Below are 144,179 nucleotides of genomic sequence, written 5' to 3'. Positions count from 1 at the left end.
GGACTCCAGCAGTAAATCACAGTCCAAATATATAAAGGTATTTGTATATGTTAGGAAGAACAGAAGTGCTTAACTGTATCAGAGCAATCTTTAAGAATCCCATGTACATACTATGGCTCCACAGTACTTCTTACAAAACTTTCTTGGGCACTTGATGTTCCAGTAGCATATATGCCATAAGCAGCTGTCTTGCTTAACCTGAGCATTTGAATTCCTATCTGCCAGCACCACAGATTTCTACATTACCATCCCCCAGATGGGATGCTCAAATGAGGACAGGCCAGGGAAATGAAGAAAAAGCACACGTCATCTAATAAAGAGGAATAGGATCTTGGGCGCTGGGGTTGCGATGTGAAGAGGCTCTCCAATCCTGTCTGGTGCTTTCATAGCAACCCAGCTTCAAGAGCTTGAGATATTCAAGGCCAGAGGGAAAATCTATTAAGAGAAAGTCCATGCTTGACGCAGCTGGGGAGCATGGTCACATTTCTCTAATGAAAACTAGAGAAAGGTCATTATTAGGGAATGGCCATTATTTTCTAATGGGGACAGTGTCACGCCAGGACTGCTCATGCATTTTGAAGCAGAGTCTTCAAGGAATTTAGCGCTGGAGCCAGCAGGCTTTGGGGAAGGGCTTTGGGCTGGGAAAACAGCATTGTGTCCAGAGCCTGCGGTGTGTTCTAATGCAGGAACAGCTTGCTGTATTTGGGCTTGTCAGGGGCTACAGTGAGCCAGTACTGCTGCTCACAGTACAGTACACTAAATCCTATCCGAAATCAATGGGACCGCTCTTATTGGAAAAAAAAAAAGAAAAAAAAAAAGAAAAAAAGCCTGATCTACTGAGAACAGAGTGAAACTGGTCAGAAATCTCCCTCATGTGGAGGAAATACAAGTTTTGTGAAAAATATAGCTAAAGCAGGTTTGGATAAAAACAGACCAGTTACCCATCACAGGTATTATTTACCTGAATATGACTATATTCTATCTGAATTTCATTTTCTGAAACCATTCTGGAGTAAAACCATGAGTGAATTTCTAAAAACTTTTTTAGACATGTAAATATTCTAGTGGAGCTTTTGATCTTGCTGAAACATTATAGTCCCTCAAAGTTCAGAGAAATTAGTTTCGTTTCTCTCTGAATTGAAAATGATTGGGGGAAAATACATGTTCACTGTGTTACATAGGAAGAAAGTAATGGTTTATTCTTTTTCTGACAGAGGTGCAAATATATGCAATCACTCGCATGCTTACAGTCAGATATAGAAAGTTCACAGCACATGGCTAGGTGTCTGGTGTGAGTGAAATATTAAGCCTACCTGAAACAATAAGGATACTAATGCTGGCTTAGGACTGTGGCCTTCCAGAGCCTCCCCAGGGGAGACCAGGCCTTTTGCAGGTGGCTATGTTGGTTTCTAACCAAGAGCCTGCTGGTGAGGGTCCAAATTGGCTGTTTCAGCTGAGGTCTGCCCTGGAAGACAGGGACTGAGAACAGCCTGGGGAGACCAAAGGTTCATTAAGTGTGTGTTTGTCTTGGACTTTGACATGAAGATGCTGCTATTCCAGATGCAGCTGAACTCCTAAGGCTGTGGACTTCTTTGGAGATACAGGAGGAATGGAGCTTTGGCTGTGATTTCTGTACCGCAGGAGCTCACAAAAAGACCAATTCTCCTTTGACATATGAGTTTAAAAATTGCATTGTAAAATCATGATAAATTGGATTTTTACAATAATATATTCTTTAGCTAATTGCAACTTTAAAAGCAGACGTCTATTCTAGATTTTATTGTGTGTTCACCTGAACACAGTTAAGCTCAAATAATTGAATTGCTTTTTGATATAAGTTTCAAGGCACAAACGTATATTTAATATAGTATGAAGACACTAGCATTCTATCACCAATTGCAAACTACAATAATTTCCAAAACTTACATGCAAATTGAAGTGCACAGCCTTTCATATTTTGCTGTTGATCAGAGAATGTTGTTCCTGTCTTAAAACACCTAGATTCCTCAGGCAGTACATGCTTTCTGTACAGATGTTTAATTTAGTCAAAATAGCAACTTGGGAGTAAGTCTATGAATTCAGTATCTTGAAATAATTAGGTTCTCTCAAATAAATTAATCTTTCTTTGTTTGAAGACCAAAACTCCACTAAATGCCTAATTTTTCTCATAGGTGTGAACTATATTGTTGCAATGATTAAAATAATTTCTGCGTCCTTCTTTCAGGCATCTATATTTGGAATTTATTGAATGAAAACTGACTTATACCTTCAAAATATGAAGATGTTGGGCAGAAAAATTCTGTGCCCAGGCCTATGTTCACATAGCTAAATTAATTATCTTCCAAAAAAATAGGGTGGGTATGTCCTAGTTACCTATTGGGTGCAACCCTAAGCGTATGCTATTTGTGCTGGTCCCTATGTCTTTGAATTTTTTTTCCTGATGCATGACTACTACTGAAAAGTTATTCATTACCTTACTCCTCTGACAATTAGAAATCTTCTGTTTTCTGTTCTTGCTCAGAAATAACTTATACTTACTTTGCTTGTGCTGTCATTATCTGTTAGTTTAAAAAAAGCACTTTTCCATCTATGGTGTTTATCTTCTTGTCTGTTTCTAAATAATGTTGTCTGGATTTGCACAGGCTTAGCCTTTGTTTCATTAATCTGAACAGAATAAATTCTTCTAGCTGCATCTGATTCTCAGGGAGACATGTATTTGACTGACCTTCTCTGTTCAGCAGACCTGCATCCTTGCAGGCATAAATAAATGTTTTCACTTCTTCCTCTTTGCTGGCTGTCCTGGAACTATTATTTTACAATAAAAAATATGATAGGCAAGTGGTGGAGACCAACAGCCTACAGCTAAAAGGATACAGCCTAATTTATTAGTCACTCGTGTTCAGCACCTGTGCAGAAGCGAGCATTTTGTTTTCCTGCAGGAGACAACTAGTTGAACTCAAATATTTTGCTACCCCAGACTCAGATGCCTTCAGCTCCTGTTGTTGCTCAACTGCAACTTTGAATTATGAACCAAACCAATGTTTAAAGGTGTTGTTCCTAGCACTCAGGTCTTTATCACAAGTTTTATCTCTGACAGGACTTTATTCCTCAGAGTTGTGTTATATGTTCTGCTTCCCCTTACCCAGATGGGACAACTGTCAGAAGGTTGTTCATTGTTAAATATCTCTGTCTAGATCTAAAACTCCTTTTCTCTTTTCAGGATGGAGTAGTATACTAGAGTCTGCTTACACCACCACTGAGTCCTGTCTTTCATGCTTGCAAAATTCAGTTCTGTTATGCTTTTGTATTATCAAAAGAGCTATGTTTATCACTAAGCCACACAGGACATGAATATTGTTAGCAACTGCTAGTCTAGCTACAATCTGAAGTTACCTAGGAAAAGATGGGAGTTCAGAGGCCACACCATGGCCATGTGTTCTGTTGACATTTATTTCAGCTAAAAATGTCTTAAATAATATTGGGAGAATTTTTCAACAATCCGATACTGCAAGTGTCCTGCCAAAAAAAAGGAGTCACAATCTAAAAGACCTACGTGGCACCAAGTGCTCTGGCAGCCCAAGATAAATATTATAAACCAAATGGAAAGAGAAAGTATGATGGGCTCGTGATCTCCACCAGGAATCATAGAAGAAAAGACGATAAAGAAAAAGGGGGAAAGAAGGCGTGATTTGACTTGGGAGCTGAAATAAGTAATATCTAAATAGGTGAACTCTAAATGTAGCTTCATAAATAAAACATCTTTAAAGACGACTTGTATGCACTTGCCTAAAAGAAAGTAGTAGAATAAAAGCAACAGTGCGATACAAATTTTGTGCAAGGATGCAGGGGCAGAATACTCTAATGTTAATAGAAATCATATATATATTCAAGGACAGCATTTTATCCATGATTCACCCATGGTTTATTTCAATGGTGGCTGGTTTTCGTTTTTGTTTGTTTATTTGTTTGTTGGTTTGGTTTGGTTTTTTCTTTGGTTTTGTTGGTTGGGTTTGGTTGTTTGTTTGTTTTTATCTTGTGTATGAACTGTGGTAAAAATCTGAAGAACTTAAATCCTTATATTGGGACTTATTACATATATCACAAGATATTAGAACATGCTTTACCATCCACATTCATTAATGAAAATCCTTCTTGTTCCTTTTATCACTGCCTAGGGAAGACTTGTTTTCACCTCTTAATAAAGGTTTTATTGCAGTGAATGTCTTTGTACCATGTAAGCACAGTAATGAAATAGATTCTATCTTCATTATTTTAAAATTATGTATAGATACACAGTTTCTCTATTACTATATTGGTGCTGTAAATTGCATATGAATTAATCTGCCAGTAATTTAATGAAAAAAAAAAAGATCACCAGTCCAGTTAGAGCTGGCATCTTCTTCCATTGGAGTCAATGGGAATTTTGCCATTGACTTAAGTGGGAGTAGGATCAGGCCCTTAATGCTGTGTATTTACTTTATTTAGGCCAAAAGACACACAGACACAGAGAAGAGACTGTTCGATGGTTGCAGTTTTATTCAGTAAGCTCACTGCTTGCTGGCAGTATGGCACATCTAATGGAGCAAAATATTACAGCGTTAGGGATTGCTTTTGGCAGTATGCATATTATAGCATGAGTCAAAACAGTTACGGTTATGTTTTCAAAGATGTAATGAAATTTTAGCTGCTAGACTGAGAAGTCAGTTGGAAATGTTAGATTGAAAGCCTGCATGAGTCTTGTTGGGAAGTGGCTGATTCTAAATTCTTTTTTTCATTATCCTTTACAAATAAAACCTGCCTGTGTGACAGACGGAAAGGTGCACCTTGAGATTGGGATTCAATTCCAGGGCTCTGCCCTGGACATCCTATGTGACCTTGAGCCAATCATTTAGTCTCTCTGTATCGCTGTGCTCTGTTTGTAAATCATGGATAACAATTCTTCCTTTCTTCTGTCCCCAGTCTTGCCTGCTCAGTCTGTAAGCCCCTCAGGGAACAGACTGTCACTTACTGTTTGTGCCCTTCCTCCCAGAACAGGGCCTTGGCTTTGGCTATGACCAGAATGTGAAAAATAACAAAATAGTCAATGCTGCTTTCAAGGAAATACCTAATTTTACATGCATATATTAAGCTTTAATACGGTTTAATTAAAACTGATAAATTTTCCTTTGGGTGAAGCTGTTGGTGACTCACCTACCATGAGAGAGAATCTACAAGCCTCTGACTTGTCTTTCATGGCTTGTGCTTTCTGCTCTAGACTCTCCTCTACCTGAGCAGGGTTGCTGTCAACCTCAATTAACCTCACGTAACAATTGATTTGCATGTATAAATAAACTGAGTATGTGCAATAGCTCCGACATATCTACATTTGAGACCTGCTCTACATGTGTGAACTGAATTTGTGCTGGACACTGAAGGGACCATATGTGAACATATCAAAGGCAAGGTACATACCACATGGATCTTACACTGTCTGCACAGGACCTGGTACTCAGGCACTGCTAATTTGTGGAGAAGTGTGAATCCAGCATGTCTAGGATGCATTGAATTTCCCGTGTCTGCACAACTTAGCTGCGTTTGAGCAGTAAGTCAGAGGCTGTTAACTGGCAAGTTTATAGAACTATTTGACAGCTCTAAATCTGATCTCTGATGTACCTTCACACTTCACTTCATATATGTATATGAAACACCTTAGTAAAATCAGCAAGCCATATTCATGCATAAAGTTCTGCTTATAGCTTGGGGTCAGCAGGAGCTCGAGGGTGTGTTAGATTTGCTCTTGGATAAACTCTCTAAGGTTTTTTTAGGAAGGAAGAGATGTCTTTTTCTCTGATCTTAACCTAGGATCCTGACAAGATGAGTGCTGAGGTGCTTTGCCATGCCAGGAATGATGCTGTTCTGGATATATGATAAGGCACAGCTTTGCATGCCAGAGAGAGGAGTACACAAATTTAAAGCAAGAGTGCAGTGTTTCCGTGACTTAGGCAATTTGGTTTTACTTTAGCCTTTTGGGAACCCAATTTGCTTTTTTTTGATAAGGCTCTAAATGATTTCCTCAAACATAGGTGTAGGGAAAAGAACTGGATCTAGCATCACTGAAACAAAAATCCAGTTCCCACTAGAGCCTTTTGGGAATATTGAGATGATATTTGGATATGCTTTAGTTCACAGAAGAATGCCACAGTAATTTTTATTACCTGCTCCATATTTCATGCTGTTAAATCTGTTGGCAGAACTGGAAGGTCCCATTGTTTATTCCTTGGTCACTCAACTCATGAATACAGAAAACTAGAATCGTTTTTTTTAGGAGTCCATGAACCAGGCATCACAGTCCTTAGGTCAGGTGCTTAACGTATTTTATAGGAAGAACAGAACCAGCCTTGAGGGAGAAAAAACCCCAGTTCTTCCTATCTTGGGTGGTTTTCTTATTTCTGCATACATGCCAAGTGGGGATATGATGAACACCATTGACTTACATGCCACAGGTAACATTAAACAGAATAGAACCTGTGCTCAGAGATATTTCTATTTATTGTAAATTATTTCAGAGGGTTGAGAACGGCTTTGTTAGTGCAAAGACTGCTTGCGTTCTGTAGTGCTACTGTGTGTTGAGCCGTGGATATGGATACACGAAGCAGAGCTCAGTACCGTATACACCAGATGCCTTGTCAATATTTCCAGTGTCTCCAGAACTATGCAAAAGATAGGAATAGAAGAGTAAGGATGGTGGTGTGTTTCTTGGCTGAGAAAATAACAGTTCTTCAACCACAGTAACACACCATTAAATCTTCATATGTCTCTGTTTCATCATGGAGGTCTGTTACTGTGAAAATCCAGAGGTCATAGGCTTAAAATACTCAGGTGATTTTAACTTGCATAGATGATGAAAATAGATGTGTTTATTCATTCATTTCAAACATGAATATTTTATAGTCTTGATATGTTTAGGAAAAAGAGGCACTAAATATCTCTTAGCATTAGATTGTTCCATAGGACAAGAATTTTTTTATTGTCACTTAGCATGCCATGTAACACAAGCTTTGAACTTTATTCTGCCTTTCTGGAGTTGCAGTTCATATTGCTTTTTCTAACAAAATAGGTTTAGTGACTTTTAGGTCCAGTCTTCAAGGCTGCCAGCTTTGTCAGGAAATAAGATTTGAACTTCAAATTTTGATAAGTACCGAATTCTCATAGGTTCATTTGCAAAATCTATGCCAGAAATATTCTCCTCTCAGTAAGCGCTAAAAGCTGAACTACCATGAACACTGTCAAGAGAAATTAAGTTTCCCATGCTGAGACCTGCTGTGTGACTGATTATGTGATCACTAGTACAGAAATTAACCAAAGTCACCTAATATTCCATTTTGTCTATAATTATTAGCAATACTTGGCTGGAGTCTTGCGAGCAGCTTTCATTTATTCTAGTCAACCTCACTAACAGTGCAGTCATTGTGCATCACCAAAATTTTACAGGTTATGTAGCTGCCACCCTTTTGGTGGCTCTTCTAGAGCGGAAAGTGTGTTGCTGTGAAGTACTCTACATTAAGCCCATTTTCTCTGTCCTTATTTTATTCTTCAGTATTCAAAGATGTGTCTGTATTCCTAAATAATTCTTTTCACTCTACAGTGTTTGCACCTTTCAGGCATTTGTAGACTTATGTCTCCGTGTTTAAGAGTCCTGGCCCTACAGGCAAGATTTTCTGGTTTTGCTACAGAAATTCAGTGAAGCAAAACCTGGCAGCTTTGCACAGATCCGTACACGTATAGTACTGTAGGTCTTCTGTAGTGTGATGGTAGGTTATACCTTGTACAATATCACAGCTTTCACAGTAACTTTCATTGCTTTTGGCATATTCATGTTCAATATTTTTCACGAACTATTTATCTAACCTACCAAGGAATACTTTGTGTTACAAACTACATTTTAGACTGTATTTCTTCCTATAAATGTGTCAAATATGCTTCTTGTTTCTTTTAAAAAATACTGGCCCTCTACAAATTTATAAAATAAATTATGGTTATCAGTTTTTCTGGATGTTTTTATTCTCTTTAGAGATAAAATTAAGAAGGGAAGAAGAAAAAAGTCTTTTATTCCAGTAAAACGTTTCCCTGAATTGCATTTAAGCACTCACTTGCCAAAACCCATGTGCTTCTGGAAGGGAGCTCCCAGAAAGCATTGGAGAGCTTTAGAGTCCTAGAGTCCACTCATGTCAGCATACATGGATTCCAGTCTGCATTTCCATTTTTCATGACACACTGGATATCTGCCATCTCTGTACAAGATAAAACTCTTAAAATGTTCACCAGTGCCATGGTGTTAGGGTGGGCATTTTTCAGCTGTGACAGGGTAATTACTTGCCTAAGTTTTTATAGAGGCTGACAGAAAAAAAAGGTCTAGATTTAATTCTGACACTGTGTATAAGAAATGTTTTACTCAGCCACCATGTGGAACTCTCTTTGTTTTTCATCCAAGTGAGCCTGTTCTTCTCCATGGAATAAAACAAACAAAACTATTCACAAAGGTGTATCACATAGGACAAATCCTTCTCTGATGCCAGCTCTTCCTCATGGAAGCAATGGAACACTCCCTGAAGTGCAGATCATGGCTCTGAGTTGTATTGTTTTCCAGGAACCTGCAAATCTCCTCTTCATCTCTCTGAGACTGCAATGAGATTCTCAAACCAGAGGATAATTCTGCAGATATTGTGCACTGGGTCTTGCAAGCTTGTGTGTTGCAACAGATGAGTGCAGAGACACTGATTTCATCACTACTCTGATTTGTATACAAGTTACCTGGAGATCACTGAACTACATATGCACCATTTCCCGGTCTGGAATTAACTCAAGTAAACTCAGAGCTGCATCTCTGTGATTTTGGTGAAGCCAGGTCCTACAGAACATCTCCTTTGTCCTTCTAAAGAATTTCCTTAGGAAGGGCAGGGAAGAAGGCTTACGTTCGTATTTCATTATCTTTCAGGCAGTGCTCCAAACTTCTGAGACACACAGAGAGTTTTTCAGGAGGAATGCAGCATTTATGGTAATCACCAGTGTACGTTCATGAAAATAAAAGCACACAGAATCATAGAATATCCTGAGTTGGAAGGGACCCATAAGGATCATCAAGTCCAACTCCTGTCCCTGCATGTGACAACCCCACAGTTCACACCATGTGTCTGAGGGCCTTGTCCAGTCTCTTCTTGAACACTGTCAGGCTTGGGGCCGTGACACCTCCCTGGGGAGCCTGTTCCAGTGCTCCACCACCCTCTGGGGGAAGAACCTTTTCCTAACGTCTAGCCTAAACCTCCCCAGCACATCTTCCTGCCATTCCCTTGACTTCTGTAGCAGTCATTTTTCCATTCCACTGGTTTCCCATTACTGTGTGATACTTGGCCCAAATTTGGTTTAGTAGAGCATATGTGGAAGATTATGGCTGTTCAGTGAAGGGCTACGGACACCTGGACACAGATATTAATTTGATTTTAAATTGGATATAAATGCTGAAATATATAAGGAGCTGTGAGAGGCAGGGTTCATTGTCTCTCCTCAGACACCTAGTCCTGTCTTCATCCCCTCTATATAAACATAGGCATCAAGCTTAAGAGCGCAATGGCTTCCCTAAGTAGAAATCAATTCCTCAAGATTGTGATATAAGTTTCATACTAATTGAATTACACTCAAAGAAATAATTTGTCTTGACTAACTGTGTATGTTACCCAGGACAAATGTGATCCTGACTTAGGTACTTGAATTATGTGGTTAAATTTGAGTAGGATGAATTGGTATCATCATAACCAATAAAGATATTTTAAGATTTTTCAGAGCAAGTAAAGTACGCTACCAATCAAAATGACAGTCCTTCAATGCTTTATTTAAAAACAGAAATTAAGATTACCTATAGCGTGGGGATTTTTTGGTCACATTTTTTTCCTTAAAGCACATGATTTCTAGATATTGTGATTAATGTGCCTCTGTGATCTCATTTTTTTGAAGTTTCATCAGTTAACCTTCTTTACCTATGAAAATCCTTCTTGTTTCTCAGTATAACAAAGAAATAATTCTCCTAGCATATGACTCACCTCTGCTGTAACTCAGATGGTACACAGATTATCCTAGGTGTCTCTCTGAAGTCTATAAACTCTAATATCAAATGTCTCAGAAGAATATTATCAGAACATTTTTTTTTAAGAAAAAAAATAGGAGGAAAATAAACTCACTTGCCACGTGTCCATTAAAAGAAAGACTATGGTTAGGAAAAAAAGTTTGAAAATTTGGATCTTAAGGAAGGCTCTAAAGAAACATCTGCAGCTGTATTTAGTTCAGCAAATATTGAAATGCTGTCTTTTAAGAGTATACTTCATTTACTTTTAATACGAACACTGCAGCATGAACACCTCTGGCATACTAAGATAATTTGCATCTTTTGCAATCTAATGCTTCATCAGGATTGTATTAAATGTAAGTGTAGCATTTGACTCATTAGAAATGGGCAGAATTAATTAAGGTAATCAGTCTAGTCCAGTATCCTGTCTTAAACTTATTATTGTTATTATTGTCATCCTCAAATGAATGTGCAAGAAACTCCACCACAGATAGTTATGGAATAACTTGCCTATAGAGGCAAAATACTCTCAAATCTCTAATGTTGCAGGGATGTCTTATGATCTTCAATAGGACAATTTATATCCCATTTAAATTAGATAATATCAGATGCTTTTCTGCCGAGTCCTTTTATGAGTAATGCTGAGCTCTTACTCTCTGCAATATCTTGTGCCAATTAAGTTCACAGCCCAATCAAGCATTGTTTGAAAAGGAATTTCCTTTTCTTAATTTTTGGTTTTTATGTAATGATCGCTTGCCTTTGTGTTATTAAAAAGGACAAAAATAAATAGTTGATATAATTTCACTCATGTTTATTTCTATATGTTTATCATTTCACATCTCTTTATCATATCTGCATTCCCATTCTGAAGTTCACTACTTTTCATGCACTCTGTTTTTGTTGTCTATGATCTTGATGATATGTTTTGGCTTTTCTGGATTATGAAAAGTCATCTTCATTTTAAATAATTAGTTTTAACCCATGAATGTCTGAATTAGATGAAATTATTACTTAATTTTATTTAATTTTTTGCAAGCAAAGATTAAAGAAAATTTCATCTGCTACTTTGAATGACAGGGATTAGTTAGGCATCTGTAGAAAATCTATAGCATTCAAGGTTTTCTTTTTAATCAGTAGCCTAAACTTAGTAACTGCCAATTTTATGAGTTTGACACTGGCTGTAGACTTCTTAGGTAACCATATCAAGCAAGAATTACACATGCAATGCTGTCTCAGACAGCTGGAGGTAGGAATTACTTCTGTACTCTTCCGAAATTCTTGAGACTTTTGAGGTGCATCCGTTAGCTTTCATTTTTGAGTACCTAAGCATATATAAACTAAGTTTTAAAATAAAGTCAAGTTTATAAGTCAATCTCTCCTTGTGATTAACACACTTAAGTATTCATTGATATGGTCCAAGGCACTGGTAAGGAATTCCAAAGCTTTGTCAGTGTGTGAAGCCGGTTCCTGTAGCAGGTGGTGTCCCCATACCCACATGTGCATGCTCGGATGCAGTTTTGAGGCACGGGAGTGGTACTGTGTGGTGCCAGAGACAGCACTGCTGTGAAACACTGGAGTTCAACCACAGCACACTCACTCTGTGTACCCACCTTTGGAGTATTCTTTATTCTTTGTGATGAATATTTACACCGAGAACTCAAATATTTTTGTTTCCTCCAGGCCTAAGAGAACTGGCTGTTACCATGGTCTGAGGTTGTTTTCAACTTTTCGTCTAGTGTGAAATTTCCATTTTCCACATCAGTGTTGCTCTCATGTTCAAATTAAATCTTACTTTCCTTTTTGTAAATAACAAGAAGAAAATGATAATTAAGTGGAAAATGCAAAAGAAGCATTGCTCATCCTGTCATTCTCCATGCTGCAGAAGGACATTTTTCTTAGAATATTTAATAACTGAGCTCTTCATCCTGGCCTCCATGGAGCTGCGTGGTGCTGCAGCAGTTTAGTCAGAGGGATGGAGACCCCAGAGGACTCATAGCTTCACAAAAGACATCCTCACCTAGTGAGGTCTAGCTATGGCCTTCCTAGAGGCATATACATCATGAGATAGGGTAAGAGCAAGGAATCTAAATTCCTTGTTATGAATAATCTAACTTGCATGTTGACAACGGGAAAGCCCATACTACCACTTGCATGCGTTCAGCTACAACTTCAGCCCTTAGTGTTTTGCTGGTGCTCTGGTTCATCAGCTTGATGCATGCATGTGGGCTTTTCCTCCTTCAGTATGAGAAAATGTCAACTGCAGGTCAGAGTTCTGGCAAATACACTCTACTTCTTCTTGGGTTTTTTCTCGGGAAGGGATGCACCTGGGGCCATAGCTCTTCAAGAGAGTACAGCGCCTTCTTCCTGGGAGCTTCACATGTGGGGAAGGGAAGTGTGGAAAGGCTTAAGAGAACTCTGGCACCATGCTGTGATTGGGTTGCCCGTAAAGTGCAGGCGCACGCTGTAATTAGGCTGGAAAGAGTTTAAATTGTTTCGTCCGAACTCCCTTTTGTATCTATGTTCTTTGCCTCCACCCACCTTTTTCTGGGGTTTGTTTTTCTTGTTTCTTATGCCTAAGTTTCCCACTCTATGTTGGATTTCAGCCAAAGCATATTTTTATACGCTGGGAAGAACTTTTCCCACATTACAGACTGCATCTAGCGGGTGCATGTTAGTTGCCATCCTAGGAGCACACAGGAAGCCTGTTACTTTGTCAGAACTTCTTTATTGCAATCATATAGTTGATGTACTTAAGAAGCTAATTGAGGTAGTTATAATTAATGATGCTTCCCTTCCCTCATAAACATTTTGCCTCTCTTTATGTAAAATTACTGTATTTTTTATTTTATTTTTACATTGCTTTCTGACAGTTCCTGGCTATCAACTTTTATTTCATTTAAGTATTTCAAAATTACAGCCGTCCATTTCTTTCATCACCTTATAGCTTTTGTTGCTGAAGCCAGTATTATACTGTTCCAGAAACCTCCTGTTATGGTTTATATCACCTTCTATAACGATGCTCTTAAAATCCTGGCTTTCTGATGGCCTTTTGGAAGGCCTTTTCTAAGGCCTCTCTTATTTCCACAAAAACTGAGTCTGTCACCTTGGCTTTCTGGGTTCCTCTTGACCTACAATGAGCTCGAGCTTTTGTCGTATTGCTAAAACTCCAAAGTGAAATGCAAGTGGACTGCTTTGTATTCAGTCACCATCCTTTGACCCTTTGGTTTAAGCAACCCTATGACAAGTTAAAATTTCCCAAGATCACAGCTCCTGAGGTCATTAGTACAAAAAAATATGTCTACAGTGTGAAAGTGTTCTCCTTGTACAGGAAAGTCAGTAAAAGCATTCTGTCTTACACTGTTCCTCTACCATGGAGGGTTACCCACACAGGAGATATTTCAGAAAGTTTAAAAAATATTTAGACATCTTTAGCTGTTTATTGAGTTTTTGTTGTTGTCACTGTTTTTCTATCCTGGGCTAAAAGGAGGTTGGCTACATGAAAGCCATGGAATACACCTTCTTTTACCAATGGTGATACCATGAAAACTATCAAAACTTTTATTTTCTACACAGTAGACTTTTTTTTGTATTGGTGACTTGACTGGGATTTTTTTTAGTGCTGCTACAGATATTCAGATACAGGATTCTCTCAGTGATATCTTTTTTAGTGAGGAACTATCTTGTGTGAGCAGTGAGCTACAATGTTTACAGGTCAGATTTGCACAATTTGATGTCCATTTATAACTACCAGGTTCTGTAAGAATTATGCTTTTGTTTTCCATAACCCTTGGTTTTATGTCACTAAGATCACTAACTTTATAACATGAATTCCATATGTTGAAAATGTTGGCAGAAAGTACACTACCTTAAATCCGATAGAAAAAATGTGATACAGTTAATCCATATACTTCTGCTACTTTCATTTTCTATACAGAGGAAAGGACCAATAGCACTCAAGAGTGATTTTGCCAGACCCTATTTCTATTGCTATTCATACTGCAGTTCCAGGGAACTAGTACATATTTCTGGGAAGTACTCATTAACAATTTCAAAGCAACATTTTTTTAGAAACCTCAAAGGATTTGGGTATTGATTCTATAAAGAAAAAAAAAAAAGCACCAGGATATCAGATACAATTAATGAACCATTTCTGACAGCTGATAAATTGTATGGTAGTGAACAGCTTCAATTCACCACAGCATCCTTCCTTGTGCATATGACTTTATGCTCTGAAGCAGTGCTTTGTCTAAAGAACATTTTTTGACTGTTTCCCAAGGGTACATCTTAATGATAGAAGCCGTTGGCCCTTCTTACCTCTAATATTTATGTGGAAGAGCTGGTAAACATTTGGACTCTTTTGCATATTGGATATTGCTTGTGGATGGATCTGTACAGTCCTGGTACCATTGATGTGTCAAATCAAGGGGAAGGGACGTCAAATATTCCCCTACCAAATTCAGCATCTGGAAGGTTATACTAAGGAAAATATGTGCTACAACGTCCAGCCAATGTAGTCTGACTCACTGATGAACGTGTTGCTGTCTTTTTCTGGCCAGATCCTTGGGGTGAGGAGTAGAGGACAAACTTCCGTACACCTTCTAACAGAAAAGGGCCAGCTGAACATGGTCTACAGATAACGCCTGGTCTGTTCTGAGCTGTGAAGACGTGCCTGCCTTCGTCATAGCCACTTACCTCCTTTTCTCCTTTGCCTACATACAAAATACAGCATTCCACAAACACAAGGGGTATAGCTGTACAGAAGATGGCATGTGATTTTTGCTTCTGTTCTGGGCTAAGAGGTCAGATGCCTACATTTTTCCTCGACTTTTTAAGAAAGCTATTTTTCTCCTGTATTTGTTTCTAGACAAGCTGATTTTACACGACAATTCAAACAATACAGGTTTTGAAAAAATGGAAAGGCTTTGCATTATATTAGGTACATCGTAAGTGGAAAAGACATTGGTTTGTACCTTTTCAATGAATCACTTTTCTGAAAAAAAAAAAAAGCAAAAATGTGTGCAAAGCGCAGATTTTGAGGTTTCTGAAACTCACTGTGAAAATTTTGTACAGCCCTGTGTAATAGTAACTTTAACTTGACACAGCCCAGTTGTTCTGGTTCTTTATTTCAGGCTTCTTTATTACATGCACCTGTTTCAACTAACTCGTAGCTGTTTCTAAAACTCCTGATTGGCCTGCAGCCAGGAAGCACTGTGTGTTCCCACAGTTAATATGATCTAGGTCTTTAGAGGGTTCATGGGGATGTGTGTAATATGAAAGTCCAGACAGATAAAAGCTTTCCCCTTACTTCTGCTCAACAATAGCTTTGCCTGTTTACTTCTTCTGGTCTCACTACCAAAAATTTCGGAGAAGAGGTTGTTCTTTTAAAACGTCTCCTGCATAGGCTGCATTTCAAGTTCACAACGAGTTCAGGGGAGTTTTGCACGGTTTTGGATTTCATTACAACCAGTTCATGCAACTCTGGACTAATCCTGTCTGTCCAGTCCCATAGTAAAAAATGTGGGCCTCTAATGACATCAACAAATAAAAATAACCAGCTAATTTAACAATAAGTGCATTATGCAGTTGAATGTAAATGTAGAGATGCATTTTCTATTTCTACTTTCATGTTGGTTCTGGGTAAGATTAGGTAAAGTAAAGCTTTTAGTAAGAAAATACTATGTGGTCACCTTATTTCTGGAAAAATGAGGCTTTGTGTGAGAGTGCTCTGTGGCTGTAAAGCGAGGAGTATAGTAACAAGCTCTCAGGAGAACGGTTTGCCCATTGAGTTCCAAGGGACTCACTGACCACAACTGCTTAACATATTTTTGTTCGCAATAGCCACATGCAAAAATGTGCCTCCTTCTCTAGCAGCAACTCATAATTTCAGCATCTCCTCAAAATCCCCAAATGGGACAAACCTGTATTAAATTCATCATTAAACTTTCTTCACGCTTTTTCATTTTTAACAGAAAAAAAAAAATTAAGAATCTGTTTTGTCACTTCATAGAACTTTTTTTTTTCTCCAAAGGGCACAAAGGACATATATTTTCACGTGTCTCAGGAATATTTTTCAGAAAACTCACCCCATCAGACAGTAGCTGTGCACAATTTATGTGTGGGTTTTTTTAGGGAATTTGTTCTATGATATCAATGGAGATATCAATCAAGAGGAGCAGACAGACTTTAACTGCAGGCATGAAGGGAAGCACTTAGCAGGGTATTTTTCCATTCTGCAGCACTGTGGTTGCATGAAAGCAGAATGTGATACTTGGTGAGATCAGAAAATCAGAACCTGAATCAATAATACTGCAGTTGTTTTGGGGAGGGTCAGTTTAAAGAAACAGCAGCAAACTGTGATTTAATTGAGTCAAAGGAGAAACGCTGCATTGTGGTTATGAGAAGAGTTTATTTTAATGTTGCTAGGCTTACTTTACTAAACATTTGGGAGAAAAGAGATAGATTCTAAGTGTAAATGCCAAAACATTTCTAATGCTATAAAACACTTAGAAAAAAATAGATTTCCGTGAAGTCTGTAAAGTAAATTTGCTTACTGAATTCTACAAGTAATGAGGAATACACACAGCCAAAAACAGAGGGGGTAGGCAGAGAAAGAGACTAAAAATTTCTAGAAGTGAAATTCAATTTTATTTTTGCATTAAAAGGCTTATTATCTAATTCTTTGACCAGCTCTATGAAGGAATCAGGCTAGTGGGAAAGCTATATTTTGAACTGCAGAAGTAATCAACCTGAGATATTGTCTGCCCAGACTGCTGGAAACTTCTCATTCACTTGAGGTACAAATGGCCTTCGACAGAAGAAGCCGGGTGGCTCCTCCAGCAGCCGGTCTCACTCCTGTAGGTTACCCTCTAATATAATAGCAGAGCTGCTGGAACAGGTTGCTTTGCTTCCTGTTCTGGTCACATTTTACAATGTTTTAAATCGAAAGGTGGGTTTTATATTAAGACACTGAGAAGTGGAGTGACTGTGGTGTCCCATTTTGCCAGCTCTGGCTGCAAAAGACCAATAATAAACAGCTTTGGGGCAGAGGACCTTTTCAGTGAGTCGCTGCTGTTAGAGGATTGGTAAAACCAGCCAAACCACCCAGAGGACTGCTACTGGTGGTTGGTGGTTTCTACACAAGATTTGCTGAGATTCTGGGACCTTAACCCCCGTTTCAGTCTGCAGGCAGGAAAGTGTGCAGAGGACAGGATTTTCTGCCCAACCCTCCCAGCTGTCTTTCTACCCGTGTGATGGTTTCTCATTTCGTTACTTTCTGGTAGTAACAGACATTTTTTTTAAGCAGAAGGAAAAATAGTCAAGGAAAATAATGAATTTTTAATATGCAATATTAACAGCTTACCATAGAATGGAGATGTTTTGTTTTAATCTGTGGCTTGAAAAGATTGGAGAGGTAGACTTTAACTTTCTGAAAGTCTGACTCTATTTACTGTAAATTTAATTATCCCTAAAAATATATTGACTTTTACCATGGCTCCTCATTTCTTTTACTGCACTGGGCAGAGTGTCATGGCAGGTCAATTCTGTTCAGTGGTGAAGATGTGACCTATTCTAGGTCTTGCCATGGGAAGATATGAGCAGGGAAAACACAACGGTATTTTAAGACCTTTTTTTTTTTTAAGTTAGCTGTTGTTACCCAGTTTCTAAAAACTCATGCCTAGTGGTGTTGAAGTTAACTTCTCACTGATGCATCAACTTTAAGTTTCAGTAGCTATGAGAAAAAGAAATCTGGAAGCTTCTGGATTAAACTGGGCTATTCTTTACTTTTTTAACTGCTCTGGATAATTAAAATTTTGGTGCTAGTAATAACTGTTTCTGACCTAGCTTTACTGCTCATAAAAAGTAAGTGGTGTACTTAAAACTTACTGGTTTTCTTTCCTGAAAAGGACTAATTTTTGAGTCTAGTTTGTATTTCAATTTCCACTATAGAGGTTGTCTACTATCACGTTAGCAGATGCACTGTCTTCTGATCTGGAAGTCTAGGCTTATTAGGAGGAGTTAGTTTGTGAAAGACTGTTAATTCTCATTTTTCCATATCACTATGGGGCTTCTATTTCATCTTTATGCAAAATGGTTTAGTAATAATGGAAGCTAAAGCATTAAAGATGTGTTTATTATTGTAAGAACTTTAACATTTAGTAGCCCATGTTTAAGGTCATCCTGAAAAACGTAATTGTGCTTTTATCTGTATTTTAGGAGCAGGTCTTCTGCACTGGACACTAAAGAACTGCAAGAGCTGTAGGTTATTTTTTTTTTCCTCCTTATTTGAGAACCACATCTGTTTATTTGTTTGCTTACTTGCTTATTTGTCATCCTTTAATGGATTCTTTAGAGAAATACTTTAAAGCTCAGTATCAGAAGGCTTCATAAGGAAGGAAAGTATGGATGTTGCTCATCTGCATTTAGCCAAAGGCTACTGGGCATAGTAACCTCAGTGCTTACACACAACTGTGTGCCTCCAACAAGTGACAGTGTTGGATGTGGTGCCTAAATGTTTGTCCACATTAGTGATATATCTGGACCTGTAAAAACTGAGGATTCAGAATTAACAATTGATAAAAGATTAACAATTAATATACTTTCCATCCCTATGGAAAACTATACATTGTTGTTCTTTCCTTTTCTTTCAGATGATTTTTAGCCTGTGTTATTTGAGACCGAAATGTTGTACACATTCAACACCTGCAAAGGGTAACATGAGATTACTAGATTGAAAACTATAGAAAATAATACTGACATGAAATGAAAAGTGTTTCTGACAATAATAGGACATCATAGAATAGAGGAATACATTTTGTATTACAGTTCCATCTTTTTGTTGAACTTTAAGGTGATTGTTCTGTTTTTATGCCTTATGCTAATGATGAGGTACTATCAGGTTTAAAAGTGTGAAGAAAAGGAGTTATGCAAACACAAAAATCAATAATAAATTTCTTAACTGTATTCCAAAGGAACTGAAACATGAAATGGTTGGTGGATCAGCATTAATAGCAATTTGTGTTTAGAATGTGCTATTTCAGAAAATCAGGCAAATGTTTCACATACCAAATCTCTAGTGATGTATCAGCATAGTCTTTGATTCAATTAAGTATTAGGTTTTCAGCTTTCCTATATCCCCTTTATTGTCTCTGATCTCTCCAGTTTTCTGTGGTCATTTATCTGTCTCCCCTTCCCATTTTCAGCAAACCAAGGAAAGTAGGAAAATTTACTAGCAACTGAGTATTATTTAAGTTGCTTAAGACAGGAAGATACTGTGCAAAAATATAGAAAGCTCTAATCACTGCACTATAAGCAATTGGCTGCAGATTAAGTTTCCTAGTTAAAAAACAAACAAACAAACAAACAAAACCTAACAATGTACTTTCTGGAGAATTAAGCCATTGTTAAGACCTTCAACTCCAGAAGAGTTGATGGTGTTCTAGCAGGCAGCATATGAGCACAGTACGTAATGTCTGTTTGACTCATTTGAATAAAAGTGGGGAAAAGGGGAAAAAAAAAAGCCAACAAAACAAACAAAAGTGAGAGTTGACAGGGTGAAAATTTGAAACTGAAAGAGGTTAGGAAATAGAATATGATGTACTGATGAACAGAGTAGTAGTCTATAAATCCACTTAATGCTAGGTGACCAAAAATTGGTGCTGGCTATTGTTAAACTATTACTATGGTTCCAGTTACTGCTTCAATGTGGGGTGGGGTGGTGGGATGGTGGTTTGGGTTGGCGTGGGATTTTTGGTTGGAGTTTCTTATATATGGGTGGTTTGCCTTTTTTTTTATTCAGTAGCAGTTTACGGTAAAACAAAACATAAACATTTTTATTAAGAGGAATTAGACAACACAGGGCTTCCCTTAAATTTTGTTTCCCCCAAAAAGGGTGTTTCAGAGTCAAGCTCTTTCCTACCTGCTGCTTTTCTGGCCCCATTGACTTGTACATTCCTGGGAGTACAGACCAGCTTTAGGAGAGGAGGATGCTCTCACGTAAAACCCTGCTAGTTCAGATTCTCAGGGAACCTGGGGCAAAGCTCTGTTCAAAGACTCTTGGCTGTATCCCAGCTGCAAAAAGTTGCCCAAATGTAGCCTCAGAATAAACTCGTGTCTTCCAGGGTGATAGGAAGGTCTTGAGACATGTTTTTTAATGCTTAGTCCTAGCAGTCCATGCCGGCTCTTGTGAATATCTCGTCCACCCATGGTCAATAGATTGGAGATTCTAGGGTGCCTAATTCACTAGTCTGATTTCCATTCTAGTTACTGAGTGACTAAACTTTGGGCTCACAGTATTCAGGATCCCTTACTGGACCGCAGCTGCACTTCTATACAAGGAAAAAAAATAAACACAGCTTCCACAGATTCTCAGTCTATAGATAATGAATTACACCTTCTTATACAACTCACCTTTCTCTTGCACTGGAAACAGTTCACAAATAATGTGCAATTAAGCCTTCCTTTTGCCTACTTCTAAACAAAAAAAAATCACATGAGTTTTTGGTTCTTCAACTAGAAAAAATTACCATGTACAAGTTTTGTTCAAAACAGCAAGGTGCACTGACCCTTCTGTTTGTGCAAACTTAGAATGTTATGTAGTAGAGAAAATCAGAAACAATGCACCTCCTTCTGTCTTCTACCCTCTGATATGCTCAGAAATCTCAGTGACATGAAGTATACATAATTAATCAACAATCACTCTCTGAGTACACTTTCAGCATGTTTGCCAATGGAAGTCTGCAACCTACTACTAAGCAATTTATCATGGCAAGGTCAGGGATCAAATAACAGGCAGCTTAAATGATCCAGCAGACAGCTTAGATAAAAAATAAAAGATTTGCCTAAAAAGGATGTTACCTCTTCTCCTTGCATCTCTAGCTTTGTCAATAAAACAGCTTCTTATTTCTTGAAATAAGGTTAATAAAGACAGTACGATGAAAACAGCCTGAGATAATAATCTTTAGGGGAAGAGGTCTATCTGAAAAAAATATCCTATTTTATTTAAAGGCAATGTATTGACTTTTTATATGTCTCATGATTTGGTGATTGTTTTCTTTCCATTTTAACAGATGTCATCTCTTTGGAAAAAAAAAAACATAGCCTTAGAAAATGAAAGCTCCGTATCTAAATGGATATCCAGATTTGAAAGGTTATTTATTGAGATTTAAAGTGTGTTTAGTCTAACATCGTGTCTTCAACAGCAGCTGGTAGATGGGACTTTTAGTGACCTTCTATGAGTTCCTTCACCAGTCAATCTGAGTATGCCTTTCTCTCAGCTCAAAGTTGGTAAGAGGATGTGCTCCAGTCACTGCAGCCCACACCAGAGCAAGGGGAAAATGTGAGAGGGAAGGAGCAGAAGAGAGAAACCGCTACATACTGACTATACCCGCCTCCATCCTGCACCCTGTGACACTCAAGGTGGGCAAAGGAGTGTGGAGTGGAGGGCTGACACTGAGTCTGGGAGAGCGGGGAAGGAGAGTTGTTGTTTTATTGTTTCTCTCTTAGGTCTATTACAGAAAATAATAAATAATTTATATCTGTACATTTTCTCTGTAACATTTATGATTTTAGAAGCCTGTATCAGTCATCTCTGTTCTAAACTAAAGAACCTACTCAGTTTATTCCCTGTTTAGATAAAAGCTATTCCACAGTTCTGATTATCCTTGCCATTTTTTTTCTATGCTTTTTCTAGTTTCACTATGGCTTTTTTGAGGCAGGTTACCAGAATCAAAAAAAAATGTCCAGATGGGGCTATTATATTGATTTATACCATAGCATAAAGATGCTTTTTCAAAATTGTTATTATTTTCCTAGGATTTTCTAATGTTCAAATTGCATTTCTGTAGCTACTTAATATTTAACTATTTGTAAAAATAATTATTCCAGTGAGTAATTCCTGAGTGGTAATACATAGTTTAAAGTGTATATTTAGTTAGGTTTATTTTTCTCCTGCTGTTTCTTTCTGATTATTCAGATTGAATTTCACCTGTCGTTTTGTTGCCCAGTAACCCTGTTACCATGTGATCCTGCTACATTTCTACTCAGTCAGCTTTAACTGTCCTCAACAGTTTTGTGTCATCACCAGGCTCTGCCACTTAAGTATTCTCCCACTTTTTGTGTCAGTCCTGAATATAATGAATACAACACATCACTGAGGGACCAACTAGCTGTGAAAGCTGATTATGTATTTACACCAAGTGTTTCCAAGTTCCCGAGTGGTTAGATGTCTATCCGATAGAGGTCTGAGTCATGTGAAAGGTCCTTCAACTTTCTCACCATCAGTCTCCTAAAAACTCTGGAGGCTTCTCACCTTTTGTCTGGCAACAATCTCAGGAGCATTTTCAGTGTCCTTAGTCATGTGAATACCATCCTTATAATGAACACTGCCTTCAGTGACAGGTCTCAAGCAGGAAAACCCAGAAGGTATTCTGGTGACAAGAGCAGCAGTCCCTTTATGCCAAAAGTCTAGAGAAGAAATCTAAGAATTTTAAGGCACATATGTGTTTATTTTTAGCTGTTTGGGGTTTTCTATTCAAAACATATGTTTTTCTCTTCTTGAGGCAATAAGTTAGTTGCCGGGGGTGACTGTATCCCCACATTCCAGAAGGACAGAGTCCACAGCCTTTTCTCTTTAGATGTCTGAAAACAATGGAAAAGCAACGTACCTTAAGTTCTTCACTAGGGACAGCTTTATTCTGTAATGCAGGCAGTATATTAGAAACAGGAGAAAAGGGCATTCAGTGATGGCTGGACTACATCTAAGCAAATTATAGTCACTTTTTTCAAGATACTGAAGCTTTAGCGCGTTACTGAAGTCAGAGTCTCTAATTTGTGGAAGCTGGCATAAGTAAGAACCTATCCCAGGACCTGTGGCATTCACCCCTTACAGAACTGGGCCCCTAAGTATTACTGAAAGATTTCTCTTTGAACATTTAAAATTAAAGACCTTGTCTTCCCATAAAATTGTCAGAGTAAACTATATTCTTCCCAGAATTTACACATTGTAGATAGAGACTTTCCTGAAAGGAAATATTCTACAATAATTATTACAAAAAGCATAATTCTTTTCTTTCTTGGAACAAAATAGTGCTGGAAAGAAACTGAATTATGTATTTAGATATTTTACATGCACAGCAAGGCTGATTTTTGGTTTTAAATACATACATTTTTCTTAATGCTGGGCACTAAATTGTGAAAACGCAAGAACCTTCACTGCCTTTTGTAAATTAATGAAATCTGGGGCTGCTCAGCAATCTGCAGATTTGGATTGCAGTTATATAGGGTATTACATAGCCAGCTACGGAGCTGAAAAGACTTGTTTAGCTGAAAGACCAAGCGGAAAGAAAAGACTTGTTTAGAGTATGCCAAAGAGGTAAAACGAGGAGAGGCTTTTGGGAAGAGATTACAGATGGGTATAATTAGTTGAAATATTAGGAAAACACTTTCTAATAGTGAGGATTATTAACCTACAGAACAGTGTCTCAAGGGAACCATTTCAGAGGCAAAGGAATCTACTACCTGAAATACAAGCCTTAGTCTTTGCCTTCCCTGTGATTCATATTCCTTACCATTTCATAATTTGTTTTATTTGTTTTGGGGGTTTTTTTGCCTTTTTTTTTTTTTTTTCAGAAACAGTATTTTCTATTTAAAATATGTAATTTTTATATATATATATATATATACACACATACCTTTAGTCTCTCCTTCTCACTCCCCCTTCACTTCCTTCAATGAATATAGCAGCTACAATATTTAATTTTTGCTCATTGTGCCTGGGACAAAGTCAGTGCTGCTTGGACTTGACCATGCAAACATTTACTCATATAGCTTACCTTACTCTTAGACCTAGCCCAATTACTCCATGTTGAAATTAGCATTGTGTTTGGAAGTAATGACTTCCATGGTAAGTGACTGTTAAGAGCACTGGCCTCTAATATTGCATTTCATACTGCTAAATTAAGGATTTGGGGGGCTCTGAACTGCAGTCAGACATACTGTTACGTTGCTAGAGCAGTTCTGGTCACCATTTTGTCCTGTGACAACTGGCATCCTTCAACACAAATTCAGGGCCTAGATGGAGAGTTAGCAAGCTCCCAATAGGTGACAGACTGAGTTTTAAAGAGTGAGAAAGTTTAATAAAATAGCTCCACCAAAAATCTGGCCCCTTTTTCAATAATAAGAAAATTTTCAGGGTAGATTTTTTTTATAACGCTGATCTGTCTTTCTCATCCTTCATTTTATGAGTTTCAAAACCCATAGGTAAGTTTGTGCATAAGACCAGACCATGAGATTGTTCATTAAAAGGTTAACGAACCTCAAATGAAGTACACATTACAAAACACATAACAGACACTGAATCCGGCTATATTACTTTCAAAAGAAATGCAACAACCTTCCTTTTTGCCTTTCCTCTTAGCTATCCCAATTACATGCTTTTATTTTCAGCATAATTTCTTTATAATTTTTGGCTAGTTTTCTTTCTTCGGGTGATTCAGGGCCCAATGCCAATTCTCACCATTGAATTATTGTCAATGCATCGTGATGATTGTGAGTGCATACGAAGACTGGCAAAGGCACATGTTAATGTTGAGTTGTCTTGGGCTGGGGGCTCACAGGAAGGGTTTTATTCCGAGTCTTGTCACTCTCTTCCCTTCTTTTACAGAACTAAGACAACTCTTTGGGGGTTTTTCTCTCCCCTTCTTCTATGAGTTTTGTTCACTGTTTTCACTTTGCCATCACATATATTCTGAAGACCTAAAAATAAAAATAATTTCATGTATGGTAGGGTTTTTATTCTTTACATTTACCCTTTTAAATGGGAGACATCTAATATGACTATTGCCTGATAAAACGCAGCTATATACAGGGCAAACCAGTTTTCAAGACTCCATTTATATTATTCTTTCACATGATTCATTTTGTTCTACAGAAGGTATCTAAAACAGATCAGATGAATTGAGTCCAAAAAGTCCTTATTCCTCTCATCAGCCAGCTGCAATGGGCTAATGGTCTGTTTCGATAATTCACCTGATCTCTTCAAATGGAGCCACAAGCTTCTCTTGAGTCGGTACCTGCTTCAAGCCCACTAGCTATGCTATGAAAACTGTTAAATCTTGAATTACATGTGGGGTATATTGCAGGCATCAGTGAGCTTTGTCTCAATGACTAATTACTGCTGCTTTTAAACAATGTGCTTTGTTTCAAAGCTGTCTCTTGTCAATCTTTGACTTTCATACAGCGCTTGAATGCCAGACTGAAAATCCTTCTGCTATACACAAGACCTCGTTAAATCTTTATCAACGATACACATTTTCCAATTCTTCCTTCCCTAGCACTTGTCTCATCTCTGGTGCACATTCTCTCCAATGCAATAACACGTTCTTCAGGTGTGGGGACTGGATCTGGACTCGGTGTTGCAGTAATGGTTGTACCAGGGGTAATATGATCCTCTCACACCTACTTCATATTTCCCTACTCATAAAACTCAGAATCATTTTAGGTATTTTTAGTCACAGAATAACAACACCAGCTTAATGGGAGTATTTTTTTTTCTATCGTGGTCGTTTCTTAGATAACAGTGACTGAAATAATTCCTCATCCTTCAAGTGTGGCCTGAGTGTTTGTCCTTACATTTCAAAATGCATATTATTTCTGTTTAACTTGTCAAATCATAGAATCATCGAATCATAGAATAGTTTGGGTTGGAAGGGACCTTCAAAGGCCATCTAGTCCAAACCTCTGCAATGAGCAGGGACATCTTCAACTAGATCAGGTTGCTCAGAGTCCCGTCCAGCTTGGCCTTCAATGTCTCCAGGGATGGGGTATCTACCACCTCTGGGCAACCTGGGACAGTGTTCCACCATCCTCAGTGTAAAAAATTTTTTCCTCATGTCTAGCCTGAATCTCCCCTCTTTTTGTTTAAAAACATCACCTAACTTATCCCAAATGGTGCAGGTGACTTTTCCGTTGAACTGTATTGACATTTACCATTCTGTTGGGGTTTTTTGGTCACCTACAAATTTAATTAGCAATTATTTAATTCTTTATTACAAATTATTATTAAAATATTTAGTGCTATATCATAGAGAGCCAGATTCCATGGAATCACATTTAAAAACTTCTTAGCGATGATTTTTAATTACACTTGCATTTTATTGTGCAATAAATTATGGCAAAATTTTCCTTTTCTAAGGGAACAACCAATTATTTTTTAAACACGATGACTTCAGAAAACTTCAGCCTGCATAAAATAAAAAATAAGTAATTAATGCTAACAGAACAAACAATATAAGTGTCTTTCTTCATTTGATTTTTCAGTTTTATCTGTAGTTTGGCATCTAAAATACAGATCTGAATAACAAAAGCATAAGGTATACTCATTTTCAGAACATTTATTAGTTAAGTCAGCTCACAATTAGTGCTGCCATAGTTAATGGTTTAGGCTGCCAGAATCTCAGACAACTTTTCTACAGTATATTCCACAGTAAAAATAGACTAAAAATAAGTGACCATTTAAGAACAGCCATGCAATATATAGATGTTCGTAATGGGAACATGACAACCAAGCAGACTAGTCTTGGGAAAAAATATTATTCAACATACCCCAAAGCCCTAACTAACTAGTCACTAGTTTGTTTGCAAAAATACTATCACTTTCTTGACATTGTAGCATTTTCCACAAAAGTATGCTGAATTTGTAGCATTCCGTTGCAAATGCGAACTAAGATGATGACAACAATGATGTTTATGATGATGATGATGTTGATTATTATTATTCAAGTGAATATAACTCTGCATTTATAGATAGAAAACTTATGTGCTAAAGTAAATGTTCTTTTTATATATATGTGTACATAGATATAGATATATAATTACAATTAACAGAGAGGAACTGCACTTCAGACTTTACAGATAATGCTAGCCATAAAACTTGGCACAATAGCTATAGTGTTATCAATCCACTTACTACTGCAGATACAAATTTTTGTGTGAATTTTTATTTCAAAATCTGTCCTCTTTCTTTATTTCTTGAATTGTTTCTCTCTGTTCTCTTCCTCTCTAAATATGTGGACATAGTATATACTGCATTATTGCATTATTAAAGTTTTAGACTATGCACATTCCTCTAAATGGATGTTACATTTCTGTAACTGTATCTGGAAACAAATTTATCCTTTTTTTTTCCTTTGATGCCCAGTTCGATATAGATATTTTTTGTGAAGTATTAAAAAAAAAAAAAAAATTACCAGTTTTAGTGTTCATAACATAATTCTCCAAGAATGCAAACAAAACAACACAGAAAACACATCCCATAAACAGAACATTAAATAATATAACCTTTAGCTTGAAGCTCGCATGAAATCATTCATTTGGAACATCCTAGGAATTTTCACAGTATAAATACCATGATTTTAGTCTGAACTTAAGAAAGTAAGAAATGGCAGGGATGCCAAACTTGACTACTAAAGATCTCTTTTTCATGGAGAAATAATTATTCACATTTACTATCTCTCTTCTAAAAAGAGGAAGAAAATAAAGGAAAAAAATCCAACCAAAAAAAAAAAAAAGACTTGTGAGAAGTTCAAGGCAGAATGCCAAAAACAGCATTCAAAATTAGAGTTAGTTAAAATGAAGGGACTGGACTTGTACAAGTAGAGCCTTAGCAGCATGACAGGTCACCCTACAGGCACATGTGCCGATTTTATTTTTTTCATTTTCCTAAATATAGAAAAGAAATAAGGAAAGAAATTATGGTTTTGTGGGTTGAGTATTGACCTGGGTTTGGTTCCTGTTCTGCTTCCAGTCTTCCTTTGAAGAAATCACTGAGGGTCAAACCACATATGATGTTAATGCAACACAGTCAATAAAGTCATGCTGCTTTAATCCATCTGAAAATCCTGTTGGTTATATTTCTTTGCCTCAGTTCCTTACTTGTGACATTATAGCTAATACTATTTCCTTTCTCCTGTGCTCTGTCAGTCTTGCCTATTTACACAGAAGAAACACTGTGTATATTTAATTGTCTTCACAAATGCCTGATAACACAGAACGAGCTCTGGCCACTCTCTTGTCTGCACAGTAAAATGAAGGACTGTGCTGAAGGACACAAGACAGTTTATGCTACAATTTTTGATGTTGCTAGAAAACTTTCATTTCTATGCTTTTGCTGTTGCTGGCAGTGCTTAGTCTAGCATGTATGCAGAAATACACTACAGCTTCACTAGCAGTTAAGTAGATACAGTCTAAATCCAGAAAGGCATGGAAGCTTTGTAGGCATTTTCACAGAATCACAAAATCACAGAGTCACAGAGTGGTTGAGGTTGGAAGGGACCTCTGGAGATCATATAGTCCAACCCACCTGCTAAAGCAGATTCACTCAGAGCAGATCACACAGGAATGTGTCCAGGTAGGTCTTGAAAGTCTCCAGAGAACAAGACTCCACAACCTCTCTGGGCAGCCTGTTCCAGTGCTCTGTCACCCTCAAAGTAAAGAAGTTTCTCCTCATATTCAAATAAAATGTCCTATGTTTCTGTCTTTCTTTTCTTTCTTCAAAGTACCCCATGGTCCAGGTTGGGCATCTACCTGATCAGTACAGTCATGATTTGCAATTCTGAGGCTGAGTTGAGGTACCGTGCTCACTCCTTGGCCTCTAAAGAACCAGACTGTGCAGTTCTGGACCTCTGCTTCTCCACTTACATGGCGATTCAGCATTCGGGGATTTTGTCATTGCTTTTCTTCACTGAAATATAGACTAGTGATGCACAAACCAAAGGATTTAGCATGAAACTTCTACCCTATCTTAGGGCTTCTAGTTTCTTGAATTCTGAGTGGATACACCAAGGGAACAGTCTCCCACATTTTTTTTTCCTGTGGCTAGGAAGCGGATATGCAAAGGCAATGGAAATGAGATGGAGTTTTATTCAGAGAGTTTCATTAATGTACCTCACTTCCTAGAGAACAAATATCACTCTCACTAGGCACAGCTGATGAAGCCTAAAGGTGAAGAAAAGTATTAAAATTAAACACATGGGATGTGAATATTCCTTAGCTAAAACTCTTCGCAGTTTTTGTAAAATGCGAAAGAACAGATAGAGTGCATTCTAATCCTAATTGCATTGGATATCAGATAGAAAATTATATTTTCTGAAAAATAAAGATTTCATAATAGCTGGTCTGATTTTTTGTTTGTGTGTTTCATTTGCTTTTTAATGCAATGACTCATAAGTTCCTCACCTAAAGAAAGAACAGTGATACTTAAACTTGGTCTTCTAAAAAATGACAAATAAACATATGGAGAAAAGCGGATCTCTGCTCATTAGAAAAACTATAGACTGCACTGCAATACAGTAGTCAGCTGTGCCAGTAATTTTGACATTCCTTTGCAAATTAGCCAGGCTTTGTGAGTACAGGTCTACTTTGCTGCACAGGGGGGCTTTCGGGTCTTGGAATCTGGCAGGGGTTCAAGATCAAAGTGTTGCTTTGAACCCACTTGTTAGCCATGCAAAATAAACACAATTCACCTTGCAATAAAAAGCATTAGTGAGGAAAAAAAAAAAAAATAAGAGCATTTTGTAAAAGTCTTCAAATGCAAATTCAATACTTATACTATTGCTACTAAATTAAATCAAAGAGAAAAATTATTAAAATGCTGTAAAACATAATCTACAAGTAAAAATCTTCTACAAACAGGGAGAAGTGACTTTTTTTTTTTTCCATTATTACAGTTGCAGACAATGCTTTAAAGCACACAGAGCATCCCGATGTTGCCATAAAAAGTTCCCTGGCTAATTATTTGCCAGTACAACTGTTCACTTCCTGTGGTGGATTTATGCTAAATCCTGTTATTAGTCCTGCTCTGCAATTGCCATTGTCTGTGACTGGAAGCAAGGCTCAAAGGCTGCAGTCAGCCTTTTATTACAAAACATGTGAATGGAGATTTGACCCAATGTTCGACCACTTCCCCTTTTGGTTTTATGTAAGCTGCTGAGCCTTTCCCTATAAATCACTATGTTGAAATGAACTTTTACTCTTTTTCTCTTTTCTTGCTACCCTGTAGAGTTTTGGGGGTTAGGTTAGGTGTTTTTCTTTTCTTTTTTTTCCCCCCCTTTTTTTTTTTCCTTCTTTTTTTTTTTTTTTTCCCCCCAAGGCAGCCTTTTTATTCCTTTTTTTTATTTTCTATTTAAAAAAATTTGCAAACTATTACCAAAGTCTCCTACATCAGGAGGTCTTGAGAATAGTGCAATTCTTCAATTTTTGTGTTTAAGAAACAAGAAAATGCCCCACCTCCCAAGTATACTTTGTCTAAAGCACAGTTTAAAAGATAGTTTACTAAAACTTAAAAACTACTTATCATACAAATTAAAGACTTCCTGTCATGCAAACCGACCATGTATTTCTCTGAAGTATTTTATACTTTATTCATTCAGACAAAATTTGGCAAACATTTTTTATTGGATAATAAAAGCTTGCTAATGTAAATATATTGAGGCACAGGGATGAAAACTATCTGTATGACTGAAATATTTCTGAGAGGTTTGGTCATTACAGATGGAGGACCTAGTCCTGCAATCATTGGACAGAATAAAATTCTCATTAAAGTGAAAGAGTCAAACAGTAAGGGCAAAAGGAGATTTATTTGCATAATTATATCCAAGCTAGGTACCTGTTTTTGTTGGCACTTGAGTCACATACCTGTTGTTCTTTTTCATTTAAATTTAAATTAAATTATTTAAATTAAATAAACCCTTGGAACTAAAACTTATTATTAAAGTATTATTTGTAATCTTTTTCCTCCTCATACCAGTATAAATTGGAATACTTGAGCTTAAACTGGTGTGGCTGAAATCCCTTTTTCTCTAGTTAAATTCACTGAGATTTGCCACTGACTGCAAGAAAAGTAAAACTGATCTGCAAACAAGTGAAACAGAGGCAGATGCAGGCAATTCTCAGACCAGTTGCTTTCCCATTTCCAAAGGAGAAAAAGAAATCTTCCAATAACATTTAAAATACTTTTGTGCTGGTTTGATAGCTGGTTGCTAACAAATAATAGTATAATAGTTTTTAAAGAAAAAAACAACCATAACCGTCCCATGGAAAACCATTAATAGCTGGCAGCTACATATGTCAAAATGGAAAAAGTCTTAGGCTGCAAGCATCTCTCTCCAGCTTGTTCCATCTACCAAGTTTAGAGACATCCACATCTGTTGTTTAGAGAAAGTGAGATTGAAGAGCAGCCAAAATAGCTTATTTCTTTCAGATCCAAAGTCTGAAGTGCCTCATCCACAGTCATACTAAAAGCAATATCTGTATGAAAGTCACAGGACAGACTCATCTATATTTGTTCACCCAGATGACCATTATATCTGCCTTTAGACAGGACACCAGTTCATATTCACCCGCCAAACTCAAAACACAACGGGAGCATAGAGTTCAAACCACTAAGGGTAGTGTTCATGAGCAGTTTATTAATAGTTGGCTACTACCTGGATTAACAGTTAATTTGTCATGTTAATCCACTCATGCATCCTGTTGAGGCAAATCCTGTCTTCCTTGACCGAAGCCTAAAGAGCTGGGCTTTGCTCAGGAGCATGCCTAAAGCAGCAGGATAGTTTGCTTTCTTTTCTTTTTTTTTTTTTTAATGCCAGTGCCACAAAGAAGTAGTGAAAATGCTGCGGCTGTTGTCACCACAATAACATCCCCACTCATTTCATTGTGGGCAGAAGCCCGCCTCTCAGCAGAAAGAGGAGCAGGATTTTTGCCTTCGTAGCTTATGACTTAAAGCTGCTCATGTTTTAATATTTTTATTCTTAAAAAACTTTTTTTTTTACTTGTTTTGACTTCTGTTTTCTTTCTAAAGCATCTTTTACAGATAGTTTTTCAGTTATTTGTTAAGCAACAATGCCTAAAATCATGAATTTTGTTGTGCAAACTCCCGACCTAATTTGAGAAGAAAGTGTTTTAGGAGAATGTTTTACATATGACCTTTCTGAGAAAGTCACAATTTCTTCGTGTCATCTGAAGCGCCCATCATAATTTCTATAGACTTTGTTGATATCTCCTGCTGAGCATCAAGCTGATCAGCTTCTGACTTCCTGGGAAAGAGCTCTGCTAACAAGGCTGCCCCTACTCCTTCATGTTAGCAAAAGTTTCTGCCTTCTGGGCTGAATCCTCCTCCTCCTACTGAAAATGGTGATGACTTGCTCTGTTGCTGTCAGTGGGATGAAGATCAGGGTGCTTTACTTGTCTACGGGAAGCTCACAAAGAGTCCGTGTCTCCTAATTCCAAGTGCAAGTAGGCTCAGTGCAATGTGACAGATTTGGTAAATCTGGTAAATATAACACATCTGCTTTGCTACTGTGTCCACAAAAAATCAGCATTTATTTACACAAAATGCTAGTTTCCGTGTTTTAGGTGAAAAGGGGATATCAACCCATTGTGGAAAGTGAGCTTTAGTTCCTAATTAACAATATATGTCCCATAATTGTAATTGACTTAATAAATACAGAATGTACTGAATTTTAGTGTGTGCAGACAGTGAGGAAAAGAAACCACTCACAAGTCAATTAATTCTACACAATTTATTCCTTCCTGGGATTTTGCAAGTTTAATGTGACTATTTACAATGGTATTAAAAATAAAATGAGTTGTGATTTAATATGAAATTACTCTGAAAGTTAATCATGTTTTCACCAGTAAAAGACCACATATAATAAAAACTATTAAAAACCAACATTCGCCCATAGTTACTACACAGTAGGTATCTCCAAATATTTTGAAAGAAGTGTTGTATAGCACCAAGTGATAATTGTTGACAAATGTTAGTTTTTATAGGAAACTTGGAAGATGGAATTTACAAGGGATGTATAGAAAATTTATTTTTATGTTAACATTTTTCTTATTAAAAGAAACAATTTTTAGGTTTATTTTTCTTCTTCCCCACTTACTTTTAAATTTCACTGAAGAAAAAAATTACCCTATTACCCTATTGACTGTAGTTCATTTGTCAGGGGTGGTTTTGGGAGACTTGGAAGAAAAGAAAAGAAAAAACAAACAAACAAACAAAAACTAAAACCAAAACACCAACACTAACAAATCTATAAAGTATCTAATTTTACTCTGGAAGTTGCCGAAGATGAAAAATTATATAGATTATCCTGTTGTAACTTGTGAGAGAAAAGAGAAAGGAATCTGCCAATAACTACTACACAGAAAAAGATGATGGAAACAGGTTTTATTCAGTGAAGAATGACGTTCAGAATAACATTATCCCTTCTAAAGACAGAGACATTTGTCATGTTGCTGATGCACCCAGGTGTGAAAGAGAAAAGTAAAAATTGATGGGCTGTCCCACACTATGCAGTTCTCCTACATCTTGCCTGGACTACTTGTTTCCATCAGAAGAGAAGACTATCGAGTCTCAGTTACCTGGACGGAAAGATGGCCACATTACAAAACCAATAATCAATCAATCAGACCAAAAAGCCGATGTCTGGGCACAGTTTAGCCAAGATTTCATGCAGTGCCATGGGGAACTATTGCTGAAAACAGAGACAGGTATTAGGGCTGTGGGGAACCTACCTGAAAAAGAATCCAAAATAGCTCAAGTTAACGCTGGAGGTGGGACTGATTAGCTGCTGAAGTGCATTGTCTTTAAAGTGTTTCTACCTCAAAACAGAGCAGATGCCAGAGATAGCAAAGCAAAACATATCCTGAATGATACAGCTTTCCTTTCAGAGTCTGTGTGACTGGTATTCTTACTAAGGCAATGTAATATAACATTAGTGAGGATGATGATAAAGTATTTTGCATCCATATTAAAGTCAAATCAGGCCGCAGCTAATAACTTAAATTTGAGACTTCAAAATTGCTAAAATGATTTCATGTAATTGATGAAATTAGTGCTGCAGTAGGATATCACAACAGAATATTACAACTGAAAGACCAAAACTTTAAAACAGCAGCTGAAGTATCTACACTTTTTATGGGAACCTTGTCAAAATAAAAGAAAATATAAAAGCTACAGAAATTATTAGTATTTGGAAAGAATACATTTTCCACAAAGTTAGTAATTGTTGTCTACAAGAATATTTCCGTCCATAGGGTAGTTTGCAATGTATTTCCTATGTCATGCTATCTCTTGTATCTGTTTGCTAGGCTGTGTCTCACCACTCTTCATATAGTTTCATGTCTTCTATGATGCTACAGGTGTAAATAATCAAAGACTTGCATCTCTGACTTCTTTCCTTTTGAGCTTTCAAGTTCATGTTGCCTGTATTGTGTTATCCTCCAGGCTGATGGATCTTAGGCTGAAATTCAGGTTACTGAATTGGAGATGGCTTCATCTTCACACATAGAAGTCTTGGACTCTGTCCTGGGTCAATGGAAAAAAATTGAAACTTCTAGGATGTGCTTCATCTCATCCCAAAGAAGATATCGAAAATAAATCAGATGAATCAATTCTTAAAACTGCTTGTTTTCTTCTGCTTACTATAAAGGGAGCCTGGGGCAGATAATTCAGATGTACACACCAATATTTGCTTCAGTGAATGTCACTCTTGAGAAAGTGAGTTTGATATAAATTTGGAGCATATTTTAAAAAACATAGAGGGTTCAATAGCTTCTGTTGTTTACTGTAATCCATTGAGAACAATGAGAAGTGTTAAAAACTTCTTTGCATCATGAGATATATTTACAGTATACATTATGGGCATGCACGAGTAACTTCTGCTTGTAAAGCTGTAAAAACTCATGTGACAAAGGTAACATGTTGCCAAACTCCAGCTAATACACCTTGGAAAGGTCTCCTAATTTGATTCCCAAACTGTATGATTTCTAATAGAGAATAAAATAAATAGACTTTATGTACCTGAAAATCAGGATAGGATTTATTAATTTCTGTTTCTATTTTACAACAACGTTGTAGTTGTTAGTAGCTCAATTAGGATACTTACATTGTTTTGTAATTGATTTAATGAGGAGGATGATTTAAATGCAATATGTTGAGACAAATAATTAACTACTGTGGGTTTTTTTGGAATGATGATTAACGATGCTGTCCTAGATCCAAATGCATGTTCACAATGATGCATTCATAGGGATGTGACAGGTGATAATAAATGTGTTAACATTCAACTATTGTACTCTAGTATGATACGAGTAGGATTTCCTCTTATTACCTAGTTTACAATAAACTTTACTACAAAGCTGAAATAAGAAAGAGTGCTCCAGGGATTTGTAGACTGTTGTAATTTTTGCTGTCTTGAAACCCATGATTTTATAAATTCCATTTTCCACCAAAATGAAATTCGAGCTAACATACTTTCACAGAACTAAAAGAAGATTTGCCCTGAAGGTCTTTAGCTGCAAGAATGGCACAATATGCATTTGTTAGGCTGACTTTAGGTGTATTTAGTGCTCCTTGTCACACAACATAGACAATTACTAATACCGTACCAAGTGGAGCCTCTTCCTGTCTTCTGCCTAAAGTCAGTGTTTTCAAGCTTTACATGGGAGAATTTGAATTACAAGGGAGCCAGTGTGTTATCTTGGTGGGATCAGTGGCTCCCACTTGTCTTGAGGAAAAACTCTTGAATCGATTTCAGGATGACATGGTGATTCAGCACAAGTAAAATCTTCTAAGAAGTCATTGGGAGTTTTCTTGTTTCAGAGCTGCATCAGCATATCCAGGACAAAGTTTGAGGCTATGTGCTGATCTGTGTGGAAGGGGATAGGAGATGAGGGTGCTTGCATCAGCTAAGGAGGACAGAAAGTATGAAAGTAAAATACACATTTAGAAGCATCTATTTAATATCTAGTTGCTGTAAACACAGGGATGACTCTGTTGTCTGGTAAGCAATTACATTGATTAATAAAATGTGAAGTTTGTGAAGCTGTTGATATTTTCCCTTAGCATACAAAAGAGGTCAGCCCAAAAATGTTTTGGTTAATTAGTATGTGATGATTTTTCTGGCTGTGTGCAGGTTTGGTTTTCACAATAAAATTCATTTTCCCTTTACACTTGTTAACATATCTACGCATTATTTAATTATATATACTCACAGAAATTTTGTGCATATTTGGGGAGCAGGCTCAGGGCCCAGCTTTTTAAACAATGCACAGTACCCATGTGACTGCAGTTGAATTGTATAATAATGCCTATATGCTTTAAAGACTTGCACTGTAGCCAAAACATGTCTGCTTGCATTCCTCATTTCACTTAAGTGGCTTTTCTTATGAAAAGGTTTTGTTTGTATTCCTGCAGTTGGTAAAAAAGGAGCTGCATGCCAAAAAAAAAAAAAAAGCCCCTAAAACACAGTGGAAAAAGTCCTGAAAAGACCACTACCACCTGTTTTAGTTCAGATATTAAACTAATATTTAAAATACTTAACAAGTGTCTAGAATTTAACATCACCAGTTCACAGCTTAGAAGCTTGTGATTCTGAAGGGGGAAGCCTCTTTAGACAAGCAAGGGGACTTCAAAAAAGTGACTACATTTAGTAACCATTTAAAGAACAAGTGTGCAAAAATGACATTTTATGTCTTCATTCAGGAATTCTGAATAGTGAAACTGAAGAAGTATTGTCAGCCAGAATTTACTCGGTTTATTTACTTGCTACTGTAAAATTCCTGGTACATTTCTCATTGGATTTCCTCAGGAATGTAGAGTTCAAATATCTTAGAAAAGCACGAATGCAGTCTTAAAAAACTTCAGTCAATTTGTTCAAGATTTTCTAAAGCCACTTTAGTCAGTTGATCTTTTTCTAGCACTCTACAACCTGCTGATTTAAGTTTAGCTATGGTAAATTTTTGCATTCCTCCTCTGGAATCTTACCTATACATCATGATCACTGTAAACTTTTTCACATTGAAATTGAAGATGTAAATGAAGTACTGCAGTTGCTGTCTGGTTTTAGTTACAATGTCTGTTTGTTGACATCTCACATGAAGGCCTGCTGTGTCTCTGGCTCTGTCTACTTCATTTCCCCTCTAATTAGACTTTGCCCTCAATTAAGTTAATGATGCAACTTTTCCTATAGATCATTTGCCCCTTCAATCAATTAGCAGAATATGAAGGGTGCATCCCTCTTTGGCTTTGGATTTGCTTGCCGCAGGGCAGACTGTTCAGTTCACAGAAGTACTTAGGCAAAGCAAGTTGTTTGCTCTGAGATATATAACCTGGCTAAATTAAGATTTACAGAAGTATAATCTTGACTTTTTAAAAACAAGACAAACAGCAACAACAAAACTAGAAAAATCTCAGTTATTTATGTGACAGTATAGTAATAGCTACAGCAATCTGAAACACCAGAGAGATTGTAGAAATGTAGCAGATACTCCATGGCAAACATTTTGTTGAGTGCATGCAATCATGGCCAACAGCAGAGCAAGACTAAGCAGTGGCTCCCCACACTCTCTTTCTTCTAGATTCCTGCCTCTGCCTTTCCTATGTCTCATCACAGATTCTCGTTGTCCTCCCTTTCTTGAGTCCTCTTTGACCTGCTCCCCAAGTAAAACAGCCCAATTGGCCAAATTTGCCTCTGGAGAAAGCAGTCCTCCGTGTCCTGTGCTACCACCTGCTGCTCTGCTGCACATGAGGTTTGCGATTTCTTACACATTCCATCAGATTTCCTGAGGTCAGTCCAACCCTGGTGTGGCGTAATCCCACCTCGCTATTGTAACACAGTACTGGGCTCATTGCTTTTCCTCCCCTCTTTTGTTTTTTTAATTTGCCATCCAGTGCACCTCCCAATGCAGCCTGTCTCATGTTTTTCCCTCCGGATTGCTATTTCTCTAAATCTTACAAAGCTAAATACTTGTCTCTGCCTTGGCGTTCTCCCCATCATTACTCCAACCTTTATTTCCTTGCTTTCCACCTTGTTTCTCCTCTTTTCTTCTCCCTGATTTATTTGCTTAAAACACTAATGTGAAGTAATTGTATGTACTACTCAATCATTCTTACTATTTCTACTATATCTCTTGCCTCATATCTCATTTCTAAATTTCCTTTTTCCTCTTGAGGAAGCAAAACAAGTCCTGCATCCCCTCCTTTGATGTCTATATGCCATATATCAGCTCTCATTTTTTCTTATTCCCAGTCTGTTTGCTTCATAGACTTAGCTTTGGTGATAAAAGAAGGTGTGATTTTTACCTTCAGGTAACTAGCAAGCAGGAGCTGTCCTGAGGTGAAAACAAAGTAAAGATCAAAGCCTGTTAGTTTTACCACAAGGTAAACTTGCTGAGGGCAGCCCTACACCTTGGCCAGGAGCTGACTTCAGCAAGTTTACCTGATGATAAAAATGACAGATCTTGTTCTTCACTGTGCTTTTATATAGGAATTTACCATGCCTCTTAATTATTTGGGGAAAAAAATTATCTTTTTTTTCGATAGGCGAGGGAAGACCTTCCTCTCTCCTTTTCTTGGCCAGGTCTCTTAAACTGCATATGACAGCATTGTCCTTACTCATAAAGAACTATTTTATTTATAAATAATCTTTCTAAAACCTGGTAACTCCTTTTTCCTAACTAGCCTTAGCTTCTTTTCTCAGCCGCTCTCTTCCAATTTGTTTGGATTCATTGTTTCGCTTGGAAGACGTCTTTGGGTGAAGTGATCTGCCTTAGTCTGTGCTTTTTCACACATATACACACAAGCCCCCCCATATACAAATGGCCCTTAGGACAAAGAAGTGGTCCATCTTTAATTGCCTCGCTTACTTTTAGCACTAGATAAAACCAGGATTTTAACATTGTCTCATGCCTGCTGCAAAATATTTCTCTTTAAGAACAACACAAAAACTTGTAGTTACAGTGGGAATGTGGCATACGTGCACTGAAGATCTTCAAATACCAAGAGCTTAGGGGCCACCAAGGCAGGTCTGCTGAGATGAACCGGCAGCAACGGGGAAGGCTCTTATCTTGGACTTGCTGGTATCCATCCCAACCAGGCCTTTATAACCCTGAGGAGATCTTCCTGAGTCTTATTTTACCATTGTGCCAGCTGTCAGGAATGCATACGCCAGCACCAAATCCAGCAGTGCAGCACACCAGAACAGGAGACATCCTCCACCTACCTCACAGCCTTCAGCAAGAAGCCCCACCAGCAGAAAAGCATCAGGATTGCCACTGGTCGGGAATGTTTTATACTGACAGATGGCAGAGTCATGTTTTGTCCTTGATTGTACAGCTTAACGTGAAGAAAGACCCTTAGGCTGTATTTCAGAACAATAAATCAAAGAAGCAGTTTTACAGTATTCACATTATCCAGCTTCCCTCACACCTTCATACCCTCCCTGGACATACATGTGTCCATTTTCCAAGTCTGAGCACTGTGTAAGTGGCTCACTTTGCCACTAAGTGCTCAAATGACATTCTGACCGTGCAATAGCATGGAAGTAGTAAGTTTAAATTACACCCATTTTGCTAAGTGGGAAATAAAAATAGAGCGTGAAAGGTAACCTGTCTGAGGCCACAGGGCAGGTTGCTATCAGCAGCTGAATGAGCCCAGAACCTCCTGTTGCATGCCTGTAGCGAATTCCCCATGCATTCCACATGAGTACTTTTTCAGATATGTTAACTGCTCATGTTAAGGGACGGCAGTTTAGAAATACGATAAAACTGCTTTTTTCGTGTTTTTTTGTGAAAAAGTATTTGAAGCATCCTTAGGGGTCTGTATATAAATTTTTGAGTGGTTTTACATAACACGATGGCTGATTTCTCTGATAAGTTTAGTTGTATTCGCTTGCCACTTTTCCAGTGTACATTTTAGTATACTCCTAAGCATACAATGTATGTACAAAGTTCAGTTTGATATAGCACAACATTCTGCCAGTGGTAGAGAGTGTTATCACTCTGTTGGTTTAAATCTAATTTGCATGTCATGAGACAAGCAAAGGAGGACAATGTTCTACCATATTTTGAATAAGCAGATAGCCAAAGGCTTTTTCCAGATGAATAAGAAAGAGATAATTTGTTTATTTAATATACATAGTCAAACAAGGTCATTTTTATAAAGCAAGCATTGCCCACTGGAGGTAGATATTTTTCTCAATTGACTATTGAGGGTACCTGAAGAGCCAAACCTGGATCCTTATTTCCACATACTTTTCAGTAATAGAAATTCAGCTCTGATCCTGCTAGAACTCAATACACACATACATTTAAGCACCTAGCTAGTCCTAGCAACATGGAGGATCCTCTCAGAGCAGTTACAGTCAAACATGCATGACTGATTGCAAATTTAGAGACTAAAATATATCTTTTTCAATGTTCTGAATGCCTGGGCTTCCCTTCCTGTCTAGAAATTCAAGCATTGATGGGATTTTCCAATATTATGATGTTAAGTCTATCTGGAAAAAATACATTATGATCAGCTGCATTACCTGATCCTTTTAATTTCTAATAGCATAGAAATCTTTGGAATGAGTAAGAATTTTTATGAAATAATTTGACAATTAGATTTTTCTTGAGCTCTCACAAGCAGACAAGTGCATCTCTTAAAGTACATTTTGCCTATAATATAGTACAGCTGTCTTCAGAAAGCAAATATATGGGACACAATGGGAAGGATCAACAGTAAACCTTTACATTAGTTTTATGGGTGAAGAAACAAAACCAGTCCATACCAGCGTGAATCTTCAAACAGGTAGACAACCGTCAACTCAGCTTCCCACCTGCTTTTATCTGATCTCATGACCTATGAAAGCATGTGCTAGTGGCAAAGCACGTACTTCTTAATGGAGAAAATGTTATTTTGTGTCATATTACTGTACTGGTTGTAGCTTACATCAAGAAATCGAAAATGCACGTCATGTTACAGTTATCAAATGTAAATGGTAAGAAGTCTCCACTACTGAAATTGGATTAGAAGGAATGCTGAACTCTTTAAAAATATCCTATCTCAGCCAATTTCTCAAGTTCTTAATACTTTGAATGTTTCGTTCCTCTCAAAAATCATATGATTCCTTCTGGTTTTCCCTTTGTCTTCTTATCCGAGAGACGTTTTCTCTGTCACCTAGACAAGCCGGAGTTCTCTGCCTGCTTTTCTTCTTTCCCAACACATCAAAAAGCACTCATGAAAAAAATGAGTAATCACTTTCCTGTGGAACAAGCAGCTGAGGGAAAAGAAGGAGTTTTTTAAAACTGAGATGGATGTGGACAGGACATTCTTGCTTTCTCCATATTCTGTTTCTTTATCAAGGAGAAGTAATCCTTCCTCTATCACTGAGGTAAATGTAACATACTCACAATAAGAGGAAGGTGGTGATCATCAGGATTCTTCACAGCTGTAGACTGTAAATGGGGATGGGTAAGGTTTTTCTGACTCCAGAGCCAGAGACATCTTCTGTGGTGTCTGGACACAGGACACTGTATACTAAACATGAGGATCACTGGTGAAGGCGGCCTTCATTATGCTATGTGTTGCCTTATGGTGCACCACAGAACAGAAAACCTAGAACCTTCACCTTCCCCAGGCAGACTGTACTGAGGAAAATGTAGCAGTAGGTGACAGAGTGTATGGCTCATGACAGCTAAGAAAGCTTCTATGTAGAAGAACATAGACTAATAATGGGTATCTGGAAGCAATAATGAGTACAAAAGGAAGCAAATGTTGAGAATCACTTTGAAGTTATGAAGAGGTAATGTTTGTGGCTTTTTCTTTTTTTTAACATTTTCCTCTTCCCACCACATCCACATGTGTCTTGTCTGGATTTCGTTTCTGCCAGCTGCTCTGCACCCATGTGCTCATTTCAGCAGTACCCCAGAGCAACTAGCTTACGTTACGGCTGTATTGCTTTCTGCAGCCTTGCTCTGTCGGACCGATGTCCAAGTCCTGAACTGCCCAAAGACTCTTGTGTCACTGATTCTAGACTAAATTTAGCAATGCAGGGAGCAAGTTACACTTTTCCCTATAGCACCAAAAATTCAGAATGGCACCATTTAAAATGGAAAGTAAGAACTAGGTAGATATTTCCCAACAGTTGCAAGTAGATAATAGAAGGCTATTCTCTTCCATATGTGTGAACCTTAGGAAAAGGTTGTTTGTAATGGGGCCAAAGTGAGGAAAAACTGAAACAGTCGCAGTGTTCAGAGCCTCAGTGAGGTGCTTGGCCATGGTAGTGCTGCTTTCTAAACAGATTCATGTCCAAAACAATGTAATCCTTAGCCACCAGCTCCCTTTTGAAAATACTATAAGGCTGCAGGTCTGCACAGGAATTGTTCACTTTTTCCAAGCTATCTGGCTGGCAAGCAAGACCAGAATACAATGATTCATTTCAATAGTGGTCATTGAGCTTATGTACTATCTGTGGGGAGATTGAAAAGAACATTTTATACAGATGTTGAGGAGTGCAAAGGACACTTACAGGGCAAATTAGTATTTATTCACTTTGAAGTAATCTATTGTCAAGTTTATTGACTATATTTTATTTACTAGTGACTGAATACATTAATTCTGACATTTACATGAAGATTTTTCACATGAATCAGAAAGAAACATATTTTTGCTTTTCTTAATTGTTGGACTGTCATGATTCCAGTTCCACTCACATAATTTTCATTGCATATTAAAAAGATTAAAGACACATCAGTGTAACAACTACAACAAAAAGAGAACTTTTTTAATAGCTCTGTTTCACCTCCAGTCTTCTCTGCTTGTACAAGAATGACACCAGGAAAGATGAAACACACAGCTTTTGGGGAAACTGCATGCAAACTTGATAACTGGATTGGAAAAAACAAACAAACAAAAAATAACCCCCACCCAAACAAACAAAAAAAACCCCAAACCAAACCAACAACAACAAAACAGCTACAAACTATATGGAAAATATAATACTTTGCACATTTAATGTAGAATGTTTTTAGGTACTTGTTGAATGAAACTATTTTATGTGAGTTTATACAGAACTCCTAAAGAGAAACAAATACCAATATAAATATCACCTCAAGTATTGCTCATTATACTTTCAGGACAGCCGAGGTATCACTTGGAGGCAAAGCATAGTTTTAGTTCAGGAAGAGTCCTGATGGTAACCTTTGATCTTTGTTTCCTACAGTTAATATCATAATAATTCTTTTTATCTCATCATGTACATACACATTCCTAGGACTTAAAGCCAGTGGTTGTGCAAGAAGTTATTTGTAGTTTAAATGAAGTACTTGGATGATAAATCAAGAGGCTTTATACAATACTAACTTGTGATAAATCATTTTTATGCTGTTTTGCTCTCTCCAGTACTGCACAACCTCCAGCTCACACCAGCATAAAATAGAAGATGTAAGAACTTAAGAACTTTTGTCTTCTTTTTTATTTAAGTAAATTGCAATATTTTGAGAAGGCAATTGCTTGTGTGCTTGTATGACATTAAGCACAATCTGAGTTAAGCAAATGGAAATAAACAGAAGCAAAATAGAAGAAAGACTAGCCATTCTTGGTTTTAAAATAAAAAGCAATTTTCTCTAAACTGGAAAACTACAGGCATGATCAACCTCATTCAATTTTCATTTTACCTTAAAATAATCATATCTAAAATAAGTCAGCAGAATCACCGATGACATCGGTACTACTAACAGGGAGAGGTTTCCTAATCTAAATTATTATGTACAGGCCACATAGAAGTTTTAACTTTATACCGCGGAAATTCAAATAATTTCTTCATGGTACTTGTGGCCCATCAAACCTGATTACCAGAAATGCCAAATGCTCACAATTCCTGTATATTTCAAGATTTAACTGTGTAAATCTGTGTAAAAATCAGGCTCCTTAGGGCCTTTTTTAAATGAGACATAAACACATGCTTGAGAGAAGTCTAAGCCTGATGTAAGGGCCCTAAGACTGTTACCAGGAGTGACCTGGCTACATGACAGTAGCTTGTTGCAACACTGATCAGGAGGAGGAGAGGGATGTGAAAAGGGGCTGTGTGGCTTCCTGGTCACCTCTCTGTCATGAAACACGGACAATTCTTCGACATTATAATAGTACAGTGCAATTCTAATGGGGTGTTTCCTCCCCTCCCAGACGGTGAACTGCCCCCTTGCATGCATTGCTATCAATCATCCTTTTAATGGCAGTGGGCTTTAGATAATTTCCATCATTATTCATTTAAATAGGTCCTACACTACAGAGGAAAGTAAAATTAAACACTCGTATAGATGGGCTTGTCTCTAGAAATTGTTTACCTTTATGAAAACCACACAGAAATAGCCCTTGGAACGTGAGAAACATATAATCACAGTTCATGCACATAATTTATCTTCTCTGTTGCACTTTGATAACTTATTATAGCCAAGAAAGCCATTATGTCTTTCTGTGAATACAAGTCTTGTTGTTTAAAAATGTCTGATGTATAACCACGAATTATGCTTCCAGAACAGGAATGCAATCAAAATCAACGCAATGCCTAATTAATACCACAGAAAGTTGTCCAGCAGCCAAAATAGTTCCAATGAGTCCGTATACTGCATGTATGTATAGAGAGACATATGCATATACACATACTTGCCTATTACTCTTATCATATTTGTTCCTGTTAAAAAATTTCTGAGTCAATACAGGAACAAATAGACAAGCAGAAGACATAATTCAAATCAAAACATGAAATGTTTCTTTGCACAGCTAACTATTCACATTTAGGAATTATACATATTTCTCAGAAGGGGCTATCCACAACTCATGTCACACATAGCATTGACATCTATGTGAGTTTTGAATAAGAAGTGGGAGTAGATGACAATTAGTGTGAAGCACACTTGTTCTTGGTTATATCTACAATGACACCTTGATTCAACCTTGAATATAAACTCTGCTGAAGGGATTGTTTTAAGTAACTATGGACCAGAGACTGAATCTTGCAAACTTTCACATGCTAGGATAGGGCTACTAATAAATAGGCATTTGATCCTGGCTAACTCGAAGTGCAAGAGAAGGTCCATGTCCACAGAAATTTTCTTAGAACAGTAGATTTAGGCATCCTAAATATAAATCAAAAGTGAAAAGGTGCTTAGGAGAAATTCTTTCCCCAATTTGTTTCTCTCTCATACCAATGTAATGTTAAATACAAGACTAATTTGTTTTGATGTTATGCTGTAACATTTGCCTTTGCTTGTGTCCCTTATTATTTAATTAAATGCAATCAAACATTTAACTGTCAGACTGAAACATTTGTATTCCATTTATTTGTATCGTAATAGAGTCAGTGAAGATATAAGAAGTAGAACTATCATAAGGAGCACTTTATTCTGTACATTTTATGACCATGGACTGTCTGTAGGAATTTAATACACTCTTTGCCTTTTTCAGCATATTATGTACTAAAAGATCACCAAAATTTAGATTCAAGTGAAATATTGGGTTTTAACTGTTGCACCAGCTGAGACAAGATGATAGTCTAGAGCATTTGATGGCCTGACTGTGCCCTTGTAATATAAAGACTTCCGAGTATTGAGGAAAACAGAGAAGAATTGCCTTTATGAATATAACGGTGCTCTTAGCCCACGTTCCTGTTGTTGACATCTGATGCCTTTAGATGAGCTCTTCTTAACTGACATGAGTTCAGGAAAAAAAGGAGAAAAAAGACCCAAGGGGAAAAGAAAAAAAAAAAAGAAAAAGAAAAAAAGACAATGTCAATTGTACTTAAGGACAAGCAAAGTAAGATATACTAAGGTATACTGATTCTCAGGGACTAAAATTTGCCTTGGCCCCATCCAGCTGGTCAATGGTCCCCCTTCCCTGAACTCATTCCCACTGCCACTTCACAAGCTCTGTCACCTCATTTTGAAGTCAGGTACCTTCAGCCTCACTTGCTAAAGCAAAAAGGAGAGTTCCCTGTTGATGGGTAAGGAAGCAAACCAGGAGATGAGTCTTCCTGGCAACCTCAGTTAGGGTAAATGAGCAGATGTGGAGGACAGTGAAGGGGAAGCAGAGGGAGAAAGAAGTAGCACTGGTCACAAAGAAAACTGTAAAATTAGCAAGGAAAAATGTTAGCATGCTCTATTTTCCAAAATGAAAAGTAAAAAGAAATAGAAGTAAAAATATTTAAACTGCATCAGACAGATTAGATGTCTGTAGAAGAGGTGAACACTAGTCTAGCATTTATTTTTTGTGTGTATGCTGGTTCACTTTAACTGAGACTTTTTAAAAGATCTTAAAAATCATCTACACTGAGAAACAAAACCACACGATATTGCTTAAAGCCTCGACATTCATGAAATATGAAAATGAACAAAGCCACAGACTGTGTTATTTTATTTTGTATGAAATGTTGAATGTCTGTATCAATGGTACAACACAGAGTGATGTAGTTAACATTGGATTTAAAGTGAGAAATATCTAAATTTGTCCATCTTTTAACAACAGATTGAAGGACATTAAAGTTTTTGTAAACAGTAGAGGAGTCAGCCAGGCCTACACTTTTCTATATCTGTCACACTATTCATGGGCACAGTCTCATAGTCTATTTACTTGAGCAAATGTACATATGTGCATAAGCATTTGGAGAACAGAAGGCATTACCATCTACCATCAAAGTTTCCAGCAAGAAGATTTTTATACTTCTGGAGAAACTAACTCAAACACAACAGCACGCTTTGATGGTTTGGTTCAGACAGACTGGTGATTCAGAGCATCTTTTATTTATTTATTTTCTCCTGTTAGGTATTCAGTAAATATAGCTGGGCAATTAGCAACAGTTAAATAGCTGCAACATTACCAGCACTGAATAATTTACTAATTGACAGAACAATTCCCGTCTCCTCCATTTGACCGGATATTTGTTTTATGTGCATGCTTGATATGCAATATTTACTGCTGATAAATGGGGGAAGGCAAGTGTGTTTGCTTTTGCTAAATTAGGAGTAGCAAAACTTGTGGTTGAAGCTATGACTATTATGAATATGACATTGAAAATAGGAATAGAAAAACACTTTCCTACTTTTTTTTTTCCAGTGCTAGACATAGTTCATGCTCTGGATGTTTAATTATGACTGTTAGCATTTGAATGAAAAAAGATTAAATTTTATTCGTCTCAAAAAGTTCTTCGAAGCCTTTTTATCCATCTGTTACATTCTGTTGTAACTTTTCTGCTAAGCAAATTTAAAACGTTTTAGGGTTTTTCCCCTTGCCTTTTTTCTCTTAAACAGAGATTAAAAAAAAAAAGTCAAATTACAAAATAAGGGAAAATTACAAATTCTTTGTTAAAATGCTGTTATAATACAACTTCTGCTGTTTTTATAACGTGGGCAACCTATATTCTACTCATGTGGTTTTCAAAGAGGAAACTTTTAGTTTCCTCATTTGGTAGGAAAACAGTATCAAAGTGCACATGGTTTGTTCTCAATTTCTTTGCACTATCTGATCTTTGTAAGTAATTTATAAAGACTTAAACCATAGGACATGCAGGATACTCAAGTTACAAGTGCCCCAAGGTCTTGAGAGATCTTGTCGGTGTTGTACTTTAGAGTTAGAAGGAGTTATTATCCTAAAACAGAGAGCATGTGAAGCTTAGTGATTTAAGTCTTTAAATTCTGGCATTTTAAAGGCAGCAGTGTCACTATGGGCAGGACCAACATTTCATCTGCCTTCTTACATTCAGATGCATTTGTCATCACTATATATGCCCTCAATTGCTGGTCACACTTTGAATGCCAAAATAGATAGAATTCCATGTAATTCGATGCCTGAAGGAGTTCTATCCAAATAAATTTGTTCTTTCTAAACAACATTAAAACATGATGCCAAGAATCAGAAACAAGTTTAAAATACCTTAAGTATAAACAAAAGAAAATAAATCAGCAGTCATAGAAAGCTGTTCTGAGAGATACAGCAAGGAAACCTTTATTTTAAATTACCTTTATTTCTGAAGAAAATCAGAAGCTCAACATTTTTTTCCAGTTGTAGATGTTTATATCTCAGAGGCTTGAAAATGTAAGCTGCAGAGCAGAAGCTCAGCTGGTACAAATCAGTGTGGTTATTGAAGTCAGTGGAAAGACAGCAGTGTTTCACCTTCTCAGCATCTGGCCCTCACACAATGCGAAGAGCTGATGTTTCAAAAGGTAAAGTACATACATACAAGCAAGAGAGACATTCTGAACCTTCCTGGTATGCCTTGTTAAAAGCTTGTGGCTTTGCTTATAGTGAATTCAGTGTCTGCTTGACAGACAAGATTGACAGAACAGGAAACCAATGTCTTCCATTAGCCCCAGAGTAGATAAAAGCAAGGGCAGGCAGATGCAGCTCTCCCCACACAGGACAGGTTTTCTTTTGGATAGAGCAAGCCGTTAGCTTTCAAAGGCTTCCACTTCTTGTGAGGAGAAAGCTGAATATCAGACCAGTCGTACATGAATGTCTGTTTATCCCAATATGCTTTTTTTTTTTTTTTTTTTTTTTCTGGGAGGAAATGTTAAAAAAAAAAAAAAAGGAGGAAAAAAAAAAAGAGGTAAGGTATGCAAGTAGAGGAAGAGCCTTCCGCTTGTGCCCTCCTGGCTTCTGGCAATCAGCAGTTCACAAACTTGCTTTTCTGGACATAGCATCTACACCGCCAGTAATATAGAGGATTATCCTGCATTTGAAACATATCCATCTCGTAAACATGTGAATTTGGAATATTTCAGAGTATAAATAAATACGACTGGACCAATCACCACTTTACAGCATATGAATGATTCAGTTTTTTAGCAGGATTTTATTTCCTGATCGCTGTTACTCAATTCTGAACCCATCAAAAGGGTCTCTTGCAAAGTCTGTTTTTGTCAGTGAGGAACTCTGGTTATCTAGGGGTTCGGGGGATATAAAAACCCTCTACAAACAGAAAACTCTGATTGTTCTCCAGATGAGGAGAGGACTCAGTTCTGCCTTATTTCTCAAATCCAGCTTTCCAGAGCATGTACAAGATAGCAGAGATAAGCCAAACCGGTCTGAAAAATTTGGTGTATTTCCAAGTGTAAGAAAGAGAGAATTTTCATTTTTAAATGCTGTTTACCATTGCGCTTTTTTTTTTTTTACACATAACAAGAATTCTGCAATCACTTAGGGGAAAAATGTGAGACCCTGTTAACAACCATAAAAGTCTGTCATTACTTTTTAAACATTTAGAAGAAAACAAACCTAATTTTAATCAGATCTTTTCTACACACTCCCATGGGTTAGGGCTGTTTTTTTGGGTTTTGGGTCTTTTTTACATGTCTGGTAGGTTAAAGGATAGCACATACAATTCTAAAAAGGCATTAAGAATGTGAAAGGTAATAGACTTTAAAAAGGAGTTTACCAGTCATTTTAGTGACTATCTTCTTCTGAGTCCTTCAGCCAATTTTTGTGCTTTTAGTACTGCTTTCATCTAGAGTCTTCTCCATGTTTTTTCTTCCCCTGTTCTTTGCCATTGTATGCAAGACCAGCACAAACAACCACGGCAAAGGAACAGGGACTTTTACCCATGAAATGCAGTCTAAGTTAGACACAATATCATAAATAAATAGAGGACCAGTAACTGAGGAACAGAGGAAATCAATGACAGAAATGGGAAAACAGTCCTTTTCTTCTTGCATGTACACTGTAAATATTTATTTTGGTCTTTTTTTTCCTGATACAATCACAGGTGTGAGGAGAAGTGGTTTGTGCCAACCCAGAGCATATTGACAGAAAGCTGACTGCTGAAAGTGGGGGTTTAAGGAGGAATCTTAAGGAGGCGAGCCAACGCCATGGGGGCTGTTTACGGAGCCAGATTCGATTTGCAACATTAACCACAGGAGCTAAAATAACGACAGTGTCACCATGGTTGAAGCTGCGCTGAAGTCACTGGGCCACACAAGACCTTGGAGGAGCACACAGTAAAAGTATGAGAAGGAAAAAAAAACCCTCTGTGAGTCTTACTGATGATATCCAGAGGGGTAGGAGCCAGGGAAGAAAGGCTGAAAAAGAGGAGGGAGTGTAATGATTCAGAGCCTGCCAGTGGTATTGCCTAGCAGTGGAGCCCATAGTGAAAATGAAAAGTTGCCTTCTTCTGATGTGGCTATAAACAAGCTTGCTTTTAGGCAGACTTGGATGCCTACTTCTCACTGCAGACCAGAAGGTATTCCTGGGGAAAGGAAGGAGCTTAACGTGTCTGGTCTACCACCTCATAATACTTGGATATCTCAGACATGCATTTTCAGGATGCTATGTTGCTAACAGTACAACACTACTAACAATTTATTGTTAGTCAAAAAAAGAAAAACAAAAACACACACGAAAAACAAGACCTTTGGAAGGTTCCTATTCTTACTCATACATAAAGGCTACAGAAGACATAAATGTAAGACATAAGTGTCAATGCCAAAATACAAATCTGGAAGACTGCAAAGTATGGATGTGAGAAGCTTTCCAAGGATTTTCAGATGATGAAGAGGGAGTGGGCAGTAAGAGTAAGTTAATTGTCCTTGGTATCTTTTGAATATTGCTCCTACCCAAGCAATAAACAAATAACATTTACAGCCATCTGTGCTTCAAACTGATCACCAGCAAAGTAGGACATAATAATTATTTTATTTTGTATGGCAGAATATACACCGTTTTTTATTTTCATAAATATGCATACACATACGACCACATGCACATGCTTTTAAAATAGCAATGCTGCTCATGTATAGTATCCACTTGCTGCTCAAAAGACAAGTTCTCAAGAAAGGAACTGAAACTAGGACTCTTCACAACCTGATTGTTTAATCTTTCTAGCTCGTTTCATTTATATATATATATATAGTATATTTATGTATATCTCTAAATCCAACTCACATACCACACAAATGTAGGACTTCCTCTCCTTACTGTAATACCACTGTAAGATATCGGTTTCCTTGCAGTCATCACATACTATCTGTTTTGACACCGGACTATGTCAGTGAAGCTGTAAGAGCTGCTTCCTCTGCATTCTTCCCTTTAAAAAATCCAAAATTACATCCCCATTACACGCTACACTTTTGCCTCTATAAACAACTAAATCATACATTTACATATATTCATAGCTCTCTGTTGAAGGAAAATATCTCACTGATGGAAGAATGTGTCATCACACTTCTAGTATTTCAAGTACACTACCAATCCAACCAATTACTCTGCATGTGAACCATAATAGGCACATGATTAGACCTTAGTCTCACTTTTTTCTTATTTTTCACAGTGTCTTTTTCATAGGATGTAAGACATTCCCATAAATGAATGTTTTAATTGCGCTTAATTGAAAACCAACAAAAGACAATGTGGTTGGGATTCATTTGACCAAATATAGACATCAGTATCTTAATCACCATAAATCATAGTGTAGATGTAGTTAACATGTGAAGTAGTCTCTGTGCTCTCATTTATGTTCAATGAAATGAAATAAGCACTTCTAGAGTATGATTCATCTCATCCTGAAATAGAGGATGAAAATAGGTCAAGTGACTCTTATCTTTAATGTACCTATTTCTCTCTATTGGCTATAAGGGAAATCTTAGGTGACTGCCTCAGATACGCACACCTGAAACTTATGAATCCTGCCTCGTCAAGTTTACCAGTGGTGTTTAGGGCTCTGAATAAGGCTTATTTATTTAAATCCTGGAAATTGTGAAGTGTCTTATTTCTTCAAGATGTCTAGATACTTACATATCTGTGTCTCTCAACACAATTCATTTATGATGTTCATATCATGTCTCTATTCCTTAGAATTTGTTGTGATTACAGCTCTGCTGTAAAATGTTGTCTGGAAAGTAAGAAAAGAAGTAGGCCTGTGGTGAATATCCCATTACATCTCAAACTGAGTATTTCAGAAGTAACTTAGCTAAAATCAAGCTGAGGTGCAATCCTTTTCTTTTTCTTTCATACAATAATTGTACAACATTCCTCCAAACTCTATGACCCATGAGCTTTTTTACCCTTTCAGTGGCAAAGAATTAAGATCTTTAACAATGTTGTGATGTGTTTCTACTACAATGCCAGTGAGGTTACACAAATGGTTTACATCTCTTTAGCAAAGGATTAGCTATTTTAATAATGTTCAGTGCCTGATTACCTCCACCCACCCAAGACACACCCTTAATTATGAGTAAACATGAGAATATTTGCCAAGTCAGGGGCTGATACTTACATTTCACATTGTATTTGTTTGTCCCAGCGTGTCACTGGGACAAGTTTAGGAAAAAGGCCCTGTGTCTTCTGCAACAGATGAACCTGAATTCCTCTGCAAAGCTGTGAGGTTCAGCCCATTCTTGTGCTCAGAAGGCTGGCCATCTGGAAGCGCTTTACAGCTTTCATTAACAGAGAGATTTATTGAATGCAGTAATATAAAATACAAATAACTGAATCAGAGAAGCATTCCCTATGTTACTAACATTGACATTAAATTCAAACAACTGTATATTTTCGTATTTTCCATCTGACTTTCCATATTTTTGCAGTGACAACACATTAATCAGCTTCTTTTCCTTGATGCATGAGGCTCCATACAATGTGCTGTGTGAAGGGCAAGGATGGCCACTCCTTGTAGGGTGTCAAAGGAGGTGAATCTGCTTTAGCAGGTGGGTTGGACTAGATGATCTCCAGAGGTCCCTTCCAACCCAAACCGTTCTGTGATTCTGTGGATATCCCCTCCTGAAGGGACTGTGGAAGGACAAGGCCACAGGACAGAGCTGTTTTACAAGGCATTCTAAACAGAGTGGCTGATGGACAGCACCGAAGTCCTTCTCTGGATTGCTTCTCAGAGAGAAAATCAATGTGTCTCAGGAGCACAAGAGAAACCTTGTCACCCCTTGCCTGAGACATAGTAGCAAACCTGTGTTTGCAAGCCTGGCATGTGACAGGCCTAACAATAACTTCCCTGGAGAGGTTGTTGGGGGAAGCTGGTGGATTTGAAGAGCTGGACAGTGGTAGCTGGAGCTTTTAGCATTTCTGAAAAGGATCTTGTTTTATTCTGTCATCTGCGGGAAGGAATCCAAACAACTTGAATGTCTATATAGCTCTTTGTATCAGCATCCTTGACAAAACAAACTCCTTGCAAGATATTTTTACCTCACTATCTGCTGCCTTATGCAGCTATGATTGATAAGGACTGCATTTTTTCACTCTTGCCAAAAGGATAAGCAACATGAGATCCAACCCACATGATTGCGAGACCTGGCTTGACCCAAGCAGTAGATTCCTAGGGATGGATTGCTCCTAACACTCAGGTTCCCTGTATCTGAGGGTTATGGTGCTATAAAAGGGCTTTGAAGATGCCTAAAATGTAGGTATAAATTTTGAGTCAAAATTAGGTGGACAGGATTGTAGCCTATATAGTCATTTATACTGCTGTCTCTACAATTCTGTTAAAGTTATTAGAACTGCATCAGCAAGGGACTATATCTGCCTGGCTGTAATTCATACTTCAGATCCGGGAAAACAAAACCACATACATTTCAGTTTGGAAGATTTTCCCTAATGTAAGATCATAAGTCCAACTGATGCTAATGCAGTTCACAAAGTAACACATGAATATAATTGAATTTCTTTTGATGTACAGTGTAATTATCTCAGAGATCAATAAGGGAGCTAAATGAAATTTGCCTCTTATGTTAGCACTGACATATCATTCAGTCCTTTGACTATTGATCTACAGTAGATATGAACTTTCCCTGTTTAATTCTCTTGGACATTGTTATAACGTTGCCTACTCTGAAATATATTATCTCAGACATGTGAGTACCAGTGTCTGTTATCATTAGCAACAGTAACCACATGAAAATTCTTATGATTATTTTCACTCTGTTAATTCTCAATCAAATCACTCAGTTGCTTTGGACTACAAGAGACATTGCCCATTCCACTTGCATATATGACATCAAATCTCCGATGCTCTTCTTCACCTTATTATCAATTCTTTCAAAATGCGAAAATTATGAAGAAATAAAATTGTGAAAGAGCCACAAGACTCCAAACTGAATCTCATTTTGATTCGTATTTTCTCTTTTCTTCTGGGTATTCTGTCCTACAGTTAGATTTCATGGAGTTCGGTTCTTCAATATCAAACCTTTATGATTCTGAGACTATTTGTGTGACACTTGAATGATTCTTAGTGCAACCCATCTAAAAGTTATGATCGTATAGGCTTTGGTAGTTGGCATATTATATGCCTGCTTTGTTCACTACAGCTGCTATTGAAGTTACATTCAAGAAAGAAAAGGGAGAGTCAGTACTTGGATTGTCCATATCTGCCTGTTTTGGATCCCATCTTCAGAGAGACATAATCACAATGACTTTCCTGGGCACATCTGGTGGTCAGCTGAACGTAACACACCCAGGCTTGATACAAATAAGTGCAGAATGAGACACTGCATACTGTAAACCAGTATGCCTGGGCTCTCTGTGTAGTAAAGCAAATGCGTTGCTTGGGAGGAGAAAAGTCTCACTCTCTGAAGTGGGTTATATTCATTTCCACATTCTTGTAGCATGCTGTCATTCCTAAGAAAAAGATGGCAGTCCAAGTTTGTGCTAAAACGAGGAGTGTCTGTCTGTGAACTCTCACACCAAGCCTAGTTTTAACCAGCTGTCCCAATTGCCTGAACATCCTCTCCTTGTGATCGTGTGGCACCAAGTGCTCAAACATCATTTTTCTGCAGATGTCAGAGATTTTTATGTTGTGGGCCAAGAACAAATTAGATTGATTAACATGCATGACTGTCTGGCCCTGTAGCGCTGGGCATGATAGATGTTTTCTCTAGCATTGCTTTTGTGTATGACAACATTCTGCATTTTACTTGATTCACAAGTGTAAGCTAAAGAAGTGCAGGAATGATCAATAGCAGATGCTAAAGGATCTAATTACAGAAACTGACATAGTCAGATTTTTAAGTGCAAACACACTAGTTCATTTAGAGACACATATGCACTTTATATTAATTATTCTTGAATATGCACCAACATGGATTAGAAAAATAAGACAGTGTGTCCCTTGCAATCTGGTTTCGGCGGTACTATTTTATATTGTGTTTTGGCCTGACAACTCCATACGGAAGCTTTTTGTTGGAATACTTTGTGCAAGTCCACTTGGTAAAGCTTTCTGCATTATATGTGGATTCAATTTTGTAGGGCCATAAACTGAATGTATATTTAAGTCTTCCACCTGCCTTTTGCTTACCACTTAGAGGAAAGTAAAAATATGTACTTCTGAACTTATGACACCTTTAGCAAGATTTAAAAAAATTCCTTATGATGTTATTTTGTAAACTTGTCTTTCAGATAGTTCAGGAGAGGTTCCAGTTCATCTAATGCGAGCGTGCAACTGATAGTTTTATTAGTTTGATAGTTTTAGTTGTCTGCCGGAGCTAACAGAGTACTCGAAAAGATAAGTGCTAAAGTCTCTACACAGTATACTTGAAGATATCCAGATTGAGAACCTGCCTGCCCCCAAACTGGGTACCTAAGTCTCAGCAGGTAAAATCTCTTGGAGGCACTCAGAGCCATCTGTTTGACTGTGTTGACTATGTCCTTACAAAGTACATATTGACTTTTGTGGAACTGCTTCATTGGTTATCTAAAATACAGAGACAAATCAGATATTCCATTTGACAGTTAGGATGTCACCCTGTATTTCTAGGCTAGGAATTCCAACATACTTTACAACTGGATTTTAAGATATATTTTATATTGCGCATATGTGCATGTATATATTTTTTTTAATGCTACATGCCAGCATTTCCAAAGGAACCAGTTATTTTGGACTGTACTTTGTCTTTTATGCACAATTTTGTTGCACTTCAAAGGGGCTGAACTTTCCCAGGGTGGATTGTCACTTCTGTATTCAGACCTTTACAGTTTCTCAAGCTTGACATCATAGTGCTGACACCCACTGAAAGCAGAGGTCGAAATCATTGTCTTCTCTTGCCTGGTCTTGTCTCATGTCTGTTTCTTATGAACATCTTCATATTAATCATATTTTATTAAACTAAAAATAGGATTTTATTTCTGTCTATATTATAGGGGATCATTGAGCTCATTGTAAGCTACTAAATGGACAGAAACAGGCCTGTCCACTGTGTGTCATAAAACACACATTCCTACGAAGAGTCCTCATAATGCGAGTGAAAGGATTTAATATTTGGGAGGTATAAAAAACTGAGTTCCCTCCTGCTGTCATTATAAAAGTCCTAGTGGGAACAGGGAGAATCTCATAACCACCATAAAGTTCTGCAGAGTTTATAGAAATATTTTTACCTTCCTAGGTGCCTCCTCGCTTTTTCATATTCTTTAACTGACTCAAAATCAGTCTTCTTGAGAACACATTAATTTACTGGCAGAACCTTCTGAATGGCGATCAGCCTCCCTCCATCCCATTCCTTTACAAAGAAGATAAAATATTGTTTTCCAACCCAAAGTTTCTTTGATTTTCTCAAGACAAGCTCTCCATGCTTTTAAACTTTCTGCTGTTAATCATAATTACTCTTATAGGATCAAATGCTGCTATACCTGTGAAATTTAAACTTTGTGTGATGAAAATCAGCAAAAGCAATGCATAGCATATTAAGCTGATGAGGTGATAACTTGGTACAGAATTTTAGGTGAGGATTCAGTAATATGCTTACTTTAAAAAAAGATGTTTCCTGAACATACTTCGTTCAGCAAAGGTTGTCTCCTGAAAGATTTTATTAGCATGGAATCTTTTTCTAAATTCTTTGCTGATACATCAATATTTTTGCTGAAACATCAATATCTCTGATAACTCATTTGCTCACACCACCATTAAAAAGTTTATTCTCTATTTAATTCCCCCTTGCACAGATTGTGCCATTTTTTTTGCCCCAGGGAATGAATTTGCAATGTAATTGTGGTGAAGTTTCACTTTGCGTTTAGGAAAAAAATGTGTTATGCAGCAGAAACAGGACATTCCAAGGTGTTCTGCCCCTCAAGTGTTTGTAAAGATGCAAGTAGGCAGGAAGCTAAAATAGGTAGCTTTGCATAGCATTAATTTATAACAGTTGACAGTACTTGAAATGCAGTTTTTCCTACCATCTAGATTAGATTCATCAGTAGCCAGTCTAAATGTCTAATTGAAGAGTAGCTTTCTGAAGAGTCTGTAACTGTCGCTTGGCTTCATCCTTCTCTGTTTGTTCCTAAGGCTTCTTTCCTCTCTTGTTTTCCTTCTGAAACAACAATGTACTCTATTTTGGGGTTGCTAGTCATGATTCCAGGAATGGGAATCCAACTCTTGAGTACAACAGGCTTTACATAGTAACTTCTTGGCAGAAATTCAGAAATGCTTTGACCAAAGGGAAGAAAAAAAAGGACCCAGAATAAGGGTAACTTGAAATGAAAGACACACCAAAAAAAAAAAAAAAAAAAAAAAAAAAAAGTGGAGAAAAAATCAAATAAAAGAAATTTAAAAATACCTTCAGAACATGAAAGACTGAGGAATTGAGATAAATTGTGATATTTGTTTTTCGTGCCTAATTGAAAGCTTTTTGCTACTCTATCACTAAGTATCATGAATACTAAGATACTTCTCTTCTAAATGTGTATGTGTATATGGGAACATTCTAACCCCAAGCTTGCCAAACATCATGTCCTTCTGTTTGCTCTCTTTTTAAAATTAACTCTTGATGGAGGAATGGTTCCATTCAGCAAGGGACGAAGTTTAAGATTTCCCTAAGTCTGGGGAATTAGCATAAGAATAGTCCTGGAAATGATGAACTGTCTAAAAGATTACTCTACTCACAAACAAATGCTCCACTGTTCAAGGGTACCTGAGTGGACCCTGTTTCTCCCTCCTTCCCCCAGCCTCCACCCCCTGCAATGCTGGAGAGATTTCCTTGGAGGCAGAGCCATAATAGCAGATTTGGGATTTTGGCACCTGAATGTGTCTCTTTATACACCATTTCCTTTCACAAATTCCTTTTCCTCTTTGCATTTATTTCTGACTATGCTTTGCCCCACTAATCATCTCCCATTCTTGAAATGACTGTCCCAGCTGGCAGGACATGGACCCCTAACACGGTGCTTCTCTCACACTCCACATGGCTTCAAGAAGTAGGTATTCTCTTCAGTTCTGTCTTGTAACAGTCCTTTTTAGGTTTTAAAACCCCCAAATCTCTGTGTTATTTTGCTCTACCTTTCTGCTTTCACCTTTGTCTTCCCTTCCTTCATCCTCAAATTGGTTAAGAGAGAAAGAAATGCACAGGTAACAATAAAATATACTTTTCCAAAGAAATGACACACCCAGTTATTACCAAGGTGAGCCATTTCTCTTCTTTCATAGTTTGTTTATCTGTTGCTAAACACACCAAAGAAGCTATCATATTTTAAACACAGTCTTTTTCAAGCTATTTAATAAAGTGTACTGTGTATTTATGACTTCTTAACCAGAAAACCATACCCTAATGGATATATTTCAAGTTCCTGACCCAAAGCCCTTAATTAACTGTAAAACCAACATTCTTATTCTCCTTCAGAGGAGTATTATGTTAGCAGATTTGGAAGTTAGTTCTGAAGGGGACTGTTTTTATAGTACCACAGATCCTGAGGGGTGGAAGTCATTTTCTATTCCAAGAAAACATCCACCACCAGCACCAGTGAGAAGCAGAGCTCTGTTGTGATTTTTTTTTTTAAGCCCTAATGACTAGGTTTTATTCCATAATCACAGAGCGCCCCTTTCACCTGATGATTTTTGTTCAGTCTTCAGTGCACTTCCTTTCCTGCTTCATCATTCATCAGCTATGAGGTCATTAATTTTAAACGGGAGACTCTCAGTAACCAACAGAGAATTTCATTGTAAATCAAAACTTCTCCAGCTGATAAGTTAATTTGTCCATAAAGCGGCTCAGCAGCCCTTTTGTTTTGTATGGAATTTTCCAGACAGTCTTCTAGGCTGACAACACAGAAACCAGGATTATCATTTAGTATGGGCCTTCAGTCTTGGGGGAGGTCCTAAAAGAAAATAGAGATGACATATTTTCCCCCGTGCTCCCAAGGTCTCTATACCTACAACTATCTCTTCTCTACTGTCTGCTGGGGTGTGTTTGATCATACTGCCAATGTATGGATGCATGCCAAAAAAATGTGTATGGCCACTAAGTAACACTTGTTCTCTAGCTTGAAAGGGCCCCTTTACACGTCTGTCCTGAAAAAAAACTTGCACAAAAGCTTAATCTCCAAGATATGACAGCTAACAAACTCATTACAATCCATATAGGCGAGGGAAGAAGTGGGATACAACAAGCAAACCAAGTAACTCAGATGTCTGCTAAGTTTTCACGTCAAAACAGCAACCAGAAAAAAAGGTTTGGAGCCAGTAATGGAACCAGCTTTTTATCAAACTAGGTGTAGATGGCTGTGTTGAGGAAACACCACAACACAAGGCGGGATCTGGGATATGGAGCTTCTGTTAAAAATCACGTGGAGCCTGGTGGAGCTCAGCAAATTGAAACATGCTGACAAAACTCTCTGTCCAAAGAAATCTTACAGGCCAGATCATCTCCTCTGTCATGACCTGGATTTACCCAATGCAAATTGTAAGGTCAAGGAGAGGGAGAGGAGCAAGCATACACTTGCTTTGTCAGTGTTCTAACCACATATAGGCTATGTCAGTTAGGTCAGCTGAGCTTCAGTCTAAGTTGGTCTGGGCCTGGCCTGAGGAATCAAGAACATGATGCTTTCTTCATTCTTCTGTGGTTATGCAGAGCTTTGGTATAGAGAAGTGCTTCACCTAGCGTGCATGCTCCTGAAACATGTTTTTTTTTAAGCGTGGGTCACCTCTCAATACTAGTGTATGTGGACAAGTGAAATAGTGACAAATCACTTTTCTATTTGTGACACTGTCTTAGGACAGCTGTCCAGTACAGTGTTCTTAAATGTTGCTCTAGCGGTCTTAAAACCAAACCTTGTTCTACTTCATGTTGCTTTATATGCAGAAGGGACTAGCAAGACTTGCCAGGAGGAAGAAAGGATGGACACAGAACTTTGGAGAGCCAGTTTGTTTTTTCACTCTGAACTTCTAAAGACAAGGAATAGCAGAGTGTGTGCCTGTGCATTTATTCCACTGATGATGGCGATGTCCTTGGAAGAGCTGCAGTGATTATTCTGACAATGTGCATCTGCTTCCACTACTGCTCTCACTGCTTCTTTCTCTCTTTACTTTTGATCATGGCATTCCCACAGCTGTACTTGTTCTTTCTCTTTTTCACCTTGGAAACAACTCATTTCCCTGTTCCAGGTGACATTTGAGGCTGTTGTTTCGATCCTGACAAGCTACAGAAGGGAGGGAACCAGACCTCCGTTCTGACCACCCTGCTCCTGCTTTCTCTTGGCCTGGACCATCAGGATCACAGCTGAAGCAGAGGAGGTTTAATTACAAAGTTGTGCAAGAAAGGAGACCCTACCAGAATTATTGCTGATATCATAATATATTTTGACTGCTTTTAGCCACAGGACCTGATCCTGTCAGCAAAACACATGCGGGACCTCCCATCAGCTCTATGGGTGTTCTGCAGGCCGGCAGCTGGGGACAACCACCCCTCCCAGAAGTGTCTAACAGATCTGCATAGCGCTATGAACGATGCATACCAACGTGCGATTCTCCACATGTAATGCAAATTCAGCCTCATTGCTGAAGTGATGCTGTACTAGGAGGAACATGCTTCTCTGATCTTTTCCCAGACTTTTATGATTCAGGATAGTTAACTGGAAATGCCGAAGCCAGTTGAGTCTCTGGGTGGCTGCTCATATGGAATTTTGATGCATCTGTAAAGAGGAGGGAAGTCAGCTTGTAGCATACTTTCTGCTATCAAAGCCATGCTGGGCAGTAAAGCTAATTGCATTACGCTGTGTTCAAACAAAAACGCTTGAAAGTAGTTCTATCTATGTGAATATGTGCACAGAATGCGTATATGTGACTGTTGCAGTAAAGTGTTTGTCAGTGCCAAAAAGAAAGAGAGAGAGAAAGAGAGAGAGAAAGAGAGAAAGAGATAAAGAGAAAGAGAGAAAGAGATAAAGAGAAAGAGAGAAAGAGAAAAAGAGAGAAAGAGAGAAAGAAAGAAAGAAAGAAAAAGAAAGAGAGAAAGAGAGGAAGGAAGAGAGGAAGGAAGGGAGGAAGGGAGGGAGAAAGGGAGGTAGGGAGGGAGGGAGGGAGGAGGGAAGGAAGGAAGGAAGGGAGGAAGGGAGGAAGCAAGGAAGGAAGGAAGGAAGGAAGGAAGGGAGGGAGGAGGGAAGGAGGGAAGGAGGGAAGGGAGGAAGGGAGGAAGGAAGGAAGGAAGGAAGGAAGGAAGGAAGGAAGGAAGAGAAAGAGAGAGAGAAAGAGAAAGAGAGAAAGAGAGAAAGAGAGAAAGAAAGAAAGAGAGAAAGAAAGAAAGAAAGAAAGAAAAAGAAAGAGAGAAAGAAAGAAAGAAAAAGAAAGAGACAAAGAGAGGAAGGAAGAGAGGAAGGGAGGGAGAAAGGGAAGGAGGGAGGGAGGGAGGGAGGAAGGAAAGAAGGAAGGGAGGAAGCAAGGAAGGAAAGAAGGAAGGAAGGGAGGGAGGGAGGAAGGGAGGAAGGAAGAGAAAGAGAGAGAGAAAGAGAAAGAGAGAAAGAGAGAAAGAAAGAGAGAAAGAGAGAAAGAGAGAAAGAAAGAGAGAAAGAGAGAAAGAAAGAGAGAGAGAAAGAGAGAAAGAAAGAGAGAAAGAGAAAGAAAGAAAGAGAGAAAGAAAGAAAGAGAGAAAGAAAGAGCGAAAGAAAGAGAGAAAGAGAGAAAGAAAGAGAGAAAGAAAGAGAGAAAGAGAGAAAGAAAAAGAAAGGGAGAAAGAAAGAGAGAAAGAAAGAGAGAAAGAGAGAGAGAAAGAGAGAGAGAAAGAAAGAAAGAAAGAACGAACGAACTACCTCATGGGGAATTTACCCTCCAGTTTCTAACCAGTAATATCCTCCACTCATTTGCCCTTTAAGATATTTTCAAAGAAATGGTTTCTTGATCATAAAACAAATCACGACACAAAAAACCCCCGCTAGAACGAGACACTCCATTGCACATGCTGCATCTCAAGGGAAAGGATGAGACAATAAACAGCACGTAACAGATGTTATTCACGTTGCTTCATGCACTGTTGGAGGGCTCTCAGACACTACAGTTCTAAGTGTGGTGAAAGAGCCCATAGACAGAGAGTCACTAATGATGTATCTTAATTAGGACAAGATAAAAAAATGAAATTAATCAGTCGTATACTCACAGACAAGTATTAATAAAAGTAATAATTTTGGAACCCTTCCATCCCACTACAGCTCTTACAGTAAGATGTCACGAATCTGCAAATTAGTAAATATTTCAGATTATTTAAAATTTCAGAAATAAAATATGTATGTAAAATAACAACCTTGGTAACAGCTTATAAGGAGTATCTGGAGCTGTGCTAACTTTGAATCATGGAGTTTCAAGGGAACTTTTTATTATAGTTTTGGCTCCAGTGCACTCACACCATGTGGGTTTTTGCTTTGAGTTTTAGGTTTGAATGGACCAAATACTTCAAAGCAAGACTCTAAATCAGGAAAATGCACTGAGTTTCATATGCTTTCCACTGAAAACCATACCTTGGCCCAGATTCCCTCACAACGGAGCCCAGCCTCCCTTGAAACTCAGCCCACATTTGTTGAAAGCATTTACAAATCCCATCAAAACTGTCCCAAGTTTCAAGTTTGTAATAAAATCCAAACCCAAGAGTTCTGCTTGGCTTCAAATGTCTCTCTGTTCTAGTAATTTCCACTTGTTTCCGTTAAAAAGAAAAAAACGAAAAAGTATAATTTGTGATGATTTCTGCCTGTTGCACTGGTAAACCTGGAATAACTCCATGAAGTCATCAAGGTTGCTTCAGATTTGCACTAGAGTAGGTGCGAGCAGGTTCAGCAGAAGTTTTATTAAGATAAAGGTGAGAATCTGGTTATAATCCAAGACCAACTCCAAAATGCAACGTGTGTCTTTCTGTTGAAGTTAACAAAACACAACTGCAGCCTCTAGGCTTTCCCAGGTTTAAGCGAAACCTTATGGCTTTGAACATGGCACTTGAAGTCCCTCAGCATGGTGCAATCCCACCAAGCCCAGGCTGCGGCAGCTCCACCACACTGCCTGCCCCCACCGCACAACCCCGCTCCCTCCTGACCTTTCTGCCAACACCGGCCTCTGCATGGTGACGTGGTGAGCAGGCCTGGGGACTGCCATTTGTTTTCAGCTGTGTCCAAGCAAGACTTGAAGCAATAATGTTGACTAAGAGGATGGATCAGGAACACACAGCATGAGTGGGAGCACCAAAGCCTGGATTTAGAGTGGCTTAAGCCACCACAAAACCACCCCCAGGCTTGCAGAAACAGGATTGCGTGAATACTAAAGCCTCTGCATTCACTAGAGTCTACTATCTCATCATGTACTGAAGATTTGCTGGTGCATATTCTAGCATGCCACATTAAGAATGACATCCCTGACACACCTATTAGCTGATTCACTGACAGGTTGTATTGTCTGAGGAAAGCCTGCCACGACCAAATAAAAAAAGCCTGTGGCTATCACATGTAGCAAATGCAGCCACCAAACATAGTAGGGGGCTATCCCATGGACAGATCTAAGCAAGAACAAGAGAGATGGCATCACGAAATCCACATAGTGACTTTATGGCTGCAACCCGATTTTAGGCTGGAAGAGCTGACATATTGCTTGGATGCAATACAGCAGGTAAAATGCGATGGCGGACAGATGTTTGCTCTGGATTCTCTTCGACCGCTTGTCCCTTTTGCAATCCCTCCATCATGAATCTTCAGAACTGGCCCTGACCCCAGAGGGGTTACTATAAGGAAGGGCCAAGCTCAAAGCACTCTGCCTTGGGAAACCAGTCCCTTCAGCTCTGTTTTTCACTCTCTTCTCTGGGGAAGTAGAGGAGCTAACTGAGCTAGGGACTGGGAAATCAGAAATGCACATTATATTTGCATCCTTTCCAAACGAACCTGTTTCAAAAGACAGGTTTGCTCTCTCTGTCCCACTCCTGTTTCCACCTCACCTTTCATTACCCCTGAAAGATAAATATGTCATTAAATAGCCCACAGCTGCAAAAAGTGCCTTCTGATCATGACGGAAATACTTCCTAGCACTGTAAGGACTGTTCAGTGTCCCCCGCGGTGTCCTGCACTTTCTGGTGGCAGTCCAGAAGCAGTTTTGAGCAGCTCCATCCCACCCGGGGCTGATCTCGCCTCCCGCCTCCCTGACTCTTTTTCCCTGGAGAAATGCCGAGGGCTGGAAAAATGGCTACCTGAGGCCCTGAGCCGTGAAAGGATGCGGTTGGAGCACAGGGGAAAACAAAGTAAACCCCATGAGAAGGCAGCCCCCTGCTTCCCCACCTCCTTCCCCCGCCACGGGCCCAGCAGAAGAGGCCTGAGCGGGAGCCGGCAGCCGGGCCACAGGGCTGTTTGATTGCCTAAGCCCGGTGGCCGGACAATAGGACCAGAAAGAATGGCTGCTTCCTTCCTTCCTGTCGAGTGTTCTGCCTGAGTGAGCAAATTCAATAGCACTTCGCTTTGCAGCAACACCAGGCTCTCTCGCACAGGCGAAAATCAACAAAGAGCCATTCTCAGGCATTTCCAACTGCACCTAAGCCAAGGCACTGAGCTGTGGAGCCATCCGGCCCCAGGGAGGGGGGCGGCGAACGCCTCGCTTGAGGGTGCGCGGCCAGGCACAGTAAACATCCAGGTTATTGTTTCTGATGGAGCACTGCATTATTTGATTATCATTATTACTATTTTTATGTCAGACACCAGACGGTTTAGTTCCCCATCCCACTCCCCAACCCTGCCACTTATTTCGCATTTTTTTTTTTCAGCGCTCCTGCTGAATTTGCTGTTTTAAACCCCATCTGTACAGATTGGTTGAAGGGTGCTATGAGGTATTCAGGCTTAACTAGGAGAAGGTGACACAAGAGTTGCTGTGTGCAGAACATAAGCCTTCTGCTTCCGTCAGGTTCAAGTGATTGCACTTTTAAATCACAGGCTGACTGAAAATAAAATAGGTATCAGTCAAGGAAAATATCTGAGAAAAGTAGGTAAGCAGATGACCAAGACTCTGCTCAGGTGGGTATAAACTGAAAAATCATTCTCTATAAATTCCGTAAATAACAAGGTAAGATAATAATTATCGATTGTGGGTTTTATTGGTATCAGGCTCTTTTCTGTCTTCAAGATCCCACTCTTCAGTCCAGCATTGTGCCAGACTAAGAAGGAACATCATGTTGCTAAAAAGACAAGGACCCAGGATGCACATGCCCAGAGCTACCAGTCAGAAGTCACATTTTTTTGTAAGCACTGAGTTTCTACACTAGATCTTTAGAGACCCTGAAAAGGGTCCAGTCCATGTAGCTTTCCCTGTGCAGAAATAAAGAACACACTCAGTTTCCCTGCTGTCTCTGCAGCACAGTTTGTTCATCACTTTGCAGTGTAACTATTGGTCCCACAGGATTCCCGTCCATCTGCAATGAGGCATCTCCTCTTGTTGTACAAGCATGGCATGGGACGTGGCTGTGCCGAGGGACATATTCTTGTGAACATCTGGGTTTGTTGATTCAGCGTGTGTGGGAAGAGGAAGGAGCAAGCACAGAAAGTATCTTAGAAAAGCTTACATGAGATCTTTGGAATGATCTCTCTCTCTGTTTCTCTCTCCTAAAAAGATAGATTTTTGCTTTTTGTCTTTGAAATGAGCAGAGTAAGATTTTGCACTTGCCTGCTGCATCTGTTTTCTCAAGCAAAGACCTGTTTGTTTTTCCCACTGTGTCTGAACCATATTTGAAACAGACCACTGAGCCAAGTTACATCAAGCCTGTTTCTTTTCTGCTTCTGAACTATGACAGATTATCCTAACCCATCTGCAGGCATGATTAAAAATATGAAAATCATTTTTACTTTTCTTTTGAACTGCCTTTGATATAGAATTTGCTGTCAGATAATCTAGAGAGTTTTAACATCTGGTAATGTAAAATGGTATGTTATTGCAGCTAAAGAAAGGACCATTTAGATATTTTTATAGTGAGTTTTTTGTGGCATCCAAGATTGCAATTGTGGCTTTAGTTTACAATAAACTTGTGGTGGTACAGTTATAACTAAATTATTCATTTTTATTCATCAGAACATAGTTTATAACCCGTAGGGGAAAAAAAATCCCAGCACCGAGGATCTTTATTAAGATACACATACTGCTTACACGATTACGATAAGTGACGTTCAAATATGTCATCACCTAATCTTAGGAAACTAGCTCAGACATCTTTCTGTTAGGCAATAACCTGCAAATGACAAAACAATATCTGTTCCAGTCATTGCACAGTGAAGACTAGATTACTGTAGTTGAAAGATTTTTCTCTTTCTCCAAGAGCATTCAGAAGCAACATGTAGAGAAAAATTAACAATCAAAGTAGGACAGCTATATAGACTTGCATCTCTTAGAATTTGGCATCAAGGAGAATTCATAGAATTTATAGATACAGATGATGTAGTTACACCCATTAATGTTTACGGTCTGCTTCCTTACAGAAAGACAGTAGCTGTCAACTTAGCATGAGGCCCACGTCTGGTTTGGTTTGTTTAGGTTTGCCTTGGTTGTTGTAACCACTGTAAGAAGCTCATGATATCATGCAGTTGGTTTACTGCTAGCAAAAGTAGTAATCTAAAAGGATGGAGTATGCATCCCAACTACTTTTTATCTAAATTCATATAAAGTTTCCCTGCAGAAGTATCTAATTATTTGCAACTAAGGGTGAAGAAACTGATTTAGATCAATGAACGGCATGGCCAGTCTGTACTCTGATCGCTCTGGTATTTGTAAGAATTTTGTTTATGCTGTTCTTTACTTGATACCCCCTGGAACTGACATGCAGGTGCCTTCCCCAATCACTTCAGCCAGAAGTATTCATCACCTTAAAGAGATTTCAGCCTCAAGTTTGAAGATTCCACACGTTCAGGTACATCACATTAATTCTGAGGGCAAAACTGAACAAACTAGAGGATTCTGGCATCTGGAAAAGTGGTTGTTGGTCATCAGCCACTCATTATAACGCAACCCCCTTTCTTTTAGCACCTTCTGTTCTTTTAAAATGGTCTGCTGCCTTTTTTTTTTTTTTAATCTCCACTGTAGTCAGGCTAGAGAGAGGTCAGATGAGTCAGACATTGGTTAAACCAACAGAACTGAGATAATTTTTGACAGTTATATAACCTCCCACCTTCATTTCAGTAGTTTGCTCATTCCTCTAGCCATACCCACCAGGACTTCCCACAAGGTCCTAAGGGAAGTTGAAAAGATAAGTATTCAGTGTATTTTAAACTATATATTAAATGCTCTCATTAACCCTGTGACGTCTGCATTCCTCACAGTCTTTTGGTGTGTTTATGTTCAGATTGCACCTGTGAGGTAGACAAATACTTTTGCAGGTGAGGAGCTGAGGCACGGTCTACACTGCGGCTGGGAAATGTGATGGCAGCAGCGAGGACAGGCACAGGAGAGCTGGTGGTAGCCAGACTCATTCGGGCACTCGTGGAAGCGTAGACAAAGCAGCTCAGGATGCACAAATCCGCCTGGGACCCTCACCATTTAACCCACATTGAAGCCATGCCATTGGAGTGATTCCCATCTGCAGTTCCCAATTTATAGTAAGTGGTTTGCTGAACCATATAAAACAAAGTTGTTACAATGGTGCTTTTTATTAAGATGTTTATAGGGGGCCACAGTGGCCTTTGAAAACAGTGGGAGTTGACAGTGGTCTGCTGGTGCTGCTAAAAAGTTCAGGAATGCTGAACTTTAAGGTTAGGTTGTCTGATTGCAGTGCAAATATATGCTAAGTGACTTGCCCAAGGTCATTTGTATTATGATATCTATAGTAGAGCAGGCACTGAACACTGATTTTCCATAGCTGTGGTTAGTGCTCTAATCTCTGCTATGAAAAGAAAAAATATTTTCTAATCTGACTAAGTATGTTGAATTGTATCTTAGGCAAAGTTTAACTGGCAATACAATATACATAAGAAGGCTAATAAGCCTATCAGGAATCTCCATCTTCTTCCCCATGTGAACACTTGAATTGAAATAGCAGTTCATTTTATTTTACACCTTCTGATACTTTTGGTGCAGACTCTAACCCAGGAATTGAAATGGGACACACTTGTTCTCAAGTAAGAGGAATTGCAAACAGTTTTGCACGAAACAATGAATGATCTGACTTGAAACCGCTTTTGTTTCTCCCTATAGGAGAAAGTTGCACTGGTTAACTTAAGGGACAGTTTAAACTAATCTAGTTAAACTACATTAAATGGCAGGTGGAGGTCTGTTATGCATATTCAGACTAAACAGAGCTTACAGCAGTTTAACTGGGTCACTGTTGAAAAACTGTGCCTGACTGTTCTAAAGACAAAGACTGCCATTATTAGGGTGCACATTTCTGTATAATCCCAATATCAGATCTGGGAGGAAGCTCTTCTTCAGGTTTATTTGCTGTCATAGCTTATAAAATTGTCACTCTCTCGCTTTGCATAGACTAATAAATCATGGGGCAGGCTGCCCTTCTCGGAGAGCTGAACGGCCTGTCCATATTGCTAACATGCTAATATTGCAAAATGACTTACTTATGATTACTATAATCAATGTTCAGTCTCTTTCCCGAAACAAGTTGATCTTACTGATTCCAAAGGACTTCCAGTATCTGAGGAATTGTAAGGTGGTGTTTGTTTGGGTTTTTTTCAAATAGAGGGGAAGAAAGTATGTCTTTAGATGGTTGCATTTTCATCAGGTCTTATTGAAACAGAATTTGAACATTTAGAATAAATAATAATTTTGGAAATTGTAGCCAGAGAAAGCAAAACGTAATAAGAGCATAAAAAACAGTTGTGCATGGACGTTCACTCAGGGATGTTAGACTCTAAAGGAACAGCCTTTTTCATACCCCAGAGGTTGTTGTGCAGTCACTAGTGGAAGCCTACACAGAGCAAATAGATGACATATAAGACTGCAGTACCATTCTGCAAAGTATGTCATAAGCTCAGTGAGTAGGTAGACATCAACAGGTAGGGTGCCTTTCATTTTTTTTTTTCCACAAAATGAATCATGGGCACAGATTTGAAGATCAAATACTTATGTGCTTAATTGTATTACAAGTCACTTACACCTGCAAAAGAAAAATGCCCCTTTTGCAAATTCACCTCTGGGGCGTGGAGTTGGGATGAGAAATGCTGTCACACAGCAGTTCATGAAATGGAAAATGAGTGCCTACATGCTTTGCTGCATCAGGTGCTTTGTGCAGTTGTCTGGTTTACCATGCAACAAAGTACAAGAAGCGGATATACCCTGCAGCACGAAAGTGCTCCGTATTAAAAAGTGCAAACAACCAAACCATTTTTAAGTATAGGCAGAATCTATAACAAGCAGTAAAACACCCAATGCCTCTCATGGCTAATGAGTATTCCCATCTGTAATGGTCTGCCACATCCCTGGTTAATTACAAACTAAATTACTAACATCTCTAATTATTCATAATGACATTCTTTTACGTCTGTTAAATTAGTTATAAAAATGATTAGCATAAGAAATGCTCAGCTTTGAAATACTAGTCAATAAGTCAAAAAGCCTCTGTTTGCCTATTTAATCTAATGAAAGGTATTTTATCTCACATGGCATCTAAATGCACAGTCAAAATTAACTTTGTGAAAGTAGATGGTTTTATCAAACAAAGCAGAGCTGGGTTGCACTGCTATCATTTACATATACAGACTGTTTCCCCTAATAAGTATATTTCAGGATACTCTACATACTTTGAATAAGTTACGTAATTTTTAGGACCATTAAAAAAAAAAAAAGCTTTGAAAAACGTATGTCATGTTTTAATGTATTAATAAAAAGATGACCCAACTGTCTCCCAGGCACTTGACTATTTGCTTAAAAGGTGTATATGAACAGGCAAGTTTTCACAGGGTGTCATTTTCCATATAATCAGGAGGGCTTTGTGCTAAGTTGTATAAGAAAGCATTCAGGGTTAAAATTCAGCATGACTCTCCCCCAAACAACCCTTCCTGCACCTTCACCCCCACTCCCACTTAAACCCTTTTGGAGGTTCCTGCCCTCCCCTCCCTGTTCTCCTCTTAGAGGCAAACTCATCACCATTAGCACACAAATGCAAAATAACCAGCCTAGGCCTCTTCCCAGGAATACAAATTAGGGGCAGGTAGTTGAAGAGCTTAGAAAGCTGAAATAGCCGAAGTTCACAATGAAAAGGATGAATAGATGAGAGACTGAAAGTGGGGTAAAGTGTTCAGCTTTTGTCATTTAAAGTGACGTCTTTAACTCTTTGCCTTCATGAGGCTGCTCTTCACAAAAATAATAATGAATTGCAATTAAGACCTGAAGGACAAAAGGGAATTATGTGGAAGGGAAAAAAAAAAAAAAAAAAGAAAAGGAAAAAAAAATTCTGATGACAAGAAGAAGATTTTTTTTTCTTTCTACAGCATATGAATATCTGTCAGCAAAGCAGAGAGGATAGTTTTAGAAATGTCATTGTTTAGTGTGACAATGGTGCCACTGTAGATAGTGAAACCAATGATGTCATCAAAGCAGCTGGAGAAAAGTTTGAGATGGCTCATCAGATCTTCTATATTTATACCCACTCATGAAGCTCTGTAGCTATTTCGTGTTCTGTTCTACTTTTGGGGACATATTGCTGTTTCTTACTGAAATAGATGATATTTTAGGTGTAAAGTGCTGCTATGTTTAAAGTTATTTGTCCTTCATTTATGCAAAGCTTTTGGGAAATTAAGTCTCATCTTCTCAGATTCAGCTGCACCTCTGGACTTGGCTGCCACCTGTTTGTCTCTTGCAAAGTTCCATTTTATACTCAAATCATGGGGAGAGTTAGGGCTTTAAAGGACTTACTTAAAACGTATTATTTGTGGATATGGTATCCTGCCGTCAGTGTAAAATGGAATGGCTCTTTGATCACACTGGGGACCGCCAGTTCTTTAAACCAGTCCTCTGATCCATCTGAATGTGAGTTTGGATAGGGACTCAAGTTAGATACAAAAGCTTTGGTCCATATTTTCTTTTACCTCTTATGTTATTAGAGCTCCTTGGAAAACCTGGGAAAGACCTTTGGAAGAGTTCCGTAAATCCCTCTCCCATGTATATTACTGCTATGTTATTTCCAAATACGATGTGGTCATCAGTCCTCTGTATTCACCCACAGAAAGCACAAAACCACAGGTAAACCAGCACAACGACAGCTTTGTAGCAGGCCGTATAGGACGGATCCACAGACCAGGGACTGCAATATTTGGCATAGGACTGCATCAGTACTTAAACAGCAATGTTGCCAGTAGAATCTGGAAAAGACGGCTGTTAAACGCGGAAAAGGAAGAACTGAACGGCAAAACTAAAAATAAATAATGAACCCTCAAATATTTATGATAAAAAGATAAGTAAATAATATTAGACAGCACTGCTCTAAATGCCTAGTGAGGATTATACATCCATCTTCTGTTTTTACCTGAGGTATTCTTTTTTATTACTGAAGAAATTACTGCTTTTTCATACACTGCAATGGCCATTTTTACTTTGCTACATTACTGAATTTAATAACAAATATACTTAAGGAAAATTTTGCAGACAGACACATTCATGGAACACTTAGGACTTCAAAGTATGGAATCTTATGCAAAGTTTACCAGGACCTTTAATTTTATGAAAGAAAATTGAAAATTTCACAGGCTCTCTTGTAGTTCCTGCACCAATAGCCAGTATTTCTTGCTCGCATTTTGGAAATATAAAGATTCAAGTTATTCTTAAAAGAAGAAGAAACATATTAAAATAGGAGAATAATCAACAAAATAAAAGGTGACTGCACACTACTAAATTAGCTTTTCAAAAAGAGTTTACGTCAATTCCAGCTATTGCACTTGCATGACAGTTTATGGGTGTGGGAGGAAAAAAAATCTCATTTTATTTGCATTGTTTTACCTGTTCTCTTTGTTGAGGATTTTTTAGTTCCATGATGATGCTTGACATTCCATATTCATTGTTTACTGTGACATAAAAAAAAAATCAGCTATTTAGCAGCTTTAGGGTATATCTACAGAGACAGGTACAGACAGATGCGAGCTTGTTTGTCTGTTCTTCAAAATGGCCAGACATGAGCCAGCTCTGATCCAAAGTTGTATATAAGACACATTCACTTGGTACTTGTGTTTTGAGGTAACAAGCAGGGTTGAGCAACCTGAGAGCAATTACCTGACCTAGGACAGGAGCTGGCTCTGTCTGACCAGGTCAGGGCACAGCCAGAGGATCCTGGGTCTTCTTGTGCTTGCCCAAGTAGTCAGGCTGCAAACACCTTCCAGAACAAATAGAGGTACAACAAGTGAAAACGGCCCTTTCAACGTCCTTAGAATGTAAAGGATAAAATCTTAAGACCTATTTTCTTTATGGTAACATGAATTTGGACGCTTTTCAACAATCACACTGCAGTAAAAAATGAGTTAAAGCTTTATCCTTTATTTCCATCTTAGAGATGATATATCTATTGCATGATTTTGTGATTAATTAGTCTTTAAAAACCCTCCTGACAAGATTTTTTGTGGCTTTCTTCATTTCACCATTCCTTTGATTTCTTGAACATATTTTAGTGATTGTCTCTTTATTGTATTTAAAAAATGAACTAAGGTGCTTAAATTTTGTTGTAGTTAATGGAAATATTAACATTTATTCAGAACTACTCATTTTCCTTAGCATGCCTAAATAAATGTTTCCAACACTGTGGTCTATTCCGGCATTGAAATTCCCCACCGAAGTCAATAGGAACTGAACGCATGTATCAGAAGTCAAACTTTGCCTCTTTATGATTTCTAGAGCATTTTTAAAAGTCTCTGAAGGAACACCCATATAAAATACATTCTGAGGTAAGCCCTGTAAGAACAAAAGCGGGTATTATTTAACAGCCTCACCAAAGCGCAGTGGATCTGGAATAAATCAGGAAGAGTTTGGAATGGATTTATTGGAAGGGTGATGCTTCTGTTTAGCTTTCCATTTTTTACGGGAAGAATTAGAAATGTCATTTGGCAGATGTCTATAATGTTTTTGGAACTGGAAGGAAATTTGGCTTTTCCATTTGGTGTGGGTGGATGTTCCTCTAGGCCACATTTAACATGTAAAATGAGAGGTGGGTTTGAAACCCTTCCTAAAGGGAGACCTGTAGCTGCATGTTTTGCAGACTTACCTTAGAAAATCCTCTGCCAGCAACTTGCATACCTCATCCATATACTACCCTCAGGGAGATGGCCCTAAGAATCAGTTTCACCCTTTTTGCAGCGTAAAGATTCAAGCCAAAAAAATCCAAGTATCAGGATTCAGAGCAACAAGAAATCAATAGACCAGATAAACTGGTTTATCCTCCTTGCTTTTTGCCGCTGTGCAAAGGAGTTATAAACATGGTCTAACCAGTCAGTTTCCACCAGTGCATCTAACATCATCTGCATTTTGTGCCACTACATGCATCTTGGGTTTATGCTTCACATTATATTTAATGACTGTCCTATCCGTCCCTCCCTGAACAGGATGTAATTCTGATATTTCTGGATTTGGGGCGACTGTTGCTGTAACAGTGAGAATAATAACTGACAAAGAAAAAGGGAAAGCTCATACATTGTGAGAGAGCACAGGAAGCTTCAAACAGTACCACACAGTGCTAGATGCAAAACAAAACTGCAAAGATGCAAAATGAAATAAGATACAGAGAGACTTGAATATTTCATCAAACATTGTCTAAAAATCTGAATTTATTATGCCCCAATATTGAGGTAGGTCTTCCTCTCCAAGAGAAGAAACTCTAAAGGCATAACTCTGGTGCTACTCATTCATTTGCCTTACAACAAAAAGATGACACTGCCGTGATTCTTGTATTCTGCATCATTCTTGAAAATTCTTGCAGGAATTTGAACTGCAAAGACAAGGAAACCAATCTGGTTGGTTGGTTTGTTTGTTTGTTTTTGCAACTTGGCAAAAGCATTAGCAGCAACAGCAGCATAATAAATATCCACCAAAAACAGTTTGTTGCAGAGACCCTAGAAACATATGTACCCGGTTAGATGAACTTACTTTGTGCTGCACCTGAGCTAATAACCCCTGCTGAGAGGTTCATAGTACAGATTAAGTGCTGCAACACAATCAAGGAATTATAGATCAAAGTATAGATCAGTCAGTGTACCTTCAATCCTCATAAAGACACTGAAATACATCTAGAATAATCAATTTGCAAGTGTAAAAGGTCAAACTAATCTTACCTTCTTTGGCCAGCTAAAAGCTAGATTTATAGCCTAGCGGTGCAACTCCTTGCTGTAGGATATTGTGGACAATAATTTTAGAATGGCTTAGACAGTAGGCTTTAGAAATTAACAGAAAGGTTATTAAAGGCCATTAAAACACTAGGTAGGATGCAGGAAGTTTCTGTGTCGAAAGCTGCTCAATTATGGGAGAGTGTTCCCAGGGTAGGATCTGTACCAACTGGCATGTTTTTATATATCACCTCCTTCTGTAAGGAGTAGGATAAAGGGTGATACGGATCTTTCGTCTGACCAAAGGTGACTGGTCTTACATTTTTGCGGTGAGACAAGGTCATGGTGTTCCACTACAGTCAATGCAGACATAAGCACTTCCACAGGATGTTCTAGATGTAATCACCATGAAATGTATGCACAACTGATTGAAAGATATTTTTTCTTTTTTCCAAGAATCAGAAGCCTGTAGAGGGAGGCAATAACAATCTTCCTGTATATAGTAGGTAAAATATTGGAACAGGGACTCGGCAGGAAATCCTTCATTAGGATTGTTTAGGAACAGATTAGGCAAATACCTGCAAGGAATGGTTGCAGTACATTTAGTCCTTTTTACTGTAGATGATTACACTAAATGATCTTAAGTCATTCTGTACAGTCCTGCCTTTTTCTACATGCCTGGAAAATTTTCGCTGACACTGTTATTGGACAGTGTATTTTATAAGCCATGAAACAACTTTCTACTGAAGCTCTGTGCTATGCTCCATGAAAGCTGTGCTAGGGGAATTATTTTTGGCAATAACAGGACTGCTCAGCCCCAGAGATACAACAGTGAGGAGAAGTGGGATGTGCAGTTTTCATGTATATTTAGTATATTATGCTAAATATAAAAGACCATGGAAAGCTGTCATAATCATCAGAACCATAAACTGATTAAACTTGTAACAGTTTTAAAAATGGGAATGCTATTAAAAGGAATAAAATAAGGAATTCACTTTCTATTTCTGAATTAGTATGCCACATAGTCATCTGAAATGATTATGTAGTGGTTAACCAAGTAAGAACAGGATGCAGTAATTCAGCAAGGAGGGGTAGGATTCTGTTCAAGATTCAGATGTCTAAATTCAGGAAGCAAAAAATGTAGGTGTCTAAGTCAGTGGAGACCAAGTCAATCCAGTCAAAGGAGTCTAGAGTGCTATTTATCTAGTCAAACTGAGAGGTTTGCTTTAGGATGATTTAAGAGGGATACTGAACCTCCTGACTCTGTTGATCTACTGACTGCCCAGTTCTGTGCCTACAGGTGTTTAGTGCAGCACCCGGAGTCCACCTGCCACTCCTGCTGGTCACGCCAGACTCATGCAAATATCACAGATACACTTGGACAACCCAAATGGCACAAAGCATTCAAGTGTGAACAACTGAGTTGAACTCTCATTGACTGAAATGGAAGTTTAGACAACTCCTTAATGAATAGACATCCACATTTAATACAGAAGCTTGCCCTGAATTAATTATTTCTAAACTGACACAGAATTTAGGAAAAGTCATAGTTTCATTTTTGTCAAAAAAACTCGAATTTTAAAATGCTACTTAGATTCGGTTATGGAATTATATGATATATCAAATAGATAAAAGGCCTAAAAAAAGACAGGGCTTACTTATACAAATAATGTACAGGTTAAGAGTTAGTGTTTCAATACAACACCTTGTATATCTAAATGTAGAGAAAAATTCTTATTGTAAAAAGAAGTACAGCATCAGATTTATTTTAATCAATTTTAAAATTGAAGTATAGATGTCTCCACCTGGGCTAGTCACATACACTTGCTTCTTAATCAATTCAGTTCATCCTAATGTAGGTGAATAAAAACTAGATTAAATAGGCCATACAGCTTGTACCCTACAGGTGCACCTACACTAGTTATTCTGTGCGTTGGAAGGGTGGTTTTTTATGCAAATTTGTCTTGAATCGATATTTAGAGTGTTCTGATTTACACAGCTGGTGTGCTTGAAGCACTTTTGCTCCTAATGGAGCAAAGGGGGACATTGTACCATGAGGTGCCATTTGCAGCACCCCACTTGTAAAACGGATGCAGGGTCACCCAGCAGTTACTCTTCTACATAGGACAGGGATGTGCTGTGAATCGGTAACGGGCATCGATGTCATTGCCAGTGAAGAAGCAATGTGAATACGCAGACCTAGAATCGTAACAGATCACAACAAACCCAGCCCCATCCTCCACTCTTTGCTCTGTAACAGCTGGTCACACAGAAATAGCCTAAGATTATCCACCTACATACACTAAAATGCAAGGGACCTCGAGAGTGGTGAGTATAGAAATAGATGCATAAGCTCTGGACATCTGAACTGAGATGATCATCCATCCAGGGCTCCATTGTGCCCTGACTTCTTTAAAACTACTTTTAATGAAGACAAAGCAAAGCAGAGCAAGGCAATGGAAAGGAGAGGATATCCACAATTTACATTTACAACTCCTTTGTCAAGTATCTAATATTTCAAAAAGGTCTCACTTCAGAAAAAAAAAAATGCATCTGAAATGTAGTGTTATTTTCTAATTGAGGTTTGGGAAGAAAAAAATTGGGCTATAATAATTCTAGTTTTTGTCAGTTCAGCCAATGATCTAATAACTCTCGGGACTATGAATTTACTCACTAAAATACTATTGCTGAAGATGAAGAGTAGGATTAGAGCCAGTCTTACAGATAGGAAGGCACTAGGTGATCAAATCAAAGCCCATCCCTGGGTCTCAGTGTTCCCTTTACACACATGTGATTCTGACTTGAACAAAACTAGACCTTGGGAAACCATAATTTTCTCTCCTGCTATGTCTGCACATTAACTTTGTCTCACATCACACAACCACTTTTCTGCCCAGGGAAGCTAATGTGCAGAAGTTTAGCCTTTAAAGCACTAGGACTGTGCTGAAATATTTTTCAATATTTTACTTCTAAACATCAACAATATCACCCCACTAAACAGGTTTTTGTATTTAAACTGTGACCAACAGGATGTGTTTTTCTCCATTCAGCAAAGCTGCAAAGAAGTACTTTTCTATTCCTTAAATATTGATGTATCAGAGTTTTATATCGTTTCTGGATGTCCCAGAGCTGATGCTTACTGTCACCTAGCCACCTTGCTAACCTTGCAGAATCATCCACAAGCTATAGCTAAATAGCTGTGTTCACGTTGTTAGGCTTTCTGAGGAACACTGGTTGCAGTGCCTCATTGACTAAACTGTTTGAAAGACTGAATTTTAGCGAAAAATCTTCCCTTAGACCACTGTAGAGAATTACTTTATTAACATATTTAGCAGAAGAATTTTCATCTTCGCCCACTGTCTGCTAGGTCCATTCACACTGGAAAAAAAAATCATAGATCCAGTCCAACTCCATGAGTACTTTTTCATTATTTCTACACAAGTTTTCCAGTAGAATCCAGATGAAGATAATGGACAAGGATGGCCAGCTATATGAGCCTTGATAAACTGTAGTAAACTGCAGCTGAGTGACACACAGGCGGTCCCTGTAATTCTCCTACACCTACTTCAGGTAAACCCAGGACAGTTCAGACTTGGTAGGAATTTCTGTGTCTCCAAAATGCCTCAAGAACATAGGGACGTCCCACGGCCTCAGAAAAGTAGCGCATACAGCCCAGGATGCAGTTTCTGATGGTGACAACAGAGATGCTATTTAGGGAAAACATCCAGACATGGCCACTGTCTGCAGTCCATTCCTTTCCTCCTCCTCCCACAGCCACCGCTTTTCTACTGGGATATTAGACAGAACACTGCCCCCTCCCCAGTCATTTGTTTTAATCTCTGTTCAAGGATCTTTTGTCTATAAAGCAGACATTTCACAGATATACACAAGGTGTATGTCTCACTTTTTAACACCAAATTTACAAAACCGAAAGAGGTTAAGCCAGTCCAGAAGCAGGTTGCAGTTGGGCTCTTGAAACTGGTTATCATTATGGGTGTTGATGGGGCTATGTCTGGTTGTGAAGGTTGCTTGTCCCTGGGTATTGCCTTATGGATCTTCTCAACCAACTCTTCATTATGGATGCATCTCAGCTTGGCTGCCACTTCTTGAAAGTCTCCTAAGAGGTTCCTAAATAAACCTATCAGCAGGTTCTTCCCTTACTGGATGTTGTAGAATCATAGAATAGAATCATAGAATCATTTCAGTTGGAAGGGACCCTCAGGATCACTGAGTCCAATCATAACTTAACCTAACTCGAGCACTAAACCATGACCCTAAGAACCTCATCTAAACACCTTTTAAACATCTCCAGGGATGGTGACTCCACCACTTCCCTGGGCAGCCTGTTCCAACACCTGACAACCCTTTCTGTGAAGACATTTTTCCTAATATCCAATCTAAACCTCCCCTGGTGCAACTTGAGGCCATTTCCTCTTGTCCTATCACTTGCTGCTTGGGAGACGAGACCAATACTCTCCATGCTACAACCTCCTTTCAGGTAGTTGTAGACAGCAATAGGGTCTCCCCTCAGCCTCCTTTTCTCCGGGCTAAACAGCCCCAGTTCCCTCAACTGCTCCTCATAAGACTTGTGCTCCAGGCCCCTCACCAGCTTCATCGCCCCCACTCCACAATCCTTCCCCTCCTCTATCCTTCCCTTTCTAGTCTTTGGCTAGCAGGGAAATACAGAATACCAGTCTATTGTAGTCTTTACAAATGTATAATCCCTAAAAAAACTGTTATAGTCTCTGTAAATTGAGGGAAGTTGAATCCAGGGCATAACCATGGTCAAGATTCCCCTCTGTGCAGGGCAGTGAAGATCTGAAAGCAGGGATGGCTCTTTCACAATCACGCTAAAAAGTACAAATCAAAAAAATGCAATTACCAAAATATTTACAGTCCTGTGATAAGGTTACATTGCTTACCAACAGGATGTTCAGGCATCACGTTCTCTAGGATGTGCAGTGAGGTGTGCTACTGCACCTTCTTCCTCTCTGCAGCCAGATGGGGGGTTCTCCTAAAATGCTCTCCCTGTCCCTTCCTTTTTCTAGGTCAAAAATAAAACAGACCCTGCTTTGGCAATGAAGTGGTGAGTACCTGGAAAAAGCCCTTGTAGCTGGTCAGGAGGGGAAAAAACGTTTGGATTTATAAAAGCAAGGTCTCTTGCTTTATAAGGCATGGATGTGAAATGCAAGATGGTTAGTAACATCTTCAGAGGTGTTAACCAGAAGCTCAGGTCTTATCTATTCTAAGAAAATTATTTGGGGAATTGTACTTATTTGCTTGTGTTTTTAAAATAAACATTTTCTACTTATCAGATAATAAAATCACAGTTCTAAGACTGTAGCTTTTAATATGTATTGGTAGAGATGGTAAACATTTTCTTGGTAGCACAAATGACCAAACCACATGCACTGAAATTCCAGCAGCTTTGACCACATTAACATTTTACGTTATGCTAATGATCATGTGTGAGCAAGCAGTTGGTAAAAAACATACACTTTTTTTTCTGTACTAGTGCAGACACAAAGACAACAGCCTTCTTCACCTAAGATAAATTAATTAAGCTAACAGAATTAAACCACCTACTTCTTCTTTCTTTCGGCTCATTAAGAAAGGGGACAAAATGTGAACTTCTGAGGCATCATAAATATGAAGGAGGAACTCATTTTCCTCCACCAAAGAATTCCACAAATTATTTTTAAAACTTTTTAAAGCTGTGGAAATGTGGTGACAACCTAAAGCGGGGAAGGGCAGTAGCCTCTCTGACTGGAACGGTAAAAGCTCGGTGGTGAACAGCGACCAAAGCCCATCAATTATCTGAAAGCCCTAATATTCTGTGGAAACCAGGCTCTCGGTCAAAGCTTAGGAGCCAGTCCTTGTCCTTAAAATGAACTGAGCTTTGGGTATGAGCTAGAAACTCTGCTGTTTTTAAACTGCCTTATATTCTTGTTTTCCATTTGATCTCCTTGCTTTTAACTGCGTTATAGATTAGGCTTGGTTGCAAAATTATAAACCGAATGTAAGTATAAAGGCACCTGGATATTAAGTACTGTTGCTTCATCTTATCTGTCATGCAATTCAATGTTTTATGGAAAAAAATAGAAGTTTGTGTATAGGTCAATGACATTATATGGGCCTCAGATACTTATTCTTTCACGAAACAGTCCATGATGGGTGTGTTGGTCCACCCTCCCTTACACTGAATAACAGCTTTCATAACTCCATATATAAACACCTTACTTAACTGAGGAGACTAGTCAAGAGGTTCTGTATCGCATGAGACTCATAAGGTGCCTCTCAGTAGTTAACTACAGGATTCAAGTGCTCAAGGCCTGGAGATGGCTTTCTACCATGATTAATCCATCGACTCTTACTAAGCAGAGCTGACGCTTTGCTAAATTACAGACCTTTTCTACCTCTGAATCCCAAACAGACCAGCCCAATAAAGAAAAAAAAACACATCATGTCAAAACGCAGGCTCCCATATTAGCAGGGCAGTTGTAATGGTTGTGTGGCTGTAAAGTCACAGCTTTCCAGGGATTCTGGCGCTCTCACGTATCACAGCTACATGAACCTGCCCACAAACCTCCTTCCTGACTGCTCAAGGGCCCAGATTTTTCCATCTTCTTTTTTTTTTTTTTCCATCTTGGATTTGTCAACATCACACCATCCTCATCTAGGAGGTAGAGGAGCTCCCTTTTGTTTGATGTGAGCTGAACGCCCGAGGGCACTGAAGGGGTTAAGTGGAGGAAATTCTTGTCAACTTCAATAGAGAATCAGGCATTTTAAAGGATTTTCTGTAAGACAAACTCAGTATGTCTGACATCAGAGCTACAGCACATCACAGCAAAAGAGTAAAATTTTTACTTAAAGGGTTTTTTATATTTTCGGAGTGGAAAATATTCATATTGTGGTTTCGCACTAAAAATAAATTCTTCCATTCACAGTCAGCAACAGGTAGCTGAGGTTAGATCAAACCACTAGCTTACTAATGACTATGAATTGCAGCATCTATAGAAATGACCAGAATTTAAGGCAGCCTCTAAAACAAGCCAGATGAATCATTCTTGAAAAATATTCACTCTGTAATAAATGGGCTCAGCATAAATGACTGCCACACAAAGCATGCTTTAAGTATTTTTTTTTTAAATGTAAAGCACTGTTGCACGTAAATTCTGATGATCGATTCTGCTTTTTTCATAACAAGTCTGGGAACACTCAAGTGATCCTAGGATCCTAAAGATAAATGACTGAATTGAAAGCATTCCTTTTGTGCAAGCATCTTGAACATAATAAATAATTGCTCTTAAAGTATTATAAGTAAGGAATCTGAACTGTCTTGATTTACAGTGAAAGCTATTGTTCAACAAAGATGCAGTGAGAAACAAAAGCTGATAAAAAGTTTAGATTCTTATTTTACTATGTAACACACTTTTTTGGTAGTAACTTACTAGGTCAGACACTCTGCTATTGCAAATCACCAGAACAGCAATACCATTAGTGGATCCAGGTTGATTCACTCAACCTAAGAATTTAAGAACTTGGGCTCCAGTTACATTATTATTTAAAAGAAAAAAAAAAAATCACAAAAACCCCATGGTGATAACAACCACTGTCCTGCAGTGCTGTAACATAATATTCTACAAGAGTATATTTTCATATTCCATGTTATCTCATTAAGGCAAGGGGATGATTTATGCCTGCAGGACTGGCAGACCTTAAGAGACCTGAACGAGACTGGGACTGTTAGGAAAGACCAAAAAAAAAAAAAATCAAACAACGGAAAAAAATCACCACCAACAACAAAAAAAATACCCACCCCAGCAAGGAAGCAAACATCAAAACAGTAAAACCCTTTCGCTTCAACATTTTTTTTGGTCTCTGATGTTTCGTTGTCCCAGTAAGTCTTATTGCACATCTCTGAAATGTGTACCAAGGATGGGAGTCTTTTCATTGCCATGCATGCTGTAGCCTGCCTTCACCAGGAAAATATTTTTAAAAAAAAACAGAGATGAAAAACAATACCCCTCATGCCGTCAACATGAGATGTCTAAATCACATGTGGGCAATTCAGATTTAAGTCACTAAATTTAGAAATGAACTCTCTTTGTGCCTACTTAGTGTCCATGCTACGGTGGGACTGAATCTCTCAATAAAGGCAAACCAACAGTAAAACCCAACAGTCATTAATTATTTCATGGCCATCGCTGCTCATGGCCATTGCTATGACAGCCCTCATGCATTTAGACAGGATTTTTTTCCCCCTGAAAACCAGGATATAAGTTGCTTGTAACCCAATCATTTTATTTGTAGCATAGTTGCAGTCATAGAGGGAAATTGGTAAACCGATTGTACCTATGCGAAACAAAAAACCAAACCAAACCAGTAATCTACTGGGTTCTTCTGCTTCTCTGCATAGATTTAAAAAATCAACATTTAAAAAGCTCTGATACATTTAGGGAATATTTAAAAGATTTGGCCTCATCAAGATATGCACATACTTGGTTTATGTAACCACATCATCTCTGCGCACTCATCTGCCCTTTCACCACTCACCCTCTGATGAAGTCTTCTCCCAAAGTAGTTTATAAATTGCAAAGGGCTGAGAATCTGCCTTTCTGTTCATTTGCGTGAGAGCTTATATCAGTGCTGCTTGGGGATTGACAAAGCCTTTGAAAGTTGCCGTATTATGTATGATTACCAATAAGAAAACCAGCATCTTCAGCACTCATTTCTCACCGAAAGTACTGAGTGGGCAAAAAGCTCTTCTGTTTGCTGGACCAACACACCACACCAAGGAGACTTCAACATACAAAACACAGAGCACAGGGTGGATGTACTTCACTCTGCAGATGCACTCTGCCACGAGTGGGGGAAAGGAGTGCCTGTCCTCGTCTCATTTGGAAACTAGCGGAGAATGTTGCAGGAAAAGCTGATACTCTGAAAGAGGAGTGTTATTAACAGTGAAACATTGTAATAGGAAGTAGTGTCCTTCCACACGTCATTTCCCCTAAAGAAGATGTAAAGGAGATACAATGTGCAATATAGAAATATAACTATAAAAATATTTTGCCCATCTGAATGGGCAACATAGGTCAAAGCAATGCTAGTGTGCATAGACATTTCTGCCTCAGAGTAGTCCACTGTAGTTTACTTTAAGCATCTGTTCATTTAACTTCAGGTACTGCTTATAGCTGATTTAGTAATACTGTAACAAAATGCTGTGCAGATACTCTTAGTATGAATGAGCCTATGCTAATTAACCAGATTGTCAGCTAAACCAAATTAATACCCTTCCTAGACTTTTTTGCAACAGCTGAGCTAAATTGAATTCAGTCAAACTGTTGCAGTTTCAATATACAAAAAGGTAACAGTAAGCTGAAATAAAGGGAGAAGAGTCTACACACAAGCTTGTATTGGCACAAGTCTGTCAGTAAAAAGCTTAACAGGAATCTGCAGCACCATTAATGGAATAAACCCCCAAAACAGAATTGCTCAGCAAAATCCTAAGGATTGGTGCCTAAAGGAAGCAACTGCATATATACTAGAGCAGTGGTAGGAATAAATTCTCTTAGTTGTAGAGTAAGTTAAGTTGGATTAGAATGAAGGTTAAAAATCCTAAAGTAAGGTAGTTATTCCTTGATTCAAAAGTGTGTCTCATGCAACTACAAACTTTTTTTTTTTTATTACCCTAGGCAGCTGGGATTTTCCCAGGATACCCATTCAAGTGTATGCTCAATCAGGACATATTCAAGAATTCACCTCTTGTCTATACAAAGTTTCAAGGAGGTCAAGGAGAATTTTGTCATTGCCTCCAGTGAGGCCAGGCATTTCACCCACCAATCTTGCAGCTGAAGTGAAGTCTTTGGATAAAATCTATGTGGAATGTAAACAACACAAATCTTGGCCACATTTAATAAACCAAACAGGACATCTCTCCATCTAATATTTCATTTAGCTTAATTTATCAACTTTAAAAAAAATGTTTATATTGTTGTATTTTTCTAAAGCAGAGATTTTAAAGAGTGAATTGTGACGGTCCTTTTCTCTTCAGCCACATCCCTCAGACTGTGTGCATATAGAAACACATTTTGCATATACTTAAAATACTTTAGTGAGATCCATTCTCCCAGATGCCAAGTTCAAGTACAATACTTCACACACCAGTTTTTCTCTATGAAAGTCTGCAAAATCATTCAGCAGTCACAAGGTTCCATAAGCCACCCACTCTACGACCTGGGGGCTAAGGGAGCATGGGGCTGAAAGGAAAAAAGAGAGAACACTTTCTGTATCTTGTGGAAAGATGAAGTTATAGTGATTATCATGGGAGGAAATTATTTTCGTGACTGTTATCTTTGAGTTGTATGTAACTTCTGAAAGTAAGTTATACCATCTTAATTCATTCTTAAAAATTAAGTGCTGTGACACATGAAAGCTTGCACATTAATGAAATATAAATATAGGGAAAATTCTGGTTTTATGACTTGTCAGTAGATACTTAAGGAATAATTTTGCAGAAAGAAAAATGTCATTCCTCAAATCAAACAAAAACTTACAGGTTCAGGTTTGATACAAGATGTCAATAAATAAGTTTAGGTAGCTACACTACACTGAAGCAAGAGCCCCTGTCACCTAAGCTTTGCAAAATTCTAACAAGCTACATTGCCAACTGCCTGACTCCTCTGACAAACACTGAAATAAGTTGCTTCTGTGCAATTAAGTTACTATTTCAGGATAAGATTGCGTCATCCTCACTCATGAGGATGTCTGTGAGCAAATTTCCATTGACATGAGATTTGTGGGAAGGATTGCCTTCCTCTTGGACTGCAAATAAATCAAATGTGTCCAAGAACGTTTCTGGACACCACATTCCAGCTGGCCCTGAAAGGACAGTGTCCATGCTGGGCAACTCCTTTAACCTCTCAAAGAGGGGAGGTGCTGGCAAGCTGACTTTTAGGAATGGCCCTGGAACATTTTAGCTCTTGAACTATGCTGGGGAATAGCTTGGGAGAGAGAGTACTTTTTGGCACATGCTTAACTCACACCAAGGAAAGTCTTAACGCTTCACCAGCGTGGGCAATTGCAATCCATTGTCCAGGAACATTTCCACCTGCTGTCTGATTTATTAGTACAGAGGTGGCCAGGGACACTGTCGCACACTTGCAGACTTTGTACTGTGATTGTATGTATGCAGGAGAGAACAGTTCAGGCACAGCCCTGATGGGAAGTTCACTTTTTATACCATTACCCTCCCACCCATACATTTTTCAGAATAACTTACACAGTCTTTTTCTTCCACTTGAGACGAAGGGGCCTGAGGAATGCCTTCCTCCCCAAGAACAGCATTTAGAGTAGTAGGCAGTGTGTGGTTAGATAGCCTTCACATGAAGCTGCAGTATTTTGGGATCCCCCTGCACTGGTTTTAAAGTATGAACACAGTGTTTCTCCAACAACAATAACAACAAAGTCACTGAGCTATTAAAAAATATATATACATTATAAACAACTGCATAATCTCTATCTGCAGAGCAGCAGAAGACAGTAAACCTACTGCTAAAAGGTACATTGCATTCAATGAGGTCTGCAAGAAGGCGTTGATGCTCCTGCTTTTCTCTACTACTCCGTGCAGCTGCAGCTGGGTAAGTTCACCAAGTGTATCGTTGATTCCTTAACTGCTCACTTATATACTTCATAGTGCCAAATACATCGGGGGAAAAAAAAACACAACAAACTAACACTACAGTAAATTATCATTCTGTCTACAATAATTAAACAAAATGACCCAAAGCAAACAAAACAATTTCAAAATTTTCTCCTTTTTGCAATAGTTTATGCAAGAGAACTGACAGGGAAAAATAACTTGGTTCGCTTTGTGCATTTGACAGTGTTTGTGGTACACCAACTTTTACACGTGTCTTATATGGTAACAAGAAATAACATCAATGCCTTAAAAAAATCAATAACTGATAAAGAACTGCACTACAGTGGAAGCTGACAAAGATCTGAATTGATTTTTAGACCTAAAGTGGAACTGTCTGTCTCTAATTCAAGTAACAGTTTTAAGTATAACCAACCAATGCATTTTACTTACAGTGCAACTAATTTTGAAACATATATTGCTATAGCCCTGATGTTTGACTTCATTTCTGAAGATAACAATGTTAAGATTGGATGACCGTTTAGACATTTTCCACTTCGGTGTGTTTTTTGAGACACACTGAAAGAGCATCAATATGTTCTTTTATTAGTAATCATATTGACAACCACATGATTTATGATCAGTTCATACACACTGCTTCTTCATCAAAATAAAATTAAGGTGAAAAAATAAAATTGAAAAACCCACATTTTTTCAAGGTGCTCTCTATGTCCATAAGTTGTTTTTTTCTCCAGATATTTCTCCCCTTATGTACCGGCTCAGACTCTCCAAGCTAAACTTGTGTCTGCGACATCTGATTTGCATCAAGTGCCTCCCCTTGTAACAGATTTCAGGTGCACTGAGTGGTTTTGTAATTATACAGCAGGCTTTCAGGAAGGCAGAGCTACTCTGATTATACACTTTCTTATATTTTTAAAACAGAATATCTCCCTTGGCAAGATTGTTTTAAAATGTAACTTAAACTCCAAAGTATTAAAACATCCATAAATAATCCTATATAATAGTAGACTACATCGTCACAGCTTCCGATTATTGGTAACTTCTACTGAAATGGGAACCAATCCATTTTAGTTTAAAACTTGGAACATTTTAGCCATAAGCTTCTCTAATGAGCATGAAGGATTCGAGTCAGAGGAAAAAAAAAAGTTTCCAGCACATATATATAGCACAATGTCTGTTGCCTTTTCCCAAGATTGAAAACACTGAAATCTCACCCTGTTCCAAGTGAAATTGTTGCTACTCGTGCCCAAAGGTAACGATACCTGTGACAGAGGAACAGCAGATTATGCTTTTATCATAATAAGGCTTCTGTCTCCATCATCTGCTTTTATCATAATAAGACTTCTGTCTCCACCATCTGAAACACAGCGCCAATAGGTAAAGACAAGGGGGAACTCTTTAAAGACACATAAAGAGTTCTCGAGTAATAAAAATCACACTAAAGACGTGAAAATAACATGTTTTCTGGAACTGTGGATTTTAATGTCACATGAACAGAAAAATGCTTTATGTCTCTCTAAAATGCAGGATTTACGTATGGCAAAGTAATATTTTTTTCCTCCTTGTCTTAAACTTTCAGAGACAGAATATTAATGAGAAAAATATCTTTCATCCTCCTCTTTCACCCTTTGTCTTAGTAAGTGGCAGTAAACCTTTACGTATTATAGCAGTAAAGGTCAAGGGGAGGGACAGGGGCCAGAAAAAAGAAATATGAAAGGAAATAAATAAGACTATCACATAGGGGGTCTTGAAACAGACAGCATTTTTGAAAGAAAAAGTATTATATATATATGCACGTAATTTCCATGCCAAACTGTCCTGATTGCAATGAGACATCAATTTTTATTTCTGAATTTCCAGTTTAAAATCAGAATGTGTAAACAGGAACAAAACTGAGTATTTTCACTGGTAAGGATTTGGTGTGCTTTGTCACACTGTAGTCTACCTGCAACCCTGACCTGTAATTGATTTATTTAAGATGAGCCAATACATTGCTGACATTTTCAGTAAGAAATCTATCCAGTACTATTCATACAGGCACTATTCATTTAAGTGTGCTCTCATATTCAGCCAACTTCTTTCTGGGTCTCTGCTTCAGTGACTGATTGAGAAATTAGTCTGAGCAAATCAAATCATTATTGCGTGTTGTACCTGCACCCATCTAGGAACATCTGAGATGAGACAGACTGTTCAAATCCATCTTCCTCAACAGTTAATTCCTAAAAATAATTGAATGTTCTACTGCAGTACAGAAATGCATTCTATTCTATCCCTGCCATTTAAGAATACGCCTTAAGATTTCACTCATCACAAAAAAATGAATTCTTTTTTTGCTGAAAGAGAAAAAGGTAATACAAGTCATACTGTACATTAAAAAAAAGGCAAATTATGCATGGTGCATAAATGATCAGTACTTTGCTACTGTCGAGTCACTTCCACCTCACACATGCTAAGTTTTGTAAGAAACTGTAGAAAAGCTATTGTGTTAATCATCATCGCTTAACTACTGCACTTTGGAGAATTTTGGCTTTACTGATTTGCAAACTTGCTTCGATATGTAAATACTCACCTGAATATGATCTCAAACCCTTTAAGAATGCATTTTATTTCCATCTAAAGTACTACACCTTTTTATTCTCCACTTGAATCCAAGTTTTTCTCCTTTTCTTTCTTTTTTTTACTATGATCACTATCTCAAAAAAGAAATTATAATCAAGCCTCAAACCATTAAAGAGCAAAATAAAAAATTTACTTGAGGATATTAAGAGATATTTCTAAGTTACTGTACAAGCAAGTTTGATGTATTTATTTGTAGCTCACATCATTTGGAAAAATGTAAGTCCAGTCCTGCAGGTCTCTAAGCAACCCTTACAGCGACATCAGAATTGACAGGTTAACAGATCAAAACACTAAAGCAAAAACACAACAAATAGAGCAATAATAAGGGTTTTCCTCCTCTCATGGTTTAATAGCTGCCTAAAATCAAAGTCCTATAACATGTATATCTGGCACAACTTTCATGTTTATCTTCAAAACCTGTGTATGGAAAGTTTTCCTTGCTTGTACCTCCACTTCCCTATCTCAGAGGACAAAGTAGGCACGCTTTAATAACATTATCTCAATCCACTTGAAAAGCCTTCTTAATTCTTACTACAGCAATCTAATCTGTTTGAGGCAAGATTTTGCTTTTATTTAGAATAGTAAACCTTATCTAATTAAGCGCAATATTAGGATGTTAACTAACACACACAAGCCAACTTTTAAGAGTCCCCGGCGCACACACTAACTCATACTACCTGAAGTCCTGACCCCAGCGCCACAGTTGTCCCCACTGGTGGTGTCCAATGCCACCCTCCCAAATGTCCTCGTCCCCAAGTGTCATACGTGCAACCCAATTCACTGGCAGTGGGCCTATTTGGGGGAGGGGGGGTCCCACAATTTATCCTCATTAAGAACCAAGTGGAAGGTGACAACCAGTGTTCGATGTTAAGACCAGCTTCAAATTTCACTATCAACAAGAAGATGGTTTTCCTTTTCCCTTAGAACCTGTCATCTAGGTAGTCAAAGCATTTGCTCATACCTTCCTTGAGTGAAATGTCAATCACTGGAAAGCCAGGGCTCACCTTCAGTATTGTCAAGTTTATCAATACACTGAAAAGGCTGGATTTACTGTCTACTGAAATCAGTGGGGTTTTGGGTTTCCGAAATATAGCCTAAAAGTCAAAGATTCCTCAAGTAAATGGATTATTTGGTTATTCCCATGTTTGTTTTCAGTCAGCAACCCAGGACAGTTTAGGCTTAAGCACCTAATCTAATTCAAGAATCATATTCAGTGATTGGAAACATATGATGGTTACTAACCTCTTCAAGAACAAAATTTCTAGAAAAAAAAAAATATATAAAAATCTCTGTTTATCAGCACTCAAGTACAATCTCACCTATATGCCCCAACACTTGGTCAAAATATACTGATGCACTTTAAATACAGACAAATTACTCATGCAATATAAACTACCTTCCTCCTGGCAAATCCCACTCAGAAGGCTAAATATATACTGCTCCTCTTACCGAAGTATCCTACCAGCTGGTGCAGAAAGGAAAGAAAACCAGTTCACATTTTTCACCTGAGAGGTAAGGTAAAAAAACCAAACAAATGAACAAAAAACCAAAAACAAAAAACCAAGGCTCATGTATCAGGTGGTTCTGTTTTGCAAACTAGTCAGGACTTGAACTTTTTAATTTCAGTTGATGATTGATAACCAATATGCACAAACACACAGAGTAAGGTTTTTGAGTACTACAGACCTACGTAAAATAGCCCAAACACCAGATCACAGGTTAAAATTAAGGGGCAAAAAGATGTAACGTTTACTCAGTGCTCTGGTTTTCAACTTTTAGTGAGTTCCTAATTTATTAGTTATAACTTGTTTTTGTTGGAGAGAGTTCAGAAAAGGCTGTGAGATTTTTCTAAGCGTCAGCTTAAAAATACTTACAACTATTTCTTAAATGCCAGCTTAAGAAATGTATAAAAAAAATTCAACATTAAGACCTCTAAACTTGCAGAGACATGCTCAGAACAGGAAATGATAGTTTGTTAATAAAGAAAGGTAAATCATTCTCTAGGCTTCCGGTGGGAAACTTGGCAGCAAAAGGATTTTGACCTCAGTGGAAGGTAAATGCCACAAATGACAAATCAAGCAACTTTCTTCTTACAAGTGAGGCAAATGTTTGACATAAGGCTGGACTGCACTCAGATCTATCATTCCCTGTGGCATATTCTTCTACTTTTAACAAATAACCCTGCAAGATTTTTTCACTGACCGTATTAATTTTCTCTTTTTTTTCTCTCTTTCTCTGAGTAAGGCCATGCAAGCCTAACATTTTTTGTGAATGATTACTTATTTCCTATTTGAAGCACAAAAGCTCATCACTTATAGAATAGGTCAAGCTTTCAGTGCCTATTAGTCCTAGTCTGGAATTAATTAATCCATTTTCCTACATTCGTTTTCCTTTTCTGTTGTAGGAACAGTATACGGGACATTTGTGCAAAGGAAGGAAGCAAAATTCCTGCATTATTTTCAGGTGATACACTTAAAAATTCTATTTTCGTCTTCTTATTAGACTCAACGTGATTGTATCCCTGTGAAGTTTGCAATTAGAAGTACCAGTTATCCCAACTCAGAACAATAAATGGGGGGAAAGAATGACAAGTAGCCCAGTTTAATTTCAAACGTTAATATATTTTCTATTTTATAGTGAACATATGCATCGTTCACCCCTTATTTGCAGCAACTATGACGTTCTCATAAAAAGGGGTGACACTTGTAAGATGCCTCTTAAAATAAATATTTCTTTTTATAAAATAATAAAACTTCAAATAAATATTCTTTACACTAAACAATATGTTGAAAAAATTAGAAAATAAAGGCTGAATTTTACTGTAACTGTACAATATACATGAAGTCCAAAGGGAAATCAGAATCTTGTAATAGAAGGTTTCTGTAAGACAAAATACAATCTAAAAACATACTGATTGATTCACATTCTTCCGAATGTACAACATATTAGTATAATATTTTGTGACTGTGCCATGTCTTATGACACCACTTATTTTTCACAGTTGAAAATATTATTGTATATACAAAAATATAGCACATTATCTCTGGCAGAAAAAAAAAAAAAGAAAAAAAGGAGTCATTTGCTAATTTACAAATTTTGCAAGTACTATTCACAAACAATAGAGTTGCCTAGGAGTGTCTGTGTTGCTTTAGCTTATGCAATATGTGGGTCACAATGTACTGCATCCCATTTTTTTTTTCTGTATCCCACTAGATGGATTCTAACAAGAGGATCAGTTAAGATGGCACACGCAGAGAGAAGCATTTCACTGCGAAGAGCAAAGTATATCCCCCTACCCTTCTACTACAGTGCCAAGACCATAGCTGCTTAGTTGGTTGCATATGTACGTCTAAAATAATTCTCGTTACTTTACTATTTCTGACTAGTGATGCTATGTTGGCTTTTCAGAGTTCCTGGGGGGGACGCTGGGAACTTTGCAGCAAACGGTGTTGGAGTGTTTACAGCGGCACCCCGGCCGATTTACCCGGTCGTAACAGCCCTGGCACAACTTAAGGCAACCCTTGGCTGGTAGGTAACACCACAAGCAAGGCAGAAAGAGGGACACCACACCCATGGCGGACCATCTAGTGCAGCAATGCGACTGACTGCAGGAGCAGGGGTTGTCAGCGCAGTTGTCCTCGTCATCGTTCGAGCAGTGATAGAAGAGGCCCTTCACGCAGCAAACGCAAGTCCCGTAATCGACCACGTTCTGGGCTGAGCAAAGACACTGCTTGTCACAGATCCAACATGATGGGAGGGTCCTGGGATACGTGCATTCCTTGCACTTACACTTCCCACAGTCCTCACACCTGTAGCTGTGCGCTCCCAAGTCTTCTTTGCTCAGCGGCTTCAGCTCGCTTGTCTTGAGCTCAGACTTGGGCTGCATTCGGACTATCCCGTCGGCAACAGGCCCCGAAGATGATCCTAGAAGTCTCTGTTCAGACGAATTACTGCTCGTACTTGTCCTTGTACTGCTCCGTGAACCTGTGCTGACCGTGCTGATGGATCGGGACAGAGGCGCCCGAGGAGAGGCGTGCGTTTGCGTGTGCTGAATCCGGCTAAAATGACGATGCTCAGGCAAGCCATGGGGCCTTTCACTTTTGGGCTGGCTCACTAGCCGAGGAGCAGATTTGACCCCTGGCCGTGGAGCCACCGTAGGTCCCTCCGTGTACTCATTCGTGTTCCGGATGGCTCTGATCTGGTCCAACGACAAGACGTGAACCTGCTGCATCAGGACATCTCGCAGGTCAGGCTCCCCGTGCTGTCTCCCACTGTCACGCCGAGCCTGTAGCAAGGCTTGCGACCCGCTGCTGTGCTGAGCTCTCGTCTCCATCAGTGCCCAGAAGCGTGCTCACCCCGGCAGGCTTAGAACACATCTGAAATCCTGGAGCGACAAAGAGAGGATTCACTATTGCAACACATCTCACGCTCCCTTTCCAGCAGTCTTTCAAGCCTGCAGGATCCCACAGCACCACACACAATCAAGTAATGCATCAGCCATTAAAAAAAAAAAAAAAAGGAGTCACATCTGGGGTGGAGCGCGGGTCAGTTGAATGCACTTCCCTTGGCCTGTCCTGCCAACTCCTGTGGAGAACTTAAAGGGATTCTGTTCTAGGTCCACGCCTCTTAACCTGTGGCTCTAGAAAGTCTACCTATTGTGCCTGCTAACTAAGGCTTCTCAGGCCATCTTCTGGTTAGACCACGGCCTTTAAAGTGATTACATTTCAGCCACTTGAAGTGACTCTTCACAACAGGCTACTGAAAAACATATATATATATACATATACATATATATATATATATCAGCCTGCAAGTATTTAGCAAGTGTAATGTGACCTGCTGATGACAGACATATAATTCTCCAATTTTGCTTAAAACTGGATAATATTTTGGTAGGCTAGTCTCTTTACATATTAAACTTTACATGATGTAAATAGGAAATTTTCGTTTAATAGCAATGGTCCCAAGAAAAACACTAAATAGCAATAAAATGTTTGAGGTTAGACATTAAATGAGTTAGTGCTACCAAAAACTTCAACAGCACAAGTAAAAATATCTCTCTCCAGTATTTTAGTGTGTGTCACACTTGTGTACACCACTGTGATTGTTATTTTAAGGCTCAATACTACAAAAGCAACACCACCACAATTTTATTTTTTTTAAATGTGTAAAAAATTCCATAGACTACATTTCAAATTGTATATATTACCATGAGTGGCTTGTGGGACAGAGGCATGCATAATATAATCAAACAATGCCAGCATCCAAGAAGTCTACTTGACTGTGAATATGACTTTAAAGGATCATTAACTACAAAGTAGAAACGCAGACTTAAGAATTTAAATGGAAAGCCAGTAAAAGACTCAGAAGATGAGAACTTGTAAATAACTAACTTCCACACTCAGATATGCAAAAGTTTCAAGTACTGACCTCTAAATTAGTTAATATTTGTTCTGCCTTTATCATATCTTAAAGTGGTTCCAAAATCCAATTACCTACATGAAAATCCAGAACAACATTTTACAACTAAAACCCAAGCAGGAACCAGGCTTCTTACAAGGACCACACAATGTCTTCAATTACACCTAGAAAGGGCACCATAGTGTTACTCTGTACACATCAGTTACCAACAATAATACTATACTGCAGTATAATAAAATATAGCCAAACAGTTTAACAATGAATATCTCAAGACACTGTCTTTACTCTAACAGAAGTGGAAAACATTTAACCTTGTAACTCCTGGCTCCCTCCCCACAAGTGCTTTTTTTATTATTAAAAACCAAACAAACAAAAACACCCACTAAGTTTTAAGAGTGACCACCTACTTTAAATATTGCCAAATCCTGGTTTTGGACACAGAGTGTATGTCATGGTGTCCAAGCCCTCAGAAAAGAAAAAAAAAGAAAAAAAAAGAAAGGAAAAAAAAAAAAAGTCTTGCAAACTTATCTTGAAGCATTGCTTATGTTTTCTTCAAATTAAAACCTTTGCCATATAAAAAGTTCCAACCAACAGCCTAAGGAGACTTTTTTTTTCATCTGAAACTATCTGGAGATAAAAAGGAACAGAAAATAAAATACCTTCCCCATCACTGAGAGGAACTAGCAGCCCTATCTGCTCTCCAGGTCCAGACTTGAGCCAGACTCAGCCAGCCGAGAAGATACGCGGAGTCAAACCCTGCCTCTCCAGAAATGACAACCCAGCGCTAAAGCAAAGCTGACCCTGACCTGCGGACGCTTAAGACGACACCGGTCTCGGTGGCGAAGCCCCTTTCAGACGCCAAGGTGGGAGCTGGAGGAGAAGCCTCGGCGCTTTGGCCCCTTCCCCTCTCCCGGGTCCATCCCGGGGCGCAGCAGGTGGGAGGCGGCCGCCCCTCGCCCCCAGGAGCGCGGCCGCAGGCGCCGCCGGCAGCCCCGCAAGTGCAGCCAACCTGGAGATAAACCGGGAGACATCCTCTGGGCCGGGAGGTGGGAGGGGGCTGCTGCAGCCGCCTTATCGGGAAAGTCAAACCCATGTTTCCTTTTAACTCTCCCCTCCTGCCTTCCCCCGAGAGATGCTAAAGAAGCCTTCCCCTCCCGGGTAATGCAAGGCGCCCTGCAGACGGTCTGAGACAACACCTCCGGGACAGCTGGGCAAAAGGCTGATTACCCCCCTCTCGCCTTGCCATAAGCACCCATTCAGCTCCACAAAGCCGGCCGCTGGAAAAGCTCCTCTTATTTTACGCATATTCTGCAAATTGCCTGAACTTCAGTCCGCCCCCCTCCGCCCCAGCCCGAAGGGACCCAGAAGGCATTTTCAGCGGGACATCGGTCCGAGCCGGGAGATCCTCCTTTTTCTCCCCTTGATAGATCCGCTAACAGGACAAGAGGCAAGCCTCCAGCACATTTATTTGCAAACATACATTCGCCTGAAAATTCTTAGGGGAAACACGTCTCTCCCTCTTCTGATCTAGCCCTTCTCTCCTTTCCATCCACCAAGAGCAGAGAAGCAGCATTTGCCTTTTTTTTTTCTGCGTGCATGTGTGCGACAACACGATTCCCCACTTCTAAAAGCCAAAGTCCACTCTCGCAGAGCTCAAGTGCCATGATTGCTAACTTTTCCTAGCTGGGATTGGCAAAAGGGCGAGCAAGGGGGCCGGGTTTCGCGTTCGGCACATTTGGGGAAGTTTAAAACGCAAGGGGTTTCTTGCGTGCTGTGGAAAAACCCCGTGTCTCGCTGGCTGGGAGAAGGCAAGCCTAAGGGGGAGAAGTCCTCTGCCCGTGATTTTCTGTTTTGTGTCCGGAGCCAGTGCAAGGCACCCCCACCCCCATCCTCACCGCACACACACCAACCACCTCCTCTTCTTTCAAAGTGCTTTGAAACCCCCATTAAGGGCCGAGTGTGTGATCAGACTATGGATTAGGGCAAAAGGGACTTTACCATCGGGGTGGGGCAAACTGACACACAAATAGCTTGCTGAAAACACCAGCAGGTTTTTTTTTTTTTTTTGGAGGGGGGGTCAGGAGGGGTTGTTACAAAGTAAACCCACCAAAAAAAAAAAAAAAGTAACAGCAAAAATTAAGGCTTTCCTTTCCCTCCACACATATCCTCTGCATAGAAGAATCTGAGCAAGAACTTTGCTCGTCTTATGGATCGAATTAATTTAATCACACGAGAAATATATATGTGTATATATGCACACACACATATATATTTATACCAGACGTGCACTCACTTCCGAATTGCACGGATCTCCCGACGCCACTACAGACAGGCGTAAATCACTCACTGAAAGGCGGGTTGCCTGCTCTCCCCCAAGCCGGAGGGACAAACAGCCCCGGCGCTCGACAACCCCGCAGCGCCCTCCCTTCAACTCCCCCCGGGGCTTGTCGGAAACCCACGCGTGCCCGGCGAGGCAGGAGCGCGCAGGACCGCCCGTGCCCGGCTCCCCGCTGCAGGGAAAACACGCCGAAGTCCCGTCCCGTCCACTCCCCGTGCCCCGCTCGCAGCCCCCGCAGGCATTGCCTCCGCGCCCGCGCAGCCCTCCGCCCTCCGCGCAGCCTTCCGCCCCCTGCGCCCCCGAGGCACCCCGGCGGGGAGCAAACGCGGCGCAGCCCGCAAACCCCAGCAGAGCTTCCCCCACCACAACCCCCCTTCCCGGAGAGAAACCGCTCCGAAATCCCACCTCCGGCTCCTCTTTGGGAAAGGAAGGAGAGAGGAAGGGGGGAGAGGGAGAACCTGTACGAATGGAAAAGGGATCGGCCTCAAACATTTCCACGAGTTTTCTTGGAGCAACCAAGGGAGGGGGGGGGTACTGAAAAGCTTGTTTTGCAAAGAAGGAAAAGGCTCTCACCGTGATCGCGGCGCTGCACCAAACCCCTCTCTCTCTTGTATTTTCTTCTTCCTGCGGTTTGCAAATAAATCCAGCCCTAAAGCAAAAAAAATTCTTTTCCAAACTCTGCTTTAGTCCAACTTGCAAATTAGAGTAAGAATGATCACCATGTAAAAAAAGTCCAGAGCAAAGTTAGGTCCCTCTCCCCAGATCGATTATAAATACGTGTGTGCGCGTATATACTATTAACAATGATCAAAACACCTCTCCGGATCGGGGTGGGTTTTCTTTGCTCCTAAAAAGAAATCACTCAAGTCTCTCACACACACTTTCCTTTTTTTTTTTTTTTTTTTTCCTCAATGAACAGGAGGCCGAATCGCCAATACCAAGTCACTTTTTTGTTGTTGTTGCAAATGATCAAAAGGAAGGGGAAAGCCAAAGAAAACAAAATAAAGTGGATCTAAAATAAAATCCCAAAGCTTTCTTCCACTGAGCTCTTCCAAAAAAGCAGCTTGTGCAATGTAGCCGTCCTGCTGAGAAGCTGCTTGCTGCAAGCTCCTCTCCCCTCTCTCTAGCTTTCTCGCTCCCTCTGCGAGCGTGTGTGTGCTGCAGGCAGCTCTGTGGTTTGCAATCGGGGGGGGTGTTTTGGGAGCGCAGCGGATTTGTGGTGGTGGTTGTTGTTGTGTGTTTGGAGGAGGTGGAGGAGGAGGAGGAAGATTTGAGATCTGAGCTGTAGGGGCTCGGCGTTTTTCTGCTCGCTCGCTCGCTCTCCCCCTCTCTCTCTTTTTCTTTCCGGAGGACGTAGGGTGATCTCTCTGCAAAAGCAGCAGTAAATGGCGTCATGTGGATCTGAGGAGGAACAGAGCAGTTGTTGTCCCAGAGGATATATCGCATCCGGTCCCAGCTCATTGGCTCTGCGGGGCTACATTCACTGGCGCTCCCAGCGCCCTGCCAGCACTCCGAGCTGCGGGAGGCATTCAAAAGGGCAGTGCTGCCGCCGCGCCAGCCCGGCCCCGGCCCTTCCCTTCCCTGCGCTGCGCGGGGGCGGCGGGGAGCCCCGCTCCCGGGGCCTCGCCGCAGCCTGTTTTCACAGGAGGCTCCTCTGTGCGCGGTCACACGGCGCTCGGGGTTGCTTTTGTGCTCGTGTATTTATTCAGAGGCACAGCGGCGATAGGTTTGCAGGGAGCCGAGGGGAGCTCCCTTCTCCCGGGGAGGGAGACACGCGCTCCTCGCCGCTGTGGGCTTTCGGGGGACCCGTTTCCTGGTGCTCCCTCCCCCCCGTGTTTTTATTTAACCGAGTGGAATAAAAGTTTACACTTTCTGCCCTCCCCTCCTCCCCCCTCTTTTCATCAGTCAGTCCCCGGCCGCGCAGGGAGAAGGAAGGGTGATTACTTGGGGCATTGTCCCGCGGCTTAACGCGATTAGGCGGCGCGGAAGGCGCCCCCGTGGCCGGCCGGGAGCGCGGAGCGGGGCCCGCGGGGCGCGGAGCCGCGGGGCGCGGAGCCGCGGGCCGTGCGCGGCGGCGGGGGCGGCGGGACAGGCCGCTGACAGCGCGCCGTGGTGCTTTCCGCGCCTCGGGCAGCTGCACGGTTTGCGGCGTCCCAGGGCAGCAGCGGTGTCTTCTCGCCTGTGCGGAGGGGTGAAGGGTTTTTTTAGGGGGAAACAAAAAAAAAAAAAAAAAAGAAAAAGGGAAAAAAACTTTGTTTTAATTAATTCACATTCGCCTGGGGGGACACAGTCTGCGAGCAGCTCATAAACGTGACTGTTTGTCTTCTGGGCGTTTCCTGACAGGGCCACAGCTCGATCCCTTTAGTACGAGCTGAAGTTACCGACGGGCCCACTTTCGCTGGGCCCGGGCATCTTGCGCCTACATGTACGCGCAAAGCAGCGTATCCACGTAGGCGTGCACCCAGCACAAATATATCCGTATCACGTGTAGCACTGCTTAAAATATACACGATGTGTAAGGCGGTAATGCATTGCATTATTTACATGAACAAGCCTCAGTGCAAAAACCCCATCAGCCCTTTTTACTACTTGAGGCAATTTTGCAGGCACTTCCTCTTCTACACCTGCTAGTCACGGCTTTTTGAAGGGGGTGGTCGTTCTCAAAAACATGGAAATAAAGAGAGCAGTGCTTTACACGGGCGGCCTTTAGGTTTTCATGTTTTTATACGCAAACATCCATTCGTCCACAATAATGTTCTGAACCTGCAAATTATTTTCCATAGTTGCTTGTCAGTAAGGTTAGCCTGAGTTACACGAGTCTAACTTCTTTCCTTCCACGGCAGCTTCACCAGCCCCTACCCTGCCTAAAAATGCTGCCGCCTCAGCGCGGGCGGTGCTCCGTGCCCGGGCCTCCGTCCCACCCGCACCCTCCTCACCCTCCTCGCCCTCCTGCACCCGCAGACGGAGCAAAATGCTCGTCGGGGCGGGGGCAGCCCCGCTGCCGGAGCCGCAGCCCCGCGGGGCTGGGTTTCATTCAGGACTCCCGGTGCATGGAGGCGGCGGCGCGGCCGCTCTCCCCGCCAGAGGGAGCGCGGCGCCGGGGCGGGGGGGCTGCGGGGAAAAGGGGGCACGGCGCCCCTGCGGCACCCGCCGGAGGCTCCGCGCAGGCAGCAGCCCCGCCGGCGGGCAGGGGAAAGGCGGGAGGAAGCCCATGGGCCTTCCCCTGGGTCTTCCCCACGGGAGGGGGGCACCCACCGGCGTGGAGTCGCGCTGCGGAGCGCGGCTGCGGAGAGGACCAACTCGGGCGTCCTCCGATGTGCAGGCTGCGGACTCCGTCGGCAAGGACATCCCACGGGATTCAGCTGCGAGAGATGGGCATAGCTTAAAATACCTGGGAAAGAGAAGGCACGATCTTAATTTCACTTCACTGTGGAAAGAGAAAAATCACTTCCTCCCACATAGCTAAGTCAAAAATTAGGTGGAGAGCTCTTTATGCAAGCGTATACTCATGGGAAAGGTCTGCTAGATTATTTGTCAATGTTTACACTGAGTATATAAATACTGTTTAAACTGGAAAGTCCATAATATCGTTTTTAGATCTGTTGGTCACTAGAGCAATCGGCAATTTATATGCCATTTCTCAAGTACAGGTGTATACACTTAATATAGTGAGTAGTTCCCCAAACAGATATGAGAACAGTGAAGCTATTTTTATTCGGAGCCAGTCATGCGTGCAAAATGGTGAAGTGTCAATGTCTTACAGCAAAAAAACCAAAAAAGCGTAGAGCATCCTAGTACTGCTAAGTTTGAAAAAGAAGCACCAAACCTGCCAAGATTTGCACACAAGCTTCACTTGCACACAGGTGATCAATACCTAGTGAACAAATACACAAAATTAAGTGGGCTTCTTGTCTTGTTTTGTTTTCGAGTTGGAAGCTCAAAGCTGATTTCCCAGGCCTTTAATTTGATGCTACATTGGAACCAGCTTTCGCGGGATTACGTGGATCACTTACATTTCACATTTCTTCTCATGGATAGTGGCTTAATGCATGTGACTATGTTTCCCCTAGTGGTTGGCTCTAACCACTGCATGAATTTTTTTGCTCTCAAACCAAGCAGACCTTGTTTTTGGAGATGAAGGTCTTCAGTTCATTCTCAGCAGAGGAGTGTAGCTGTTGTGTGTATATATGTGTACACATACACATATGTATTCATATACATATAGATCTATGTGTTTGTGACATATTAGAACAGTAGCAATTCCAGTGACTTCAGCTGAAGAGTTGGGCAGAGTTGAGGTGTGTGTGACATGACAGACACCCATCTGAAATAGTCGAAACTTCTCCATGAGGCTGAAATTGTCCCACAAGATTTTACTTTATTTGATTTTCAGATCCAGGACCTGAAAACAAGTAGTATTTCCCCCTTTTGTAAAATAAAAAGAAGTTCATTCATAAGGAATTGCTTCTTGCAGGGCAATGAAAGTGCAGTAAATTTGCTGACTTTCAGAATGTTTTGTACATTATCTCCTGAGCTAATACAGTGAAATGAGGATATTGATTCTGCACATCCTGAAAGGACTAAGTTTGGCTGCACACTGCTTCTAATGACCACTATTTCCTTAGAAACTTAAACCTTTAATTGATTGTCTTTCATGTTTGTAACTTTGAAAAAGGTAATGTACGTAAAAGAATTATTGAATTTTAAAAAAGTAATTAGCTGTAGAGCTTTTTGCCTACTGACATTTCATTGAGATTCTCAGGGCAGACAAGGACACTTAGATCATAGAGAGAAACAGAGAAGTAAAACTCACTTCACTGTAAATGGTCATTTTTTATGACAAAAATTGTGTCCCTGAATCAGTACTATTAATTTTACTTTTGTAATTTTTATTGTAGGTTACCTGAAGGAAATCCCAGAACTTCTTAAGAGGGGAAAATGAGCAAAGGCTACTGGGAACCCACTCTGGTGGGACAAGGAGCAGCACTGTTAAATGTGAAAAATAGAATCAATACCTGCTGCTCTGGTTGAGAATACACATGCTTTGCAACTGCTGGGATTTGGTCTCCTGTTTTTATGGATGCTCAGTTCTTCTGGGATTAAACTACAGTTACACAGATCTAGCTAATGATCACCACCTTCCTTAAAGGTGATATAGGCCAGATCCTGTGTAACTTTATCCCATCTTAAGAATTGCCTCAGTATATGGAGGGACAGTTGCCAGGAGAATATTTTCTTGTTGGATACCAAGTATACTTATGTAAACTTAAAAAAATAAACAAATCCCATTCCTGATCCTTCTGAAATTATACTGAAGAATACATACATTTAGTATTTATAATATAATGTGGAACTTTTGCATATAAATTGTTCTAATAAACTAGTATGCTCTTTGATGTGCTGTTCAATGTTATTTGGTTATATTTGTGTCCTTGATAAAATCAGCATTGGTTTTTTGGAATTCAACTTTATAAACCTTTCCAGCTTACACAGTGTATTTTATAATTAGTTCTTTCTTCTCAAATACCTTGAGACCAAATGTTCAAAAGTGGGACAATTTAGCATGGACAGGACTAAGCGCAGTTTATTTGCTAAACTGGTATTATGGCAGGCTTTTTATGGTGTATTTGTTTGTCCTAGAATTTTCCTCTTAATGTTTTTGACTGCTTTGGTAGAAGTAATCGTGATAATGACACCACAGACAAGCCATGTCTGTCAGTGTTTGAAACACTGCACTGTCTAGCTTTTTTTCACTTAGAAGCTAGATAACACTGGGCTTGACTATAGTAGAATTTTCTGCAAAATTAACTGATTGCCTATTAAAATGTTAGTAAGTAAGTGCTAGTTTGGAAATTCCCCAAATATTTTGCAGCAGAAAACAGACATTTGTGTGTTGACCTGGGATTAAAGTGACTCAGAAGAAATGGAAGAGGTCAATGTTAGCAGTTACGGGAAATTTGGGAACAAGAAGGTTTTATGAAGAGATTTATCACATCTCTACTGTGGTTTGCAGCAGTACTTTTCAGACTTCTTTGGTCTGTAGACTTTTCTATACTTTAGAAAAGAAAAAAGAAATCACAAGGGAAGTGCAAACTTTTTTAGAAAATTATAAATTATAAGACCTCCCATTTAGAAGTAGTCCATAGGAATCCACAGATCACAGTTAGAAAACCACTGATGTAGAGATACCCAAACTAGCTCTAAACTGCAATGTAGTGGAAAGGTAAATGAATATCTTGGGTCCTGTAAGCAATGTAGCTAAAAGAGCACAGATGTGTGCTCTTCTCGGAAGTGGGAGGTAGCTTGTCTGGACCTCCGTGCTGCAATGGATACTATTCTCCCAGACCGTAAGGTACATTTCTTCACTGGAGGCTGGAGTTCAAACAAACACCTGAGAGATTAGCAATTGGTAGCATATAACTTGCAAACCGGCCAATGGATACGTACAAGTAAAGCTTACAGATTTTGTGCAAACCAAAGCAAGAAGATGGAGCAATTGTTTAAAATTGTATCGTCTTTCTCCCCTGTGTTTGAGATTATTTTTATTTTCCTCAGTTGTGAAAGGCTTGTGTTCATCTGAGTGGCACACAAGCACATCCTGAAAGCAGAGGTGACTTGAGCAGAACAGAATAATTTCCTAGAGATGAATGAATTTTGCCTGAAAAGGAAAATAAAAACTGGTGTTTTGTCGTGTTTTGTCTTCTTTTGTCTGAAAAACAGAACACAACAAAAAATACTGTTTGCATGCTTGTGTCAATCAAAAAAAATTGTGAAAGACCCTGATCCTGCTGTCAGATCTGCATAGGACTGTCTTCTTTCTCCTGATCGTAATGGCAATACTGATGAGAATAATAAAAATGCTGGATATTCTGTCACAGTTTTCTCCACAGATCTCAAAATAGTTTTCAAGAGAAGTTGCTATGTCTGTTTTATAGGTGAGAAAGCCCAGGGGTGAAAGCAAGAAGTAATTTATCTGAAAAGCAAGAACTAGGAGTCTCAGGTCCCAGTCCAATCTCTCTGCTGTGCACATGCTGCTTCCCACAGAGCCCCATGGTGTTGTATTTCCTTATGGGCTCCAGGGTCTTTATGCACAACTAAAATTTCAAGGTCTGTGTCTAACAGAGTCGGAACACCTTAAAAGAGAGTAGGAACTGGTAGATAATTGTACTTATCTTACTCAGAGAGGACAAAATGATTATCTAAACAAGGTTATCTCTGCAGGAGCATCCACTCCCACCACTTGATTAAAGAGTTCCTCTAAACTTCCGTCTCTGCATCTGGGGTATTTACTCCTATCTTATTTGTGGTTTTGTAATCATATTTTCCTGTATTTTAAGCAGGCCTATTACTTTCAAGAACCCCTCAGAGACAAAGGTAGAAACTAACCGAGGAGACGAATCTCCGAGCTGTTCCTCCTAAGCAGGCCCCTGATGCCTTCTGGAACCCAAGTGAAAGTCTGCGGTGCTCTGGGTCTCAGAGGAAATCCAGCTGTCCAGAGCAGCTCCCAGGATGGTGTCCTAATTAAGGAAAGCTAAAGGAAGTGCTGTAAATGGCGTTACAAACATACGCAATAAATCCACTGCATTTGACAGAACAAGCTTGCAAAATAAGCCGTCGAGAAAGCTTCCTTCATTCTTGAGGTTAAATGTTTAAGCTGTTTAATGTATTTTAAGTTTTCTTCTAGTTGCTTTCTTGCAACACAATTCAAATGGACATAAATTATATCAACTTTTGATGGTTTGCGTTGTGTCAAAGCAATTGTGTTTTCTGAACTACGTGCTATAGTTTTTTTTTTCTTAGCTCTGTAGGTTTGTTTTCCCCACAGGGACGCAAATTATGATTCTATAAAATCCATCGCATATAAGGAAATTTCTGTTAATGCCTTACTTAAAATCCCACTGCAAACTATAGAAATAACGGTAACAACCTTTATTTAGTTGAATAGATTTTGCATCAGGTCAAGTATGACTTTTGAGAAGACACGGTCTTCGCAGAGTTAGAGAATATGTGTATTTAGACAGTCAATGTGTAAAATTATATGTACGGGTGGTATGTACAGGGCTGCAGCCCGGGCTAGCTTTAGTGCTTTCATGTTTTGTCAAAGCTGGAGCTTAAGCAGCAAAGGCAAAATCTTCATTCAGCCCAACTTCAAACCCGAGATTTTTTCTGTAGTAAAAAGGAATAGGAGAGCTAAAGCGTTTTCTCCGTGGTGAGGGGGCGGCAGGAAGGAAGAAAGCTTTCTTTTGCAGAGACCTTGTCGCTTTTAGCATTGCAGAAGCCCATTCTGAAGGAAAGTTGATGGAACACAAACGGGAATTTCCTCAGCTCTCCTTCCTGCTTCTGTCTTTGCCTGTCTCACCTTTTGAGAACCTGATTTGTATTTGTATACATGTGTGTGATCCCGATTTCGTTGTTTGCCTTTTCACACAGGCACTTTCACCTACATCTCTCCCCCCCCACCCGCCCCCTTCCCTCCCTTCCTCTCATTTGGCAGCCAGTTGGGCTTCTTCCTGCCTTGAATACCACATTCCCTGGTTATTCAAACTCAGTCATTAGCACCCTGTCCCCCTACTGAAATTATGAATGAAAAGCCTTGTTGTTCTTTACAAATAACTCGGGCTTCCTCGGTCAGTCAAATTCAAATGGAAGTGACTGCCAGACAAAGCGCCTGTATGATGGACAGTCCTCCCAGCAAGTGATCAAGGCACACAGGAAGTTTTTAAAGGCACAATATAGGTAGAGCAGCCTGGGCGTTCCCCCCCGCGCCCCGGGTGTGGGCTGATGAGCGGCGATGAGGGGGAGTGGGGCAGCCCCCTCCTGCCCGCCCCGCCGGAGCGCGGAGGGCGACCGGCCGCTGCCGCCCTGGAGTCCCCGCCGCCCCTTCGGAGCTCGCCATGGCGACTCCTGCACCTTCGCCCGAACGGAGCCGGGGCCGGGGCCGGGGCCGGGGCCGCCGCGTCCCGGCGCTCAATGCCGCGGGGGTCGCGGGCCCCGAGCGGCACAACCCCCCGCCGGCGGGGCGCATTGTCCGCAGCCCCTTTTCACAACGGGGGAAAAGGTAATTGACAGCCCCATTGTCCGGCCCGGCCCCCCGCGGCTTTAAAACACTCCGGGGCCCCAGTCACACGTTGTCAATAAGAGCTGTCGGAGGTGACGAGTGAAGAAGGGCTGTTCAGGAAACAGTTTGAGCCCTTCAAGTGGACAGGCCTCAGTGACTTCTCCGGCACTCTGGCTGCCACAGGCAGCCCCTTCAAAAATAACCTTAAAGCAATAAATCAAACATGTTTCCTGGACTATACAAGGAACAGCTGGTTATTTTTCCTCACTTCCACTCCCCCTCCCCCATTCTTTTTTTTTTTTTTAACCTAAAAATTATTTAAGCACAGGAAATCAAGCGTGTCAAAGTTTGGCAAAGCAGTTTGGGTGATTTAGCAGTCACAACACTTCTTTCTCTATTAGTCGATCTTTGGGCTTTCACTTTTTTATCTCCTCATTTCCACTGGCTTCTGCATCTGCTCTGGTGGCGAGGATAACTAGTCCCTTGTCTCGTGCACAGTGAGGGAAGTTTTCGTTGTAGTTTTGCAAGGATAAGGCATTCTCCCTGATTCTCCTCTCTCACAGGAACTCTCTGTCCTGGAGTTCAAAAAGATGTCTTGAGCTTAGTCGATCTGTTTATTTAGGAACAAAATCCCTGCACCTGAGAATTACTGAAATGTCTTGCCATAGGCAAGTCTGGACGTCTATGCCATACTTAGTGTTTTACATACGCAGCACTCACTGCCCTTATCTGTCTGATGCAGGCAGTGGCTGATGTATCATCACACATGACACATCTTATATGATGTGTGTGCATAGGATGCATTACATTTTAAATACAATTACAGGTTTTTCTCCAAAGGCCTCTGCAACCTTAGGCTCTGTTGCTGCAGCTGGATCCACACCGGCCAGCACTTGCGTTTGCACCGAGCTGTTTTAGGAGCCCACCTGCCTGGATCTGATTTCAGCCTTGGAGCTGTCATTTCCTGCCATCAAATGAGGTAGTCACTGTATGCTAACTAACTAAAATCCAGATCTGTTAGATTTAGTGTTGTCGTTTAGCAATGCCCGATTCTGCTAATATATTCAGTGCTTGGCACTGATGATGCACTTAGGAAATAAAAGGCAGGGGTCAAATATTCATTGCAATATTCTGCAATGTCCCTGCAGTGCGACTGAAACATTGTATTCCAGCCAGAAATGTAACTCTTCAAAATACTGACAGTAAAACAGAGACTGAACTAAGGAGAAAAACAAACTTTCCTGAAGGTTTGGGCCCTGTGAAAATCGAGTCAAAAAGAAAGAACTAGCTAATCTCCAACAGCATTAAATTCTCCTTACCCACATGACACAGGTTGTGTGTTCCTATTTCTTTATAATGCCACCTATTAACAAGATATAAAGAACATCCCTGTTCGATTAAGGATGACCAGAGGGTATTTAAGCAAAATAAATTGTCTTGAGAAAGGAGGTATGTAGCAACTGGCTTAAATCTGTGATCTATAGATACAGTACAGTTTACTCACTAACCCACCCTTCCTGGCAGCTCTGCACTCATGGGTCAGGCCATGGGAAGATTTGTTTGTTTGTTTTATTTGTGGAGTATTGTTACTATCTTTCATTTGCAATATGATACATTTATATGTCTTTTAATACAATTTCATCTCCTTGTGCATCTACTTCCTGTTCACCTATCCATAGTGTATTTCTGCCATATTTTAAAGACTAAGGTAACATAGACTTACTAAAAGCCTGAGACTAGTTTACAGGCAATTTTAGCCAAAACTTACAGCATGCTGTAAGACAGCGCCTTCCTGAATACCTTTTGAAATCTTATGGGAGTAAAAGCTGTTCGAAACCTCAGACCAGATGCTTTGGTAGGATAGAGTCTTTAGATGATTGCAGATTACTTCAGGCAAGGATCTCCTTCCTGTTTGGCAACTTCCTAGAACACTTTTGCAACAGGATAAATAAACAGCTTATTATACTGAGGAGGAGACACTCAGCTGGGGTGATGTACCATTGCTAACTTCCACCCTCTGAGAATCCAGCTCCACATGGAAGTCAGGGGTTATCCATATCCTGCAAAGGTTTCTCATGTTGGGAATCCATGATGGAGAAGATTTCACTCTATGGAACTTTTTCACTTACTCTTTTTGGCTGTCAGCAAGGATTACACATTCTCATTTGTCACGTTAAACCCATTAATGCTAGTCTAAGGTCTGCTCACACAGTGTGTATGGCAATATTTTGCTGTTAAACTGAGTAGCATTTTAGAACTTGCCAACGTGGGTGCTTTGCGGTGTGTCTTTTGTGTTGAGGAGCGGTATAAAAATTCATGGTTAGCAAGTGTACTATCACCTTTGCTCAGTGGTGCAAAATGACTGCTTGGATAGCATTAGAACAGTGAGCAAAAAACCAAATAAACAAACAAACAAACAAACCCCCACAACTAAACAATAATAATGACAAAAAACTCTGCTCTTCACTGAGCTCCGTGCAGGAAAGCGCTTGAAAAGCCATTACAGAATATGTATGCGTATTCCCCAGCAGAGCTCAATCCTTCACTTCTCAATTCTTCTCACCTTTTTGGAGAGGCAAAAGAAAAAAGAAATACACCATTTTGGAACACCGTTGGCAGAGGAAGCTGGTGTCAGTACTTTCCTGACAGACCTTTCCTTCTTAGCTAAGCTCATTTTTAATGGGGGATGAGAAGCAAGTATGACAAATATTTGTCTTCCGATACACAAACAGGCCTGCGAGGTAAGGCTGCGAACCCTGCCATCTGAAAAGAGTGACAGCAAGATGGCAGGGGGGCTGACATCATGTGCTGAAAGAGGAGTGACAGCAAGGCTGACAGAGAAGCTTAGCTGGACAGTCAAGTGTGAAGAAAAGGCAGCTGGATGGATGTCTGTAGATGAGAAGATGGGCAAAAGGGTGACCAAGAATTAGTAACTTTCTGAACAGGAGGATCCATTTTACTTATTTATTTATCTTCTTATTTCTTGCCTCAAAGCCCTGGAGAACCATGCCCTGTCCCTGGATTGCAGTGAGGAAAGTGTTCTTGCTTTTACTTTGCCTTTGCCTCAGTCGTGCAGTCACAGTCCCTTAACATTTATTGTGAAATCTAAACTCTATTAGAGTCAACGGGAATTTTGCCATCAAATTTAGTATAGCCAAGATTTTACTCAATACATAACTCCAGCAGTGTCAGCAATGCTGTACTTACATAGACCAAGGCTAAATTTGGCCACAGGAAGGGAACATTTCCCACATTTCCTCCCCATCCCTTCTTCCCCAAAGAAAGATGTAAGAGACTGTTGAAGGACAGTTAGTGGTCATTAGTCAGATCTGTGTAAGCAGTGAGAACTTTGAGGAAAAACACCCATTTTGCAAGGTATAGGCCAAACACAGCCTGCAAACTCAATATATCCAGTCGGTAGCCTACTCTCAGAAGTCCTCTTCTGCAGGGACAGCTTGGGAATGAACTGCGTAGCACGTTCATGGTTTCTGGGAAACATTGTACTATTATACTTTGCATGTCAGTCCAACAGACCACGTACACTCCACCTCAGGCTACATGAGTTGTAAGGGCTGGGATATAAGGCTCTTGCTGGCTCTTAGGAGGAGCTATGTTGTCCAGACAGCCAGAAAAAAAAAAAATAGGAGCACTTATTTAGGTCATGGTAGAATTTTCTTTAGAGGTTCTTGTCAGTACTTCCACCATTCAACCAGGAAGAAGCTGGGCTGCCAAATGAATTGAGGTTGAAGCCTGTTTCTGAACATATCTCTAGGTTCAGTAGCACATAAATGTAACAGATGAAGTTCTGAATCTTTTGAAGTGTATAGGAAAACTACCCTTGACTTTGATGAGGTCTGAATTTCATCTTTTTCCCATCACCTCCTTCTTCCCCCTTCACTTTATTCACATCATAAAATAAGAACTGAGGCCCATGTGTATTTTTGTATAGCTGTTTAGATTCCTTTGAGCTGTGCACTAGCATACAGGCTCTGTTTTTATGTACAAAAGCCAGCTATACATATGCAATTGCAGTAACTGTGCATGAGAAGATCCTCTACAACCTTAGGCCTCAGCTTATGAAAATTTGATCCCGGAAGCTTTATGGTTCCAGGCTCTTTTAGGGAGAGTCAGGAAGCCAAGGGATGCATCTGCCTACTAGATTTTGCAGTGAGATTTTTACTTGGGAATAAAACCTGTAAAATGCTGAGTTTTGCTGTTTCCTTTAACAAGATTCTCATTGAAGGCATGGTAAAGTGGGATCCAATTTTGTGAGAATCCAACAATAAGAATCATGAAGAAAAGGCCTTAATTAACTTTGTCTTTAGGTTTTCTGGAGTCCTTTGTATGGATTTTTTAGTGCATGGAAGAGCTTAACTCATATTTTTCCTCTGGCTAGAGCCTGGGGGCAAACAGTCCCTGCTGTTGTCAGCTGCACGAGTAAAACAAATATCATACATTTCATCCTAAAAAGTTTTGCAGTTGTTTGGCTTCAGGCTCATGGAACTTTTACCTGAGTAATGACAGGAAGATAAGGCTCATTAGCTAATTAATTCTCATAACACCCAGGTCACACCCCTCTCGTAGTTGGTTGGGCACAGGTGTGTTGGATACGCGTATGTGTACAAACATGCCCTTTGGAAAACGGCATCTCCTTTTTGTGCAGTGGCTGCTGCACATAAGCACGTGTTGTGCCACTAAGTGTGGGTGATTTGGAGGCAAATTTTTGGCACGCCATGTAGCCACCATGCCCGGGGATATCTCACATCTCATCTTGGTGAAATTCCCTATCTGTGTCTGCCTTGGTGTTCCAGGTGCTAAAAGTTATTTACATCACAGCAATCTGACACCTATGTTATCTTACGGCTGTACTCACGAGGCATCCAATGGTGCTTTTAAGCACTGAAAGTGCAGTCATGAAGTTTTAAAAACCTTTTATTGGGGGAAAAATGGGGACAGACTGAAAAACGAAGCTCGGCTCTCCGGTCGAAGCCCAAAACAATCAATGCTGCTGGCGCCCTCTGCTGGCCACGCCGCCCCAGGGCACCCACACTAGTTCAGCATCAAATAAAAAACTTTTTTTTTTAAGGTGGGGTATCAGCTAAATAGCTAAATAATAAGCCACTTAAGATCTTTTTTTGTTGCCTCATTCAGTTTTTCGGAAACAAGGGGTTGAGAAAGAAGCAGAAAGTGCAGACAGGCTGCATGATTCTGCATTTATACTTACATTCAGCCTGAATATGCCACTTCTCGTAACATCATCTGGCCAAAAGGGGAAAAGACATATTTAAAGTGTCATTCATAGCAAATGGAACAATAGCATGTCATTATTATTTTTTTTTTCCTCCATGAAAACCATATCTAGGCTGACTGTCACTATTTTCTAGCTTCTGCTCTTCATTCTAGGTGTTTTGGAGGCTCTTAAATTATTCATATAGCTAACCTATTTATTTATATGATTTAATGAGTATTAAGTAAGGCCTTTTTCTTTTCTTCTCCTTTAACAAATACTAATAAATTACAATATTATCCTTTAGTAAATGACCATTTGCACTCTTTAATGACCTGCAATTTAACCCATGTATTTTATTTCTTTTAAGTATCCTGGCTTTTGAAGTCTCTCATGACCAATGACAGAACCCAAGGGAATGGCAGGAAGATGTGCCGGGGGAGGTTTAGGTTGGATATTAGGAAAAGGTTCTTTACCCAGAGGGTGGTGGAGCACTTGAACAGGCTCCCCAGGGAGGTGTCACGGCCCCAAGCCTGACAGTGTTCAAGAAGAGAATGGACAAGGCCCTCAGACACATGGTGTGACCTGTGGGGTTGTCATGTGCAGGGACAGGAGTTGGACGTGATGATCCTTATGGGCCCCTTCCAACTCAGGACATTCTATGACTCTATGATTTCTGAAAATGTATGTATCTACTTTTAACTGTCAAATTGAAAATAATTGTTTTCCAATTAATTCCGTTATGCAATGATGATGCTGGAGAAAAAAATAATGACAACTCGCTATTATTTTACTTAGTACTTCTCTTATCTGGGTATCCCTTTGTTTGCAGTGGAAAAGTTGGTGAAAGTGAACACGAAAGACTTGTACAGTGAGGTTTTTTTCTTCCTATGTTTTAACCAGCTTTAGCTATGAGACAGTGCAAAACTGACTGAACGATTGTTGATGAGGTGTCTCTCCAGGAAGAAATGCAAACCTCTCACTGAGGAATGGAGCAGAAGTAGCAGAGATGGTCTTGTGCTGGGTGTAGACATTGGCTCCACACTGACTCTTCTGCATGGTCCTTGCTGTTGGGGAGTGATGAATAGAGGGCAGACAGCCACTGCCATGTGGTACCTTTGTGTTTGCTACTCACCAGCTGGAGTTCATTGTTCCTGTCTTCTGTCCCTTCTTTATCCACTTCCTTTCTTTCCTTCCTGCAGAGAAGGACATACCTGAAAGGAGATCCAGTTTGTCAGAGGTCAGATCTTTAACAGTTTTGCTTCAGGAAGAAAAATTGCACTAGAGACTACTTTGGTATAACATAGTGTAGAGGCTTCAGTGTAATGCAGATGGGGAAAGCACATCTTATGCAGAGTTAGGTGAAGCCAACATCAAGGTTGGCCAAGGTTGAAATATCAATGTACACAAACAGTACAAATCACATAAGTCTTGGACAAATCAGGTGACACTCTCACCTTCAGACAACGTCCTTGGCTACAGTTCCAGAATACTATGATTAATTTCAAGGGTTAGACTTCTTCTTGGGCCATGCATTTTCTCCAAAATCAGTGACAGTGTCTGATGCCATGACCAAACTAACTTCTTAAAACAGAATCTTTATATAGTACAGAGACACTTCAAAGAAAACAGATTTGAAACCAATTAAAGAAATGTATGCATGTTTAGCTTTTCCCTGAGGCTTATCTCTCTCTAGATCTGGGAGGGCCTAACAAACTTCAGCACTCTCCATGCACTTTTCTCTCCCTCTCTCTCTTTCTCTTAGCATATTTCCTTAGACAGCTTCTAACAAGTAACTACAGCAAGATGGGAAATGTTTTTCCTGTTCCACAGTGGGACGAGACTTTTAAACTTATATACCTAGTACACATAAAAATACTCCCCCCGCCCCAAAGATTCTTGCTGAATAAATAAAACCAAATGATTGGGCAACTAATACAAATATGATTTCACACTTAAAAGAGTAGGTAGTCATTTATACCAAGTAAAATATTTTCAATAGGCAACCATATACTGCTGGGATTCTTTACAAAGCAGCTGCAGTAGCTGGTGTTGAGTAAGCCTTAATATTGCCCTGGCAGCTTCCCCATTGCCATTTGCTCAGGAGATAAGTTAGAACCTAGAAAGATTGAAGGGAAGAGTGCGTGTCAGTTAAAAAGAGGAAGCTGAAGGAAGAGGACGTGGGTGGAAGACCTGTTTTGAACTTAAGCAGTTAGACAAAGAATAGTAAAATGAAGAAAAGTGCAGTCTCAACTTGGCTTCGGGCTGGTAGATTGTATAACCTGAAGCAAAACCTCATAGTATGAACTTCTGCTTAATTTGGAGGAGGCAGGCTGACGAGGAATCCTGAAGTGGGTTGGGATAAAAGTTCTCTGAAATTAACCCAGATAAAGGAACAAAATGCACGATTTCCTTCAGTAAACACAGTTTTAAAGGAGTCTGATTATATGTCCGTCTTCTGAATGCAACAAGCAAAAGGAAAAAACTATGTGAGAGTGCTCTGTTGATAAACCCTGTTACGCAGTCTCAGAGAAGACTGCAGTTTGGCTTCTGGTATAATGAGTTGGGATGTGATAGATAACTTCACGATAACAATTCGAGTTAAGTGAGGTGAGTTGGTATTTGTACTTTACTTTCCCAGGTACTGTTCAAACTGGAAGGCTGTTGGCCTCTCTGGGTTTGATGCAGATGATGTTTATTTCTCTCATTTAAATGGAAGTAGTTTTTGTTTAGACCTGAGAGCATTCCTTAACAATAATTTGATCAGAAATGTTACAATCCCACAAAAGATTTTTCTGATAGGAAAAAGCTCCCCTCCCCATTCCTACCTAGCTTTAACAATATGACTTTCCTTATCAACCAACAAGTGCTTTCCAATTCATATTCTTTTTCTCCCTTAGGCTCCTTAGTTTTAAATAAACCTTAGAGCAGCTTATTGGAGACAGAATCATTAACACACATTGCTTGCCAGTGTGCACAGAAGTGCTTTCTCTGGTATGTTTTTAATTGGTTTTACTACATTTTCTAAAGTAATTCAGAAATTTCTCATAATTGATGGTGGTGGTAGGGTAAATTAATTTCATTGACCAAATTACAAACATAATTCCCCAAATTATTATTATTCCTTATATTTGTATTTAGCGGCCTGAGCAGTTGTACAACTGCTACAGGTACCGTTGTGTTGGATCACACGTCAGTCTTGCTCAAAGGTTTGTGCCAGCGTTTGGAAGGAAACATGATCATGCAAAGGTTGCAAAGTCATATAGTATTGCATGTTACAAAAGTGAACCAAAAAAAAGTCATTTTCTTTAAACATGCACACTCAGAAGACAAATCTTGCTCTACTGGTAGCTGAATTTTGGAGTGATGCTACAGTTTGCAGTAGCTGCACAAGCATAGCCTCACATAAAATGCTTTGCGTTCATCTAGCCCAGAGGGTCATAAAAAATGCATTTTATGGAAAATACATTATTTTTTAATGAAACTTAATTTAGCATTATTCTTGTATGCTCATTAGTACCACCCACTCTGTGGTTAATTTAGAACAAAGCCATCCAACTGGTAGCCTATGGGATATTGTGGCCCATAGGACAGTTCTAGTCCTCAGGACAACTACAACATCAGATAAGAATTATTTGCCCTGAGAAAACATCTGTAATATAACCCAGCCTGCAGTAGTCAAGAAGCAGTGTAGCCCTCAGTTAGATCAGCATTGGAAGTCTGAACGTCTCACATAATATGGATCACATGTGCACAGTGAGGAAAATAACTGGGTTATCATGGAGAGAATGCATGGAAGATGAATCAAAGCTTACTCAAAATTGCCCCCCACCAACAGCTGTGAGTGACCTTATTGGGCCTGTTTGAATGAGTCCAGAGGAGGGCCATGAAGATGATCAGAGGACTGGAGCAGCTCTCCTAAGAAGACAGGCTGAGATAGTTGGGGTTGCTCAGCCTGGAGAAGAGAAGGCTTCAGGAAGACCTTATTGCAGCCTTCCTACAAGAAGCTGGAGAAGGACTTTTTACAGGGGCATGCAGTGATAGGACAAGGGGTAATGGTTTTAAAATGAAAGAGGATAGATTTAAATTAGCTATAAGGTAGAAATTCTTCACCATGAGGGTGGTGAGGCACTGGAACATGTTGCCCAGAGAAGCTGTGGATGTTCTATCCGTGAAGAGTTTAAGGCCAGGTTGAATGGGGCTTTGAGCAACCTGGTCTGGTGGAAGGTGTCCCTGACCATGGCAAGGGAGTTGGAACTAGATGATCTTTCAGGTCCTTTCCAACCCAAACTATTCTATGATTCTATGACACAAACATTTACTCAAGTGCTAGATTCACACAGTATTATGCCTACAAATGAAACTGAAGTGCTTGCACTGGTAAGGAAGAAATAAGGGCTGTGCTAAGGCAGATGGACTCTGAGAGCTGACCAAGCCTATTCTCATTTTCAAGAAAAAGAAGGAAATGCTAAGGTGATGATGAAGGAATCAGAGAAAGGCATGAACGTTTGAAACTCTGCATACACAAATAATTTGTCTTTTTTTTTTTTTCCCCTCCACTTTCAGTAGCACAAATGATCTCCCAGATACTTAACCTTATCTGTCACTATACAGGAAAGGTGGAGTTTGTCTTCAGAAACTTATGGTTAGGGTTAATGGAGTACTGTCAATGTAGAGAAACAGACACTTTTAGAGTACAGTTCACCAGCCCTATTTCAGATGTCTGCTACGGGTTAAGATGGGAGATGCTATACAAGTGCCTCTTGCTCTCCAAACCAGGATGACTCATTTGGAGGTAGATGTCTTTAAGCACTGTGTTAGTTTCATGATGGATATCTTTATTAGGTCAGGTGAAAACCACTGTAATTCAACTCCTATCTCCAGGTTCCTTCATAGTCTTGGACTGGGAAAGCACTGATGATAAACTGGTCTTTCATAAATACATTGGACTCTTGTGAGAGCAATATCCTATATATATAAGACAGAAAAGACACGAGGTATTTATCTAAGTTAGTTCTATACCAGAAATACATGCTGGAGCAATTAATACAGTCTAGGATAATATGAGAGGGAATAATAATACAACTGTGGTCATAAACCTCTTCTTTACACCTGCAAATAGAGAAACTGATTATTCCCTTGGATATTTTTGCTAGATTTAACCTCTGTTCTGTAAAGAGGTTTATCCTCTCTGTATGAGAAACAATATTGACTTGTGTTGTAGCATGCTGGCTGCTGGATCAGCTGTCGCTAGATAACAATGTATAATTGCATACTGCCTACATGAGAACATCCTGTCGCCTTGTCTCCAAGAATAACTTCACTGTAGAGTACATTGTTCTGCAGGGTCACTGCCAGTGAAGTCATGTGCTGTGGACCTCCAAGAACTGGGACAGTTACATTAGTCCAAAAGTCCCTGTTTGAAAAAGGAAAAAAACAAAACAACAAAGAAAAAAAAATAAAAAACCCCCAATCCCCAAAACAACAAAACAACAACAAAACAAAAACTCAACCAACAAACCAAACCCAACAGAAGAATGCCAGTGGTGAAATTTGCAAGGAACAAAAATTAAGCCTGCAAAAGTTAAGAAGCTTTATTTTCTTTACAACTTTAACACTCCCTTTATGCTAGAACTTTTAATTATATGATTACATTTTATTTTTTCTTTTGGGCTTCTGTCTCGTTTAGTGCACAGCACAGATCATGTTCATTGACTTTCTGCTTACTTGACATTTTCTAGGTGTTATTTCATACTGCTGACTGTGAACCATTTACAAATGTATTGTAGTTTAGACATTCTTGTCCTGATGTATCTCTTGCTGACACCACTGGCAGTTGTGAGTGTACTAGTTGTGGAGGTTAAGGTCTTACATGACTGCAAAGAAGTTCAGTACATATGTATGAGTGGCAAGACGCTCTCTTTCTTTTTTCTTTCCAGTATTTTAAGTGGTCTTTCCTCCTACCGATACAACTGTATCACTGAGAAAATTATTGCCTTAAACAGTCTTTTGTGGTTGCTGTCACCTCAAAAAAAAAAAGAGACAAAGGAATAAAAGAGTGTTTTAAGTGTATTAGGGAAGAAGTGAATGTTCTACTCATATCTGGAAGCACAGATATAGAAGTATTTATATTCTCATAATGGTAGTTCATTTTAATTTTTCTCTGTTTCCCATGGGTTTGCACTACTAATGACATATACAATTGTCACAGAAGCATTTTAATCAAAAAGGTAAAGAGAGGTGGGCTTTTGTCACTTTTATGCATCCATAGTGGAATGGTTAATTTTAGATTACTGGTTACTAGTTGCAAAGTGAACACTATATGGTTTATACTGCAATTTATCTAACAAAATAACCTTTTATTTAAAACCTAGAATTTTGCAAGCCTTGTATTTTTTAAAGTTATTGTACTGAGTAATGCAGAGTGTTTTAATACGCCCATTTCAAATTGAGCAAAATGCATTAAATTAAAATTTGTAATTTTAGACTGGGTTTCCAAATAATTCAGTGATACCAGTTTTCCTGTTGGATCTGCTGACAGAAGGATTATGCTGTCCTTTTCATTAGAAGAGAATGGTTATCAGGAAGATAAAGCAGTTTTGTTTGGCATCAGAAAAAAAACCCTGTGACACTCAGACATGCAATGTAGTCTCAGTCGACCCGAGACACAGGTCTACTGCACATTTCTGCATGCAGCTGCTGGCTAATAGGCATTACTTGTACTCTGTTTTGGAGACGACAGGGCCCACCAGTGAGGTGGTATGTCAGCAGTGGTTATGTCTTCCAAGGAATATGCACTGCATTTTCATTCATGTTGATGGCTCCCTCGTGCTCTCAGCACGGTGCCATTAAAGGTGTTAGAGCTCTCTAAATCATTTCCTTTCTTCCTACTATAAAATGCTTCTCCAGATGCAGCCTTTAGATAGCTCACATCCCTATAACATACACAATCTAAAACTTCTGAAAGCAATTAGGATTACATTTTTTCCATTTCGACCCTTTTGATTGAAGAGATTAGGGATTGACAATACCTCCTAGGTCTTTTATTCCCTTTTCTTGCCAATGTCAACTTTTTCTAACTATGTTTTCATATTTTCTGCTGGTTTAACCAGTCAATATTAGGCATTTCTAGTAAGACATTATTTCAGAGGTTATTAAAACTCACTACTGAATGTTTTCCTAACGGTGAGCCTAACATTCATATTTGTTAATATTGTCCTTTTTCTTCAGTTTGTTCTCTTAAACAGTCCTACATAATTCTGTGCACTTCTCTGGTGGAATCTTAGTCACACTGAAGTTCATGGGAATTTTGGCATCAACTTCAAAGAGGGCAGGATTTCACACTTGTGTTTACCAAGGTGCACTTGTATTTTCCTGGGTGAGGAAGTCTTCTATTCATTGCTTACCATGGAGTTTTGGGAGAGTAGGATTGGAGCGGAACTCAGCACGAGTTAGAATAACAAATGGAAAGAGTACACCGTTCAGACCTAATACAAATATTCTATTTCTACCATTCACAGAAGGCGGAGTTAAAAAATGATTATCTGAACTTTTGAGTTTTCCTTCATTTGAAATCAACTTTGTATTTCATCTGCACACATTAATTCAGCCTCCTAGATTTCCTAATATTAGGAAAGCAAAGGTGGGATTTGTCTCATCTGACTTGAAGTATACACAAGTTAGATGTCTAAATCTAAATTAGGTTGCTTTTTATACTCACAGTATATCCAGAGATGATGTGTCTGACCTTATTCCAGAAGCCAACATTATTATGTAGAGGACAGTTTCCTGTTTTTCTTTGTTGATCATGATAAACCTAGAGGGACTGGCTCAAAGATATTGGAACTTTCCTTACCTAAGACAGATCACATGAACTGTACCCTAAATTTCCTACACCCTATGACAAGGATAGGTCTCCTGATTACTGCTGATTCCTGACTACCTCAAAAGTACATTAATGTGTCTCAAATTGGTCCTTTTCTGGACCTCTTCCCAACAGTTGAGGGCAATTTTATAGGCACTGTTTATTATTGCTTTTTTTTAATATGTTAAATAAGATACACAGTCCAGCTTGGTACCTTTTTTAATTGTTCCATTTTAAATTTCAACTTCTTTCCTTTTTCTTTCATTGCTATGGCTTCTTTTTATCTCTCATTTCCCCCTTCTGTAGCTATAAAAGTCCTGTTATTCTCCTTTTCCCTTTTGCTCTATTCAGACTTAAGACTTCTTGGATTCTTTTCCTGCCACTCCTTCCTGTGTGTGTACTTTGAACTCTGAATAGCCCTTGTGAAGATACTCTGACCATTGCTTTACCTTATTATCTCCTAGTGGTTTTTTTCCACAGACGAGTTTTAATCCTGTTGCATATTCCCCCAAAGTCTCCAATTTTTTTTCACAAACTGTAAACATTTATTCTTCTCCCATATTAAATTGTTTATGTTCTCTAAAATCTTTGTTAAAGTGGAATCAATCCATTTCCACCATTACACTCTGTGAATTATTTTCTTGCTGTAGTGGATTCAAGTGCACTGCTTCTATATTTCCAGTGCCCACTTCCCAATGTGTGAAACTTTGACCTAACTCATCATCTTTATATCTTTATTCTTTGGAATTCACTGTATGAGACTGATATTTTTGCATCTGCATGTGCTGTCCAGAAACTTGATCAACTAAAACCCTCTCAAAAGAATGGTTTGTGCTTTTCGGGGCTCTGTTCCAGAGTGGTGACCTAGTGGAAATGCATGCTATTATTACTATAAGGTTTTTGGTTTTTTCTTGTATGCTTACCCGATATTTTTATCATTTTACTATTGACAATGTCAAAATTATAGCATATGTGCTTTGAAAGCATTATATAACATTTTCTACAGCTATTGATTTTCTCCACTCTGCCTTTCCCATGCATACTGCATCCTGTCTTTTCAACACACAGAAATTATCCCACTAAGTTTCAGTTAGTCTTTCCAGATCCTATCTCCTTTATTTAGTACAGCACCTTCCAGTTGTTGCTTGTTTCCCCACACATTTGCGTCAGGCATTATATTCTTGTTATCCTTCATCTTTCACTTCAGAACAATTTTAGTTTCTTGCTTAACTTGTATGTTGGAAGCACAAGTTGGATTATTCAAATTAAGCAAAAGCTTTCCCTTTCCCTCCTTCTCCTGAAGGTTTACAGCCTGCCTAACAGGCCCTGCCACTTCTGAGCCCAAGAGGCTGGCAACCTGTCTGCATATAAGTGGAGACGGTGTAATCCAAACAGTTGGCTCTGGCTGCAGGAGGCATTCCAGCGATCTGTGCATTCGAAACCCTCCAGACTCCCCTATCAGATCTTCCATTGGTCGGCTTCCAGTATCAGTGTTTTACTTTCTTCACCCATGTTTGGCACAGGGAATACTTCTGCAAGTTCCTTATCTGCACAGTTCCAATTATCTTTTTTTTTTTTTTTTTCTTACTGTTTGAAGGAACAGTTGCTTATATATTATATAAATGTACTTCACTGGTGTCATTTGTTCCTACAGGGAATATGATGATTAGAAATTCCAGATGATTACTCAATAAATCCAGCAACACCTTTGTTATGACAGTCCTTTTCGTCCTGGCTCTCTATCATGTTTTCTTTATGTAATATTTTGAACTACTTTCCTTGTATGAAAAGTGATTGGCTGGGACTGCTCATCCTTTCTGCCTTTCTGACAGGTCTCTTTCAGTACTTGCGCTGTGGTCATAAGTGGTTGGAACTCTTCTCTTCACCATTACACACCTGTTGCAGGTGTTAGCACTGTTTCCATACATATTTTCCATCTGCTTTTTCTGTGGGCTTTTTTAGGATTCTGCCTTGGCACAGAGCTTTACTTTTCTCCTCTCCTATATGTGGGGTCTCAGTTACCTCATCCGTGTTTGGTTTTTTGGTTTGTTTTTTTTGTTTAGTAATTTTTCCTCTTGGTCTTTGTCCAGTCCCCATTTCAGGCTGCCTCCCCAGCTTGCACTTCATTTGGCTGTTCCCTTATCATTCGTAGAATACATTCATTCCCCACTGGATTTGTCATGGAAAGGTCGTGGACATATTTTTGAGCAGCTGTTTCTTCCTGTTCTTCAGGCTGTTTTGCAGTATCACAGCCCTTTGCATCCTTTTTTAAGAGCTGCTACGTTGTTTGCATCTATCCTGTAGCTAGTGATTCCCACCACTGCTGGGTTTTCTGCCCCAATTTGCCGTGTGCTACCATGTGCCTAAAGTGGTTCTACCTTGCACATATGACCAAAATAATGAGAGTGGGAAAGCTGGAGGAAAAATAAGTGTATATTTTGCTGAGGAAATAGCATACTGTGGGACCCATCTTCCTGCTTCAGCTTGCAGAAAGGTTGGTCATAGCTTTCCCTTAGCTTGGGCAGATTTTGCTGCCAAATACTGGGAGATTCGTTATAGCCATGGGTAATCAAAATAAAGGAAAAGATAAACATGCTTAGTTAAGTGTATGTAATCCATTTAATAGTCACCAGAATGCTTTGCTTTCAAATAGTTTTACTGAACAGGGAACACAGTCGTGTGGAAGAGGTACAGCCATCTGGTTTGAGGTCAGATCACCCAGTGCAATGTACCCCTCTTGGGTCAGTAAAAGGAAAAGTAAGATGCTTAAACAAGAAAAATAACCAGTCATTATTATTGCAGATCCAGCTGGTAGCTTTTCCTTATCTGTGCCTTGGGAGCTACCTGAGAGCTCCCTCTGGAAAAGGTCCAGTCTGCTCTGTGTTGACTATCTTCCTTCTTATACCCATGTGTAAATTACCTGGTTTTTATTCTCCGTATGGCCAAGCTACGTTCAGATATAACAGAAGATGGTGGAAATAAGGAACCTCTCTCTGGTTCAAGCCTCAATACAAATTTTATAGGAAGCCACTTTGGGGCCTGTGATGTAGCTCTTTACATATGAGGGATATGGGGCCATCCATAGAAAGTGCACCTAGGTCACACAGACTCTGAACTTTGCTTTTTGCCCTCCACCTCTTTTGATGTGAATTTGCTGGCAGTGACCCCCTTCAGGCAGGAATTCCTCACCAGAAATCATCATGTAGATTAAGAGTACTTTGTTCCAGGGAAATCTGAGCCCATCTTCTGGCAGAGCAGGTTCCCTAAGGAGATGAAGGTGTTCAACGTGGTTCTCTGTACGGGGAGTTAATAGGAATATGGTTTTCTAAAGACACTATTTAATTTTGTTATCCTTGGGTAGTTAACTTCTGTTAATACTCTGCTCAGTGGATTATTTGCATTTTTATTCCCTCATATTTTTTCTTCATTTTATTAAATGACCGTGTAAATTTTATAGGCCACTAATGTGAGGTGGCTAAGTAACAGATACGAAAAACACTACTGCAAACATTTTAGAAGAGAATGTTGTCATTTCGTTAAAATGAGCAACAGTCAAACATTAATACTAGGTGAAAAATAATATCAAAAATAAGGGAGTAAATTTGCTGTCTGCTAGTAATTTTCCATTGTAAAGAAGAAAGCTCAGTTTTGTCCAAAACAACTAAATCCCTACTCTTATCGCTAATGTACATAGCATGATTGATATTACATTTCATTATGTAAACACTGCTTCAATACTTCTCATTACTTCTGCTCAAGTAATCCTGAATAAATGTAGTATCTGGCACAAGATGCTATTCCTATGGCATTGTTTCAAAACTAGTAGCTTTGTGTTGCACAAGATGGAGCTCTTAGTGACATGGCAAAGCCTCTGCTTTAAATCTCTTTTTTAGGAAAGCTGTTCCATCTCACAAAAGCCCTACATCCTACACAGGATTCTGGATCCACACCCCAGGGCATCATGCCACTGATGCAAGATTAAGACCTAGATATGAAAAGATCTTGAAAACAACAGGAATAAGCAAGTTTTGGCTTAAGGCCTATACATGGAGAGCAATAGGGAAATGTTTTTAGTTCTGTCTATTGCAAGTCCAAAATAATTGTAAAAATACTTGCTTTGTTTTGCTGGGATGGGCAATAAGAGAAGCAGGAAAAGAGGAAGGAAGTGAGTGTCTGTCTAATTATGCTTCTATAAATGCCCTCAAATGCTTTGCTAATGTGGTCGGGGGAACTTTTTCAAAACCAAAATAGGCAAAGGTGGAGCTTGCTTGTCCAGTTAAAGTGGGCAATTCACACTCATCAGGCTTGGCTAGAAAGCTTCAGGAAAGCTTGGCTTTAAGTGTGGAGCCATACCACATCATTTGCTGTGTCACAGTGGCCAAAATAAATGACAGCTAAAGCTGCCTATAACACGGCCTTGACTTCTAGGCTCTAAAACCTCAAAGAAATCCTTCATTTGAGTGTACTGTATCTATCCTGGTGATGATATGATATGATATTATAATATCTTCCCACTATTGGCAATACTTAGGTCGAAGGCACAAATTGTCATTGTGTGCTAAATAAAAGAAGGCAAGGGAGAGAAGTAGAATTTTGGATCCTTCATTGTAGGCACTGCTTAATTGCTGGCTCAGTCCCAGGCCCTGGGAGGATCTCTCCGAACAACTGTTTCTGAGTCAATACGTGGCACAGTTCTGGGGATAATTTGTTCCAGGGACCACCTCCAAAAACAGTGTCACATTTTGTTTCGGTCTCTGGCCCTCTTTTATTTACCAGCATAGACATAACCATTTGGTTTGTGTTGGCCTGCAGTCTTATGAAGCTTTTCTAGTACTGTCTACAAAATCTTTCATGGTGATTTTGTTTCTCAGTGACTTCACCTCATCAACTGTCAGCTTCAAAACTTAGCCTGTCCAAATCTCCATCTGCCTTACAGTTTATTTCTTCCAGCCAGCACATCCACAGTTCCAAATGTCCATGATCTGCTGTTTTTTGTTGTCGTGTTTTTTTTTTTTTTAATTATTACCCAGATATTGATTTTCTTTCTTGTTTGAAAACTAGAGTTGAACCCAACACAAACACAGTGGATTTCAAGTTCCTTCTCATGCATCTTTGTCCTGTGTGCATGCTGGTGAAACTCATTTTTTTTGTAGCTTGGCTTAGCCAGTAAAAGTTTGTGCAGAAGAAAAAGATTAAAATGCACTTTATCTATCAATCCCTTACATGAAAATAATTTTCATTAGAAACATAAAATACAAGAACTTAAATCTTTAACATAGACTTAGCAATTTGGCAGTATCCAATTGTGTTTTTAATAAAGTAAATTTGATTTAGAAGGAGACCATAAATCTCAAACACTAAGATTTATTTTTTCCTAAAGAATGTTGAGAAACATGTGTTTTGATGCACATAATTGTGCTTTGTCAAGGCCTGAAAAGTGGCCTAGTCAGGTCTTGCAATCAGTGAACTTATAACCAAAGGAATAAAAGCTATGCTTTCACATAAGAAAACTATATATTGTTGTGGGAAACATAAATACTGTTGTCTTGATGATTAGGAGCCAGGTAATGTGGAGAATGGTTTCCATAGTTTGTTAGGGAAGGTCAAAACGTACATTGAAGCAATACCTGCCTTGAACAATTTCCTATTAGTGTACTCATTCATGTCATGAGCACATATAGCGTAAAGTATTCACAGGTATTACCACCCTTGAAACGTTTCAGGAAAACACCTCTTGAGAATTTTAGGGTTTTGGTGTTTGAAATTAGGCATGTTTTCCTTCAGAGAGGAAGCAATATTCATCTACTACAGAAAGGATAAGTCCACTCAGTCCATGCAAGCTGGTCTTTGAACTTCATCTGTTTATTTTTGGTAGCCTATGCCTGTAGGACCTCATCTGCCTCTTGCAGTCATGTCTAGGCTAAGGCTCAGCTGCTTTTTTAACGATTCACCATTCCTTTTATTTTCTACTGAGCTTTTCAGATGCTATGTTATCTAACATGCATAGTTCATTTTCGTTTTTGTATATAGATGTTAATCAGAAATTAATTTGTATCTGTGACAGTAGAAAAAAATGTTTTGTACTGACACTTATCAGTATATGCTGAACAGTAAATATTATAAAGAATGTTTTGGTGCTGCAAATGCTCTTCAGTAACAAGCATGTAGAGTTATATTCAGATGCACGAAGCTCCTTTGAAGTCAATGGCAAATCTCTAACTTTCTATATTAGTGGAAGGGCTGATTTATTCTTGTGTGGGAAAGAGTTACACTTTAGCCGAACTTTTTTGTGTATATTATCTACTATTTTGGTTTTGAATTTCTTCGTTTCAGAAAACATTTAGGACATATTCACAAATAAACCCCTTGCTTGAAAAGATGTTACACAGCAAGTCGTATTCTTCAGGATTTCCTGCTTTGGAAATTTTGTCATAACTTTATTTTACTAAACCTATCTTCTGTGTCAAGCAATTACTTACCTAGGGAGAAATATGTGGAGGCATATGACATGCACAAGAATGTTTCTTTAAAATATATAAGAAGATCTCAAAAACATAACACTGGGATTATTAATTGATAGAAATTATTGTGTTCTATCCATTAGTGTACGTGTTTCTCCATTCACAGAAGGCACCTTCAGTACCAGAATTAGAGTTTTACAAGCCATTAACCTTATAATGTAATGCAAAGCCTCCAGTTCAGTTGATATAACTAGATATTAATTGCTCTGAAAGTCTGAAGTTCCTTCTGAATAAAGTTCATTTTTTTTAAAGGGCTACCATTGTGCACGGTTGACAGCATAACATGAAAACTCCTGCTGAGCTTGTCTATACAAATGTTTTGCTATGGCTGAGCATAGCATTCTTTGTTATCCAACCAAATGAATATAAAAAGAGAATATGAATACATGTAGCAGAAAAATGATGTTTTTTTGAAAGGCCTTTCCTCTGAATGAAAGAAGAACAAAGCAAGATTGGCTAAAAATCAGCAAGTTGCTTATATTTTTTTCTACCTTGGGTGGCTCTGAGGTTTGATTGGGTGCCAGCTAACAAATTAGGTCATTGATATGTTATTTTTGTGTATGGAGTAATTCTTGATATCTGTATGGTCTGTCCACACATGCGGGACTAATCTTAATTTCCAACATCTTTCTTTCTCATTTGGGGAAAGCGTTTTTACTGTCAAAACAAAATATACTGATGCAGATTTTACCCCCTGCCCCCTTGCCAAATAAGAATAACTCAAAAGGAAATAGAGCTTGTCAGAAGTTATTTAATTTCAAACCACCTCCCATAAAAAGAATAATAAATAAACCTCACAACAGACTCTCAATACTCTCAGGCGAGCTATGTTTCAGTTAGAGAAAAATGACATACTGTCATTTTCTGTGACAGGTAGGTAGAAACTTTTTTAAAGGTTAAAAAAAAGTTAACCACAATGTGTTACAGTATACGTATGCTTATTTCATGAGCCTGGGTTCTCTTGAAGTTGAGAGAACTGAATGCAAAGCAGCTACAAAGTGCTGCTGTTCGTATCAGGTAGTGATTTAGGATCAGGTAGTGATTTACAAGTATTTTGTGCAAGACAACTTAGCAGGAGCTCAGGCCTGTGCCTTCTCCCCCAGCTGTTCAGTTTTTTAGCATATACCGCCTTTGACAAATGCTGTGCACTGATGACGTCCACAATTGGTCTCCCTTCTGGATCGGCTTCTTGCTCGGGTGCCGCCAGCTTCTCATGTGTTGAGCAGATTTCCATCCCCTGCCACGAGTGCAGCCACCTGGCAGGGAGACAGGCTGTCTCCCACCATCATCTCCTGCTCCTCCTCTCCCACCCAGATTGACCAGCAAAAGAGATGGAGGAGGAGGAGAGAGAAGGGGAAGTGGTGGCTGGTGGTGGTTGCTTCAGGAAGGTCAATCAAAGGCTGAGAGTGGGGAAAGAAAGGATTAAAGAAGTGACTGGGCTGGTGTGGTGTGTAGGGAGCAGGGAGCTGAGGGAGACTTGGAGAGGAAGGGGGAAAGGATCTGGCCACAGGAGGGTTGGGGAGTGCAATGAGGAGGGGGAACCACAAGAATGGGGCTTTGGAAGCATAGTGGAAGCAAGATAATTGATGAGAATAACTAATAATTTAAGGGGTAGGAGATACCGGGGTAGGGGACCAGAATAAGATACTGGGATTTTCCTAGATTGTGTCCTGTGAGACATGCTCCCTGCCACTCTACTCAAGCATTTCAATGTATTAATTCTTGCTTGAATGTCATGTAAGCTGTTGATATGTATGTTTTCTATTTATTATAAGAAGTTAGGGATGCCAAATTAGTAGAGAAGGAACCTTGCAATGGAAAAACTTAAATAAGATGTAGAGTATAATACATGTTATAATGTGAAGAATGAGGTACATACAGCGTATTTCTGTATGCCCATTTTTTAATTGTCCTTTCAAAGCATTCTGCCATTTAGGTATTGTCACTTTTTGTATCATACCTTATCTTTGCATGCACTCTCACAAGAACAAATGTCATGTCTATGCAGCTAAACAAAGGAGGGCCAAAGAGAAAGTTAAAGCACTGAATCCTTTGTTACAACTCAATATATGCATATATATATTTATGCATAAATAATTATATTTCAGGGGATTAGAGGTCACTGTGATACGATTGTTTAGAAGACTGAATGATAAATCAGGCCAGTTTTAGTCTTCGAAACATGACTTTATTGCACTGATATTCATAAACAAGACACACTGCAAATGATTAGTTCCTACTTGTTTGTAATCATCATTACATGTTCAGAGCAGTTAGTCCTTAACAATCATATCCTAAATTAACTATTGATTGTCTACACTCATCCTCTGTCTCTTTTCTGGACTAAACCAACTAACCCTCTTTAAGACGTAGGTGGCATAGGAAGAGTGACACCCAAGCAATGTGGGTGCAAGCCAGTCAGCACCACGAAGGCCAGAGATCACTTTTTGTCTCTCCTCATTTCAACACTATAGACAGAGCACGGGTGACCTTGGAGAAGTCACTGAAGAACAGTGAGTTCTTCTATTCTGGCTGCACTGTACTGGATTAAGAAACTGCCACCCCTAAGAGCTGTTTCCTAGCCTCTCTATTGTATTTATTTGTTTAGAGAATTTGAGATTTATTGATCTACAGCAAAAAAAATAGCATGATGATTTAGCGCACCCTCACCAGAGGATGGGTGTTCTCACATCCTGTTCCTCTCTAAGCGTTGTTTATACTGAGGACAAAAAAAATGTATACTCACAGCAATAGCAATTTCCGTTCTACATATTGGGACTGGGTTATGGTTTATTCTCAGAAACAGTAATGGTTTTGTCATCTGGTTTAGTTTCACTGAATCTTCCCTTTTTGGAAAATCAGGAAGAGATACTCATCAGGCTTGCTATTTTTGGTTTATTTATTGTTGTTTTGTTCTATAACAGCATTCTTCAATACAGTTGTAGATGTTTTCTGAAGGGATTGTAAGTTGCTGAAAATTTATTGTCCTGTGTGTCTCTGTGGAAGAGCATTTTTACCTTCAGTAACAGAGTCTATGGTGTTAGCACACAAGGAACAAAAGCATTTCTTCTGAGGTGGGTAAATACAGTTCGACCGAAAGGTCTGTGCCGGGAGTTCATGCAGAATTACAGACCTGCTGTGCAAGGTTTTTGCATATGAATAGCAAAGGTATTTTTTGCCATGACATTTGTGCAAATGGAACTGAGTAAACCCTGAGGGATGCTTCATCTTCCACGTACACTGTCACAGAAGGGTGTGTCACTCTTCTTGCTACAGCTCTGCATTGTCTCTTCCCCCCAGGGACACAGCTGATATTAATCTTTGTACCTTGTGCTGCAGTCAGACTGAAGCTTTATTAATAATGACAATGGCACATCCTTTGCAGCGTCTTCCTGCTTCACTTGGAGCCTTCTCAGATGTTATCTTCATTGTTTCGTAGTGGCTATAAATACAAAAGCATTTACAATGAATTGTTTCCGAACAATTAATTATTTAGCTATGTGCTAAGTTTGTGTTGTCTTTGTTATTCCTGGGCTCAAAATCCAGGGCAGAATCAGTTAGATATATGTAGTTTTTCACATTTTGAGCATGAAAAATTTCTGTTCTCTTATCAGCATGGAGTCATCTCCATTTGCAAAATGTGAGGTAACATCTTGGATGAATGTGTCCCTGGACGTTTCTTTTTGGATAGGAATACAAGTACTAATAAGAAAAAATAACAGTCTTGTATTTTTCATTTGGTAATATAATTTAAATGAGAGTAATAATATTTAACATACATACCACATCTTCTCTTGTTTGTAAGTCTCCAAGGAGTCTAGAAGTGGATAACACTAAACACATGGAAAATGGAGATGCCAAAGATTAGTTGATGTGCCCAAGTCACATTGCTCCTCAGAAGCAGAGAATGGAAATGAGGGCTCTAGCCTCTGAAACATGAAAGTTCCAGCTCTTTGGATGTTTTCAAGTGACATTAGTTTTTTTCGTTTTTTATAAGCCTCAACAAAAATTTTAGGTTTCTTAATAACAGAGATGAATGGGTACAATTAGATAAAAGATCTATTAACGTTATGAGTCTTCTTCTTTACTTTTCAAACTGTAACAGAAGCAAAAGCTCTCTGAAGACTTGGAAAAGGTCAAGTCAAATTTATTGATTTTTTAATTGTTTATCCCAGCGTTTGTAAGTTTGGCTGGAATTTAACTAACTACCTAAGTACTATTTACCTCACTACTATATTCCTTTCTGTAGCTCAGACAGCAACTAGAAACCTTGTTCTGAGGAAACTGAACATGAGTTTGAACTTTGCAGACTCTGGAATTGTTTATTTTTGACTAGAAAAGGTGAGAAATATGGTATACTACAGAGTAATAACTGAGGCTCTTCAGGTGAATTGGAACAGCAAATGGATTGAATGGAAAGGATATTTGTGTGTAAAAGCATGTACAAGGGGAGATACTTCTAGTACTGTTTCAAAGTGAGTTTTCATGTGGTCAATGTAAAGTTTTTCTCATGAAGTGATCTGATAGAGACTGAAATGGTGTTTCTTCTTCTGTCACGGTTGTGCTACTGATCTACTTTGATTACACTGAGAAATAGTTAAATTAAATTGAGAAGGTAAGTATATAGAGGAAAAACTTAAATCTGAGGGCCACTTTCAAGCCAGACTGGTACAGAAAACACAGTGCTGAAGCAATGATGTTTCCCATCACTCTGTGCAGACCTAGTAGCCTTTAATTGCTAGTCTTAATGCGATTTTTTTTTTATATAAACAGGAGATTTATATGAAAGGTTTATGTGCTCTGTCCAGAGACACGTATTTTTCTGCTCTTATTTTGGCAAGCAGGTTGTCATTGGTGGGGCAGTAGTAATTCTGCTGCCACCATGGATGAAAAGCCATGTGTTTCTCGCAGTCTCCCATAGCAAGGTGAAATTAGCCTTCAGTCAGACCCTGCACTACAATATTGGGTACAGGATTTAGAGCAAAAGAGTTTTAACAGGGTCCAGGGGAGAGTCAAAAGCTCAAATGTTTTTGAGTTTGAGAGGCGATGTATCCAAAAGTACCAAGTACCCTCTCACAAAGACAGCACACAGTGGCACCCAGAGCCTAGCTAAGTGTCACAGAAAATCCTAAAAACATTCCTACTCGTAGCCCCAAACCTTTGGGATCATGATGCAGGGCATTTTAAAGAAGCTACTAACTCCAAATTGTTAAGGGATGAAGTCAAGCAACTGCAGTCAGAGTAGACATGTAAGGAAATGCTGCCGTGCGGCACAGGAGATGTACCCTAACCATCAATGTCTGCATCAGACCCTTGTCTTGAAAACATTAGCGTCAGTAGCACTACTTTTAGTTCCTTGAGAAATATTATTGACTCCACAGTCTCGGCCAGAATTTATTTAAGATCCTCTCCACATAAGAAACAGAAATCCAATTTCCTGTTCCAAGAATGAGGAGCAGTGGTTCAAATGCATTAAGCTCTTGCCTAGTTTGTATCTTGCCAAAAACTTAAGATTAATTATTATTTCTTCCTTGTTAAGTGCAGAATATATGCTTGGTGCTCTGCAAGACATATGGAAAGACAATACCTACAGCTAATTGCTTTCAGTTTCAATACCTGATGCTTCACAGCCATGCTTTCCTGTCCCATTGAAACTTTATTTGAATGAATAAGTTATTTCAAAGACAAACAATTTACGTAGAAAAATTCTGGCACATGTAAAGATTTACATTACAATCATCTCAACAAGAGACAGAGGGGAGAACTGACAGGGATATACCCGCAAAGGCCAGTAAACAAGAACATACGAAAGTAAAATTCTGTAGTTTTATATTTATTGTGTTCATAGGATCAGGTCCTGGTTATAATCATTATACTTCGATTGTTATTTCTGGTTTGTGGGAAGAGAGAGAAATAGTAACTGACTTGTTTTAACAATAGAATTTGGAAAGAAAAGAAGTCATCTGTGGTCTCATTGAGATCTGAGTAAAGTCAGTAGTACATTTTCCATTAACTTAAATTTCATAGGATCTTGATTTAATTTAATTTGATTTAATTCTCACTTTTATGTAATGAATTTTATAATGTAGTTTAAAGAGGCTCAAAATTTGAGATGATAAAACATTTCCAAGCAATATGCAGCCAATATTGAAATAATACTTATCCCTAGAGATATATTATAGCAGTTGATATAGATGTCAGAGCAACAGATCTCAAAGCTTATTGATATTCAGAATGGCTTATTGGTGTGGCTGGTATGGCTATTCTTGCAAAGGGCTGCTGGAGCTGCAGCTAAACATCTCTCTTGTTGACAAAGCTTAAACTAATTTTCCAGACAGAGGAAGTCATACTAGCAAAAGACTGTCTCAGTATTAGAATTCAATTATCATTAAGGATTTCTTATTTGTTTTGTGTGACTCATTCGGTTAAGTCCCTGCCTTACCTCCCACAGCACATCATCTGTAACGCAGATATCGTTGCTTTGGGCAGTCGAGAGCAGGTCCCCTGATCAGCTGTTCCAGGCACAGGGAGCCCCCAAAACAGGGAAGTGTGACATGGGAGTGGAGTGTTTATGCTTTCTAGAAACGTCAGAGATTCACAGAATTTCCTCTAGAGATATGGTGTCTTGAACCGCAGCCTCCTGCCTTGTTCCTGCTGTCATTTTTGTTTGTTAATCATTCAGTGAGGAAAAAAATGAGGCGACTTTATTTCTATGAGTGTAACCAGGTTTCACTAAGGAACCAGATTTAACTAGGGAACTAAAGGCTACTGAAAATTCACTTCATTGAAACACAAGATGCAAGAAAATTTGAAATAAATAGTCTGAGAATGTGAGAGGCAAGAGCCTGAATGCCAGCAGTAGCATGGACAGAGAGTCCGACGGAACTTTGCAGTAGGCTGCAAGATAAGAAGTGTAGCTGCTGGGCTGCAACGTTTTTTGTGTTTGAAATAAAGTATTCAGAAACCTACGCTGAATATGCTTGTGTCACTGGTTGTGCTTGACACAGTTACTTCCGGATTGTGATGTCATACAAATATCACTGAAGTGAGATCCACACCCCTGTCATTCTACATACTTATAGATTCATTCTGTAATATGATAAGAGGAATAAATGCAAGCCCACCGGAACCTGGTCTATTAGGCTTGTTAATACATTTTTTTTCCTTTTCTGTATAGAGGGTATGAATTAGAAAAAAACAGAAAACAAATAAAGCCAACTGTGCCTGAAAAACCTGTTTTTATGCTGTAATAAGGTGGTGGTGGTTAAACTACTTTGCCTGCTCCTTGTAGAGGAATGCTTTGTTTTTCAACATCATCAATTGAGGGCATGTCTCTAAAGCACTTTTTTTAATCCATTATTTTTCAGGGGTCTACAACATATGTTTTTCCTCTTCCACTTTTTAATATTTTGGTCTCTGGTGAATCCACATACAAAAGCTTCCTTCCTTTAGTTGGAGTCCACAAATGAAAGGCTTTTCTTTTTCTGATTGCAGATTAGCCTGCCAAGAAACAAACTCTAACTGGAGAACATCACTTTAATTTATTTATGGGATACAGATGACAAGGAAGTCTGTCCTCTTCTCAGGCTTTTTGGAAAGCTTTGGGCTGACCTAGCCCAGCAGAGTTCATAAGGCAAAGGCAAACTGTGCCAGGAACCAAAGCCAATAGTCATTGCAAACCTCTGAACCAAAACATTCCTTTAGTGCTTGAATTTCCCTATAATTTGTGTAGATTCCCTTTTTGTCAATGAAGCTTGCAGTGGATAACTAGCTTAGTGCAATCAGACTAAACAACCGTGCTATTCATTCAGCAATTAGATGATAGCAGTAATGCATGCTTTATGGTTTCCGTTCTTCATTCTTTCCTTTCTTTTAAAGTCCTTGGAGACAAACTCTGGGATGTTTGGCAAAGAGGAGGCTCTTGCTGAAAAATATCCTGTCTTTTTTTACTTTAGGGTTGCTATTAAGTTCTGTTCTCAGAAGCAAAACATCAGATCCACATAGGAAGAAATGATCAGCAACGCTGCAGTCATTTTTATATATGTGTGAGCATTTGCTTTGATGTATTTAAATGTGGAGGAAGACTTGAAAGGAATATCAGCAGCATATGGCTTAATTTAGAATAAAATAAGAATATTTTCAATGCAAATAATTTTAGTGGAAATAGAGTGAGATATGTTTGCTCTATAAATGACTTGAGAGGGGTGTAAGGTTAGAAGTAAGAATTTTGATGGTTTTGAAGAAGATAAATCTTTGTGAAAAGGCAGGCTTCAGTGCTTCAGATTTCAGTTAAGAGTTCCAGCTTTGGCAAAAATCAGTTGTGATTTTTAGCCTTTCCTTACTGCTGTGCACAACTTCTCTGTGTTTGCAAAAAAGGGATCTATATGTATGGATAACTCAATGACATCGTTAAAGATCCTATTAACTAAGGGGTACACTTTAGCTCTATGAATGTTAAAAAAAAAAAAAGGAAAAAAGTTTAACCAAGTCAATAAATAATGATACAGCTTAGTGAATGTTCTCTTCCTGTAATTGGAAAGTAAACTGTTGCTTGTCTACTACCTTCGCATTTTCTTATTCTGGCAATTCTTCCTCCTTTGTTTTACACCAGTTCTATTGTTCAGCCACTGTGTGACCTCAGACAGATCAATTAAATTCCTTGTGCTATTGTTTTGTTATTTAAGAGCTAATCCAAACCCCATTAAACTCAATGTGGGCTCTGAGAGATAAGTGCTGGCAGATTTAGCTGTGGTAGCTTAAAGCATTACAGCACCCAGATGCCTTTGCTTTCTCTTTTCAAAAGATTAATTCCACAGCAGTAGGCAAGGAAGGATAGGATATGACCCTGTGTCAGCCACTGTGGTTTTCAGCACAGAATATTAGATTAAATTGCAATGAAGGTAGATGCTCATTAATAAACTGGACTATAAAATGTGGCAGTTAAGACACAGATACATATTCTGTTCTGTCATTTTGTAATACTGGTGATGACCTAAGACAGATGGCCAAGTTGAAAACATAGGGCAGTAACTCCTCTCACCCTAAACATGAAAGATCATCTACCGAAGTTCTGAAAATACTATACCTGCATACCTCAAAAGTGTTAGAAAAAATGATTTATGTGAACTGCTTGAAGATACTGACAGAAAGCGATGAATGACAATACAATATCATTGTATATCTCAAGAGAAGAATGGTTACATTTAATTTTTAAACACTAAAAAGAAGAAAAAAAAATGGGCAAAAGGAATTTCCAGTTGACTGCAAGTACAATGGATTTCTATTCAGACTACTTGATTTAGTTTCCAAATACGCTGTTTTGAAATACGTTTCAGCATAAGGATTGTATATTTTTTTTTTTTAAAGGCAATCAGCCATGACAAGATGAATGTCTGTGAGGACTTGAAACAGAAATAGAGAAAGATAGTCATGAGAAGCCAATGGGGCAGTGTGGCATTCCAGCATGGCTTGTATTAACCACTGAGTTGAAATATCTTCCTGATGTTGGGATGCTCCTCAGAAGCTGCTCTAGTGCCTCTCTAATTGTTTACTTGAGTTCAGTGAGCTCTTGTTCAAGGCACAAGGTCACTCCACCTTTCTTAAGATATTTAGCTGAAGTGCTTATGATTAGAACCTTGTTGCTCTGGGTTTCCTCTCTTGTCAGTGGTCAAGGATAGGACTTCAGAATTAACTGGCTATCTGTCCCTGGTGAGCACTCAAAGGAGAAGAAAGAAGTATGGGGAATGGGGCTGTGGTCAGCCTTTGCTCTACTGACATCTTCAAGCAGCTTTATTTTTAAGATCGACAAATTTGAGCACTGCCTTGCTGAGGCAGAAGAATTCACATTTTGTTTCCAAGTCCAAAGCTGCAAATCATTATGCAAATGTTTTATATTCATTTTGCTTTAATAGGACTATTTTAACCAAATGTAATGTGATCTTGGTAAGTGTAGCAGAGTGCAATATGAACGGTACCAAATCATAGAAGGCTAACAGCATAGGACCAAAAGAATATAAACCCATGGGTTTAGACATAACAAAAAAAAAAAAAAAAAAATAAATTAACCCACACATCACTGCAAATCAGTAAAAACTAGTGACATCTGCATGTTGATGATTAAAACCTACTTTGTACTACTGCATGCAAAGTAAAAACTTCAGAAAACTGTTACTAGTGTTTCAGTCATATACCCTACTTAACCTCAGAGAAATCAGCAGTTCCAGAACAGAAACAAGTATACGAATTCTCCCATACAACGTCTATATTTGTTCAGTTAGTATAGCCTTTGAAACACAGGAAAATGCACATGGAACAGCTGTTTCAGTGAGTTAAGGGTAAAGAAAAAAGAATGTTTGCATTCAAGTATAGATGTTAACAACATCATCTTGTGGGAGAAACAAAAATTAAATGTAAAATGATCTCTGCATGTAAAGAACAGTGATGTGAAAAATATACTATTTATTTTACAATAGAAGCCTTCTTACTGGAAAGAGTATGGCATCAGTTGAGTTCCGGCTATAGTGAAACCTTATTGGAAATAAATGTGTGGTTTTACAGGATACAGGCTATCATGCTGCCTTTTAGCTTGGTGTTTTTCACTTCTGGGACATGAACAGTTACCAGCAAGGCATCACGAGTAAATTTACTTTATTTGTACTGCTTACTATTATTTGTAGTGTGTCGTTATTTGAAGTTTGGTGTAAGTCTCAATTGAAACATTAAACTTTTTATGAACTGGAAATCTTGGAAATCCTTCAGAGGAAGGCTTTTATTTATGATATTGTAGTCAGTGTTTCCATTCTATCCCCCTGTTTTCAGGGATTTAAAACAGTTGTAAAAAAATCATTCTCGACTGAAATTTGACATATGGGATTGAACCCAAAGAACAGTGTTTTTACCCAGTTTGAAAATAAGTCTCATACATGCAAACTTCAGGATATAGAAATGATTAAACATATTATTTAGAGATCGTTGTACTTCATTATTATGTTGCATTGCATTATACCATTTTCTACAATTAATTCTGTACTAATAATGTTATATTTCAAATACTTTTTTCATCCCACGCTACTGTCTCTTAGATGAAGAACAGAGTGATTACTGCTGTGTTTATCACTGAAATATAATATGGCTGTTTCTGTAGCCCCAAAGGAACATGATGGTTACTTCTGAGTAGCGTAGCTCACTAGTTCGATACATGGAAGAAATGCAAGTAGACAGAATGCAACTAAACCTTGGTAAAAGGCAATCAGCCAACAACAACAACAACAAATCCCCAAAATTCCAAAAGAAAAAAAGAATACAAAGCTCTAGATGATACTAAATAGCTTAGAGACAGCATAGCTAAGGCATCCTAGCTTCTGCAGTGGAGTACGGGATAGTGTAATACTGTAGATTTTTCAGTTTTTTCAAAATCTCCAGTTCTGTTCCTAGCTCTGAAAATGACAACTTTAACCGTCAGATTCCTGTTGCTTTCCCATTGGAACATCACCACAGTAGGGGTCAAGAAAAAAGCCTGTCATTGTAAATGCACTGATTTCTGGGTTATCTTTGGAGGCTTCATACTGGAGTAATTACCAAGATCTACTTCTTTTAGCTTTTCTATTCAAAGGAGAGCACAATCCAAGCAAAATAAAAAAAATGTTGTGGTTTGCAAGTACTTTCACTGACCAGCATTTTTTAGTGAGAATTTCTTCTCAGATTTCTACTGGTTATATTAAGATTTCAATACAAATTTTATCTCTCGGAGGAAAAGAAGAGAATCCTATTGGAGCTATCTGCTTCACATCTTTGCTCAGGGGATTTACATGATACCAATAAGATTATCTTAGAGACCTCAAACAGAGAAAAGCAATCCTGGGAAGATTTACACAGCTACTACGCAATTAGGGAGGTAGAAGGACTGCCCTTATTCATCATCTTTCTTATTTTAGATGAGAAGAAAGCAGATGTGGTGCAGAATGTACTAGCAGGTTTGAATCTGGTAATTCATGACAGATGTAACTTGCAGTTTGTTTAGAATTGCCATACATAAGATGATAAAGAATGGCAGGAGAACATTAAAGCATTAAAAGCTCTTTTATGATGAAGAAGTTCAGTCTTCACTGTTAATTCAACAAAGCCTAATAATGTATCTAATGTGAAAAAAGAGACACGCAAAACCCCAAAACCAAAACCTTCAGCAATCTTTTCTAGGACTGTGGATTGGCATGCTCTGTAAATACAGAACATCTGGAAAGATGGGATTCCCATTTTTTGAAACACCCTGAGAGGAGAAAAGAAGAGGAGGGCTCCTGAAGTGATGTCATAGCGATGTTCTGAGATCCTGAAGGATGTTACAGGACACCTTACTGTGAGAATGACCAAGCACTGGCTCAAGTTGCAAGAGGTTGTGGACTCTGCATTCTTGGAGATATTCAAAAGCCTTCTCAACATGGTACTGGGCAACTGGCTGTAGATGGTCCTGCTTGAGCAGGGGGGTTGGACAAGGTGACCTCCAGAGATCCCTTCCAACCTCAACTACCCTGTGATTTTGTGATTTAGTGTCAGACTGCTGTACTCCATTTTATGTTGTGCTGCAGTGTCTGAGTGTGATGTTTACACATCAGACGTAATGGAGTGTTTTTAATGTCGCTTCTTTTTTTCTTTTCTTTTCTGTTGCATATGTTGATACAGTCAGTACAAATACATGGCACGTGTTCACGCCAGCCAAACAGCAGAGGGTCATAGGTTATTCTGCGGTTTGGCTGAGCTACTTAGTACTACTATGTGCAGTTTCTGAAACAGCTTGCTTCTGAACTTGTGTAGCTGATCCCAATGACCATGGAAGTCAGGAAGGAATCTTTCCATTAACATCAGCAAGCTGTGGACAAGCTCCTCAATGTCTTACACTGTTCCTTAAGGAGCATATTAAATATATTGTTCCACAATATTAAGTTCTGTATTAATAGCTTGGAGTGAAATGTCTGAATCCATAATTAGATATTGAGAAATGATGAGAAAAGGCTGAGATAGAACTGCAGAAAATCAACAACTGATTTAAGTACATGACTATGGATAAAGGTTTACAAGAGGGCAGAAAGGTGTGTAGCAAGAAACAGAGAAGCAATAACACAATGAGAACAGTAGTGAAGTAGGTGGGAGGATTTAGGGAGAATATGGTTACACTGTCTAGGGAATAAGGGTTAAGATAAAGAATTTGGGAAGGGACCAGTTAAGAAGAAAATTATACATATAGGGTTGAAAAGAGAAAAAATGTCTTTCAGAAACATTCCTCAGGAAGTGTAACAAAGATCACACTTGAAACTGTTCTTAATTAATATTTTAATTAGTACTCTCTTCATAAATGTCTGTGATACAAAATGAGGAGGCATTAGCAACACAGCTAAATGATAGAGAAAGAGCTGACAGACTGACAAACTTGGAGGAAGAGGATTCTAAGAATTCCTGTTATTGTCTGCAAGATGTCTTCCTGAGAGAGAAGACAGGATGTGCTAATTGATTAGAGCGATATGGTTCAGTACTGAAAAAGGCATGTGACATATAGAATGTAGCAGAGGTACAGAGACTCAAACAAGGCTTTGATGAGGCTGCCTTCATATTATTTACAGTTTTGACCATCCATATTTTTTAAAAAAGTGTTAAGCTGAAACAAGAAGGAAGCAGGAAAGACAGGATGGCCAGGGACATGCAGAATCTGTCTTCTGAGAAGAAACTGAATAGGCAAGATATTAATATTTAACTTACTGAAATGAAGACTGAGATGAGGATTCGATTACCCTCTCTAAATACATTAAAAGACTTAATGCCAGAAAGGGAAAAAGCTGTGATAATGAACAATGTTGTCATAAAAACTAGGTGCATGTAAAATAGCCAGGAATGTGTGCAAATCAGAAAAAAAGTTTTTAACTGCTGGAATACTGAGGCTCTAAAACAGATCAGAGTGGTTAAACAAAAAAGCCAATTCTTCTTTAAATGCAGCTTCATACTGGGAGACCCTCTGATAGATCTGTCTGCAACAGCAGGAAAACAAACCTAACGAACCACAAGGTCCTTTTTATCTTCAGTAAACGGCCTGATTTTCAAAACTTCTTATTTCTTGCAGCTCCCATTGCGTTATCTCTCTTGATGTCCCTCGTTTCCCTGTGATGCTCTCAGAAACCTGGTGGCTAGAAGTATTTAATAAGTTATAGATTTACTCTATGATTGTTATGAAAAGTCTATTCTAGGTCTGTGGCAAAGTGAACTTGCAAACAGTTACATTATCACTGAGGCATACATGTTTAGTGTTATGGTTGCTAACTTTCTTATCTTGCCAGTGCAAGCCATGGAAAGCAAGGAAGCAACCAGTTGACTCATTTGTGCATCATCTAAACAGCACTCTTCTCAACCTCCATGACATTCCTTTTACCCTTCCACCTTCCTAGAATAAGTATGTACCTTCCCCCTGAGGTGGTCAGTGGGCAGCCTTAACTCCCACGAAATATATGCACATATATTTTAGCAGTTATTCTAGGTTTGCTGTAGCTTTCATGAATCACAGTATATATAGCTTTATATTTACATATATAAATCAAGTCTAGCATTGGTTTGTAAGTGGTAGGTGATAGATGTTTTTCTCTAGCGTTTGACTGAGATTCAGTGGTGTTGGCTAGTAGCTGTCTTAAATTTAGCATTGGTTTTTGTGGAAAATTGATGAAGTCTTTAGAAGAGTGTGCATTTGGTCTATTATCCTTATGGTATAAACTGAGACCTCATGATAACTGCTCAGGATGGGGATTAAGATATGTAGGTTAACTGTGGTTTAAAGAAAGAGTGAAAGCTGAACAGAGGGGAAGCTCAGTGGAGAGCGACTGAATCTTCTGTTTTATTGTTTTTTACATTTTCTGTTGGTGGGATTGCAATCTGGCAAGCTACCACCAAATTAATGAAGTACATGGGCTGGAATTTCACCAAAGAGTGATAGTTATTTGTATTGACATGTATGATTTCCTCCATGCCCCCTGGCATTTTTTTTTTCTGTATCTGTGCTTTCAGGAACACACTATATGTTTTTTTCTCCAGGTCTGTGAGATCTGATCTACTAAAAAAAATCAGTATTCATCCTCTAATATTAACTTTGATCTGCCAAACGTACTTCATATCAGTGGGCAAAAAGCGGAGTGTGGGCTGAAAGTTTTCCACACTGATTTAGTATGCCATAAAAGCTTGCACAGGCCACTCCTCGGTTCCTGCATAGGCCTGCCTACACTCAAATGAAGTTCTAACAGCTTCTACCTGGATTTAATACAAGATCAGCTAAGCAGGTGTTGATATCCTTAGCTATATTTTAAGGCTGCAATTCATAAAATCAGAGACAGCAATATGTCACTCGTGGTTTGGTGTCAGGGGCAGCTGAAGGGATACTTCATCACTGCACAATACCTGTTGATACGTGCCTTGTTTCCCTCTATTTCTAGCAAAAATGAGCTGCCTGGGTTTTGTAAATTAAAATGTACACTTAGGACTGCCTTTGTTTTTATTTCTTTATTTCAGAAGCATGAAATTAACTATGTAAAGCTATATATATGTGTGTGTGTGTGTGTTTTGTTTAGTTTTGTTTTGGTATATTTTGTCAGTCTTGCTAACTTAAATTTTACTCATCTTTCATTTTCTCTACAGTGGATTGATTTCCAGAAGCATTTGATTTCTATCTATCATGCTCTCTTTATATCACTAAGTAAAAGAACCTGCTGACTTGGCCCCTAGGTCTAGTGACACCAAACAGCTCATATTCTCACTAGTAAAAACCCCTCTGAAGTAGATTTTTTCCTAGGTTTAGTGGTCCAAAACTGAGGCTTGAGTGAGCTAACTCTTAATCTGTATGAAAATCAGGAGTTCAGTACTTGAGTCATTCCCTGGCCCTTTTTCATTCAACAGTACAGTTATAGCCCTAGGCAATGTCTATAGTAGTAAATAGTGTGAAGCAAGGCCCATTCTCTGGACCTGGGTGTGTGGCATGGCACAATTTGTGCCCATGTAGCTAAACAGTCTTTTACCCCTGTGAAGGTTGCCTTCATCTATGGCAAAAACTGTGAGCAATCTGTGGCTTGTGCTACCCCTAAACTATGCCTGGGAATGGTCTGGGACACTGGTATTTAGACCAAAACTGTGTCAGAGTGTAGTTAATAACAATTAAGCAGCTTCCTTGTGAGATGGTGCTTTAGCTCATGTCCCGGCCCTTTGAATTTTACTGTCACATGCAATAGACATGGGTCCGTCTGCAGGTCCTGAAGAAAACACTGCTGAGCACCTACAGCTCTTTCTATCCCATCTTCCTGAGTTTGGTCCTCTTTGCTGTGTCTGTGTGCTACTCTCTTTCCCACTTTCGGCACCTGGTCCAAGATCCCTTTTGCTCCAGGCTTGTCTTCGTATTTCATCTCTATCACTCCTCTCTCATACTGTTCTCCAGGTTCAGGATGAGTTTTCCAGCTCTCCCTCTAACACCTTCCCTCCAGCAAGCTTCTTTGTCTGTTTTTATCCCATTCTGCTTCCTTTTCCTTGTATTTTTTTCTCAACCTTTTCCCCAGTTTTGCCACATGTATCTGTCTTTAGTTCTACTTGCCTTGCTTATCCCTTTTGCCTGGCTTCCCGTGCCCATATCCCCGTGTTTTCCACACCTCGTATCCCGCCCCCCAGGCTCCTTGGCAGGTCTGTTCTCCTCACCATGTGGCCTGGCCGGTGAGCAGCTGGGTGTCCATGGACAGCCCCAGACCGCTCCTGCTCCCCTGTCCAAGTTGCCAGTGCCCACATTTTTCCAGTGTCACTTCTCTTGTCCACATCTAGGATGGATGGAAGGAAAAAATCAGTCACCATGGAGCTCTACTCTTCCACTGTGGTTCTAGTTTGCTTTGCTGCTGCCTCAGGAAAGTACATGCACATTTGAGTGGGCACAAAGTGTAATGAGGAACTGGGTCATACCCAGTGAGGACACCACTTTCATAGAACTGTAATGTCTGAATTTAGGCTTTGCCTGATGTAGTCTGACTGCTGTGTAAGTCTCTTTCCCTAATGTTTCCTATTGACTGGTTTTAGTCCCAGAGTGTCACCTGAAAAGTAAAAAAAACTAAAACAAGTAAAGGGACATTGGCAGAGATTAGAGCCAAAGACTCTGAGCCTACAGGTCGCTGCTGAATTTGTTAAAAAGAGAGACTTTTGAAAGTTTTAAAGTTTAGATTTTTCTATGTAGACATACATCACTGACAGAAAGGCAGCATTTCCCTCTCCACTTTCCTGCCATCTCAAACTTCAAACTTCTGCTTTATGTTTAAAAACACTTGAACTTCTCCAGGAAAAGGTCGCCAGTATTTTTTCAACATTACTAAACAACAGATATTCTTTAACCTCATTCTCAGAAACAGCTGTACCGTTTTGGATGAAACTTACTGAAATATTTCTGCCTGAGGCACACACCTGGCATGGAAAATTTCAGCCCAAACATTTAAGGTTTGGCAAAATGATATGTAGCTGAAAACAGCCTTTATAATGGGAAGTGTTGGGCAACTTTAATAACAAGCAAAATTACCAGCCTCACCCTAGCACCAATCCTAACTGATGTGCCAAACTCTATGATAAAATACTTAGTGTAAATGAATGATGCCATTACATATCAGAAGACCAAAAATAACTTGGAAGGAACACAGTCATCTTCCAGATATAACAAGCATTTCCGACTTACAGCTTAGTGATGTAGAGAGGACAAAGTAGATTCATAACAAAGCATAAGATGTAATCTTCATTTTGCGTCTGTTGCAGAGAAGAGTGAAGTGTGTGAAGTGTACTGGCAAGGTATATAATACCTTTGTTGCTTAGATCTTATGTGTTTGAGTCATTCAAAACTCAGATGGTTTATTTTCTCCAAACGCACCTCAAACTGTTAGCCGGAAAACCACTTAGACATTTAGATGGCAAAAGTAAGTTCCGAACACAATAACATAATTTATTAATCTTTCAGCAAGTCACCCAAAATGTTTAACAACTGCTTTTTCATTCAATTTCCCCTTCCAGTACAAGAAGAACTTAATTTCCTATTTCATTTGTTCTACTCTCTCTAAAATACAGCCCTGTCATGGTAGTCATGTTGTTCTTTAACCAAAGTAAATCAATAAATATGGAGACGTAATAAAATTTGTTCTTCTTCTTCTATGCACAAATACAGTCAAATGGCTTTGTAGTTTTTCCTTGATATCTTTAAAAAATACATTTTAATTGTGTTTTTTAATGCAAATAAATTTAAATAATTTGTATTTATCTGGAGAAAGAGAAGCGAAGCAATAAATATATATATATAAAAAGGAAGGTGACATTAAGATAACAGTGGTGTTTCATAGCCAGCTTGCATTTTAAGAATTTTTTCGGCCATGTTCAGAGTGTCTAAATTCTGTCTAGTATATGACTTTAGTGGTTTTCAGACACCTAAATATCATAGAATATCTCATATTACCTTCTCACAAGCAGTATGTAAGCATTAGAGACTCTTTAAAAATCTAATGGCACTCCTATTCTGGAGAAAGAAACACAGTCCCTGAGTATGGCCTTAACCTGGGAGAGAAAAGTGAGTGCCCAAATGATTAATTTATACTCAATTTATGCTTCAATTAAGTCACAAAAGAGACTTCATCTATTAGGTACATTTAAAACTACCTCATCTGTACAGCTTGAGTTCAATTTGGATTATAGGTGATGATGTTGAGAGAGTCAAGGACCAACAAACAGCTTGATCTGTATCCTGTAAAGAAGAAAGGAGAATTTGGTCCTTGGGTTAGTATTGCCCTGAGTCCTGGTTATGGCTTATCCTGTTGGATCAAATGCACAAACTGCATGAGAAACTGTCCTGATCTCTCTCTTTCTCTGGGACTACTCTTACCACTAACTTCAGGGAGAAAAGGAGAAAACTGAGCCTGTCTCTGCCTGTCATTGGAACTGTGCATTATAGTAACGTAACTTGGTACTGGAGGGAAAGTGGTGATTCAAATTGTTTCGAGGCTAAAGCTCTATTTCTAAAATAAGGGCTCAAAAAACTTATTTTAGTTCAATGTTCACATCAGAGAAGGTTGTAGCAGTTGCCGTGAAATGAGCTGCCTCTGCGGTGT

General features: G+C 39.2%; 1 protein-coding gene across 8 annotated transcripts; it reads right to left on the bottom strand.

The window, feature by feature from the left end:
* Positions 1-60,628: 60,628 nt before the first annotated feature.
* SPRY2 (sprouty RTK signaling antagonist 2) lies at positions 60,629-97,829 on the bottom strand. 8 transcript variants are annotated; one of them, XM_065658651.1, is made up of 3 exons: positions 94,848-95,234; positions 94,051-94,115; positions 91,221-93,004 (listed from the first exon to the last, which is right to left on the bottom strand). In XM_065658651.1, exon 3 carries the CDS (start codon positions 92,951-92,953, stop codon positions 92,012-92,014), a length of 942 nt encoding a protein of 313 aa, XP_065514723.1. In that variant the 5' UTR covers positions 92,954-93,004; positions 94,051-94,115; positions 94,848-95,234; the 3' UTR covers positions 91,221-92,011. The 8 variants fall into 8 exon arrangements, 7 of the variants coding, with proteins under 7 accessions (XP_065514723.1, XP_065514721.1, XP_065514728.1 ...); XR_010608044.1 differs by lacking the exons at positions 91,221-93,004; positions 94,051-94,115; positions 94,848-95,234 and adding exons at positions 60,629-60,797; positions 96,953-97,829; XM_065658649.1 differs by lacking the exons at positions 94,051-94,115; positions 94,848-95,234 and adding an exon at positions 96,953-97,786.
* Positions 97,830-144,179: the final 46,350 nt, after the last annotated feature.

This window comes from Caloenas nicobarica, chromosome 1, assembly GCF_036013445.1.
Source record: "Caloenas nicobarica isolate bCalNic1 chromosome 1, bCalNic1.hap1, whole genome shotgun sequence".
In the NCBI taxonomy this organism is placed as follows: domain Eukaryota; kingdom Metazoa; phylum Chordata; class Aves; order Columbiformes; family Columbidae; genus Caloenas; species Caloenas nicobarica.
The sequence above is the reverse complement of the archived record's forward strand: the minus strand, read 5'-3'. Positions and strand labels throughout refer to the sequence as shown.

Coding starts and splice junctions, on each gene's coding strand:
- SPRY2 (XM_065658649.1), bottom strand. CDS start 92,953: ATGGAGACGAGAGCTCAGCACAGCAGCGGGTCGCAAGCCTTGCTACAG.